The sequence below is a fragment of the Hakea prostrata genome, chromosome 8 (genome assembly GCF_041222555.1).
Source record: "Hakea prostrata isolate BN-2017 chromosome 8, UWA_Hpros_2, whole genome shotgun sequence".
In the NCBI taxonomy this organism is placed as follows: Eukaryota; Viridiplantae; Streptophyta; class Magnoliopsida; order Proteales; family Proteaceae; genus Hakea; species Hakea prostrata.
The window spans coordinates 5,946,913-6,091,091 of record NC_142607.1 but is presented as its reverse complement, the minus strand read 5'-3'; the positions used below and the strand labels follow the sequence as shown (position 1 = coordinate 6,091,091).

The 144,179-nt window shown below is 38.3% G+C and overlaps 4 protein-coding genes and 1 pseudogene across 4 annotated transcripts; 1 reads left to right on the top strand and 4 right to left on the bottom strand.

Moving 5' to 3' along the window:
* Positions 1-11,380: 11,380 nt before the first annotated feature.
* On the bottom strand, positions 11,381-17,991 carry LOC149006503 (protein trichome birefringence-like 43). The gene is made up of 5 exons (XM_089165311.1): positions 17,608-17,991; positions 12,535-12,706; positions 12,227-12,402; positions 11,934-12,092; positions 11,381-11,818 (listed from the first exon to the last, which is right to left on the bottom strand). Exons 1-5 carry the CDS (start codon positions 17,874-17,876, stop codon positions 11,518-11,520), a joined length of 1,077 nt encoding a protein of 358 aa, XP_089021437.1. The 5' UTR covers positions 17,877-17,991; the 3' UTR covers positions 11,381-11,517.
* A 34,505-nt stretch (positions 17,992-52,496) lies between these two features.
* Positions 52,497-95,225, top strand: HDA05 (histone deacetylase 5). Its single transcript, XM_089164752.1, has 14 exons — positions 52,497-52,772; positions 54,081-54,282; positions 63,850-63,996; positions 64,259-64,371; positions 77,892-78,103; positions 85,437-85,501; positions 87,795-87,965; positions 88,049-88,135; positions 90,843-90,978; positions 91,060-91,181; positions 92,342-92,535; positions 92,898-93,027; positions 93,853-93,917; positions 94,133-95,225. The coding sequence occupies exons 1-14, from the start codon at positions 52,609-52,611 to the stop codon at positions 94,299-94,301; spliced, it is 1,977 nt and encodes a 658-aa protein (XP_089020878.1). The 5' UTR covers positions 52,497-52,608; the 3' UTR covers positions 94,302-95,225.
* Positions 95,226-100,270: 5,045 nt separating this feature from the next.
* On the bottom strand, positions 100,271-103,075 carry LOC149006501 (protein JINGUBANG-like). The gene is made up of 2 exons (XM_089164648.1): positions 102,308-103,075; positions 100,271-101,017 (listed from the first exon to the last, which is right to left on the bottom strand). The coding sequence occupies exons 1-2, from the start codon at positions 103,073-103,075 to the stop codon at positions 100,271-100,273; spliced, it is 1,515 nt and encodes a 504-aa protein (XP_089020774.1).
* A 5,884-nt stretch (positions 103,076-108,959) lies between these two features.
* LOC149006500 (aldehyde oxidase GLOX1-like) lies at positions 108,960-111,142 on the bottom strand. Its single transcript, XM_089164979.1, has 2 exons — positions 110,702-111,142; positions 108,960-110,294 (listed from the first exon to the last, which is right to left on the bottom strand). The coding sequence occupies exons 1-2, from the start codon at positions 111,140-111,142 to the stop codon at positions 108,960-108,962; spliced, it is 1,776 nt and encodes a 591-aa protein (XP_089021105.1).
* Positions 111,143-132,280: 21,138 nt separating this feature from the next.
* Positions 132,281-137,654, bottom strand: LOC149006499 (GDSL esterase/lipase At5g45670-like; annotated as a pseudogene).
* Positions 137,655-144,179: the final 6,525 nt, after the last annotated feature.

Below are 144,179 nucleotides of genomic sequence, written 5' to 3'. Positions count from 1 at the left end.
CTAAGTAACGGTTTGAACTAATAGTTTAGAATTGGGTTTATTAACGGTTTGGGTTCGGGTTTCCTAGCGAAATGTTTTGAGTACTTTGTTGATATGTGGAATTTATCAAGAGCATGTGAACACATATAAGCATTAAGTTCTCTCCAAGTCTCTTGTGTTGGGTGTTCAAAAAAAAAAAAAAATATATATATATATATATATATATATATATATATATATATATATATATATATATATATATATATATATATATATATATATATATATATATATATATATATATATATATATATATATATATATATATCTACAAAGAAATAAAAATTATAGAACTAATATTCAAAAGAAAGTTGGCATCTTTATGAATTTTAATGGGTTGTCTCTACTTATTCTCCTCCCCCTTCTTGACACTTGTAAAAATGGATCAAAATAGAGCATTAATATTTTTTCAAATGATAATACACTTGCTAAATATTTACTACGTCTCCATCTTCCAAATGGCGAAGGCTTTGATAGGCTTGTAGTTTGCATATTCTAAAGCAAAACAATTAAGGAAAACAAATGGATACTTAGGGGTTTCCATGTCTTTTACGTTTAAATTAAATTTATTTTATTTTATTTATAATGGGTTTAGCGGGTTGGTTCAGAATTCGGGCTGGTTTCGGGCCAAATGGTTCGGGCTAGCGGGCCACACATGGGCTAGCCCGAACTAGTGCTGGCTGAGGTTGTTCAGCCCAAACACAGCCCATTAAACTTCAGTTCGGACTATAATGGTCCGGTTTAACGGTTCGGGTTAGGTTTTGACACCGTTATCTCTCCTTGAACTAGTTTTCAGTTTTTTTTTCTTCTTCTTCTTCTTCTTTAAGGAAGTACTGAACATTAAACCTTTGGAATTTTCCCTTTTCCCCATCGTTTTCACCTGAATCATTGTTAATTTTAATGCTAAGTTTCTATCTTGCTCAATATTCTTCCCCCCTGTTTTTTCTCTATGTTTTGTTTCCAACTGTGATTGTTTCCAACGTTGATGCAGGTAGTATATATTTTTTGTGAGATTTGTAAATTTTCATGTATATATTTGTGAGCATTCTGTTTTTTAATTAGTCATTTCGATCTGTTTCTTTGGTTTATTTTGTTCTTTATCTTCCTCTATTTCAACATGGCATGTTTTTTTCACTCTATTTGGATTTTGCTTGGCAGCAGTGCCTATGTGGCACTGCTCCAAGCAGCCAACGGTTATGATGAAGAATTAGCTCTTAGATTAAATCGTCATCATTATATTTTTTCCATATGTTAAAAACGAAATTTAAGTGGGAGCACGTTCGGTTCGTACGGTTCAAACAAACCATTACAAAGCCAAAACCCAATTTGAGAAAGAAAAGAAAGAAAAAAACATCGTCTTTCTTCCTTTTTTTTGCTTTAGATCTGTTCTTGAAACGCTATGAAATCTGAGATGGGTTCTCTTCTTATGTTCAATTGGAAAGCAATAAAGACTTATACATTTGGATTCCCGTATCAGATTCGGTTTCTCCGATGTGGGTTTTTCTGTGTTCCTCTGCTTCTTCAGCATATGGGTTTTTGTGGTGGAATGAGATCAAGAATCCAAGCATTCTTGCTGGTTTGCGCTTGCTCATCCGATTTTAGCACTCGTTTTGTTTTATGATCTGTATTTCTTGTTCTTTTTAGCTTTCATAGAGGAAGATCAAGAGCCGAAGCATGTATGCAAGTTCTGTGGAAAGAGCTTCCCCTGCGGCAGGTCCTTGGTGGTCATATGAGGTCAACAAATGAAATTCAATGGAACTTTATTATTTGTGAATACAACCTAAACCCTCCCCAACTCAAAATTACAACGAAACTTTCTGAAAATCCAAACCCATATATATTTGAAACTTTTTGTTATTCCTTTAGGAAGTCCATACTTGAATCGTCGGGTACCAGTGTAAGCAAACCAGAGCTTCTAGCCGGAGATTTCAATTGCTTTCACCTTTGGTTTCTTCACTTCTTCCTCGGGCACGGTGACAGTCAGAACTCCGTTCTCCATGGGCAGCCTTCACCTGATCAAGCTTCGCATTCTCAAGCAACCTGAACCTGCGCAAAAACTTACCACTGCTACGCTCGACACGGTGCCACTGATCGTTCTTCCCTCCCTTCTCCTTGGTTCAAAATGAATTGGTTTGAGTAGCTGAACTGTTTGAGTTAGGTTGGAAAAACCAAAACCGTTCACTTAAGTTGTTTTAAATTGCACATGCTGATATTGTATGGTCAAGATTTAAGATTTCATGACTCCTATCAATCTAGCCGTTCACTGCTTAGAGCAGTGCCACAAGCAAAATCCCTATTTTCTATTCAGTGCTATTTTTTTTTTGGGTACAAAGACGCTTTTTAAATATAGGGATAGGGATATTACATATGCCGCCGGTAAGAGTTGAACCCATGACCTCTCCACTTAAGTCAAGTTCCTAACCATCCTACTACTCCTCCATTGACTATTCGGTGCTATTTTTCACGTGGTTATTTCATCTACAGCCTGTTAGTAGCATATGTTTTTATCTTGAGTAAATTGCACAGGCACCCCAAAATGGAGGCTTTAAAACATTGACACCCCATTTTATGTTTGAAAAACACAAACACCCAATTCATTAAACATGGTAGTCCATTCTGTTATTGAAACCATTAGTCCACTAAATATTTTTCTTAAATTCCAAAAATACCCTTATCAAAAACTGAAAGAAAAAAATAGACCAAATTTATTCTCTCTCCTCACTCGACTCTGCGGGTTCACCTCTCCACCTCCGGCGGGGCTTTGTTTACCGGAACCAAGAGAGTCACAAATCCTAGAATCCGGAGAGGCGGACTAGGCAGGGAAGGGAGGAGCATACGAAAAAAGAAACCCCTCCAGTAAGAGCTAGAGCAAAAGGCCTAGACTAGAATAGTGGGTCGAAATAGAGGTCGCTTGCGATCTAGCAATAGGTTGCTTGTTGCTTGCAATCAATCCGAAGGTCGCTCGCCATTTGCAATCCGAAGGTGAGGTAGCGTCCCGAAGGCAAGGCTTGCAAGTTTGATTGATAGGGACTCCGACTCCGAACTCCGGCTCTGGCAACGCCAACGAACACCACCACCACCATTATTGCCTCATTAATCAAACGGCAAGAGAGGCGGTTCCACAGCCGCCCCTCCACCGAGATTAATAAAAGAGTGAAACTAATAAAAATCGGAACTTGCATGGAATCATCATCCAGTCGTCTCGACCCACTTTCTTTTCCCCGATTTGAGAAGTTCAGGTTTGAAAACCACATGAGATCAAGTTTTCTAGGTTGGTAATTTCTAAGATTAGTCTCACACAACCACCAGCTAATCATTTTCCTTCTTTCTATATATACGATGGCTCTTCCATAATAAAAAGTAGGAATTAAAATTATGGAATTGAATTGTTTAGAGTCGTACCGTTTCATTCAAACATAACCGAGTTTAAGGAATTGATCGCCAATTGGTAGGTGATTCCAGTCGAATTTGACTGGTATCGGCTGTATCTGATTCTTGATTCCAGTCGAATTTGACTGCCGGTCGTCTATTCCAGGATTGAAGTCGCCCGCTCAAGCACCGGAACCAACTCCTCTAGCTTTTAAGACACAGGTAGATTTAAACCCATCTTTGAAGGATCTCCTGCCATCATCGCCTGTAGCTGGTTCTCAGTCTCCAAGGGCTCTTCCAGGTGGCTATGAAATCATCAATTGATGCAATCACCGCTACCTTCGTCCACTTGTTCTGTCGATCCTAATCAAGTCAAGCAACCGATACGATGCGCTGGATTTCTTTTCGGAGAAGACATCAATACTTCAACTTTCGCCTCGTCGAACCCCTCTATTTAACCCCGCTTCATGCTTGTTACAGAAGTCCTCCTTAGCCGGCCGTTTTCTGTTTCTTCTCTCATTAAACCCTGATTTTTCTGTCTCTCTTATCTTTTCCTTTGACTTTCAAAATCCATAAGGGTGTGCGATCTTCAATCAGAGGAGCTTCAATATTCTTCTTATTCTCCAATTAATGAGGCAATAGTGGTAGTGGTGGCGTAGTTGGCGTTGCCGGAGCCGAAGGTGGAGAGGTGAACCCGCAAAGTCGAGTGAGGAGAGAGAATAAATTTGGTCAATTTTTTTCTTTTAGTTTTTGATAAGGGTATTTTTGGAATTTAAGAAGAATATACAGTGGACTAATGGTTTCAATAACAGAATGGACTACCATGTTTAATGAATTGGGTGTTTGTGTTTTTCAAACATAAAATAGGGTGTCAATGCTTTAAAGCCTCTATTTTGGGGTGCCTGTGCAATTTGCTCTTTTATCTTTTGATGAATTTCATCCTTTTGATAAAACTTCCCTGTTAGCTTTCTCTTTGAAATCCTGTGAACTAGTCTCTGGATTTTTGTTTCTTTTTAGTTTCCTTTATTGCAGTTTTGGTAATTCGTAGAAATCTATCATCAAATTTTCTCTTCTTCTTCTTTCCTGGCCCGGTTTATGGTTTTTTTTTTTAATTTATTTCTTCAAGTTTTTTTAACTCTCGTTTGATTTTTTGGTAGGTAGCATATTTTGTGTGTATTAGTATTTTGTGTGTATTAGTACTCGAATTGTTTTATCTCATTAACCACATTCTTAAAAAAAAAAATGATGCTGGATGATGAAAAATCAAACACTAACCACCCTGTTGCTCCCATAAGAGAGTTCAAATCAGTCATGCGAACTAGAGGTATGCCAACAGGTATGAGTTATCTTTTCATCATTGGGTTCTTTTTTTCTTCTCTAGGCCAGCTTGTGCGCACCTCGATTACATCATTAGGGGGGAGCTTTGTCGTCCACAAAGGTCGAACCCATGACCTCTCCACCGACACCTCAAAATGGAGATCTTAAAGCCCCAACATCCCACTTTATGTTTGTCAAATACAAACATCCAAAATTAGATTTTTATTGGACACATTAGTCTAATTTGTCACTGAAAACCGTAAAATTACTGTTTATTTTTTTTCCTTTATTTTTTGATAGGAATATTTTTTAAATTGAAAGAAAATAAATAGTGATTTAATAGTTTTTAGTAACAAGATTAGTCCAATAAAAAAATCAATTTTGGGTATGTCTTTGTTTTTCAAACATAAAGTGGGGTGCCAATGCTTTAAGGTATCCATTTTGGGTGCTGGTGCAATTTGCTATTTTCAATGTTAGATTTGGTTAACGCATTTTCCTTTTTTTTTTTGAGATTTTTTGGTCTCTCAAAATATTTTCCTTTTATTAAAAAAGAGCTTCTCTACCAACGGGGTTGGTCCAAGTGGTAAGCAGCTTGGTCCGCTTAAGCAAGGTTTCGGTATAGAATCCTTGTGGATGCAAAAAATCCCCGCTGGGAGACACACCCACCACAGCCAGGTGTGCGACACGGGTCGAACACCGGTTTATAAACTGGGGTTGGCAAAAAAAAAAAAAAAAAAAAAACTTCTCTTTACCTGTTGAATCACTTACTTGGCTAAAATTATATATGAGTCACAAGTTAAAGGTTGAAACTAGTTAATTCCCAATGTTAAATGCCCAAAATTTAAAAAGAGAAAATAGTAAAATACCTTTGTTTCTCTAGCTGAGACAATGGGGGGGGGTTCTTGTCGATTAGAGCACAGTCTCCATCTCTTCCTTCGACACTGACTTCTTCACTGTCGGTTTCCACAACAAGCCACTGCTCCATGCCAAAGGCACGTTGAGTCTAGGCTTCATTTGGAATGAGATTAAGGATGAATACAACTTCTTTCTATGTGATGTTGCTCTTCTTCACTCAGTAGAAAGAGGAGGTCTAAAACCAAAATGCCAATGCATGCATAGCCCGAAGCTTAATTAAAGATGATCCAACTGGCAGTTGTATGAATCTCTCGAAACCAGAATGATTGTAGATGCATGTAATGCATGTTTGGAGCATTGCTGCGAACCACCTTACTTATTGGGTATCAGTTATCGGATATTAGTCTTTCAGTGTAACATAAAGACTAATAGTCCCACTCATTGTAAAGTTCATTTACTTGTAGAACTCTACTCATTGTAAAATACCACATCATGTACACTACTATCTCTATTTAAAGATAATAAAAGCTCTCCCCAGAACACAGTTGATTGGGGATTTCACCGTGGACGTAGACTTCACATTGAAGATCGAACCACGTTAAATTCTTGTATTCATTCTGAACATGGTATCAGAGCTCACCTAGATTTGTTCGGTGTGCGCTCGTTATTGAAGCATTGGGCATCTGCGAGTCCAAGAACCACCAGAATCGTTCTTGCACGGATTTTTAATCTTTGATTTTGACTTCGTTTCTGGATCTAGGGATCGTCGCTGGCCATCTTTCTCCCCAAGATTCAGTTTTGGGGTGTCGTTTTTCTGTTCCCCTTCAGCTACCTGCAAGGAATTAAAAATCCGGAGACGTTCTTGCACGGAGTCGTTCTTGCACGTATTGTACCTAAAATCCAGCTAAGTACTAAGCTTTTTCCTTGTTTCTTTGTTTTGGTTACAAAAAAAAAAAAAAAAAAAAGCAAAAGCACTTTTTGGGTTTCACGTGGAAACTTTTGGGTTCATTAGCCAAATTGGTGGAGGATTTTGGGTACCCCTGTAAACCTTTTTTTATTTATTTTTTGCCTTTCTGCTTTGGGTTTAATGTGTAAACCCTTTGCCATTCTGATTTTGTTTCTCCAAATAAATAAAAAAAAGGGAGAAAGGAAAGGCAAAACATCTCTTTTAACCATTTGCTTGGTTGTTGATTGGTTGTTGCACGAGTAGAAGTATTCATCATGACTGATCCAAAGGTTTCATACGAATCTCCTGGTCGTCTTACCTCCACCTTACTCAATGAGAGAAATTTTTTGACTTGGTCTCGTGCAATAACCGTTGCCTTAGGTGGGCGTTCTAAAATTGGTCATGTTAATGGACAGACCAAAGCTCCTGATATTGCTGACCCCAAATATGGTGAATGACTTGCCAATGATAACCAAGTTATGACTTGGCTTTTTAATTCCATGGAACCTCAGATATATAAGATTTTTGCTTACTCTGAAACGGCTAAATCTCTGTGGGATGCCTTACATCTTATGTATGGACAAGCTAATAATTCCTCTAGAATCTATGACCTGCAACAAGAGATTGCTCATGTTGAGCAATGATCTTCTCAGTCTTTTTCTGACCATCTTGGAAACCTTAAAAAGAAATGGGACGAACTTCGTCAGTATCGTCCCCCAGCCCAAACTATTGATGAATATATGAAGAAAGATGAGCATGATCGTGTCTTTCAACTGTTAGCCACTATTCGACCTGAATATGAAGACTTAAAAAGACAGATACTTATGAATTCAGAAATTCCCACATTCACTACTGTTTGTGCCACTATTCAGAGAGAAGAGACTAGAAGACGTGTTATGCATTCTGAATCTAAAACAGGGACTGATCAAAGTGAGACTACTGCCCATGTTGCAAAAACAAACATTTTTCCTAATTCCGCTCGAAATCAAGTCTCTTATGGTCGTCGATGGGAAAGGTCGTGGAACTCGACCTACTTATCATTGTGATCATTGTAATCATGATGGTCATTCTAAAGAACAATGCTGGCAGTTGCACCCTCACTTGCGTCCTTCTAAAGATCAGACCACCACTAAAACATCATATCCAAAAATCGTTGCGCAAGCAGGCTCTTCAGATTTTCAAGGTTCTCTTGAACAGATTGCATCTCAACTACAACAATTCCTTCAGTCAAATAGTTCTGTTCGCTCGGTAGCTGAATCAAGCAATGTTGCTCACACCACTGGTACTCCTCTTGCCCTTTCCACTTTATCTCGAATTATTTTATAGTGGATTCTGGTGCAACTGACAATATGTGTCGTTCTTCATATTATTTATCTGATTTGAGTCCTGATAAAGTGGACTCCTTCCCTCCTATTACGGTTGCTAATGGCACCACTGTTCCTATTCAAGGACATGGGAAATTGAATTTATTTTCAACTGAAGCAGATGCATTGTTTGTGCCATCTTTGTCTATGAATTTACTATCAGTTAGCAAGATCACTAAAAGTTTGAATTGTCATGTGATATTTTCCAAGGACAAAGTAATATTTGAGGACAGCAGAACCGGAATGACGATTGGTGAAGGTCGCCTGCAAGATGGTCTCTATGTGTTGGACTCTCCAAACAATGCTTTGGTTTCTTTGAGAAAACCTGAGAAATCCCAACTTTGGTATTGGCGTATGGGCCATCTTTCTGATAGGATTCTAAATTTTTTGAATTCATCTTTCTCTTTTGATTCCAGTTGTTGTGATGCTTGTCATTTTGCTAAACAACATAGGTTGCCTTTTCCGAACAGTACTCATGTTTCCGGTACGTTTTTTGAGATTGTGCATTCGATGTTTGGCACTCTCCGTGGATTCTAGAGATGGTTTTAAATTATTCATTAGTTTTATTGATGATAAATCACGAGCCACGTGGTTATATTTATTGCGATCCAAGAATGAAGTTCTGCAGATATTTCAAGATTTTTGCAAAATGGTTCACACTCAATTTCAGACGATTGTATTAAAATCTAGCAGACAAATAATGGCACAGAGTATACAAATACTCATTTCCAGTCCTATCTTAGAAATATGGGAATCTTGCATCAAACATCCTGTGTTGGCACACCTCAACAAAATGGAGTTGCTGAACGTAAGAATAGGCATTTGCTGGAGGTGACCTGTTCTTTACTTTTTCATGGAAATCTTCCTAAAATTTATTGGTCTGATGCTGTTCTTACAAGTTATTATTTGATTAATCGTCTTCCAAGTAGTGTGTTACAATTCAAGATTCCACTGGAAGTTCTCTATAATCGTCCAATTACAATGACTCATCTTAGAGTCTTTGGTTGTGTTGCTTATGTTCACTCGCAGCATGGTACCAAACTTGATCCTCGCTCTCGGAAGTGTGTATTTTTTGGGTACTCGACATTACAAAAGGGTTATAAATGTTATAATCCTTCCACCAAGAAAGTTTTTATTTCTCGTGATGTTTCCTTTAATGAAACTCACATGTTTTATCCTGGCAGGAGTCAAATTCAGGGGGAGAATATGGATAATTATAATGAACTTGTTGTGCAGGAATTTGCTGCTACCCCATTACCAAGTATGCCAGCTAGGTCATCAATCAACATTGAGCAACAAAATCTTGATACACAAGAAGAACCACAAATATTGGTTCCACCTGAGAATGAGCAAACATCATCTATACAAGTTCGAAGGTCAACTCGAGTCTCTAAACCTTCCATCGATTGCATGACTTTTCAACATATCATGCGGTAAGAATATCCCATTCAATCTCATATTTGTCATGATCGTATTTCTCCTCAATTTCTTACATTTTTAACTGCCATTGATGATCATAAGGAACCAATTAATTACCTTGAAGCCAAGAATTCATCAGTATGGATGAAGGCTATGGAAGACGAACTAAAGGCCCTTGATAAGAATCATACTTGGGATATTGTTCCACTTCCAAATGGTGTACACCCAGTTGGTTGTCGATGGGTCTATAAAACCAAATACAACAGTGATGGTACAATTGAAAGATACAAGGCTAGGCTTGTTGCCAAAGGATATACCCAAACCTATGGGGTTGACTATAAAGAAACTTTTGCACCAGTAGTGATGATGAACACTGTAAGAGTGTTAATGTCAATAGCCGTCAATTGTGAATGGCCTCTCTTTCAAATGGATGTTAAGAATGCATTCTTACAAGGAGATTTGCTAGAAGAAGTATACATGGAAGTTCCTCCAGGTCATCCATTAAAAAATCAAGATGGTATTGCCTGTAGATTGAAAAACGCAATATACGGTCTTAAGCAATCACCACGAGCGTGGTATGAGAAGTTAAGTACAACCCTTATAGTTTTTGGATTCAAAAGAAGTGGATCAGACTCTTCAATGTTTGTCAAGAAAACTACTGGCGGTACAGTTGTCGTCTTAGTCTACGTCGATGACATAGTTATCACTGGAGATAATCATCAGGAAATTACTACTCTCAAGCAATATTTGGATAAAACTTTTGATATCAAGGATCTGGGAAAACTTTGATATTTTCTTGGTATTGAAGTTGCAAGCTCTAGTAAGGGATTGTTCATTTGTCAAAGGAAGTATACTCTTGATCTTCTAAAAGAAACTGGAAAAATGGGTGTGAAACCAGCTAACTCTCCCATGGACTATAATAGCAAAGTGGTCAATGATTCTACTCCTCTGCAAGATATTGGTTGTTTCCAACGATTAATAGGACGGCTAATTTATCTTACTATTACTAGACCTGATATTGCATATTCAGTGAGTTATGTGAGCCAATTCATACATGCTCCTACCAAAGGACATATGGAGTTGGTAGACCGGATTCTATGTTACTTAAAGTCATCTCCAGGACGAGGTATATGGATGAAGAAAAATGGGAACACTATTATTGAAGGATTCTCTGATGCTGATTGGGCGGGTAATCCTATTGATCATAAATCAACTACTGGCTTCTGCGTATTTGTTGGAGGAAATCTAATCACTTGGAAAAGTAAAAAACAAAGTGTGGTTGCACGTTCCAAAGGCTGAAGCCGAGTATAGAGCAATGGCATCCGCAACTAGTGAATTCGTATGGATCGATCTCTTCTTCAAGAATTAGGATTTGATAGTTTTAGTCAACCTATGAAGCTCTTCTCGTGATAATCAAGCAGCTACTTACATTGCTTCCAACCCAGTATTTCATGAAAGAACCAAACACATTGAGATTGATTGTCATTTTATTCGTGAGAAAGTCCAAGATGGAACTATTGAAACTCCATTCATAAGAAGTGAAGAGCAACTTGCAGATATTTTCACAAAAGCTTTATCCAAGGGAACATTCCAAAAACTATTGTCCAAGTTGACCTCAGATGTTATCTTCGATCCAACTTGAGGGGGAGTGTTATCGGATATTAGTCTTTCAGTGTAACATAAAGACTAATAGTCCCACTCATTGTAAAGTTCCTTTATTTGTAGAACTCTACTCATTGTAAAATACCACATCATGTACACTACTATCTTTATTTAAAGATAATAAAAGCTCTCCTCGAACACAGGTTGATTGGGAATTTCACCGTGGACGTAGACTTCACATTGAAGATCGAATCACGTTAAATTCTTGTATTCATTCTGAACAGTATCACATGTCTCCCTTTAACGGGACAGTTATTTTCATTATATCAACTATTTAAGTTCTCGTTAGGATTTGGATTTTACCCACATGAAGAGGAAATTTTGCAGCTTGCATGGTTGGATTCTCAACACGTGTCCAATTTCAAAGCAAGATCCACAATAATCCAAGTGAAGTGATCCCTTGTTTCTAGAAATGCCAATTTTATTCATAATTTCACAATTGGATAATGCCAATGGTTACCATATGCATGCTCTATCTTTCAATTTGGAACAAGAGAATTCATTGAAAGAGAAAAAAGATTCATCTTCTAAGCTCCAATTTGTAATTCAATGCTGGCTGAGAGCTGCATATAAGATTTGGTTCCAAGTATCAGGAACACCAGCAAGGCACCAGTGACTACAGTCCGAGGCCAGGTGCCCACCAGTGCCATATATTGAGGGGTGTCCATCTTTCCTCAGTTGTGAGAGCATTGTAACGTCCAGTAAATAAACTGGTTTCACCATCTTACTCAAAACATTTCTCACCACCATCTCTGCAGGATGTGGACCTCCTGGATACCTTGATCCAGGAACTGGTCGTTTCTGTCCCTGGCAATTCTTTGCTTGGGGCTCATTCCAATTGCTCCCACTGGTTGATAATTTACAAAGTGTTAGTCAAGTAGATTTAGAACAAGAGAGAAAGAAAAACAAAATCTTCATTAATAATTCTTCTTGATCATGTAAAGTTGCAATGAAGGGTATACTTCATGTGATCAGGAGAAACCCCTTGGAAGAAGACTTTGGTGGTTTTGGGGTCAACGTTGGAGTCTACCCATTTGGCCCAAGTTGACAGACCCTTTTGGTACGCAACCAATCGATCCATGTCTTTGTAATACTTTCTTCCTTCTCGAATATAGTCCCACCTGCAACACAGATCGACAGGAGAGAAAGGCAAAAACTTAGCGAATCTCTGATATTCTCGCATGGTTATCAGAAGGAGCTAAGCAGAAGATACCCATGCAAGAGAAAACAAAAATTCCAACTTGACTAGACATACGGTTGTTTTCTTCCGGTGTGGAGCCACCAATGCCAGGAATTGAAAATAATAGTGTCAGCATCCTGCCATATTTTGCTTCCCTTAATGGAGTCGAGGTTGAGAACCCGCCCAATCTTCTCAATTTCTATGTCAACTAGAAAAGCATATCGGAAGAGCATCAATGAGATGTTGAATCCCTGCAATAATGCAACACGTTTATGATTATGCTTATGATTACTCAAGTGGTATAAATCCTTACCTTAAAGCAATTCCTGAAGCATAGTTAGAAATGGGAATATGTTGATGGTGAAAATTGAGGAGAAGCTAACCGTGAAAGAGAAAATGGAGAGGCTTTCCTTTCTCACGTTGGTGTATTTGGCGTTTGGGACTGACGTATGAAGCATGCATGTCAGCGACTGCCACTGGTTCAGGCTTAAGGAGTCCCCAACAAACATGATTTTCTTCCCTCTGTTTCTTCTTAAGAAATCCACGCCGTCGAACCTGCATGTCATGTCATGTTGATCATTATTATATCCTTTTTAATGACTGAAGAAAGAGATAAATTAGTTTTCAACAGTTCTATTAGATCTAGAGAACCCTAATCTCATCTTTAATGTTAATAGTTGATTTTGGGCCGGGCCACAGGAGAAAATTGTGCTCGCCACAAGAGAAAATTGGTAGAATCAAACTTAATAGGAAGGGTGGAACCAAACTTGAGAGCAATCACAGCAGCAAATGGTGAAGACGAAGTCGCCATGACCATAATCGAAGTCGCTCAAGAACAGAAGTCTTGAAAATGAAATTAGGGCATTTGCCCGAGAGAGAAAACTGATACCATGTTATAGTTCTAATTGTATTAATTAATGAATAATTACAAGTACTATATAAAGGAAAATACAATAAAGAAACAACATAATATTTAAGTACATGTAATACCTAAAGTACCCTTATGATAGAAGGTAAAGAAGAGTCCCTAATGTCAATCTCTCCAATCATCCTTGATTAGACCAAGCTGGGGATAGGTTACTCATGTCGCTGTCCTTGATTGGTCCAGTCCTGATACCTAATTGGTTCACTTCCTAACTCTAGCTCGTGAAAAATCTGATGTGAAAAATCAATTGTTTGAATTATTGGGAAAATGCAAATGTAAATGCCATGAAGCTTAAATCAAAGTATTATTTTGGCAGTTATTCTTTTCTCAATTTCTTTTCAAATTGATTTTGTGCCTATTTGAGATCAGAGCCGAATCAGGAAGTTACAATCAGAGATGGGAACGGGAGGAATAGACAGGACAAATGTTAATCACAGGCCCATCATTGGCCTTGACCTACTCTCCAGTAGACCTGTAAATGGTAGCCGAAATCCGCCTCCAAATTCAAATTCGTATTTGTTTAAGGGTACTATCCGTATTTGGAATGTTTCTTACCGGAAAATACTCGTATCAGTCCGCTAAGCAATCGGATTCGGATTCGGATAATTGCTTATCGGATCGGATAATATCCGGATAAAAATGTGTCCAGATAGAATAAAGTATTCAACATTTTTTTTCTCTGAAAAAGAATGATAATCGAATTCGAAAACCGGTAATAAGTAATCGGATAATCCGAAATTATCCAATTAGAGTAAAGTATTACATATTTTTCTCTAGAAAAGGGGTTAATAATCGGATTCGAAAATCGGTAATCGGTAATCGAAAATTGAAAATCGAAAATAAAAAATATTAAAAAATGGCAATCAGCAATCAATGATCGGATAGTTTATCGGATCAGAATATTATCGGATATCCAATAAAGTTCTAGATTCGAATTCGGATGCCTCCTCTAAATTTTTGGTTGATTGATCGGATAGCGAATTTGCTAATCAGATTCGGATTCAAATACTGATGTATCTGAGCCAAATCCAATCCATTTACAGGTCTACTTTCATGGCCAAAATATATATGGAACTTGCTTCCCTAGTTCAACTCAACTTCTAAATTTATTAATATTTGTTTCAATCTTATAAAAATAAAATAAAACAGAAAACGATAGAGATTCATGCACTAATCACTTAAACATCTTCAAACCAATTTAAACCTAAGCCAGATAGGGTGTGAAAGACGACGGGAAAAGGAAGTTATAGGTATGGGTCGATGAGCTGTTAATTGAATCATTTGATAGCATAGCAGTATCGCAATTTAATGCAGACTTGCTACCAGACAAGATTACGATGGCTGTTAATTGAATCATTTGATAGCATAACGGTATCTCAATTTAATGCAGACTTGCTACCAGCCAAGATTACGACGGAAGCAAAAGTGCAAAACAACAACAGCAATCTTGTTTATGCAAGGACGGTTGGTAATAGGTCATTTTCTGAGTTTGATATTGGGGCCTTGACGAAGACGAAAGTAATCCATCTCTTACTGTTTGGTTAATTGTTGGCCTCTAAAGTAATCTCATTGTTGGTCGACTCCCAATTGTGTGCACCTCCACTATTCCTCAAGAAAACCTTTGTTCGGTCCCCAATCGGCAGCTCAAACTGGTCAAACCAATCGAGTTGATGAGGGCTCAAATCCATGTCTTTGGGAAAGGATTGTATGAAGACGGGAAAGAGTTGATGACTTTGGATATGAAGAGCCCAAGCCTAAGAATGCCAATGCATGAAAAGCAAAGGGAACAAGGGTTTAGACCACACCCCCAAGGATCAAGATTCCCAAGATCAGACTAGTAAAAATGGTGCACCCAGTAGAGACAAACAAGTCCAGTACTTGACAAGCTAATTGATATAAGCTATATTTTGAAGTCAGCAAAGGTAATCTCTAGGGGTTACTCAGTTGGCAAAAGACCAATGACTCATGATATAAAGTCAAGAATTTGAATCTTTTTTAGGCAAAGGCCCATGCTTTTCTCGCATATGGTTTTGATTATCCATAGCTAGTGGAAGTTATGTAATATCAATTCTACGAATTTTTTCCTTCTATTATCAGTTTTGTTTTTATTCAAAATAAAAAAGCCTCTAAAATCCACAATAGATTTTTTTGTCTATTATAGATTATGATGAGAATTTCATTATCTTCATTTATGCAAAGGTTTACTTAAAATATTATAAGTAAGATGAGAGTAAAATAGTCAATACACATTCTTTTATAAAAAAACATATATATTTTTTTTTTTTTCTTTTCTCACTTGCTCACTATAATTTTCTAACAATTTTTTATTTTGACATATCAAACTTATTTTTTATTTCATACTTTATTTTTAACAAATTCACCAAACCATTTTTCATTCTTGACCAATAATGAATTCTTGTACTTATTTCTTTTAAAGTAGGTATACTAAAGAATGAGACTTGATACCGAAAAGACCCTAACCTCAATTTCCTTTTCAAGTGAGAAGAGATTGTTCACTACATTCTACAGAATCTTTCATACCCTTTTCATATATATAATTAAATATAGATCTTCACATCAGCATTTCTCTCTCCTGTTTTAGTTATTGTGCGCAGTTTTTTTATTTTTTTGGGTAAATCAGAATATTATTGAGATGTAGAGTAGGGATTACACATGACATCTTGATTACAAAGATCAAGAAGCCAAGATTCAGAAAGTTGCTAAACTGTCTTGCTTGCTAAGGACAAGAGCAGTTCTTTCTCATGTAGCCTTGTAAAACTTGATTTCTATAATTTCACTTGCCAAAATGTAATGCCTAAACATTTTGCATGCTTAAGCTGCTACTGTTCTAAAAGGGAGCTTCACATAAGTGTGATTGAATCACCTAGATTCTAAATTTTGTGATATTTTGGATGATGAATGTTCACAGCCATCAAGACATCTTGTCATTTTGATTCTAAGTGTACGGTATGACCTAACTTGATAGGGGCGTCTAGTCTGCCTAGTTAAAGTCTACAAATATATATTTATGTTTATCTATTAGGTCATTGTGAGATTTAAGAGTTTTGCCTAGAAATTTTTGTTAAAAGTTTTTGCAATGTTATTCTGACTATTGTTGAGAGATCTTCATTGTAATCTTCTTCCTATACAGTGAACATAGCATATAGTGCATGAACTATATAAAAATTTTATATCTATTCATTTTACTTCTATCTATTTTTATAACTTTTTGGTGTTCAATTTAACACATGATTAAAAGAAGTTTGGTGATCATTTTGCCACCCTTATGTTCGCATAAGGTGTGACTAGAAAACAAAACTTTTTTTTTTCTTTTGATAATTACGTATCTTTGGCCCATAACTAATGTGACTTCTGACTTGTGACCAACCAAACTGGTTGCATACAAATGAGTGAAAAGCTCATAAGGAAGTCACATCTATGATTTAAATTAGTTGCAACAAGAAAATAATTAGTCATGTAGATAACTAACAGATATTCATTACCAAATATCGACTCTTGACTCAACCTACCAAAATGAAAGTGAAAGAAAGAATGGGAAATAGTGTAAGGCTCACGCCTTTAGCTGTCTCATTTTCTGGAAATACTATTTTAGATTTTTAATTTTTTTTAAAAAAAAATTTGGTGGAAGTTTAATCTTTGAAAATAAAGGTTTGAAATGTATTTCTAATTTAATCTTAATAAAAATTATAACAACATTCAACTTTAATCCTCACAGCCGTCCACTATTACCACGACCATTGTCTCAACCTACAATTGTTTTCTGTCTCGTTCGTTACATTTTTTCACCACATTTTAAAAATAAAATTTACTGGGAACATATCTAATTTCTCTTGTCAAAAAATGCGAGATGTCGGTCCTCCTTCTAATGTGTGGTAAAAAGGTCTAAAAATAGTGTAGACCTCTACTCATTAGGGTAGAAAATTTAGATGCCTCTTTTTCTCCTCTTCCTCCTCTAGAAGAAATGAAAATACATAATGCTGCTTACACTGCACTCCTATTTGTTTTCTAGACAACAACGTAACTTCAAGAATGACATAAGGTGTTATCAACTTACCAGGAATACCGGTTATCATGGGTTCTAGATTTAGAGCTAAAATTTATATCTTATAGGACAAACTTAAAGAGGACACAACAAATGTACATTTCAAAGATTGAATGAAGATGAAATTAATAAAAATAAATAAGAGGCAGGAAGGATCGATCTTACAATTTATAATATCAGAATAGATTTCAAAGAACACCCCAGATGCTACTTTCCAAGTTTGAGTATCCAAAAATGTCTATCTTTCTTTTTGAAATTTTGGCTGACCCAGAATTGTTTTTTCATACGAAATGGACACCTGAGGTGTGATTTACCCAATATATCTCAAACTGGAAATAATTTGCCAAATGTATCGCAGAAGCAATGTAAAGACCCAGGTCTGCAAATTTATGGCTGACAAATCTAATTTTTTTTTTTTTTTTTTTGATGAAGCTGACAAATCTAAACAGAGAAAAGATAAAGTGATACCTGGGTAATTCACAGCCATTGGGTTTCCATTTGTAATTTAGATAGAGTTCGTCAGGTCGGCCATTCTTTTGGCAATCGAATTCCTTCTCGATGAAAGCGCATTTGCTGGCATCGTACAAGGGATAAGAAGCATCATCATAAACCCAACTCCCTTGGAAGTAATCACATTCGCTCTTTTCGATTCTGCATTCCACCTTCACCAGCTGTTGGAGAAGACATACCACCACCGCCACAAACACCTGCAGCAGAAAAGCTTCTGCTCCGGCCATAGGTGGGAGGGAGAGAGAGAGCCAGAGAGGGGACGCGTTTGGTATGAAATTTTTCTTCTGAAGGAAACGATGAGAATGAGAGATTGAATGACGATAAAGCTTATAAATAACCCAAAGGGTCACTTACTGCAGTAGATACGTTTTCAGAAGATAGCCATCAGAAATCACACGTTGTTATGAATCTGATAGTCCAGATTACGTTTAATATTTTTTTGATCTTTAATTTTCAGTTCTTAAAAAGGTAGTTTGAACGGAAATCAAATAATAAATGGCTAATTTATTGATTGAGCAGTTCATAAATTTTCCGTTTCTGAGGTAAGATGATAAGATTTATATAGAAAGAGAGACAGAAAAATCTTTCTTGTCTTACACGATAGGGTTTGAATTATCTGTAGCGCAGACGCTACCCAAGGACTCAAGGAGCACCATATATGTGACTAATTTAGATAGCGGCCATTGAGGTTATGGGATGATTTTGTTTGTCTTCTTAGTGGTGGTTGGTCCGATGAATTGGCTTACTTGTATCAGTTTTGTTATGGGAAAAATACCCAACTATCGGTCCAAACCGGTTTAATCGATGGACCAAGCACTGACCAAATGTAATCGGACGATCAAATCACAGTATACCACAGGTAACTACTTCTAAAAACCTATAAATACCTACATCGAGAAGACTAAAAGGTGCACACTCTTGAGTTGTTCTAATAGCTTCAAGATCTACATCAAAGCCTGTTCTGTGAGATTGAGGACTGATTTGCTCATTGGAGGAGTTGTTCGACCTCCACGGAATTGTTGAAAACTTCTATAGGCATCAATACCACTCTTGGAACAAAAGTACCAGGCTCTGGTTGCCTATCCTGGGGCGACCAACCCAAATTTGGGCAAAAATGGTATTTTGGAAAATTGATGTTTTTTAAGTCCTATTTAATTATTTTTCGTTCTAAAACATGTCATTATGTGCTAAAGCCATTAGAGAACTTCAAAGACTCTCAAGAGAACCCTCTCCAAGGTGAAGGAAAGTGTGGAAGTATCCGTCAAGATTTCCATTTGTCATTTCTTTTTCTAAAATGTTAGTATACATCTTCTTCGTTCTAGTTCTTTTCTTTTTGTTGTTTCTACCTACTGTATATAACTAAAAGAATGTCTCTAGTTGCTATTTTGACTTATCTCTACTATCCTCTTTGTTCTAGAGTGAATCTCCATTCATTCTAGCTCTTTCGTGAACTTCACGGTAAGATTTCGGAAAAGATCCATTAGGTTTGAATACTTTTTTGTTGGTTTGATCTTCAAACTATGTTAGACCATGATCTATTATGATTTCAGACCTCTATCTTCTATCCTCTTTACTCTAGAGTGAATCCCCGTTCACTATAGTTGTTCTGTGAATCTTGCTTGATGATTTTAGTGAAAACTTATATAATATAGGATTTGTTAGGTTTTCATTCTGTTTGCTCTGATTGATCCTTAAACCATGATAGATAATGTCCTACCATGATTTTATATTTTTCTAGCTAATTTCGAAGTTGTTTGGAACCCAAACAAGAAGTTTCCTGTCGATCTAAATATATTGTCCGTGCACAAAGCATTGATCGCCTGCCTTGGTAGCCCCAAGTGACCAAGCGTGGTGTTGGTAGATTGGTGGCTGAGTTGATTGCCCTAGTTTCCTTAGGCAACCCACCCATTGCCGAATGGGTTAATTGTTCTCTTTTCAACTTTAAACCTCTAGAGTTTTTTCTAACTTTGAATCATCATGTTAGGATTCTTTGACAAGTTTGAACTCATTCTTTGACCTATCTTACAAAGGTTTCAAATCAATAAACAAGGGGAGAACGTTCACTTGCACATAACCATGGTTACATTCTTGTTTGTTATGGAACTTGAGTGTATGATCATACATTTTTGTTTTAAGGTTTAGGAATGATTACCATGACTATATAATTCAGAATATAGTTGATTAACAATGTTATGCACGCATAAATGCTAAATATAGTTGATTAATGATGTTATGCATGTATATATATATATATATATATATATTGTTAAATATGTGACTGTTTGGATTTGGAATGATTTGTGACATGATAATGTGATTGGAATCATATTGTGATTTGAATGTAGGTTGTGATTGTGAATTTGAGAATACCATTTGGATGATTCTGTCTTGGACATCAATGGAGGTGGTATGGAACACAATCATATGATGCCACTTGGCACTTTTCATGATCATTGAATATCATGACTAGGAAGTCTAGTTGAGTTTGGTTAGGAACCCCGTCATATCATCACCCTATCGGTGGGGTATTGATGCCAAGTGACCCGTGGTAGTGGTATGCCAGTATTTGGTTGGTGAGCGCCCAAGAATGCAAAAAGCATGAGGGGACATGCAACATTGTCGTGGGGGCCATTCATTGGTAGGTTTGCTAATAGGCTTGTGCTCGTGGGCACCCAAGAATGCGGGAAGCATGAGGGGTATAGTTTAAGTATCGGTATCGAGTATCGTATCGATCAGATGATTTTAAGAGACATATCGAGTATTGTATCGCTCTGGCTAATGTATTTTAATGTAATTCAATGGAGAGACGTATCGAGATGTATCGTATCAGTTGGGTCAAATATGGATATGTATCGGCTAGTATCGTATGGTATGATCATGAGATACTTATAAACCTTGATGAGGGGATATGAGAGCTTCCTGCATATTATATGTGAATGACCAATAGGGTTAAAGGGAGGCGTAGTTTGAGAAGGAGACGTTGACTCTAGATAGGAAACGATACTAAACCGAGAAGGCAAGAAGCATGAGGAGAAGCATTCACATATAATGGGCGGGAAGCATCCACATATAGTAGGAAAGGATTGACCATCTATCAACTTTTTTTGACATCCAAAAGATGACAGTTCTTCAAAAGAGACTGAGAGCGAAAGTGGTTAAGAAGAAGAAGAGGAAACTGAGGAAGAAGAAATTGAAGAAAAGGGAAACAAAGGCAAGAAAAAAAGTTGATAGTAAGGCTGGAAATGATAAGCTTGAAGATGAAAGTTCTGACGATGTGGATTCTAGCTCCGGAAGTGATGGATTTGAGGATGAGAATGTTGTTGAAGATGATAGAGATGATGCTCAATCTTAAAGGATTTTTATTTGTGGCAGCTGGTCTTGATTGTGCTACGCAATCAAAAAACGATCCAACGGTTGAGAATCAAAAGGTCAGAGTGTATTTGTAAATAAAATTTTATTTTTACATTCAAGATTTGATTTTTTATAAATTACCAAAATGTAATGGTTTACCCATAACACTCCCATCAAATCTACCTTCGTTTCCCTAAGATAGGCTTCATCTTCTTCTTCTTCATCTTGTGCTTCTCTTTCAGATATATAAGGAGGATGGGGTTGATGGGATGCCAAACCAAGTGTATTGAGTAATCGAAGTCAATAATAAACACCGAAACTGTAGTCATAGGGAGTAAAGGGGACACTCACAAGGATGAGGAAAATTCATTTTTAGTAATCTAAATTTTTTGACCTAATGCACACTTGTTCAAACGAAAGAGTTTACCCTAAAAAAAATCAAGATACATAATATTATAAATTTCATAAGGAGGATGTTTATAATATTATAAATTTCATAATGTGCAAACATAATTATTTGCAAAATTAAGGAGTGTATATGTAATTTGTTTCAATTTTTATATAAAAGAACTAAATACTTATTCCAATCAAGATACAACCTTGATTCACAACGAAATTCATTCCTATGCATAATCAAGTTAAATCATAAGTTAAATGTTAGCTAGGTTATTACCAAAAGAGAGAGACATTTGAGCTAGGTATCCAATCTTGATGGTGATTAGGGCTGCAATAGGGTCGGGCTGGGCCGAGCTTTTGCAATCCCAAGCCCAACCCTATATATTATAATCTAAGCCCATTCCCGTCTTGATTCAGGGCCATGGAATATTGTCCTTGACCTTAAGCCCTACAAGACCAAACCCTAAACCCTACAGGGGCAAGCCAAGTCCATTCCCACCCTGATTGATCATGTCCTTGGTCCTGATTGGCCCTGGCCCTGATTGACCATATACTTGGCCCTATCATTGTCCATGTTCCTAGGTTGATTAAGCATTAGTACTAAATTAGGGCAAGGATTAGGGTCAAAATTAGGGACAAGGTCAGGGCCAAAAATTAAGGACGGATCTAGACAGGCCCAGCGGGCCAAAGAGTCTGGCCCTAACCTGCCCTCATGGCCAAAAACTTGAGCCCAAGCCCTATTTGGGCTCAGGACAGGCTTAGGGCAAAACTTGCACTTAGTGATATCATACAGATCTTACTTGTGTGGTGTGTCTGACATAGTGGTGTTTGTGATTCTCATCGTTGAATGCACGCTACGGGATTCATTCTATTCAATCACAACTGCTCAAAACATGGTTCTGTTCATTTGAAGAAAAACTGGTTTTGTTTCACTTAAGTTGGCAAAATATATATGGTATTTTGAGCTGTTGGGAATTATGAAATTTATAAAAAAAAGTGCATACATCCAACAGTGGGCACCACGAACACTATCACCTCAGATATACCACAAAAGTAAGATTTGATATTATACCTACCGCATGATTGGCAATTTTTTAACTAGTTGAATTTATAATGGAACTTGGAGTCCTAATAGAAGAGAGTTTAAACAAGAGCAAAGTTATAATGAGGAAGGGGAAGCAATAGGTACCATTTAAACAACCTCTATTTATATAAAAGTGCCCAGGCGGATTGACATCCTCTCTTTCTAAACTCCTAGAATAAATTTCTATTTCGCATTGTGAATACCATCTTAATCATTTTCATGTCAATACCAATGTTTGGATATGCATTGTGGTGACAAAGAAAATATCGAAGAACCTCGTGAAAGGTGGTATGACGACAACAACAGAAGAAGATGGAGAAGAACTTAGTAGTGAGGAAGTTGAAGAAGAGGACGACAAGGTTGGCCCTCATGAAGAATCACTACTTGAGCATCAGTAGGATTCTCGGACTTCGAGTACTACCATGCAATGATGGTGAGATTCACATGATGTGCATCTAATGGTGAGCACCACAGACACTATGTTAAACGCACTGCACAAGCAGCAGGGTCCCCATGGATGATTGAGGTGGACCATAACCTGCAGCTTTTGAGAAAAGAAGAGGAACTTCAACTCAGTTCCTCAACGAAGGAGAACCAAGACGGTACTTTACAAAGAATATTTACTCTGTTGAGCCTTATGGGGTTTTCGTTTCAATCCAACAAAGTCTGAATTATTACTTATTTATCTGAAAATTAAAGTATTTGATCTTTTTCTACTCACTGACATTGTCAAAGCCATTAATGTTGTCAAAGTAGTCCCCATCTATGATTTATCCATGACTTTCCTGCTAAGTTGTGACAATAATAGAGGACAAAACCTGGGAACACAAGATAAACAAGAAAAGGGATAAGGGGTCTCCCTGCCAAACACCTCTCTGAGGGGATAAAGGATTCTTTTTCAACACCATTCACAAGCAAAGCATAGGAAACAATAGAAATCCATTTAGCTGGGTCTCCATCGTGTGTAAGCTTCGGTTGGACTCCCGTGAAGCAGTCCTGATGATTCTCAGAACCCATCGGTCGCCTTGCTTCGTTGGCGAACTTCTTGATGACATCAAGTCCTTGTAGCTTCGTTTTATTAATTGCACCTTCACTCATTTTGTTCATGAATTAAACTGTGGTGCTGATTATTTGGCAGGGTATCTTCTTGCTCCAGATAAGGTCCTTGATCCATCAAAGATGCCTTCGGAAATCATTCCAAATGATGCCAGAGGCAAAACCTATACAGACTTGTAATCTTGTAAGCTAGTCGCCCAAAAAAAAAAAAAAAAAAAAATAAATAAATCGAGGTCACTAGTTGATCTTCATCACACCACTAATTGGAAACTTTGACCAACGCACGAGATCACAATCAAAGACTTTACTTAAAAAAATCATAATAAAAATCAGTAGAGCAAAGTGCATTGGCACCCCAAAATGGAGGCTTTAAAACAATGACACCCTACTTTATATTTAAAAAGCACATAAACGCCAAAATTGAATTTTCATTGGATATATTTGTCCAATTTATCATTGAAAATCTTTCCGACACTGTTTATTATATGTATATTTTTAAAAAGGGATAATTACTGTTGCCCCCTTCCTTATAACGGTGTTAAGTTGCCGTTAAGTTTGAATATGTAATGTCTAATTTGTTCTTCATTAAAATTAAGAAATCAAAAGACGATGCTATCCCATTTATAAAACCAGATTAAATGTCAATTTTACCCTAAATTTCATTTATTTTGAATTAATGAAATGGATAAAATCCAAATCCAATTTAGTTTCTCACCTTCACTAAACTTCATTTATTTTGAAAAATTTTTAGGTGATATTCAGTTGAGTTAGAATTCGATTTTCCTTCCTCTTCCGTTTATATTTGAGTTTTATTCAATCATTCTTTCTTTTCTTTTTTTTTCTTTTTTTGAGAATAAAACGGATTATAGTTTTTTTTTGTCCACAGTTAATTAAGGGTACTACTGTAACTTGACAAAATGGTAAATAAGTAAAGAGATAAGTATAAGGGTATTTTGGGATTTTTGAGAAAATATAAAGATGCCACATCATCAGTTAACTAACGGAATTTAACGATAGGGGGCAATAGTAATTATAGACAAAGTTGAAGGTTGGATTAGCAATTTTAAAAAGTACAAGGGATATAGTAGTAATAAAATCAAAGTACAGGGGGCCAATAGTAATTATCCCTTTTAAAAATAAACAGTAATTTAACTTCAGTGATAAATTGACCAATATATCCAATGAAAAAAAAATTCAATTTTGGGGTCTCTTTGCTTTTTAAGCATAAAGTGGGGCATCAGTGTTTTAAGGCCTCTATTTTGAGGTGTCAGGGCAATTTGGTCAAAACAGTATAACTTAGCATGGATAGAGCCAAGATTTAACATCTGAAGAAGCTAAATGCTGCTATTTCACATATAAAAAGAAGACTAGAGGAGAAATTAAAGAACTGGGAAAGGGGGAGATTCTTCAAAAAAACTTCGCCCCACTGGCCTGCGCAGCTCCACGCTTCCACCCTTCCTTGCTTTCTCCTGGCTTGAGTCGGTGAACATATGCGCTACCAAGAACTACTGGCTTGAGTCGATGAACATAATGCGCTACTAAGAGCTAAAGACACTCACACAAATACATAATTTTCATCAATTCTTAAGGCCTTCGCTAATATTTTTCTTTGGTCTGAACAGCTGGAAATCTCATTATTCAAAAAAACAAGGTTGAATAGCAGAGCAGTAACATGGGTGGGGGAGTTAATTAAATGGGAAGATACACAATGGGACATCCCCCTTATCCAATCCCTCTTTAACCCCATTGAGGTAGAAGCCATTCTTACCATCCCTCTCTTGTCTATAATTACTAATGATTCTTGGATTTGGTACAAAAATAGAAATGGTAAGTTTTCGGTTAAATCTGCATATTACCAATGTTTGGTTATGGCAAATGCTCATGGTAATACTGCTTCATCATCTACCCATTCTATTTTTTGGAATCAAATTTGGCATATTCCCACCCTCCCTAAGATCAAGCATTTTCTTTGGAGAACTTCTCATGAGGCAATAGCAATTGGTAGTTCTTTATTTGCTAGAAAAGCTACTCTGGCTCCATTATGTTTGATATGTGGTCATAATGTTGAAAATGTGGGTCATGCTCTATTATTTTGTCCTCATGCAAAGCGTTGTTGGGAACTTTCTCCTCTTCGCATTAATGTGGATGAGTTTAGAGGTGACCATTTTCATGATTGGATGGTTTTTATTCAATCAAAATTTAAGGGTTGTGGAGATATGGACCGAGTAAACCAAATCTGGAGTGCTTTGATTTGGTGTATTTGGAATACTAGGAATGCAGCTATTTTTCGTGGTATAGATGCTTCCATTCATTACACGATGAATCACTTCTCTTTCTTATTTGCAGATATCCAAAATTTCTTAAATGCTTCTCGGGTTCCGGATCATCAACAAACACTTTCGGTTGCAAACCACTTAGGAGATGTTTGCTGTTTTCAAGTTTTTGTGGATGGTGCGTGGGAGAGCAACACAAGAAAGGGAGGGAGGAGCTGCATTCTATGGGACGCCAATGGATCTTTTGTCGCTGCACAATGTACCAATGGGTTTGGCCCCTCAGCTTCATTGATGGAACTTCTGGCTGTGAGAGATGGTTTAACTTTGGCACTTTCACTTGGGATATCTCACATCCAAGTGAACTCTGATTGTCTCCCGGTTGTTTTGGGACTTCAAGGATTTAGTGCTTCCTTAGATTGGTCTAGTATTAGTCTTATTTCTGAGATTCAGCGGATTGTCATGAGTTTTAATGTAGTTATCTTCAATTTTGTTCCTAGGTCTAGTAATGGTTTTGCAGATTTTCTTGCTAAGGGAGCTTGTCGTCTTTCCCTTTCTCGTTCATGGTGGAATGTCCCACCTTTATTTATGGTTGATGTCTCTTTATTGTCCAGGTCTCCTGGCTTACACTCTTTTACTTAATGACATGCTTTTAGTTCTTGACCAAAAAAAAAACAATGAAAAGTAGAGGAGAACCCACCAAACTGAAGAAAATTTCAGACGGTAACGAACTGCAGCAAGGAAATCCACAATGACATTTTGAGATCTGTTTAAACCATTCACTAATATAGCACATAGGTTACGAAATTCTTACCAAAAAAAGAACTAATAAGAAATCTGGTCCCAATGTACTTGTTTTAGGTAAATCCTATATTTGCCAGATCAAGAACAAAATCTACGTATTAAGTATTTCATAAAATCAATCCACAATCTAGCTAGAAATCATACTATATTTGGGATAATCTTTCATTTCTAAGAAACAGAGATTCCTTAAATTTCTATTTTATAAAATCAATCCATAATTCGTTAGATTCTTTCGCCGTCTTCCTTTATGACCGTCCGATCTTAGGGTTTTTACTTTTTTTAAGAGTAGTTACCTAACTTGGTACGATCCTCACTCCCATTGAAGGAAGTAATTACCTGTTATGACTCGATCACGAATCCCGAATTCCTCAGAATCACGTTCATATCCATAACGGTTAAGTCATTCATCCTCACGCAACTATTGAGACCTAGTCAAGACTGGTCTCCATCATGTTATGGCTGATGCCAACCAGGTTTAATGACCCGACCGTGGTTCAACCGGAGTTGATGACCCGACCGCGACTCAACCGGGTTTGATATTATTATACCTACATCAAGATACAACCTTGCACCCAAATTCATTCCTTTTGCATATTCCTAAGTTAAATCTAATCTATATTTTAACTGGTTATTTACCAAAACAAAGAGAAACTTGAGATAGGAAACCAATCTTCATGCGGATTTGATATTATAGGTATGGTACAATTGTCAATTTTAAAATTATTGAATTTTGAGTTTTTTGAGTGTGGGTCCTAAGTATATTTAAATTTAAAACATTAAGACCAAAAGGCCCCTCAATTATTTGATACATTGTGTTGTTATATTTTTTTTCTTCTTCTTTTGGATATGGGTAATTTTCATCTGGACCCCCTCAGGTTTGATCTATGTCATTTTTAGTCAAAAAAACCTGAGACTTTGCATCTGCCTCTCCTGTAGTATAAAAAAAGTCAATATAAGGACAAAATATCACTTTTATGACGAATTTGCCCTTATTCTTTCTTTTTTTAATTTAATTTTTTTTTATTTTTACATTTTAAGAAGTTAAACTTTATTAATTTACAAAATCAGACCCTCCTTTGTTACCCCATTCCCAAATCCCTGGTTCTATCAATTCTAAATTCTTATTTTTCAAATCCTAATTGAAGATTATAAAATAAAAATTAATGGGTGAAACCTAATATTAAGATCGTAATTGATCTATTGATCCAGCAGCATTTTCGGAGGCAGGTAGCGGCAGGTAATCCACCTCACTTATACTGGGTACTCACTCACCTGCCATTGGTTCCGTCTTCCTTCGCTATTTCATTTCCTCATCTCCAACATAGCTCGCTTTGTTTGGCACAATATATATAATATTATGTGTAGATGATGTATCACTTTGGCTTCTCCTGCTTCTTGTGCAGAAACATGGCTTCTTTTCACTGGGCTCTATGTCAGTGCTGCTGCTTCTTCTCGCTACTGGCAACTAGAGCAATGGCAGCTCCACCCAGAAAGCCCGTGAATGTGCCATTTTACCGGAACTATGTACCTACATGGGCTTTTGATCACATCAAGTACTACAACGGCGGTAATGAGGCTCAGCTCATTCTGGACAAGTACACAGGTTAAAAAAAGAAACGAAAAACCATTCAACTCATTCAAGCAACTTCATTTCCATGTTTCATTCATGTGATGAAATTAAGTTTATTTTCCAAATTCTAATTTTCATTTCCTAATCTTCAACTAGGATTTGAAAAATAAGGATCTAGAATTGGTAGGACCAGGATTTGGGAATTGGGTAATGAAGGAGGGTCTGATTTTGTAAATTAATAAACTTTAACCCCTTAAAATGTAAATAAAATAATAATAATAATAATAATAATAATAATAATAATAATAATTTAATAAGGGCAAATTCGTCATAAAAGTAATAATTTGTCCTTAAATTGACTTTTTCTATATTACAGGGGAGGTAGATGCAAAGTGTCAGTTTTTTTGGACTAAAAATGACATTGACCAAACCTCAGGGGGTCCAGATGAAAATTACCCATATTTTTTTAACCATAATGACCAATTATCTCTTTTTAAATCATTTATTAATACAGTGCATTAAATAATCCGGGGAGTACTTTGATCATTTCACGTTTAAAATTTGAATATACTAAAGGCAACTAATGGAATTAATCTGTGTGAGACCCACACATAATATATTATATTAAATAGACTTCAAATTAATTTATGATCCGCTACACCCTAAAGAAAACCTCTCGAGTTATACTGCAACATGGAGTCTATGCAAGAGTTCAAAGAAGAGAAGAATCCGAATGAGAATAAAAAACGGTAAGCGATATACAGCATCTATAAATAACTTCTATCTATATAAAAGTGCAGGCTGCAGCTCTTTTCTCTTTTCAGATTACCGGATCTGTAGGTTTTGGTTTATTTTCTAGTTCGTCACTGAGAATAACATCATCTGTGAATACCATCATCTTAGTTATTCTCATACGAATAAAAATGTCGGAAGAGATAGTGTATCGTGGTTGCAGAGAGGAAGTCGAAGAACCTCGTGAAAAGGACTGTGAAGAAGAAGATGAAGAATCTTACGAAAAAGTCGAAGAAGAAGAAGAAGAAGAAGAAGAAGAAGAAGAAGAAGAAGAAGAAGAAGAAGAAGAAGAAGAAGAAGAAGAAGAAGAAGAAGAAGAAGAAGAAGACACCTTTGAACTTGACGAAGAAGAATCACTACTTGAGCATGACGAGGATTCTCGGACCTCCTTTGGCCAGCATCTAAGTATGCGCACCACAGGCACTATTACTACAGTACGGCACAAGCAGCAGCACGATAAAACAGTGAAGCAGAGGAAAGAAGACGAACTTCAACTCAGTTCTTCAATGAAAGAAAATCAAGATAGAACCCTAAAGAGAATACATCCTCAATTGAGTTGTATGGGTTTTCGTTTCAATCCAACAGAGCCTGAATTAATACTTATTTATCTGAAAAGCAAAGTATTCGATCTTTCTCTACCAGCCGAGGCTATTCAAGCCATTGATGTTATCAAACAAGTCCCCATCTACGATTTAAATTTAGAGCAGTTTATACAAGGTACGTACTATGTTCCTTATATTGCTTTTATTCAGCTCTTTATTGTATATGTATGTATATTTTTTTTCAATTAGTAGTCAGAAATTTAATCTCTTTTGTCTTCTTCTATTTCAAGGGCCTGATTGGTTATGTGAGTCTGGAATGAAGTTTGTACTTTCTTTGTGAATTTAGAGATTTTAAATCTCTAAATTCGTGTAACCAAACAGGCCGTAACCAACCGGCCCTTGAAGATTCTGTTTTTTATTTTATCTCTTTCTATTATGAATGTCTTTTTTTTTTTTTTCTTACTTTATGAATTTTTTTGGTAGCAACTTATTTCTTTATGAATGATGTAAACGATTGTTTTAATAGTTCTTATTTTTAATAGTTGTACGTGAAAATGGTATGGGAGGTCAGGAAGGAAAAGACTCATATTTCTTTATACAAAATAAACCAAAACATGACGTAGGAAAGCGTCCAAATCGACTTACGCAAGATGGTTATTGGAAATCTACTAGCGGTGATATAGTTATCAAGCATGATGGGAAGAAGGTTGGCTTAAGGAAGAACTTGGTCTTATACATTGGAAAAGGAAAGACAGCGAAGAAGACCGATTGGATCATGCACGAATATAGGCTTAGTGCTCGGATATTACTCAATCCGCAGGAAAAAAGTCACTTGAAGAGTTTGAAAGTTGACGAAAGAAAAGAATTCCTTAAACGGGTTGGTCATGTTTTTTTTTCTTTCTTGGCTTACTGAAAGATGTGAAAATTTGGAGAAAAGTCTAATATGTTTATGTATTTGTTAATTTCAGATGAAATATTCGGTGTTATGCAGAATCCGAGATAAATCAAAGGCAAACAGAAGAGAAAGCGAAGAAGAACTACAGATGCATCTGGAAGATTTAGATGATAGTGAAAGTATTGAAATGAGTACTGACGATGAATCAAGAGATTTTAATACAGAGAAAAGAAAGGAACATGAATCTAGAGAAGGGATGAGGGACATAAAGGAGAAGGCATCCACAAGAATTGCTTCAGTTCAAGAAAATCAATCAGAAGCAGAAAGAAGAAAAAGCAAACCAACACCTATTAGTTGGCGGCAGCCTGAAGTAGAAGATCAAGAGAGGTTACTAGAAAATTCTACCCAAAGAAAAAAGAGGTTATTAGAGAATGTTGAAAGTAGTGAAATCAGTGCTAAGAAATTGAGGCGTGAGAGTAAGGGGGTTGGCTCAGTTGGTAAAGATCAATACCTCATTAGTAAAAGGTTAAGAGAAAAGACAAGTTACAATTTCAAAAAAGAATTGAATCAAGAATGCTCTAGCAAAAAGGGGAAGACAGATTTTTTGAGAAGCAAATTTGAGTAAACAACTCGTCAATTGTTAGGTAAGAATTTTAATTTATCCTTTTTTTTGTCATGCTAGTAACGACACACGTGCATATTGGTTTGTGCACGTGGATTTTTGGCTTGTGCACGTGGATTAAGCATTCGTTAGTAAAAGTAGTGCATATTGGTTTGTGCACGTGGTATTTTCTTATTCTAGTTTTGTTGTATTTTTGATAATTTTGTCTATACAGCAAAAAATTTTATTTAAAGTAATACCATTGATTTGACTTATTTGTTTGAGGTGGAATTTCTAGTCGAGTAATACCATTGATTTCTAGCAGGCATATTTGAGTAAATTTGATGATAACCTTTAAAACAGGTCCATCATATATTTATATATAAAATGTAGGTACAGACATAATAGTACCATGGCTTATTACATAAACATTTTCTAATCCTTAATAGACATCCATTCAGAGCAAAAAAAAAACCAATTATGGGCTCTAAGTATGAAAAAGACATTTACCACTAACATTGCTACAGAATCGCATGTAGTTCAACAAGAGAAAGTAGTTAACTTGATCCTGAAGCTTTCTCTAAGGGTGAGTCTCTGGCTTTACTTCCAAGTAGATGCATTGGAAGCTGAACGCGAGCTCTTTGTTGGATACCAACTGATAGGAGGAAAAGGCAAATGTCAGGGAATCATTACTCTTAAGACACTGAGGTCATAAGAACATACCATTGATTTTCAATGGCAAAAAAAAAACCCAAGAAACACAAGAAGACCATGCAAGATGAAAGGGACTCTTTTATAAAAAAAAAAAGATCGATGAAGAGAACTCTAGGATGAAAAATGACAATGCAATTGTAATAAAATGAGAAATTTATACATGGGTAAACTTAAAGCCTCCAATACTTGCAATTTTTGTGCGAGGATCCAAAGGAAAAAGAATTAACTCACACATGTATTTAAACCTGCAATCCAAGAAAGAAACATGAAACCAAACCATTTATTTTCGTGAAACCCATATCTTTGTGGGGGAAAAATCAAAATGGCCAAACTGCTGGAGTGCCTCAAAAATTTAGGCTCACTCTAAGAAGCTTCAACTGTGAAATATAAATAAACCGTCAAATGATTTAATCAGAGGGCTCAAAATGTCACTTGATCTTCTACCAATGACAATCATCAAGCCTGTAGTGTAAAACCAATACACATATTGGTTAAATTGGAACTAATGCCCTTTTTGCTGTGTAGACAGAATTACTGACCATGATAGTCAACCCTACTACTCTGGCCTGAACAAACTTATTGTCATCGAACTTCTGTTTCTGACAAGGCATCAGGAGGAAATCAATTTCTTGCTCGGTTTATAGTTAATTATCTTCTGTACATAAAATATCATGTAACCTTGAGCAGCCCTGACGGTATTCTCACTAACTCGAGTTATCCATTCATCATCACATTTGTACCAGTGATCACTTAACCGCAGATAATCACATAATGGCCAGCATCCAATCTACCAGTGTGTGTGATTACAGCAGATAACTCAAACTCTGAAGACAAGTCATTGGAAGTATCTGGCTCATCATCATTACAAGCAAAGATCTGGTTACCAAATCTACTCTTCAAGATGGAAGAAGAGAGGTAAGGTGCCATACCCAGGGAAAATGGGAACTGCAAGTAACGATCAACCTTCGTTGACATCCTTTTAATGGTAGAAGTGCTCAAATCTTTTAATATGGAAACAGGAAACCAGGGGGAGCTTTCTAATAATGGACAACTGCTTCAAAGACTCCTACCTCACTTGGCACCGTTGGCAGAAGAATTTCTAGTGTGAACCTAGTCTCTCAGGCCTTGTGAAATGATCTAGCATCCAATCAGCGTAGATATGCCACTGCTATCTGCCTCACCATTGGAAGCATGAATCGGTTTTGACGAACTCATCTTTGAAGAACCCCCTGGTTTGGTTCCACGTCCGGTGAGATATCAACACATGGATCATATGTCGTGGATGTGAAGCCACACGCTGTACAGGCGACATCAGATATCAGATATCAACACAGGGATTTGAACAGTGTTTCATCAAGTGATGATGAAGGAAAAGTAGATAACCAACCTCATGTAGCATGCTCTGTGCACTATCAGACATTTTATCAAATTCATCTATGCAGCATATGCCTTTGTCACTTAGGACCAAGGCCCCACTCAGGCTTTTACAATGATGTCAGAAGCCCATTTTGAATTTAATACCGCATCATAAATAATACAAAAATTCCTATTGAGATATCATACGGTTTCATCTGTTTTGGGGTCTTTGGCGACGTATGCAGTCAAACCAGTTGCAGAACTTCCTCTTCCGCTGGTGTAAATGGCACGGGTGCAAGTTATTGAGTATGTATTGAAGCATCTGAGACTTACTGGTTCCAGGGTTACCAAAAAGAAGTATATTGATGTCACCACGAAAGCTCTAAGTATATTGATGGCGGGTTAAGATTCCTCATGGAAATGGACATTTTGAGGTTGAAATTCGAGCTTGGATGTGCTTCTCGAACAGATGTTTGATGCAGCTAGTCAAATTCATGAGAACAATATCAAAGATTGTCAGCACCTCGAGTGGGTAACGAACCATCTTGGTGTAGAGGTCGGAATCGTAGTTACAAACATCCTAAGCATCGACATCGAGTGGTTTACCTTCCACATTAAGAATGTGATGAATTGCCCTCAAATAAAATCAATAAATCATCATCTCAAACCGATAGGGTTCACTTTCCTAGGCATAAAATCACAAACTGATGAATTTTCAGGAACAAAACAGTGAAATACTCGAACTGTATAGGGCTTCCTTCAGTCTAACATAAAAGATTTTGAAATACTTCGGTTATGCAGTAAGAATTGCTAATTGAGCTATGGGGCATAGAAATTCTCAGCCTATCATTGACAGTACTGACTATCCCCATTCAGCTTTAAAAGTTATAGCATCTTATACAATTTTATTTTATTTATTCATCATTTATTTATCTTATTCTTTTGAGAGACTCATAATAGTGAATTGGACTGCTATAGTACAAAGAAGATTCTGTAAGTTGTACTTTGGATTCCCAAGGAAGAAGCCCTATATATAGATAATTCTCAATTTGATTCCAGTGAATCCCCCAACCAAAACCCAAAAAAAATAGGAAAAAAAAAGAGAGCTTAGTTCACCATATTTGTTCTAATTTTGTAAAATTTAAATTAAGTATTCCCTTTTTTTTCAAGTGAGACCTCTAGGCTGATAAGAGTTGACTAATTGAGCTTAGTGGTGTCATTGCTGGTAAGAACTATGTCATCAACATAGAGGAGTAGAACAATCTTCCCATTAGCCTGATAAACAAACAAGGATGTATCAATCGAACTACATGTGAAGCCAAACTCAAGAATAAATGTACTAAAGTGACCTCTACAGCTTTAAACCATAAAGTGACCGCTGCAGCTTGCATACATATTTGGGATTAGATTGGTCAATAAAACCCAATGGTTGTGACATATAAACCGGGGAACTCATTAACCCATGTAGGAATGCATTTTTGACATCAAGTTGTTGAATATTCCACCCCAAAATTGTGGCAATGCTTATACTAAGCATATTGTACGAGGTTTCACAGCTAGACTAAATGTCTCTACAAAATCAACTCCTGCTTGTTGTGTAAAACCATGAGCAACAAGTCGTGCTTTCAATCTTTCTAAATACCCATCCGCCTTAAGCTTGCTTTTGATAATCCATTTGCATGACAATGTTCATATCTGACGTCTTAGGCACCAAAATCCAAGTCTTATTCGCTTCTAAGGCACTCATTTGATCCTACATCGCAGCGTACCAACCAGGATGTAGGAAATCTGCCTTGATGGATTTGGGTTCATCTGGGATATCATGAGAAGCAAGTAGTGCATATTTAAGATTAGGCTTTTGAACACCAATCTTAGCACGTGTTAGCATAGGATGAACTGAGCCCATAGTAGTAGATTCTCCATAAATAAGCCCATCATTTTAAAACAAAATTATCAACATCAATATGACCATAAAGTGGATCTGGAATAGTAGATGGGCTATTTAAAACATATCTAGACACAACAGTTGCACTATCCAGATTTTCTAAGTTTTGGGCTTCACCAACGATATTAGCAACATGGCCCATTTCAGCATTATTTGTACAAGTCACAGTAGAACTGTCACACCCCACCAAGCCAGATCTAGTCATACCCGAATACCCATGGAGGATACACTGCAGGACCTACTTCAATGACAATTCCATACAAATATATGATATAACATAATCAAAAGGACAAGAATATATCAAGTTCAAATATCAAGTTATCAAAATCGAAATATTAATAATTACAATCATTCGAGACTTCAAATCAAAAGTTATAACATTAGAGTTCCAAGAAAGAAAGAGTGTCTACAATGGAAAATGTTCAAGAATCTTGGTAAAAAATACTCTCGCCTCTCTCCAAAGAAATCAAAGTATAGATATAGAAAAGTGACATAAATGACACAAGAGATTTCCTAAGGATAGCGAGATCTCTACTACTAAAAGCCGGCTCCTTAGGAGTAATCAAGGCATGAGCACGAAGCTTCATGCGCTTCCACTTCTTCCTCAATTGTTCCTTCCAAATAGCCTCCCTATAACTAATCATCCATTTGAGAAAAGCCCTCATAACCTGTAGAGAAGTCTAAAGAACACATACATATAAAGGAATGAGTTCCATAGAACTCAGTGAGGTCAACTAAACATTCATATCATGCATCAAACCACAATTGCACATCATGTTCATAAATGATGATATAAGTAATAATGACATTAATATATAAATGCAAGATTATGATGTGTGCCCCTAACTCTATCATGAAGTCTCTATGGTAGACACGCATTAGGTTCAAACACCAATCTCCTTTGGGCAGTTTCAGTCACTCTTCCTCAACAAGAGACGTCTATTGGGTTCTCCGCGGTTGTTAGGTAAAGTCATGTCAAGCCATGGCTGGGGTATATGTCACCACTCTCTCGCATCACCGTTTGGCATGAGATTTGGCGCATGTTAGGGATAATTCTAGGCCCAATGCGAAGTCATACGGTCTCGTACTTCATATGGTCCATATATCTCCCCTCATGCCTAGTGCCCTTTCGGTTTGATACCTTCTCATCTATGAATGGAATCCTCAACGGGAGGCATCTGTTGGATCCCATTCCTTAACCCAATGGTCATCCACATATAATGGACATGATTCTCTTCATGTCCTCTCACAGGTTGGTTACCAGTCTTGAGTGCCAGGAGCCCTTATCTATTATATGCAACCCTACCATTCTATGATAGCAGTCGGCCGCTTGACACTCGAGACCCAATCACTGACAGCACAGGTTAACTAGCTTCAATACCCCTACCAGAAGGGTAATAGCACTCATAAGGAAACCTAGCCCAACATTTCTAAACACCTAGCATTCATGTACTTAGGTCTAGTAGATGCAATCATATAAGGTCATTAGGTAATGGGCGGACCCACAACCCTAGCCGGTAAAAATGGAATGGGGAGGAATAATCAAAGTCAATGTCATTCATTCTCATATTATTCTTATATTGATAATATAAGAATCAAAAGAAAGAATAATGCACATTCATATAATCTTACCTTCCGTTTGCACAAAGTCACACACAAGCATATCATGATATTCCTTTCTAAAAATTTGTTTTTCTCTTTATTTATCTTAATTTCATAGAGGAAGGATTTGAGATGGCATGCCTATATTCGTGCCTCTACCATGTCCTAGACCCCTCTATACCTTTTTGCATTGCATGTATCTAGATTAGCATCTGTATATTAATTCTAATCACATAAGAGAAATAATTGCATGTATACTCAAATTAATTTTAATCATATAAGAGAAATAATTGACATCAATTAGAACTTAATTGGGTTTCAAAATATATCCAAAATCATCCCACAAAAACTCAATCTATCAAAAGGTTTCAAACCCGCCATTCTCAACCTAGTTTGGGTGAAAAAATCATTATTTCACCACCGATTAGAAGTCAAATCGAAACGAAACTTTGGGAATGTCTAACTAGCAGTAATAGGGTCCTAAAGGTATTATCAATTTGATCCAATTCATTCTCAATCAAAAAGCCCCAAATTTTGGCTCTCGCGAGTGCCCGTGGGCATCTCTGAAAGTCAAAACGTGAAATTGTTTGCAACAATTCGCACAAACCACTTAGAAACTAATGAGAATCATAAATAAAACTATTTACAAGCATTCCTTACACCTAACATGCCCCAACTACCGAAATCCGACATTTAATGTGAAGAGACCCCATAAACTTATGTTTAAAGAATAGGGTTTGAATGATTCTCACCTTTTCCAATGATTCAGCTAAGATTCAGGTCTTGGTGCGCCTCCGTGTGGTTGGGAATCAAGCGTCACCTTGGTTTCTCCTCCTCTCCAAGTTTTCAGCCTTGCATTAGCATTATAAAATGCATGTAAGAGTGAATAGGAGCTTAAAATAGGGTTTTAAACACAAATTCTCGATTTTGCCCCATATAATGGGGGGGGGGAGCGGTAGGTCCAAGGCGGTTGATGAATCTTGGCTTGAAAGAAAGGACTTTCGAATATCTACATTTGGGAATATTTACCTTGTCAATCGGACTCTTCCGTCGGTCTACATACGTGCCAAAATAGTATTTTAACATCGTCGTGGTTGATCTTCTCTCTCTTCTTAAACTCTAGGAGAGATGTCGAAGTCATCACTAGGGTCATCCACAATCATTGGGTCCACTTTTGAACCTTCGGGGCTCAACTCGAATGGCCCACAATTGTTGCCGACTCGAGGCCCGGGTTCATGGTCCTGAAATCATGAGTTAAGGGTTCGAAATACAGGGGATTTCACAAGAACTCAGCCTAGAAAAAGAATTCCCAACCAAATTGTTATTAATAGCTAAAAGTGTTGATACCATGTCATTACTAACCTCTTAGCTGTTCAGTGAAATGTCTGAATGATTAGAAAACCATGGAAGAAGTCTAGAATTCTGAGTTTCATACATTGTAGAACACTTTGATTCTCCCAACAATCCCTTAGTGCAATACGAAACCCATCCTTTAAAACTACTCACATCAGAAACCACATAATCATTCATGGGAGGAACAACAGATCTAAAAGGAAACACTGACTCTTCAAATATCACATTTCTTGAAATGTATACCTAACTAGAAGCAACATGTAAACACCTGTATCCCTTATAAGCATCATTGTAACCCATAAACACACACACACACACACACACCCAATGACCGAAGTTGAAGCTTACGGACTGAATTGTCACGCAAACTAGGAAAACAAAGAGATGCAAACACACGCAAAACAGAATACTCAGGTGTTTGTCCAAACAACATTCGAAGAGGGCTATCCTTATGTAGTACACGAGAAGGCAGCCTATTGATTAAGAAAATTGCGACATTAAAACTCTCAACCCAATACTTCAAAGGTACCCCAACATCGAACAACATTGCTAAACGAAGCTCAACTATTTGAGTAGGAGTATTAGGACATGAAATATGATGTTGAATACCACAATCCAACAAATGAGTCTTAAAAACTGCCAAAGAAAATTCACCACCACCATCTGACTGAAAATTTTTAATCTTCCTACTAAATTGGCATTCCACCATAGATTGAAAATGCAGAAAACAGCCAAAATTTTCAGATTTCTTTCTCAAAGGAAAATTCCAAGAAAACTTGGAAAAATCATCAACAAACAGTGCATAATACTTGTATTTCTGAACACTGATTACAGGATCATTTCCCCAAATATCATAGTGTACTCTTTCAAGAGGAACAAGAGACCTAGTAAAGATAGAAACAAATGGTATTCTGCATCTTTTACTCAATTGACAACTAGAACATAGATGCTTACTCTTACAAGAAATAGAAATACAACCAATAGACATTAAGAATTGTGTAGTCCTTGAATATGGGTGCCCTAATTGTTGATGTCACACATCCTCAGATGCAGAAACACAACGAGTAGAAAACAAAGCCATGCTAACAGGTTCAACATCAATCACATGGAACCCCTTTCGCCCACTCCATGAGACCAACATCCTCTAAGACTGACCATCCTTGACAATAACACCATTTTTATTAAATTCAAAAGAGCAATTCAAATCATCAGTCAGCTAAGACACGGGGAGAAGATTGCATTTAATATCAAGGACTACTAACACGTTTCAAAGAGGCAAAACAAAGGACCCAAAATTAGTCGTAAGATTGCAAGTAGCTATATGAGTAATAGCTAACCGGTCTCCATTACCAACCATCAAAGTAGACAAATCAAGAATAGGTTTGATATTAGTAAGCTTACCAGCTGACCCATCAGTCACATGAGAAGTAGCTCCACTATCAGGAAACCAAGAAGACAAAGAAGAGGCCTTAGATTGAATTGCAACCAGAGCTTTGGCCACATCATCACTCTAGTAGCTGTGATTGAAATGACCCCAACATTTCAAAGCTTCAGGACCCAATTTCTACATATCTAACAACGAACAACTTTCTTTGAAAACATCGAACCCTCATGAATTTTTTTTCCACCAACTGTAGATTTAGCATTAGGAAAGAACCCATGACCTTGGGAGGAAAATGGTTTCCTCAACCAAAACCCCGAGTTCCATAGTCACGACCCCCACGGGCTCCCCTCTTAGCGTAGGATGCAACATTCAGATTTGAAAGAATAGGATCATTACGTTTACAACGGAGCTCATGACTTTGTAGAGGTGGAATCAATGCAGAATAAGACAGAACAGGGCGTTTTAACATTGTTGTGGAGAAAGTTTCATACTCACTTCCAAGATTTGTGAGAAGAATAAAGACCCTCCTCTGATTAGGAACTGGCTTGTTGATCGAGGCCAACTGATCACAAATACACTTAAACTGAATCAATATGAACTCTTGCAAAGAAGGACCTTCTTTCTTCTTGAGGAAATGAAGGCGAGATACAAGCTCGAACTCACTCACCTCTGAATATTGAGAGAAGGCATCAACGAGAGTACGCCATAATGCCGCAGCGGTCTTGGCACCCACAGCCAGTCCAAGAACACCTTCAGATAGTGTTCTTGATGTCCATGCATTAACCAGATGATTAGTTCGAACCCAAGCTTTGTAATTAGGATTCATAGATTCTTGACCATCAATAGGTTTAATAAAACGATTTGGAATAGGACAACTTGAATCAATGAAATCAATCAAATCTTGACTCTCAATGAGAGCAAGAATCTGAGTTTCCTAAAGAAGAAAATTCTCGGAACTCAAATGAATCTAAACGAAAATCACAACATTCAAAGAACAAGGATATGGAAAAATCATTGGTGCAGAAACTGAATCGGCACTAATATCAGACGCCATTTCTAAAAACGAAACAGAAATTTCAGCAGAATTTTAAGAAGAGCAGAAGCAACCCGGGAAATTTGCAGAATTTTGGTGAAACCAAGAATAGAGAAAATTTGTAGAGAAAATTTGTAGAGAAAACAGGAGAAATCAGAACTGGGTAAAGCCGATCCCATGTGAGATAATTGTTTCTCTTATATTTAATTTAGTACAAGAGGTCTATTTATAGAACAGATACCAACATACACCAAGCCACGTACACTGCACATGTGGCACTCTATGATCTAATAAGAGGCACCTACCAAAGAAACATTTTGGTCTACGAGTTACTTGGCCTTTGATGTGGGCTAACTGAAGCCAAAGCAAGAGGTATTCATCGCATCATAGCGTGGCTAGATTCTCTGAATGCAGTGCAGAGCCCTTGGTATACCCTTCAAGTTGTGGAGGAAGTTCCTATAGTAGTTTCAAGGGTTTCAGGGGTTTTTGGATTGAACATCCCTTGCAAGAGATGAACAAGTCTGCAGAGACTTCTTGGCAAGCATGTTGTCAGTGCCACAGAGATCCCTAGCTTGTCTTCCCCAAGGTCTCCAAAATTTCATTTATGAAGAAGCTAAGGGTCGTCATTTCTTACATGCTTGGTTTCATTCAACATTATTCATATGGTACATATGTGTGAGATAACCACTTGAGGGTTGTTATAGGGAATATGGGGAGGCCCAAATAATTTAATTGGGCATTTTTTTTTTCTTCTCATCTGATTGGGCATTTACTTATATATCCTCTCAATCTGATTCAAGAGTATAAGATCGAGCATTCATATGGTGCATGCATCACCAGTTGAGAATTTTTCATATTTTTCTTTCCAAAAGGATACCTATATTAAAAGTCTCTAGACTAGCTGATCTGAAGTTGAGATTTTTCTAAAGAATGCCATTGGTTGTTTATTATTTTAAAAGGTAATCATTATTTTGGATTATTTGAGTTCAAGTCATTTTTAATTCAAGGAAAATAATGTTTTGAATTTGCCTCCCTTGGTGGTATCCAAAAAGCTAATTAAAGACAAATTATCATTTTTTCATAATCATGCATGCATTATAATACCTTTATAATTTTCAATTTCCTTTCTTTATTACCTAGTATTATATTCACTTAAAAGCTTACTCTGATAAAAAATTATTCCTACATCATACCTCCATTTAAGACCTAAGAAATAAGGAGAAAAAAAATAAATCCACAGAATCATCATGTAAGGGCATTCTGGTTATAAGAATGACGGTGTATCATGATGTAAGGGCATTTGGTGATTCATTTTATTTAGAATAAGAATAACTTCGATCAAACCTCATGCGATCTAATTAATGAAAATTATTCTATTTTAAATGTTATTTAAAGTTAACTAACTCAAACTATTGGTAGTAAGTGTTTCTTAAACGTCTCATGGTCTAAATCAGTGCTTCAGACTACTTTGCTAAAGAGTGTGTTTTATTCATTGGAGATTACAGTTTCTAAAAACATGTATAGAGGTGCAATTCATTCTCAAAATATAAGAAATATATGAATAAGCTAACATTAGCTTAATTATTGTTTCTACACTTTAAAAAAAAAAATCTGATGAATAATGGTCAACGTGATAAAATCGGTCAACATGAGAAATCCAAACGATCGAACTGATTGTTCTGATCTAAATACTGCAGTGAGCCTAAAAATATATTGGATTTGAGAAGAAAAGCATTAGAAGACACAAAGTAGTTAGTATGGCACAAACGGCAACTAGAGATAATTGTTCAAACAAAAAAAGTGCCGAGAGGGTAGCTGAGCCTCCCATGGCCAACTCTATAATCAGAAAAAACCCTAGTTCCCTTCCTTTGCAAACCCCAGTTTACTCTCTTCCTCGTTCCATCACTTCTCCATCTTCTGGAACAAACGAAGCAGAGGGAACAGAAAGTGAGGGAGGCAAAAATCGACAGAGTCTTCTCAAGAGGATTTTAATCCAAACCCATAGAATTAGCTCATCCACCCTCTGACCCTCCCTCTTATACATGGTATACAAACAGACCATATCATTTCTGTTAAATTCATTCATGTTTGCTGTGCTATATCTTGTTGAGAAGGTCTTTTTTCCTCCATTGATATATAGAATTGTTTTTTATCTGAATTTGTGCAGGTCTTGAACAACTTATTTTTTCTCCTGTTGTATTCATGATAGTCCGGTCACTCCTGTAACAATCGCCAGAGCTATTCCTGAAAATCTGATTCAAGTTGATGAGTTATTACATTCAAAAATCAAGGTGCTGAGTGACTCGAATAAGCTCAGTAACTATTCTTATTTATTATCTTTTCTTGTTTAATTGCTGAGAATGCCGATGAGTTTATTGGATTATAATCATTTTTTTTTCTTCTTTTGTTTGTGGATAATCAGTAGCTGAAATTTTTGAAGTTTAATCCCAGTTTAATGCATGAAGAGCAATGCCTTCTACTATATGAGCGAACCAAAAAAAAAAAAAAAATGCAAAAACAATGCTTTCTATGTTTGTGGCAAAGGTTATTCGCATTCTTGTTGACATGAGTTCAGAGGTTATGTACATAAATTGTTTGGAATAACACGAAAAAACCACACTTGAGAGGCAACTCTTATTCGTAAGAACAAATAAGAGAGTTGACTAAAAAATAAATTTTTAGAATAGATACTTTATACGACTATATGAGTAACTGCGTATTATTTCGTATTTGATTTACTAAACTGAGATTACTACTTCTATCCAAAAATGAAAAAATTACTATTACTTAGTGCCATTAAAATTACAAAAATGTGAAAAATTAATGAGATGATATCGTGTTTGATATTCAAGTGACGAGAGAATAAAAAATCTAGCAAGTAAACTTCATTTTTAATGACAAAAAATATCTAAAACTTAAAGACCTAGGCTTCACTTAAAAGAACCTAATACAATAGATTTTATAAAATGTTTTACTATATTGAGTTTAGAACATCAACTTAAGAAAAACAAATTATTAGAGAACACAAGACTCTAAAAATAAATAGATAAGTAAACAATAGTTAAAACTTAATACATCTTGTCGTATGTACCTAATTAAAAGGAGTGTAATTATTATTGTTATTTTTTGTGTGAAGGGGACAATTCATTCTTTAAATATAAGAAATGGATGAATAAAGTATTAATCATTTTGCTTTAAAAGAAAAGGAAAAAAAAAAAGGCTGACAATTAACAGTCAACACAAGTGATAGAACCGTTCACATAACAAATCTAATTAAACCATCAATTTTTTCTAATACCGCAGTGAAGCTAAAAATATAGGTTGGATTGGAGAAGAAGAAAATTGGAAGACAAAAGTTTGTTACTTATGGCGCAAAGAGAAACTAGAGATAGCTATTTGAACAGAAAAATGCCGAAAAAGTTGCTGAGCCTTCCATGGCTATATACCTCTATCATCAGAAACCCTAGTTCTGTTCATTTGCAGACCCAGCAGTTTACTCTCTTTCTCGTTTCCATCACTTCTTCGTCTTCCCGGGAAATGAAGAGAAGGGAACAGAAGGAGAGGGAGGCAAATTCAACAAAATTCTCTCAATAACAGTCTAATCCAAAACCATCAAATTAACTCATCCACCCTCTTATGTATGATAAACAGAAAAACTCACACCATGTCTCATTCAATCGATTCATCTTTGCTACGTCATTTTCTTGGGAATCATCTTTTCCGCCATAGATAGAATTGTTTCAAGCTTAAATTTGTGCAGGTCTTGAACAATGTATTTCTTAATTTGTCGTTCAATTCACTAATGGTAGTCAAATCATCTCTACAACGAAGGACGAAGAAGAAATCAATCATCAATACGTTTGGATATAAAGATCGTCGAGTGATCCAAGTAAGCTCTATGACTATTATTATTTTTTGTCTTTTCTGGTAGTTATTGTTGAGAATATTGATGGATTTATCTGATAATGATTATTATTATTTTTTTGTTTGTGGCTGATTAGCTGAAAACTTGAAATTAATCCCAATTTAATGCGGGAATAACAATGTTTTCCTCTAGAGAACAAAACCCAAAAAAAAAGAAGGAAAAACAATAATGCTTTCTTAGTCATGGTAAAAGTTATACATATTCTTCCTGGCATCATTCAAATTCAAAAAGTTTAGAGGATAATATTTTATAGAACAAGATGGAGGAAACTCTTATTCGTGAGAATAAATAAGAAAGTTGATGACTGTCTTCCTACCAAGAACGAAACCCAAAAAAAAAAGGAGAAAAAACAACAATGCTTTCTTATATCATGGCAAAGGTTATACATATTCTTCTTGGCATCATTCAAATTCAATAAGTTTAGAGGCTATAATGCACCAAATACTTGCAAGATGGAGGCAACTCTCATTCGTGAGAATAAATAAGAAAGTTGATGACTATAAATATTCTAATATTTGTTATATTTTCATACTGAAATAATGATGGAAAGTAAAAAAATTTCATACCTAAAAAGAGGATGTGAAGTGAAATCTTCGTACTCAGAAATATGTGATAAGATGAATAAATTCAAATCATTCAATGTTAAATAACTAGATTTTCCTGCGATTCAAGAAGTAGAACTTATGCAATCACTTGTTTTCTTTTCTTTTTTCCGATAAAGAACTTATACAATCACTAGGATAACTAATAAAAATTGAACATATAAAAGCAGGCGTTTTGAACTTTTCAAATATAAATTTAAAAACTGAAATATTTTTCAATATATTCAGCTTTTGAATTTGTTAATCGACTAATGTAACTAAAATTACATTGTATTAATTTAATTAAAATCAAGTTACATTAACAGATTGGTCATGACTGTGACTATGGTTATATTATTATTACAACTATCAATTTTAATGCAGATGATTCATTTATGCCTTATATCTTCACTTATGCAGTTAGAATCTGGAAATCACTGGCTGCAGCATGCTATCTGCATAGTTTGAGATATAAAGGAGTTTAAAGGTTTGCATCTCATCAGAAAACTACAAAATGGGATCTGCACATGTTGACAAAGAAGGTGATATTTCTAAACCAGTTGACAAAGAAGATTCTTCTCCATCATCATCTTCCTCATCGGACTCGTCATTAGAAGAATTCTTTCATGTGGATCCAAAAGATCTTCCAAAGGATGATGAGAAGGCTGTTTCTGGTGATCGATCATCAAAAGCTGGGGAGTCTTCTGATCAGAGGTCACCAAGCAATGCGAATCCAAAGGAATCAACTTTGGATAGTTCATCACCAAAACAATCTCCTCAAATTCAAACAATGGGTCGATCTGCAGAACCTGATCCATATAGAATCCCATCTTCTGTGTTTGCGAGAAATAAATCCACAACTCCAGTGGAATGGAGTGTTGCTTCTAATGAGTCATTGTTCAGCATTCATGTTGGAAATACCAGTTTTTCCAAAGATCTTGTTGTTCTGATGGGTAAGTCTGGAGAGCTGGGTCCATCTGGAGAATTGATTAATTTCCCTGATTTTCCACTAACTCGACCACCAGATAAGTTGGTAAAAGACGAAGACAGAAAAACTTCCTGTTTGAGGGATGATGCAGAAGGGGGACAGTTAGGTGTAGCTGAAGCAGCAGCTGAAACTGTAAAGGAGGTCATGAGGGCAGCTGCAGAAGATCACAATAACCCAAAAAAATCTCCTGCTGATGCAAACCGTCTATCCTCTAGCCCTTCTCACCGTTCTGATGGGAGTGGTGCCAGCATCCGTTCTTTTGCATTTCCACTGTAAGTTAAAAAAATAAACTCAAATTGCCTATGTCACCATTTGTATTGTTATGCATGGGGGATATGGGAAAAAGGATCCTGCACTCATCTATTCTCAAATCTTTAGACTGAACCTGAAAGATCATGGTTCTGGAAGATCATGGTTCTCGAATTTGCCTATTTCTAGATTCATTGGAAGGATAGAAATAGACTTGCTCCATTCAAGTTCTGGGTTTCTTCAACAATCTCTATTCACTGGAGGGATAGAAATGGATGGTCGGGAAGCTGCTTTGAGGCTATTATCAGACTCAACTGCACCTCTAGAAGAAGATCCAGACATGTCTCAAAGTCTAAGCTATTTTAACATATATTAGCCATGGCCATGCATTTGCCCTATATGTTATTAATACCCAAAAATTTCCTTTTTCCATAATCTGATTTTATATTACAATTTGTTTAGATGTATTTTGTGTATTTCATTGGTTTTTATTATGATGCATTTTTGTTCTCTGCAGTTTGACAGCAGAAGGAGGAAGAATTAGTGACTCTATGAAGGTAGACAGTGAGCAGCAATCACAAAAACTGCCAGAGACCCCAGTGCCAGCACGAGCTGAAAAAGGGGGCAAGTGGTTTTCCTGCTTCTCTTGTTGCCCATTTTGTTGTTAAGAGAGTGAGTGTTTTACAAATTCTATCTTCTTCTTTTTTTTTCCCTGCAATGAATAAAATGAATATACCAAATGAATTTGAACCCTTTATATTGATGCTGGTTTTGATTCCGTGTAGGTTCTGGTGTTGTCAAATTGAACCTCTATGCAACTGTCTCGTGGTCTCAACTCTCTAGCATCCCTGGTCATGACTAAGATGTGAAGGCTTGTACTTGATGTTTCTCTCAATGAACGTGGAATCCTCTTCATCTGGTTTTGATTATATATACAACAGTTTCTTTTCCATTTCTTGCTCTACTCACTTGTACATGTAAGCAGTAGGCTTTTAGTGCTGAGGAAGGCAGGAGAAGGCAGAAGTACTGACGATAGATATGAGACCATGATGGAGCAAACTCTATGCACAAATTTGTGGTTGTCAACGATGGAAATGAGAATAATCTTATTTCCAATACATGCTAAATTCAAATTTGTTGGATTGAGTTCACAATTAAAATTGCGAAAATTCCCTCATTGTGCCTAATCCATGCTGGCTTGGATATATCTATATGGGCAGTGGTAGCCTTAGCAAGCCACAGCCTATACTTTTGATCTTATTGCGGATCGGTTGATATAACAAAATTTGATGTTTATTCCACCCTAAATTGTTTGTTCGACTGGTTTATGTGCTGATTCGAAGCATGCATAGAAATTTGAAAACAAGAGATGGGAAACACCATGAGATCTTAAGGGAGAACTCTTCAATGCTATCTCAAGGATAATTTTATTTTAGTCTACAGTATGACCATCATGTTGAAATCATCTAAAACACAAAGAAGAAAAAATCATATGAAAAGGGCGACCCTCTCTTCTTTTCTGCATCAAATGGTTAAGCTTAGTTGGGTATATCACTTGATAGAAAATTGACTCTTATGACATCCTGTTGGTGCAAGAAATGTTGTCTTGGCTCCAAAGTTCACTCCAGATCCAACCCTTATTCCTGAGATCAAAGCAAAATGGTTTTACTATAAAAATGATATTATGTATGTGTTATATATAATAATCAATGCCTTAGATGATGAAATGTAGCGAAATATAGCAACGGAGGATGAAGCGGCTTAGCAAATTCTTAAAAAATAAATAAATCAATCAAGCGTGACATGGATTAAGAGAAGACACGTAGTTTTGCACAAGGAAGAGAGAGAGAGAGAGAATTCATCTCTCAATGGAAGGATTGTGGGTTCAATCCTTACCGGCGGCATATGTAATATCCCAGCCCCAATTTTCCTATATATAAAGCGCCTTTGTTTCCCAAAAAAAAAAAAAAAGAGAGATGCCATGACACCTAGAAGAGGCTTGAAATCAAATGAAGGGTTCCTTTTTGCGTGGAAAAGTGACGGAAGAGAGAATCAGAGAGATTTTTTTAGTTAAATTAGGTCATTTGCGTGGAATAAGGAGAGAGAGAGAGAGAGAGAGAGAGAGAGAGAGAGAAAGGAGTAAAGAGAGAGAAGAGGAAACATGAGAAGAGAATTGAGAGAGAAACGCCAATGGAGGAGTAGTAGGATGGTTAGGAACCGCTCCGGGGAGGCAGGGTTCAACTTCTACGCGGCTATGTATACCCTATCCCCATAAGGCGCCTACCAAAAAAAAAAAAGGAATTGAGAGAGAAAGAGATCAATTCTTGGGGCTTGGAAAGAAAACTAAAGAGAGACAAGAGAAAGAGAGAGAGAGGATTAGAAAGAGAATTAAAAAAATACACGAATATACAAGAAATTCAAAGAGAAATTTAAAAGAGAGGAGGAGCAGTGAAAGTGAAAGTGAAAGTGAGAGTGAAGTAACAGGAGGGAGAGAGAGTAAAATTAAATAATAAGTACGAAGATATTGAATCGTCACTGTACTCAGATTTGGGGACCTGTTTATACCCAGGCCAAATTAGCACCCAATAGGTAAAGATCCTTTAAACTTAGATTACTCAAAATTTTAGTTTCTTATTCCCTAGTGGCTTGACCAGTGTGTGGGATTAAAAATTCCTAACCTAAAATTGGGTTGTCCTCCGGATCGGCCATTGTTTTTTTATAGATTTACCCTTGTGTACAAAATTGATCGTAACTTCTTCGCCACGCTTCAAAATCAAGTGATAAGATGCTTTGGAAAGAGGACGCAGAGATACATTTCTTATGTATAGGAAAAATTGGCCAATGAATTTACTGGTACAAACAAGATTGGCTGGCCAAAGTGGGTCTTATGTTGTACAATATAAATTGGCCATATACTAGGAGAATATATGTCTTTCTATAAATATATTAAGATTTGGAATGATTGGTGATGTAGGGGTAAAACAGTAATTTGGTGTAGGAGGGCCTCAGGCTTAAAAAGACAGGATCAAACCGATGTATTTGTGAGTATAACAACTCAATCCATGCTATGTGCTATGTTGCTATATTTTTAACTAGCATGATTCATTTGATGTTTTTATGTGTTTTGATGACATATCTGTGTAATATTTATTGAATAATCACTGATTCAGCATACGATTATTTTATGCATGATTGATGTGCAAACATGCAAGTGTTTACAAATTTTTTATGATTTAATAATGCAATGAATTTCTTTATTTTTGAATTATTCATTATTCATTATTCTTACATTTTAAATGATAAAATGAAAAGTTTAATAAATGCAAGACTTAAATGGAACAAATGATGTCGTGTTGACGGACACTACTCTTGTAAGTCTTGTTAGGCGTTGTGGCCAGAGTTAAAGTGGAAAGATTGGGTCCAAGCCAATATAGTAGATTATGAAGTCTACATGGTCCAGAGAATAAAACTACATCGGTGGTGTAGCCACTTGAGTGGTAAAAAGATAGCCATCTTGGTGGTGTAGAGTAGCCACTTTGGTAGTATTAACATTTCAGTGGTTTAGAGAGATGTACATCCTCTACAGACCTTCTTAAGCTTAAGATAGTAAATGAAAGAGAGTGAATATTTTAAAAGAATTTCAATATTTTATCAATTTATGAAATGTTTCACAATACATATTTTTATATTGAACGTTTTATAATGGCTTATGCATTGATATGTATTTCAAAAGTAATTGATTATTATATTTAGAAAATATGCATGTTTTATTTCCATATGCAGCATGGTTGTTTTATAATATTGTGGGTTAGTATAGCTCATACCCTATTACCATGTACAAACAAATAATCAAAGGACAATGGTAAAGGCATAGCGATTCAAGAGTAAGATTGAAAGCTGAGTTCTATTTTTTATTATGCTAGTTATTTAAATTCATAAAGCAGAGTTACATTTCAATATTTTAAGGGTTTGTATGAGACAATAAATGTTCAACGAGATAATTAATGTGGATTTGAAATATGGATGAGTGCACTTGTTAGTAAATATAACTAGAGTTTGTAGTTGCCATCAAATGATATGTTTAATTTCTACAAGGTTTAAAGTATCGGTATCGAGTATTGTATCTCTCAGATGATTTTAAGAGACATATTGTCCTATATGGAGTATTGTATCGCTCTGGCTAATGTATTTTAGTGTAATTCAATGGAGAGACGTATTAAGATGTATCGTATCAGTTGGGTCAAATATTGATATGTATCCGTTAGTATCTAATGGTATAATGGGATACTTAAAACCTTAGTTTTCTATAGTTATTTACCCTCAATTGATAAATTAACGTTTCTATTGTGGTTGTCATAATATTTAAACTATGTTATTAAGAAAGAATGGCTCAAAGAGAAGTAAGTGTCATGTATCTTAGTAGGGTTTTAGGTGTCATGGGTCGCACTTGGCCCTAGAAAAAGATTTCCTTGATCTATTATATGTATAAAAAAATAAAAAATAAAAATAAAATAAAATTATTTCTTAAGGTTTAAAAAAAGTTTTACTTAGTGAGTTTTAATTTTGAAAATATTTATTTATTATCTATTTTAATGTTTTTTGTTCTCTTCTAATAAAAATTTTTACGTCAACCATCTAAAATATCATTTTAAAGTTTTTTTTTTCCAAATAATTTACTTCTAAAATTTATTGAATACTATTTGATGTGTCCAAAAATTGATTAGCCCTCAGATTTTTGCAAAACAATGTCTAATGTGGGCTAACTCAGCAATCGAGAAACCACCTCCGAAGGTTAAATCAATAAGTGCAACACCACAAAGTTCTAGCAAGTTACACAGCTCAATTGAAAAATGAGAATGGAGGGAAAGGATTCGGTTGTCTTCTCGTCGCATTACGCATGGATTTATATAGGATATACCTCTTTCTATCGATCATTAGATTTATTCCATAAATCTCATCATTAGCCGTCCAATCATAGGGTTTTCCTTCCTCAATTTGAGTTAGTTGTGATTTCCATATAGAGTACAATTGTCTATCCCGAGTTTAACGGGATCGCGTCTCCTTCTATAACCTAAGGGTGAGGCTAGGTGGAGGTGGAGTAGGGGTCAAGGGCGATGGGACTGCGTGGGTGCATTGGGCGTGGGGGCCATGGGGCTAGCATGTGTGTTGGGTGTGGGGCCAATAGGCATTCGGTCAGGGGGCAATGAGCTAACATGGGCGTTGGTTGTGGGGCCGACGGACCAGCATGGGTGTGCAGTGTGGGGCGCTAGGCATGCTTGGTCACACCTGGTGCTCACAGAGGCAAATGGTTGAACACCTTGTGTGCTCCATGTGTGGCTCCCTAGATTGTCTGCTAATGGTCCAATGTGAGCAACCGTAGTGTCACTCAAGGCTTGCAAAAATTGTGTGTGATTTGGTGTGATTCAGAAACCCTAATCATACCTTATACTTGGATCTAGTGGTGATAACTATTGAAGAGTTGTAGAAATGTAATCTTGCGGGTTGAAGAGGGATGCAAGATGAGGAGTTGTAGTGGTGACTTGTGGAGGAATGCAAGCCGCCAGAGTTGCAATGGTGAGTTGTGGGGGGAGGCAAGCCATTGGAGTTGTAGAGGGATGCAAGTAACGATGGAGTTGCAGTGGCTATAGTCGGAGTAGATGAGGAACTAAACCCTAGCTTGTGGTGGTGAGTTGCAGTGGGTGGAGATAGTGAGAGAGAGTGAGCATGTACATGAACGAAGAAGAGGGTCAAGTGAAGAGGATTTATGAATAAAACGATGGGGGTATATACGTAATTTTCTATTCAGAGGGTATTTGTGTAATTGAACCTAGAAATTCAAAATGAGGTGTGAGGGGGTATTTCGGTAATTTAAACTCAATAGGGTATTTGAGTAATTGAACCTAAAAATTCAAAATGAGGTATATGGGGGTATTTACGTAAGTTATTATAAGGAGGGTATATAAGTAATTGGACATTTAGATTTGAATTGAGGATAACATGATCATTATACCATATTGAGGGCAAAATGGTAATTTCATCTGGACTTAATAGAATTTAGATCGAAAGTTGTGCAACTTGTAATTACTAAAATGTATAATCTATAATTTAGAGTGTATGGAAGTTATAGTTTACATAATTACATCCCACTAAAATTTGCAATCGTTAATTTTCTCAAAAAAAAAAAAAAAAAAAAAAAAAAAAAAGAAAACGAAAAAAATCGTTTTCGAAAACGAAATCGGTTCCAACATTTCCCTCCCAAAGCTGTAGAATCGATTCGAAATTGAAAAAATGTTTATTAAAGGCAAGTCGTCTTTGTCCGGGCGAACGGGGACCCTCAAGTGAACCTGGCTGGGTTTATGGCGAAAACGACATTTAACCCATTTATATATATAATAAACATTTAAGGACTAATTGGTTCCTTCGTCAATTCCTCTCGTTCGACTTCTTGATTCTCTGCAACTGTTGATTATGGAAGAAGAATCTGGCAAGAATCCTCACCAGCCTCAAGTGGGACTTGTCTACGATGAAAGAATGTGCAAACATTCGACACCAGATGGAGAAGATCATCCTGAGAATCCTCGTCGAATTAAGGCGATATGGGAAAAGCTTCAATCTGCTGGAATTCCACAGAGGTATTACTTCTGCTTTTTTCTCTCCTGAGCTAAGATTTTACTTCTTCGAACAAAACCCAGTTCGGTTACTTTCCTGCTTCATATAAAACCCTATATTTCTTCACGGGAGATGTTATTGCAATAACTTGGAATTCTCATCCCTGTTCCTGTTCTTGTCCTTCTTTTGTATTACTTCTGCTTTTTTCTTTCCTAAGCTAGGATTTTACTTCTTCAAGCAAAACCTAGTTCGGTTACTTCCTGCCTCAAACAAAATCCTGGTCCAGTTTATTTGAGATATGTCTTCACAGAGATGTTCTTGCAATAATCTTGGAATTCTCATTCGTGTTCCTCTTCTCGTCCTTTTTTTTTTCTTTCTAGTTTTCATTAATACTGATTACTATACTTTTGAAAATTGGTGATCGTGGATTGTGCCAGGCTTCTGAGTTAATCGTCCTCTGTTGTTATTAATTTGCTGCCAGTTCTTGGGGAAAGTTCTCTGAGAAGAATCAGTCCCTGGGGAAATTGTTCTTGGATTTTCTTCTCTCTCTTGTGGGAAACAATGAAAGTAGGATGAATATAAAGTTTGCATTTGATTGAAGTTAAGATGTTTTAATGTGTTCACTTGCGACTCCTAGTCCTTCTTCTATCCCTCACCTAGTCTAAATTATCAGCATTTTTCTTTTCCTTTTCCTTGTTTTAGGTTTATTGGGCATTGGAAAAAATATTCTATCTTTCATGTAAATATGTAATCCATCAGGTCTTGGTTATTTGCTGTTGTGGCAGACTTTGGACCCATATTTTCTGAATGGAAAATGTAGAAGCTGGGTTAACTATTGTGCAACAATCAACCATGAAATATCCATCTTTGTTGGGCCCAGCCTTCAAAATATGTAGATCCTTAAACTACATATTCCAGAAATATTATTGTGATTCTTTGTTGGGCCCACCTCCAAAATATGTAGATCCTTAAACTACATATTCCAGAAATATTATTTTGATTCAAGATGCAACTAAGTGGAACCAAAATTCATTGTTATTTAAGTATATTTCCAATTCTATGTTGCCAAGTGCCCTCCTAGAGTGTGGATTCATATAAATATAGCAGATCTTATATTAGTAGTTCAAATATATTCAGGTCTGTGGAAACGGACTAAAATATTCTTTAGATTGTTTAGGTTCATTTGTGGCTTAATTTCTCCAAGAAGCGCTTAATGATTTAAGTTTGAATCTAGATCACTAGATAAAGATTGGCTCTTTTCATTTTTTCGAGGGAAACTTCTATGTTCTTTGATGGTTCTCTAACTAGGGAATATATAATTTTTTTTCCAGATGTGTGGTATTGAGTGCGAAAAAAGCGAAAGACAAGTATATAGCATCAGTTCACACACAGAACCACGTCAATTTCATAAGGAATATCAGCTCAAAAGCTTTCGATTCACGAAGGAAGAGGATTGCTTTAGAACTAGATTCCATCTTTCTTAATGAAGGTTCCTCCGACTCTGCTTACCTTGCTGCTGGTTCAGTTATAGAGGTAATCTCTAAATGGTACTAAGTTACTAACATAGTCATTAATGGGTTTGTTGAAGTCCCCTAGAAAATTTATGTTGTTTCTGGATTTTTCTCTGCCATATATGTATGTGGATGTACATAAGCTGGATGCCAGATATTTTATTTAGTATTGCATTTGCAATCATTAAAGGTACCTGAGATATTTCTAGGAATAAGAGTGCTACTTTATCTAACTTGTTAAACTCAGTCCATCTGAAAATTGGTTAACATGATCTCTTTTTGAAATTCGCTGAAACAAATCTATTATGTTGCAAAAATATGTCTTCTATGTTATGTATATACTTAGTGGTACTTAGTAGTCTCCCTAGAGGTGACTAGGTGAGGGCCAAACTAATAACCAAAATATCTTTAACAGAAGCACCTCATTATTATTTTTTTTTTGGGGGGGGTGGTAAGTAGCGTTTCTTGGGATTTTGAGGGAGTATGGGGTGGAAAATTGTAACTTGGTTCTGATAAAAAATGGAATGTGGTTCAAGTGTGGAATCTGTAAACAATCCCAGAATCTGTAACCAGTAAAGTGAAGAAGAAAGAGAGACTGAGGGAGGAGAGAGAATGATGGGAGAATAGAGCTGGCCAATAGAATGTGTTCCAATGTAGCCAACACATCTTATTTATAATAAACCAAAAGAGAATCATTAAATATAACTAACATACTCTTACTTTATTAAGCCTAAAGCTTAATAGGAAACTCACTCAGACTGGACACCAATAAGTAATGACCTAAACCAATTTGCATGATAAGGGGGCTCCCTCTATTGTGTTACCTACATAATATATCATATCTCTAACAGTCCTTAAGCTGGAGTATACACAAATCAAAAGAAAGCTCCAGCCTGGAAAAAAACAAGAATAAATTTGAAAAGTAAAACCAATCTTGAACCAGTCTTGAACTCTGTAGTAATTAAACGTCAACGAGCTTAAAGTATCAGTCTATTCAATTGTCAAGAATCCATGTCTTCCCAGGGTAGACAACAAAATGCAACTCCAACAGCAGCATAAAAGTCCATCAAATGTAACACCCAATGGCTACATAAAAAATCCATCAGATGTAGCACTAGCACCCAATTACTACATAAAAAATTCACATAATTACAGATCCAATGTCTGCACAAAATCCCCCATAAAAGTGGAGCTCCGATGACTATACATTATCCTATAAAAGTGTAGCTTTAATGGTCTGCAGAAAAGCCTATCTTGAGGAAGGGCACTCCAACGACAGACTAGAGTCACTCAAGTTCATAAAATCCATATACAAAAGAAATGTCACAAAAATTGCTGGTGGAGGCATAAAAGGTTGTTGTGCATTAGTGTCACTGACATTAGAGATCTTTAATCTCCCCCTTGTGCATCAGTAGACATGATCAAATAGAGACTGAACATCTTGACAGATTTCATAACAAAGAACCAATAAATAGAAGTTCAATATAGATTTAATCATCCTCATAACAAAATCCCAAATTGATGTGATATGGGGTCCACTAAAGTAAGATAATGGGAACTTAGTAATTAATCCTGAATCCTAACTTAATCCTTGGTTGAATTCAAGCAAACATACAAAAAAACATAGCCTAGGTTCAAAACCAATTTTGATCACCGTGAGCTTGCTAAATCAGCAGATTGGCCAACTTAAGGAACTAACGGAAACATTGTAATGAATCAGAATTTTCAAGTGCCCATGATGCATTTCCAGCACCTAATCACCCTAGTTTCTGTGGAAATCAACCCAGGATTGATCGATATGGGTGTTGTGATTTTTATTTTTTATTTGTGTGTTCAGGGGCCATATTGGGTAAAAAAATTTAGTGTCTAGGCTAAATACGAAAATAGGTTAATCTTTATTTATTTATTTATTTTTTTGGATGAAGAAATTTTTTTGCATGAATGAAAATAGGTTTAATTATTTAGTTTACTTGATCCAATTATCTAAATTCTGTCCTACTAAGTCAGAAGGGCCGGATATTCTTTTCATTGTGTTTTTGTGTTAGTCGTCAATGTCCTAGTCTAAGTGAGTGAGTTTCGATTTTGAGTCAGTTTCTAATTTTTTAGTCAGACTCCAACTTGGATTCCAAATTAGATTAGGACCTAGCATTTTATTTGTAAATAGGTTCCTCACTTAACAGGGAGAGAATAGATTTGGATATCAAATAAGTAAGCTTTTTTTAGAGTAATTACTCGTCTTTGTTAGTAAGTGATAGGCCCTTGGGAGCAGCAAACATGGAGGGGGGAGGTTTATCATAACATACATCACTTGATGGGGGATAAAAAGGGGGAAAACATGAGGAGAGGCATCTGATATTTTATGAGTGTTTCTGATAGTTTATGAGTGTTTTGGGGCAGTCTTTTCACTGAGGCCAGCATATGCTGTTGGGGGGGGGGGGGGACTGGCACTGTCAAAATCGGAGTTGTCTTTTATATTTTGCTAGTCCAGATAATAGTTCTTATCAGATTGGTATCAGAGCAAGTTTGATCCAAGGAAGAAGGATGGAGACTGGATTGTCCACGTTTTCTAGTAAAGGGTGAGTGGATGGATGGCTTAGGAAGGTTACACTTAAATGTTTGGAGCATCAGGTTGAGTATGAATATCGGTTGGTTGTGGCTCTCAAGCATCTGAAAGGGCAGCTATGGAGTGGGTTTACCAGAAAAGCTGGTCGGAATTTAACTGGTCAAGCTTTAATGAAGCTCAGAAACTTGATTTAGATGTTGAAAAGAATGTTGTAGTACGGGAGACACAAGAACCACTTCATTGGACAAAGACACAGCAAAGGAAGTTCTTTGCCAGGTGGAATTTTACTTTAGCGACAACAATATGCTGATAGATATTTTTCTGAAGAAACCATCAATGAGAGTGAAGATGGAATGGTTACTTTGGTGTTTGATATGCTTGTTTTCTCGAATGAAGCCTCACCTAGGCCTGAGTGAAGTGAACCTGCAGCTTGGAAGATGTGTCCAATGATGTTGTGAAGTCTGAGGCTGAAGTCCTAAGGAAATCTAAAGTTTTTGAAGATGGCAAGAAAATTGGAAGGGGTAGCAGGGAAGATAATTGAAAAGGTTTTCCAGATGAGGCACCAATTACTAGTGGAGGTTTCGATGACTCTACTTAGTATACATCAAATCCAGAAAATAATAGTCAATGTAGTTCTGATACTTTGAGTAAAGATACAACTTTGGAGTTATCCCTGGCATATACTCCATGGTCAAAGTCTCGGGAGATCTAGGTTTTTGTGAGTCCTCGAGGCAAGACTGAAAGTGAAATCCAGAAACTTGCAATTCTTGGCCGAAATCTCAGTTTCGATTGACATTTTGGTCCAACCTGCTCCTTTAAACGCTATATCTCATCTTGACTCAACTTTCTTGCCTTCTCTTGATTTGACCTCTACCAACCTTGTTGTTTTTCATCTATTGGCCAGATTTTCTGCCAAAAGAGTGCTCGGATCTCCCCTTCACTACATCGCACTCCATTTATCATCTTCAACCATTAATCACCTAGTGATTTAAGCAAGGTGAGTGTTCTTCCCTCCTTTTTTTTTAATTTTTATTTCACAAACTATGTTTTACATTAGGTGTTTGGATGTGGATTAAATGTATGTTGAACATCTTTGCCCGATCTACATTTTCATGGAAGCAAAATTACTCTAATTTATTTTTTGAATTTTCTAAATTAAAAAATTATAGAGTTTTTGACACAACACCCACTATTGTTGGGGTGAAGCTAGTGACCACCACTATTGTATCCAAAACTACATGGCACCCACATGGATAATTACAAGTTACAATTAAATTTTGTTGTTAAATTGCTAGTAAAATTACCTAAATACCTTACCCTTATCTAAGTCATTCAAAATTTGAGTTTCAAATTACCTAAATGCCCTTTGGGCAAGGAAATCACAATAATGCCTCAAATTTGACTCAGCAAATGACATAAATACCCTTAAATGTAGTGGGTGAAGGGATTCTCCCTTCACCTAGCTTCTTCCTACCCCTTGCCTGCCGGAAGACACTTGCCACCTCTGGTGCCCTACTATAAATCACCATCTCTCTCAGAAACATAGATCAGAGGCAGAAAGGGAGGAGAAACGAGAAGGGATAAACTGAAGAAGGATGGCTAGAGAATAAAGGAAGAGGAGAGCTGTGAGCATGAGTTTGAGCTCCGTGGCATAGACCCCCGTATAACACTGACAAAGATGCTCTTTTCCTTAGTCTTTCTCCCTCTCTTTCACCATTGCCATCAATGTAGAAACCAACTAGAGTGAATGAACCTGGAATCCTAAAGATCAAAGGAAACAACAAAATCTAATTCTTAGTTCAGATCCAAGTGAATGAACCCAAAACCCCAAAGATCAAAGGAAACTCTTTGCCCTTGCATCTAATGGCCACTGCTAAACCAAAATTACACGGATTGATTCAGTTGCAGGAGATCCAGAATCTCTGTTGCAGACTTAGCAACTTTACTGATTCGGCATCAAATAAAGAAAAGAGCAACAAACAAAGGAAACAACAAGAGCAAACAGAGATGGAGGGATTGAGTGAGTGAAGTAGTTTAAAATTGAAATAAGAGATATTTTAAGTGAATGATTTAAAATGAACATGGCTAAAAAGAAAGAGAGGTAGCTTTTGAGGTAAGGATCTCTAGGTATTCTAGGCAAGAAACCCAACTAAAGCGACGGAAAAGGAGAGAGAAAACAAAAACGAAGAACAAAGTTGCACGAGCTTGGATGCTTCATAAGTCGCATCCCCCCATTCTTCGTTATCCATGTTTTAGGTTTCTTTTCCAAGATCTCTTCTTTTTTCTTCATCAGAGAAGAATTCACTGAAGTGGCGAACAAAACCATAACCTTGCACGGCATATCCAGTCGCCCCGTTCTCCCTCATCCATAATTTAGGTCTCTTTCCAAGATCTTCTTTTTTTTCTCTCTTTTTTCTTTTTTTTTTTATTATTTATTTAATATTTATTTATTTATTATTTATTTTTTGGTTTTCTTCTTGAGAGAAGAATTAGAATGGCGATGAATAAAACCATAACCTCGCTGTCGTGCACCGTATGAATCAAAGGAACCCGTCTCACGACAGATCTGGTCGGCATTGACTGTGCAGCGAGACCATGCAGCTCCTCACCTTCTCTCTGTTGAAATCTTTTCTCTCCTCTTTATTTTTGTTTGCTCCCATATAGATTTATCTCCGGCAGAAGGATAGGGGCTGGTGGGGGTTGCTGGCTGCAGAGGGACATTAATGGTTGCTGGAGGTGGTGGGTAGTTTTTCACTATGGGTGGGAAGATGGGGGCGATAATGTCATTTTACATCCTAAATGGCATTTGGGTAATTTACATTTTAAGTTTTAGATGAGTAAAATGGGGCTAAGGGTATTTAGGTAATTTTACTAGCCATCTAACAACAAAATTCAACTGTGGGTAACTTGTAATTATCCATGTGGGTGCCATGTAATTTTGGAGATAATAGTGAGTGGTCACTAGTTTCACTCTAATAGTAGTGGGTGCCTTGTAAAAAACTCAAAATTATAATCTCTAAGAAATTAAAATTAAAATATTATGAAAAAGACTTATGTTTTGAAAATGTTTGTAATATATGCAAGACTCCATTGGAATGGACACAACCCCATAGAGTCAATTTTTTTCTTTTATTCCTTTAGCATATTGGTTTCAATGATAGGGTCGAGTCGAACTCATACATATTCTTGCTTTCTCACATATCTAAGGTCATTACTATGTTTAGAAGGCCTAAAGTAGGCTGAATACTGACTCCAGCCCAAATTGAGCCCTAAAACCCATTGAGATGGGCTCTTGAGTTGACTTGAGTTCAGCCAAGAAAAAATACTAGGTCTCTCTCAAGATCTCGTGAGATCTCAGTTTTTTGGCTGGTCATGATATGGGTCGAGATCGAGATCTCAAACAATGGTATAATCCACCTGACTTAAATATGAAGATAACTGAGATATTTGGAGCACTTGTCAATATATACTGAGGCTTAAACGATGACAAAAGTTTTTGTTGTACGGCTTCGATTGAGGTTTCCACAGAGGAAGAAGAGGAGTTTGTTGGGAATGGAGAGGTGGAGAGGCACCATCAGTTCAGAGGGAGACTGGTTGGCCGAAGTGAGTGTTGGTGAAACTCCCTTAGGAGAGGGCATTGGGGACGACAAAGGAAAATCTTGGCGGTTTGCAATGCTGGGAGTGGAGAGACCTTTTTGCAATGTGGGGCAGTTATTGGGTGAACTCCGCCAATGTTTACTAATGAGCAAGAAGACTGGAGATATTAGGTTCGGCAGCGAGATCTAGGGATATATTTAGGGTTGTGGAGGAGATGATGACAGAAGACTACATCCCTAAGCTTGGGGCTGGGATACAGCATGAAACCAGGTGAGTTAAACCCCCGGACTGGGGCCGATTGATGCCACTGGCCCAAGAATTGGAACTGGAAAACTGGGCACTAGGAAACCCAGTCAACTCGACAATTTAACAACCTAATTACCTGGGTTATGGGCTGAAGAGTCAAAACGCAAGTCTAGCACCCATAAGGGGTTATAATTTCAGGCTCAGCCCGGAAGGTGGGCTAGGAAACAAGCACCAGGCCCAGAACCCACATGACCAACTTGTAAGGCACTATGACCAAGGGCATTCTCAGAAAACTACTATTCCTTAATCTTCCACCTTCAGGTTGATGATTAGGGCAACAAATTAGAACCACTAGAAGCTGTTCACGGTGGCAAGGACAGGTGCTTCAACTACAACGGCGATGGAGCTGCATCTAGTGGTTGAAATTGATCCCGGAGGGTCTGAATTTTCCCTTGATTCTGGGTGCAAGTATCGTGTTGATGGAGAAGATGCAAATAGCATCCCACAGTCATTGGTTTGTGCTATTTGGGAAGTTGAAAAGCAAGAAATACACAGATCAATAACTAGCCAAGGAGGCAGCGGAGGCGGAGGGTGGTGGAGCCATAGTGTCAGTTAATAACCCTCATAGATCTGCCAAACAAAGCTACAAGTCAAACTGCTTCTAGGAACTTAACACAGCAAAAGTTGAAGGTTCAGGGGAAGGGCTATAAGGATCAAAACTATGAACAAATACGAAAGACAGTTGCAGAATGTTTTTACAAACACAATGTTGATGGTCTTGATGCTGGTAATGCTTATGATCTGCCAGGTGTTGGTGCTACCACGTCAATGAGGCTGCTACAGCAGTGGGTGGTTTAACTAGGAGGCAGGGTGCTACCATTAAATCTATTCAAAAAGCATCTAATTGTATTGTCTGAGTTCCTTAGGGAGAATATCTTCCAGTTTTGCCCCTACAAGATGTTAGAGTTGTTGAGAAACAGGGTTAGCCTGTTGGTTTGCATAAAGCAGTTGTGCTTATTGCATCTCATCTCAGGAAGCTCTGTTGACTACAGTGTAATTGGATTATTTGAAATGCATTTGCAGAAACGCTTCTAGGACAGGAAGCTCGGATTCTATGCCAAAGAACATGAAATATTTCCTCCTCCCCCAGTTGGTTTCCATTGTCATGTTATTGGAAACTTTGAGGGTATGGTTTGGTTGGGTTAAAGGGGTGTGAAGTGAGGGAATTGGATGCTCCATCAGAGGTGAGAACAATTATTGAAGGGCAGTTCCTCTTATCATGAGCTCATGCAGAAAGTTTTGGGATGCCAATTCCTCTCAACAGTTGGGGCTTCTGCAAACCAGTATACTCTCGACTCAAGTGGCTTTGAACTTTGGTGAGACCACTGATTTTCCCGTTTATGCTGACGTGGAGAAGTTCAGGGAGGGGAAGATTTAAAGGAGGTTTGTTCTTGGAGACACTGAATTGGCATGGTTCTGTTGCAAGCATGTGAAGACCAAGCTTCTGATCTTACCTCACCTTGAGGACAAGGTGAATTTCAAAGGGGGTGGTAATGATAGGCCCCTAGAAGCAGGACACGTGGAGGGGGGAGGTGGTTACCATAACCAACATCTCTTGATGGGGGATAAAAGGTGGAAAATGTGAGGAGAGGCATCAGTTATTTTATGAGTGTTTAGGGGCAGCCTATTGGCTGAGGGCAGCGCATGCTGAAGGGGGTGATTGGCCATCAAACCCAGAGTTATCTTTCTTATTTCGCTAGTGCAGATTGGAGATTCCTATCAGTAAGTTATGGTCATAGTTGTCACGGCGACGAGGCGATACAAGGCGGTTTAGGCTAGTTGAGGAGATGAGTCGATGAGACGCCCTCTGAGGCACTTTTAAGGCGGTTGAGGCGTTTTAAGTGAAATTTTTAGTGTACATCTCATTCACTCTAATCCATTATAAATTTATCATATCTTATATAATAAAAAATCTAATATTAGCCTACCTCAAGTCATCCAACATACTACAAACCACACATAGTAGGTCCTAAATAAAAAGTCGCAGGAAGACCAAGAGAAGAAGTCGCCTGTCGCTGGCCAATGCTTGCCGGAGTGTCATTGCGGGAATCGAAGAGAAGAAGAGAGGAAAAGAGAAAGAGATTAGGATTAGAGTGAGAGTGTGAGACTTGAGTCAAGAACTTATTCTCTTTCAATTTTGTTTGTTCTTATTTTTTTATTTTGATCACATGTAGCATCATTATAAATATGCATATAGGTTCAAACAATAGATACTTTACAATCGGAATCTAATAAGTAATTCAATATATGCCTTCAATTTGGCATCTTTCATGTGATTTAAAAAAGGAAAAAAAGCGGACACCTTAAGGTATAAGGCGTCCGAGGCGCTTGAGGTGACGCCTCATACCCTAAGGCGGTCGCCTTATTGCCTAAAAATAAGGCGACGCCGATTTGAGGCGCTCCGAAGGCACCCGGATGCCGAGGCGACAATTAGGCGACAATTAGGCGATGCCTTGACAACTATGGTTATGGTATTGTCAATTGGGAATTGAAGATCTGAGGTTGAGAAGGATTCTGAAGGTGAAATCAAGCCTAGACATCTGAGACTGGTTGAGGATCAGAGTCCAACCTTCATTCTCCATCTCAGTATTCCATCCTCAAAGCTCCATCCAGGCATCTGGCAGTCTACCCTCCATTCCTCTTCTTATATCACCTTTTTCTTTTTACTTATTTATTTTTTACTTTTTAAAATTTTTCCTGAATTTCCCGAGTTCTCAAGACACCCGAAATTCAAGGTTTGACGTACACCAATCAACTACTACTATACTGCTGAGAAGCAACTTTGAGGGCTGTACTTGGGCTTATTGCAGATGTGGGTCTACAGGTCTGCATTAGGTACTTCTAGGGGTCTATTTGAATACTTTAATTAGTTGACCTTTTCTCTTCATAAAATTCACTGCTTCATGATATCTTCCTTTTTTTTTTTTTGGGCGCGGGAGGGGGGGGGAAGGATGAGACTTCTTCATGATTACTAAGTATCTTGCAACTATGTCATTGCAGGTTGTACATGTTCAATGGCCTGTAGTTGTGAACTAATGTATCATCACTTCCACTTTTTCTTGGTGGCTGGTATGGACTCTTGATATTGTTTTTCTAATTTCTAAATTCAACTGCTCTTCACAGGTAGCAGAGAGGGTCGCTGGAGGGGAACTGAGTTCTGCTGTTGCTATTGTAAGACCTCCTGGGCATCATGCAGAGCCTGATAAAGCTATGGGATTTTGTCTGTACAACAATGTTGCAATTGCAGCGAGTTATGTCCTGAATGAAAGAGTATGGAGTGTGTTTTTCTTTTCTTTTTTTTTTTTTTTTTTTTTTTTTTTTTTTTATAATTTTTTTGGAAATTTTAATCTGTTTCTCAAGATGATACTATTAGTACCAAACTACCAATAATGTATATACTTTTGCTGTTTCTTAATGTATAATACAAAATTTTAAGTTTCTTTGTTTCCCGTTCAATTAAATCTATATTCTCATTGCTGTATCTTTTCCTTTCTTGTCTTATCTTTTACCTTTCTCTTTCTTTCTATTGCAGCCTGAATTAGGCATTAACAAAATTCTTATTGTGGATTGGGATGTTCATCATGGAAATGGCACTCAGAAAATGTTTTGGAAAGACCCTCGTGTACTGTTCTTCTCTGTTCATAGGTGTGTAAGAATTTCAAGCTCCTGATATTTTCATCTCCAGTTTCCCCCACCCTTCTCTTCAGGTTTCTTCCCCCCCACCTCTTCTGGTGAGATCCCCTTGATTTCCTTCAATTCAGTAGATATAGGAGTAAAAGTAGTGCAGTGAATATTGATATCCGAGAGATACACTTGATTGAAATGCATGTTTGCTGTTGTTCAATAAGAAATTAAAAGAGATTAAAGAGGGTAAACCGTAAAAGAAATGGTGTACCAATGTACAAAGGCCTCACGCTGTATGGTCTGAGGAAGTTCGCAATGTGCACAACCTCTTTCAAAGATGTTTCCAGACCCAAAAACCAAATGTACACAACCTCACCTAAGTGTGTTTCCAGAGCCAAAAAATCAATGGCAACTGAATTACCCTACGGGGGCAAAAAGAAGCCTCTCACAAGTTGAATATTTGGGGTCAAAGTTGCACACTATGGGGTAATCACAAAATAAAATTTGATGAAGTAATGGTCAAATTCTATTGTCTTTGCACCATTTTTTGAGACATGGCCACAGTTATTAAGCACATTGGTATGCAAAGTTAGGGACCATTTGAAAGATTTGCAGGTTAAATCCATTACTTGGGCATATTGGCGACTTCCCTAGAAACCTTGTATGTTTTTCATGACCGAGTTTTCTAGAAGACTACAGTTATCATTGTCCATAAGTACCTGGGTGGAAAAATTCAGTTTTCATTGTTATGCAGCATAAACTTCAGAACATCTTAAACTATTAAATGAATCCCTTCATCTTATTATCTTGGCCTAGTTATCAAAACACCCTCTAAGGCGATGCCTTGGCTACAAGGCATTTCATGGCACCAAGGTGATGGTCTGCCTTTTGTAAATGCAAAAAAGTCCGAGTTTTCTCTAGGCAACACCTGGACAATGCCTTGTACACCATGTTGACGCTTATGGGCTAAGTGGTTGCTTTTTTGACATTTTCTACTTACATTCATCTTTTTTGGATTTTTTAAATGATCCAAATTTATTCAATAATGTCACAATAATGGTTGTATACTCTGTTACCATGTAACGAAAAGCTTGGGGATCATTTAAGGTTAAAGGGTGAAAAAATAAAAACAAAAACCTGATTGTAATAGAGACCGAATTGACTGGGACTTATTAGATTATAATTAAAACAAAAAGGAAAATCCATTGCATACTCCAATAAAATCATTACTAGTTTTGACATTACAGAGGCAAGTATAATTACTACATTCATTTTCATATTTATATAAATCATAATCATATATTATTATGCCATGCTGCTGATGAGATGACCTTTTTTTTTTTTTTTTTTAAATGATAATCTTACATTATTATAGGTCTTTAATATGTGTTTAGCTTGCAAGTAGAATAATATAAGGTTTAGTATGCTATTTCTACAATAAAATGCTCATATTATAGAAATGTGTACAAAAATGTTTGTTCGCCAAAGCGATGCCCCCAAATGCCTTGCTTTTTGCCTTGAGAACTATGCCTTGGAGACTGTCAATTGTATGAAAATAGAGAAGAAAAGAAGGTAGAAGAGAGGACTGAGGAGAGCTCAATTTCACTTGGAACTTCATGTCTGAATTTATAGACTCCCAGGTGTAATACTTTCTATTATAACCTTCTAGAGTACAAAAAATCAGAGAATAACTAGGTTACGGATTTCCTAATTGAACTCCACGTTAATAGTTGAAGTCCTAGTTTTATTCATCTTTTAAGGCTAGCACCATTTAGAATTAGCACCCAGCGCAGGGCAGCAAAGGAGTGCGAAGATCGGTCAAACCCTCAGAAAATTTTCGCACAAAGAAGGATGTTATCGGTGATGCTTCTACTTTAGATCAAATCTGATTGATTTTGTCTAACAGGGGAAGGAATGACTAAGTTAAGCCGGTGGTGAAGACTTTTGAGATGAATTTGTAGAGGAGGTTTTAGAGGGACATGGGCCTGAAGTATGAGAGTGATGTAGCCCTAGGTTTCTTGGGGATGCGGTAACAGAAGGTTCGGTTAATGGAGGAGAGTTGAGAAAGGTTGTAAAAGAAGCTGCAGATGGCACGAGTAAGGTCCTCTTGGATGTAGTCCCAAGTGGCCAAGAGAAACAAGGATTTTCATTAGGCCCTAGGGCATGATTGGACTTAGGGTAGTAGATGGCAACAAGGATTTTCAAGGATGAAGAGATGGCTTGGAGGGGATCAAGAAGCACGGTTTGGATCTCAATCTCGATGGGGATCTCGGTCCCCTAGAAAAGTGAGCTTGCAAGGGATATGATTTTTATGCCACCTCAACTTGAGCCAACTCGGTGGGTTTTAGGGCTCAGTTTGGGCTTGAATTCGGTATTTAGCCTATTTTATCCCTTTTAGATACAACTGTGGCCTGAGATTTGTGAGAAAGCAAGTGTAGATATGAGCTCCAATTCAACGCTAACTTTGAAACCAATGCATTAAAGGAGTGAACATGCAAACTTGTAAAAAATGAATTATACAGACTATTGCTTGATATAAATTGATATGTGAAGATTTAAAGTCAGAAAGTACAATAAACATGTTCAGTTGTTCACAATTTCACATAACAAGTTCAGTGTACTTATTAGTTATGCCACGGGAGTACAGGGGTAAAATCAATGGGGGCACTAAGCACTAAACAGCTCCTCCAGCTCTTGCTCCAATGACACCAGCACCACCTCCACAGCTCCTCCAATCTCACCTTGTTTCAAGATTTGCTTCAAATTCTCTTGGTCTTTGTTGTGGATGCTCTAAACATGTTGTTGATGCAAGTTAGGTGGGGTTTTAACTAAGATTCTGGTGAAATCTGGCAGAGTGAGCAAAACCAGCAAGAGGGAAATAGACTTTGTGAGATCTGTTGAGGTAAAGTTATCTTGACTCATCTTGAATGAGAGATAGGATATTGAAAGCATAGGCTCGACCAAAATCATTGAACCTTGATCTTGACTCAATTGAGGTCTCGGCTGAGATATTGTAGGCCTCAACTTTCACAAGAGATCTTGTCTCGAAATCTCAAAAACTGAGATATCTTGCAAGTTCTTGAACCATGCCAAGAAGAGAGGGTTGGAAATATTTTTTGATCAGATTTGGTGGTAGAGGCCCTAGAGGGTATGGGAGTGGATGGTGGAGGAAGCAAGGAGAGAGGAGAAGTAACAGCCCACTTCTTGCTTGAAGTTGGGAGCATTAGTTGTCCATGTCCATTTTTGGTAAGAAGTAATGGAATAGAGTTGAAGTTGATGAGCGCTTTGAGGGAGCAATGGGAGTAAGCAGTGTTCAGTTCTCAAGGTCAAGCCATTTGGGTCTTGGCTTTGGAAATGGTCTCCTCTCGGGAAGAGAGGGAGGAGAGTTCAGCAAAAAAGGATTTCTTTCCTAGTAAGGCAAGGGTAGGGAGGATTTGCTTGGAGGAGGGATTGCACTCTAGCTAGGTTAAGAGTGACAAAAGAACTCGAAAAGTGAGGTTTCTGAAGGTGGTTGAGTTCCTAGACTTGAGAACCAATTTGGAGTTGCAAAGTTTCCCTGCAAAAGCAGTAAAGATGAGAAGCATTGGACTGGGTTATCATGTGCTACCCTAACTGTGGGGAGGAAAGAGGGGTTTGTGGTATGGTGGGAGAGCTTGCTCTTGAGTGAGATCTCGCCACCTCAAAATACCGAGATCTCGACCTAGATGGCTAGATCTCGGTGAGTTTTAGGGCCCGTTGGGATGAAACTTGGTATTCAGCCTATTTAAGGCCTTTTGAACACATTGGTGGCTTTGGATTTGTGAGAAAATAACCCTAAGTTTGTCTTCTATCGACCCTGTGTGTAAAACTAAAATGCTTTGATTCTGTGAAATGCAAGGTTAGACAACATGTTATGTTGAGATATCAAGTGATTCAAGTTATCAACTTTCAAGTATCAAGTACATTCAAAGCACTTGTCTTCAAAGCTTTACAACCATAAAATGTTTTACTAAGTCATCAATCATAATCCATAAGTTCACAAGACTGCAAGATTATCACTTAGAATTCTGCATCAACTGATTCTGAATGGTGGCCACATATGACTCCCAACTTAACTCATCACTGTAGTAGGTCACATATCGGTTTATGTGGGACATATGTCTCCATGTTAGAATACTGGAGGAATAACACTCTGGGGTAACTATCAATCGTGGGTGGGTGAAAGAGCCATTGCTGCTTTTGCTATTGGTGCTGCTGTTGAATCTATGGGTAGGGGTCTAAGCTAGTCAGTCAATAGCCCACCTTCACTCCATATGTGTACTCTTCAGGTGCATGGTCTTGAGGAATAGCATGATCTCCATAAGAAGAATACCCAATGTAATCTGACCCGGTGCTATGATCCTTGTATAGGTATTCCGATGACTGTCAAATGGGCATACTTTGCTATTGTGAACCACTGTGACTATGATCTAGGCTTATGCTTCCCATGTTCAATTGAAGATCTTGTATGCTTGCATCATCATTCGTTTGTCCTTGGTTTGATTTGCTCTTTCTACTCCTAGTATAAGTTCGGGCGACAGGGGAATCGCGACTCGTATGTGTTGGATGACTCGGACCTGGTGGAGGTGACTCCCTTTGTTGACCTTGACTTCTACCAGCAACACCATTAGCTTGATTACCTCCATGACTCGGTGACTGACTTGGAGGGATGGTATCATTGGCATCATCTAAACTCCCACTACTAGACATCACCTCAGCTGTTTCAAGTCGACCAGGTGGCTCCACAAATGGTACACTTGGTCCTGCTGATGTAGCTATAACAACCTGAGCTTCATCAGAAGATATGTGGTCAGCCACAACATTTGGGCCTATGGGAGCAGCAATAGTAGGATCCGGCTGCCCTCTTGGCCCATCCAGCATTGGGCCACCTCGATCTTTAACTCACTTATATATAACATCATCTTCCTCATCCTCTGTGGTGGGCTCGTGGAATATATCAGTCAATTTAATTGGTTCCCAATTTTCATCATCCATATCATCTTGTATGTGCCTTACTCTCAACCTCATGTTTTAATGCACATACACTAAGTCCTCGAGCCTCTTACTCCCCAATTTGTTCCGTACCTTACTATGGATGAGCGAGAAGGTGCTCCAATTCTTCTCGCAATCAGAGGATGAGCAAGTCTGTGAGAGTACTTTAATTGCTATGTCCCTGAGGTTTGGCGAACTAGTTCTATATGACACCCACCAGTTAGCTACATGACCAAATATAAGAATGCATTAGCAAGTAAATCTTAGTACTTATATAACTTATAGGTTATAGTCTTATGGACTTATCAGTTATCACTTATAAAGTTATAGTAATGGACTATTTACTAGGATCATTTTTTTGCCTAGTTGCAACCGCATAGGGCTTTCCAAAACTCCTAGAGGCATCCCTGGACTCCCTGATATGTACACCAATTGTTTAATTATTGTACTTCTACTACTATATATGTACTAATGCAAGAAGTTGAAAAAACAATTGAATAAGTTCTCACCTCTCGATTGATTGTCCCCTGCATGATGGGATTTGGCACAAGCTTCTCCACCACGTGTTGCATCGCATTCATAAACCTTATGTTAAGCCCCAGATCATTTTTGTAATGGTACTTTGGGTTGAGGTAGTAAGCTTTGTATTGTGGAAATAAAAAATTTGGTTAGTGATTTTGATAGGACCCCGTGATCATGGTATTAAGCTACATTAAGGAGAGAGACAGGGGATTAGAGTTAATTAGGGGTTATCAATAGGGGAAAGATGTTAGGAATGGGGGGAGGATATATGAGTTATGTTTTGGCAGCCCTAGGCTGAGGGGCACCGTGAGGTGTTGGGGGTGACTGGCACCATTAAAATTAGTGAGTGAATCTTGTAAATTTCTTCCATTTTGCTGTTGAATTTCATGGTGAATAGAAGGTTCTTATGAACTGGCATTAGAGCAGTGTCGATCTTAGGGAGCTGAAACGGTATTGTCACTATTTTTCGGTGAAGAACAAGCGCAAAAATGGTTGATTGAAGTCAAGCTCTTTTATTGGCAACATCAGATTGAGCAAGAACATTGGCTCGCAGTAGCTCTTGAACATTTGGAAGTTGATGTGCTACATTGGGTCTACAGGAGATGCTGGCTGAAACTGCATTGGGCGAGCTTCACGGAGGCCTTAAGAATTGATTTTGGAGATGGGAGTGACAAGAAATCCATCTTAGCTTCGGACAACCATAGTGTTGCGGTTGAGACAAGCGTAGCCGAAGTCCCGATTCGAAAGTGCACATTGAAAAATGGCATGGATTAGCTGTAAACAAAGCCAGAAGAAAGCATCGGTCGGAGGGCGGAGTGTTGCCGGCAACGGAAGTTGAGCTTCACCGAATGTGGAGGAGAAAGAAGAAGAGAGGTTCGAGTAAGGGTACCTATTGGACTAGGGTGGAAGTGCACTATCCTGCTGTTAAATTGGGATGTGGTGACGAGAAGAGGCATAGTAGAAGGTCAGTAGCAATCAGCAGAAAGTTCTAGGCGGCAGCGAGGGTTGTAGCTCGTCGAACAAGGAGAAGAGAGTTTGAAGGAGGGTTTGTGGCCTCTCAACCGGTTCGCTGGTTCGGTTCGAGCTCTAAATACCAAGGACCACTTAAGCGTAGGCAAACCAAATAAAAAGACTAGATTGCCAAATTCCCTGAGAAACCCCTTTGGGCTCAACCCATTCCATTATCCCCAACCCCATCCGATTTCATTAGCCCAATCTCTGATCCATTTTTCTTAGCCCATAGTTTTAAGTGGTTAGGCTTCACTGATTTAAAAGCAACACTATGGACATGGTCCACTCTATTAACCATAAGCCCATCCCATTTCTTCTACCCCATACCCAGCCAATCTCTTTCAACCCATGGGTTTAAATATTTCGACCCCACCCATTTAAAATATCTATCATGGGCATGGCCCATTTCGTTACACCAAAACCCATTTCCTCTCATTATCATTTTGGGCCTAAATAATCTCAAACAATCAACAAAGTAGATCCAAACCAGTCTGAACCAAGCACTTACCGAACTAGGGTCTGACCGAGACACAAAAGTGGGAAGTCTCGTCTTCAACCTAGCAAAATAGAGACGGAAAGCAGGCGCCAAGAATGGAGTTGCAGCGTTGCAATGGGTGTTGGTTTCGTTGCTAGCGACATAAATTTCAAGACCAAGTGTATCGCTCCAAGCCTTGATGCTATTTCCCCAGTCTTTTCGCAGATTTGTTTTGGGGCTCTCGTATAGAGGACTGATCGCAAGTTTGGGGTGGTAGTGCTGAGGAGGTTGCTCGTGAGGTGGAAGTGCAAGGACTCAATGTTTCTTATAGGGTTGATTTGGTTCACAAAGGGACAGGATGCTAGGACTGCGATGCTCAACAGTGCAGTCCTCAACTGTTCTAGGGCAATTGCTATGAGATTTTTGGACCAAAAACTTTGGAATTTCTCTCCCACGATGGGTCTGATCTAAAAAACTTTGGAAGTGTTGTTGATGCTAGAGTGATCGTTGCTATTCTCTCATTGTCCTCTTCAGATTTGGTTCTTTAGATCATTGCAGAGAAAGGCCATCATGGGGCCAACTTGGTAATGCTTGCGAATGCGAAGAATGATGATTTTGAGAAGGGTTACTCTTCAATGGTTCCACGGTTATCAGCATTTTCCATTCAACATCAAATTCATTTTGACGATGTTTTTGGGGGTAGTTTTGATTTTGACAATTGTACAACTCGTTGGCATGGCAAGACACCAACCTTTCAGGTCACAGAGATGGAGATCCATATTGTAAGCGTGTCATTGGCCAGCAGTTGCATCTTTGGAGATGGGTTTGCTGTTGGGTCTTGGAGAATGTTGCTGAAATGGCTTGGTTGTGCGCCAAACATATGAAGAGTAAGCTTCAAAATTTCCATCACTTTGAGGACAAGGTGATTTTCAAGGGGCCAATAGTGATAGGACCCCGGGATTACAATATTAAGCTACATTGAGGAGAGAGACAGGGGATTAGAGTTAATTAGGGGTTATAAATAGGGGAAAGATGTTAGGAATGGGGGAGGATATATGAGTTATGTTTGGGCGGCCGTAAGTTGAGGGGCACCTTAAGGTGTTGGGGGTGATTGGCACCATTAAAACCAGTGAGTGAATCTTGTAAATTTCTTCCATTTTGTTGTTGAATTTCATAGTGAATAGAAGGTTTTTATTAGATTTGGTTGTTTACTTGTTTATAAAATTTAAGTTATAATAAATTAACAATGTAAATTAAAGTATACAACAAAAACTTAAAGACTTAAAAGTGACTAACCCAACCAAGTGCAAATGATGCATCAAGTGTGCCTCCCATCTATCATCGATGATCCTCTAGCAATGGGTTGTTGGACTACTACTGCATCAGGATGGCTAGATCCACGCCAAACCACTCCTCATTTGCAAACATGTGCTGTAGACCCACCACTTTTTTTTGGAAGCTTTTCAGAGCTACATAGTTGGTGGCGAATCTAGTCAATCCAGGCTTGATTAGATCACCCTTACAGTGGTTCCTCATCATCTTCAGCATATAACCATGGTTATAAGTAAAATTATTGACCCTACTAGCCCTCTCAACCACAACATTGATTGACTTTCTCTACCCTAAGTCCTTTAATATAAGATCAATCGAGTATGCTACACATGGTGTCCAAAGAGGTGGATCCTGCTGCCCTTCTTCTTCATCAGCATTTCACTAGCTTTCTTGAAGTTAGCACCGTTATTTGTGACAATTTGAACAACATTGCTTGGCCCTACCTCGACGACCACTTGCTTAAGAAGCTTGTAAAGATAGTCAATATCTTTGATTTTATCTGAGGCATCCATTGACTTAAGGAAGGATGTCTTTCCATTGAAGTTCAGCATGAAATTAATGATGGATTGTCTAGTAGGACCAGTCCATCCATTAACCATCATAGTTACACCATATGTTGTCCATCTTTCCTTCAATGAACCAATGTATTCCTCCACCTCCTGCTTTGCTTTTGGTAAATATTTATTCATTATTTCTCAAGCTGTTGGGACTTTAACCCCTACACCTGCCCTAACAACTGCATTGATCATCCCCTGATAGTATGGTGTTTTGGCTACATTGATTGTAATGTTGTTGTAGACATGATAGAAGATCTCGCTCTCGAGTGAGATCTCGCCACCTTGAAAAACCGAGATCTTGACCATCTTGGCGAGATCTCGGTCGAGATATACAATTTTTTGGCGTCAACTCGGTGGCCCATTTTGGTGAGTTTTAGGGTCTCAATTGGGTTGAAACTTGGTATTCTATTTAAGGCCTTATCCTATTTAAGGCCTTTTGAACACATTGGTGGCCTTGGATTTGTCAGAAAACAACCTTACTATGATTTCTAAGTCTACCCATAGTGTGAAACCAAAATGTTATAGGATTAGGGAATGCAAGGTTACACAACATGTAATATAGAACCTTTAAGACATATAATGAAAAGCAAGTGTGTTAAATGCATCAAGTAACCTAAATGTTGTCAAAATTCCATCCATATGAGTATCACAATCTCAATTTTCAAGAATAGAATAATAAAATTATACAACCATTAGAAGTTCAATATAAGTCATTAAATCATAAGTTCATAAGATAAGCAAAGAATGATTGATCTTCCTTCAATGTTGTGGATGTGCGCAGAGTAGTTCCAAGTGAAAATCCAGCCGAAACCCACAAAAAAAAGCAAAAATTGAGAGTTCCAGCAAGATCTAGGGCCAAATATGGCGAGATCTCGAGTGAGATATCCCAATTCTCAGCTCTTGACCTCCATCTCGTCTCGCCTACTTGAAAAAAAGAGATATCTCGCGAGATCTCCCACCATGGTTGTAGAGCATGAATTTGCTAATCGCCAACCTAGCTTCCTCCTCCCTATTGCCTTTTCTACCTTCAGCAAACATATATGAAATGCTTCTTTGATAGGTGTCTTGATGCTTGAAGAGGGAGGGGTCTTGGTCAAATGTGGCATCATAATGTGTAGTTTTCCTCCTTTCAGTCCTCTCACTTCCCCCACTTCCATGAAAACTATGTCTAGGTGGCATGGATGCCCCTGATCTCGAACCACTTGCTTCTCTTGTCTGTTCATATTGCTTCACATTCTCAAAATGTAAGGATGTCCAGCTAGCTTCCATTGCAGCCTTTATCTGTATCCACTTGGCCTGTGACTCAATACCCATATGCCTCCTCCTCTCCTCATCGTTGTTTGACTCCTCATCAACGTTAACAAAAGTTCTGTGTAGCATTGTATACAAAAAATTCCCTTTGCTTTTGTGCCATCTCATCCTTTCTGTCTCCCTCCTTTAAAAGTTGTTGCAATTGCTTGTTGCACTTCATAAGGAACCTTGGGACACGTGGCAACATCTTTGTAGCCACCATCCAAGTGTTGCTTTAATCTGGTTGAACCACCTGAATTCAAGGTCTTAAGGCAATACTTGCATTGAGTTTTTTTCTTGTCGGCAGTCAGTGGATCCCCATGTTGCCAAGCAATGTCTTGAGTCCCACTGCTAGTGCCGCCTCTCCCACTAGTTTTCATTTAAGCTACAAGTCTACAACACTCAAATACATACATGAATGCTCCCAAATAATCATTATAATAGTTTTTAGATAATTAAAAACATGTAAAACAATTTATAAAACAACAAAACACACACTTTGGTCTAAGATAACATATATACAATGCTCAAACCCTTATGAGTTCCAAGGTATTCCTTTCGGGGGATTCATTATTCGAAGGGAAGTAGACTACTCAATAATTTCACATTTCATTTATGTATTTAACATACATGTTTGTATTTTTAAAATAAACTACATAATATGAACATCATTAAAAAAAAAAGAGAGATAATTTTTAATAAAATATTAATTTTCATAATTATTTTATTTAGTTATTTAAATAAAAAAATACAGCAAACATGATAATTGAAATATGACTACATGGGGTTGTAGCCCACTTAATGTAGTTTAACATAAGTGATGATCACATTCATATCATAAGTATTTTTTTTTATATTTTTTTTTTTTTAATTTTTATTTTTTAGATATTATATTTTTTAAATACAAAAATTCAAAAAATAAATTAGTTACAGAAAATTAAATTTGTTTCCATGAAAGTGTAGATTGAAGCTAGTAGATCAATATATATTTATACTAGACTCATACACTCATTGTAGAACATTCTATTTGAAAAAATTCAAATTTGGGGAAAAACCTTACCTTTGTTGAAGATTTAGTTGAAATAGGCTTGAATGATGATAATTTGACGTTGTAGATGTGTTAAGGATGTTTGGAAGTTGAAATCTAGTTGAATCCCCCAAAAATTCCAGCCAAAAATTGATTTCCCGGCGAGATTGGAGAGTTGCAGCGAGAAAGAGGTGAGATCTGCCTCTCTAGCATGAGATGGGGGGGGTTTTAAAACCCCCTAAAGCATGTGATTGGGTCCATACTGGCGAGATCTCCCATCTCTCATCTCGTTGGGCCAAAATAACGAGATCTCGCCGAGATCTCGCACCATGGTTGGTGGACCGCATAACTAAATATTCAAAGTGGGATAGGGCCGAAGGAGGAGAGGATTGAATATGTAGTTCATAGGGGGAGTTGTAAGAAAGGTTGGGGGGGGGGGAGGGAAGGAGCATAGGAGGAATGAAATAGTGAGAGCCATGAGTTGTTCGCTAGGAATCAATCAAGTTTGGGAGCAATGCGGTCGTTACCAATCCTACAATTAAGCTAGGTCAGGAGATGATTCAACCACAGTAGATCAGTCATGGCCAAATCCTCAATGCTAGAATTGAGGGCATTGACTGCATTGGCATCAAGAGACAGGCCACAATTTCTTATGGCAATAATGGACGATTTGAAGTCACCCCCATGCCACGATAAACTCCTGTAACCGTGCCATATTTGCTTAGTTGAAGAGAATTCTTTCAAAAGATGGAATAGTTAATCCAGGGTTTTCACTAGGTAGACTACAATCCTATTTACTCTTAAGGCGCCTGATCTCCCTTTTTTTGGGGTTTGAATACACCCTTCCGGCTTCTGTTCCCTCCCGGCTGTCGGTGGGGCTTCCCTCGGTTGTGGGATGCGTTCTCTCGATCATTTTCGAGATTGAATCGTCTTCCCCCCGTGGGTTCTCGTTGGTTGTATCCTTTTGTCGTGGTTCGGCTATGCCTTAGGGATGGCCATCAATTGAAGCAATAATGGAGCTTATGTCCGACTACAAAGGAAGGCAATCAATGGGATGGTTAAAGCCATAGATAATGGAGAGAAAGTAGTGGGAGGGTGAGGATGAGAAGGATACGCGGAGGTTCAAATTTTGAGAGAAGGAATTAGAGACTTGGATTTTGGATGGGTCCTAGAGGAGCCAAATACGGCCACCGGGAGAGTGGTCATAGTTGGAGAAAAAGGACCAAGAGGGGACAATAAAGGAGACAATCCTATGGGCATTGTCTTGGAGGACATGGTCTTAAGGAGGGCATAAAAGGTAACCTTGGAGCAAGTAAAGACAGATTTGACATCCTCTTGCTTGGCTAGGGAGTTCAGACCTCTAACACTCCAGATTAAGGCCTCAGACATGACTGGAGCTGGGAGGAGTGCTACAATGTCAAGTATGATGGCTGTATTTCTGACGAGCATATGTATGACCATACCAAGGGAAGTATAAAGCGGAACTAGCTTTCACGGGGAGGGAGTCGCACAAATTTTTTTATTTGCAGCCAAAACCAATTTGATATGTTTCTTTTGAGTTAAATAGTCAGTTTTCGGTCACTGTTGACACCTTTACTCTGAAATTATAAGGGCAACTGGTGATTTTGAGCATAAAAGCACAACTTGTCTGGGAAACACCTTGGCAACCTTAGATGAATGGGTGTGATGATATTAAGAGGGTCGTCAGAAGATTGAATTTTCGTAGAACCTGCGAGTAGATCATTTGTATAGAGTGAAGATTTAAAATTTTAAAGGATGGGCTACAAAGATTTTTTAGGGGGGGGGTTTTTTTTTTGGCGGGGTGTCTTTGTTGGTGAGTTAAAAAGGATGGGCTACAAAGATGAAGTAAAGCTTTGATGATGAGTGAGGGGGTACAAATTAGAGGTGCAGAAGTATCAAGAGATAGAGAACGGGTTGAACTGGTGAGAAAAGAGGCAACTACTTAGGAGTTACTTATCGAAAGATAGTCTAATAAAGTGAAATAAATCAGGTATCCCATTGCCTATTCCAGATAGGGTTATTCTTGGTTGTGATGGGTTGATTTCTTTGATCTATTTTTCTGACCCCATATAATTCTGACATCAGATAATTATTGATAATTTTAGGCAACAGCATTCAAGCTTAGAGTATTTTGTATAAATATATTTGAAGATTGTTGGAAGCATTCTCATTTTTAGTGCTGCAACTTGGTGACTGTTGCGCTTCTGATACAAGTACAAAAATATCTGGTGGGACTGAGCTTATATGTTTAAATGACAAACCATTTATTTATTTATTTTTTGTCCTACTTATGCAGGTTTGACTTTGGAACTTTTTATCCAGTTGGAGATTACGGCAATTATACTATGGTTGGAGAAGGATCAGGTGCAGGATTCAATATAAATGTTCCTTGGGAGCATGGTCGGTGTGGTGATGCTGATTATTTTGCAGTCTGGGACCATGTCCTCATTCCTGTTGCCAGGGCTTTCAATCCAGACATGATTCTCATCTCAGGAGGATTTGATGCAGGTTAGATTTAGAGGTTCTAACTGCTATGTATTCATCCAAAAAAAAAACTGCTAATGTAGTAGGAAGAATTTGATGTTGTCCAGAAATGCTTCTATGAAGGGTTCCCACTAGATTTATATGTGTCATAGTTTTTCACTGCAAATTGGTGGCTTTTCTACAGAATCAAATATATTTGTTATGTCAGTTTGGACAAGGCTAGCCTGTTCATTTATTACAGTTACGGTGGAACTCATCTACCTTAAAAGATCAAACCCAACCTTGTCCTACCTTAATTTTGTCAGCTACATTAACTCAAAAACCAATGAGAAAAATAATTGTAGTCAATATGTATAAGGAAATCCCAAGAATGGTAAAAGGGGGAAGCCAAAGGAGCACAGCTCAACAGCTCAGGAAAACAAATCTAAGTGGAGTCAGCTACAGGAATCCTTGCCCTCCAGTTGGCTTTATCATAATCATACTTGGTACAAGCCGTAAGCTTATTATTCATTTCTCACAGCTTCCCCACTGGTCATTTTAGATTTGCCTCTAGTTCTTTTAGCTCCTCCAATCGAGATCAGATAACTCTTCTTTATTGGGGCTTCTGTAGGCCTTCGTTGGACATGGCCATACCACTTTAACCAACTTTCACAGAGACTGTCATTTATCGGTGCAACTCCCTGATCATCTCTAGTTCGTGCAATTTCCTGAATTTGGCTTTCCTAGTTCTGCCGCACATGTATCTTACAATCCTCATCTTTGTAACCCATAACTTATCTATCTAACACTTCTTTAACTACCCAACATTGAGTTTCATACATCATAGCTGGCTGCACTGGTCTCCTATACTCCTGTAGGATTTACCTTTAAGCTTTAAAGAACATGTCATGTCATACAATACCCTGAATGCTGCTCCTCACTTCAGCCATCCCACCTTAAGCCCTTGTGACACATCATCCTCACTCGTCAATATCACCTTCTTTATTTATGGTTGATCCTAGATGTCTGAGTTAGTCACTTTTTGGTATCTCTTTCTTTTCGATTTTTTACCACATTATTATCCATCAAACTGTGACAGGAAGTTACACATCATACACTGTTTTCGATATAATCTTAAAACCTTTTGATTCTAAGGTTGATCTCCTTGTCTCCAACTTAATGTTAACCCCCTCACTTTTGCCTCATCCACTAAAACAATATCATCAGCAAAGAGCGTATACCAAGGGACCTCATCTAGAATGCTCTTTGTTAACTCATCCATGATTAGAGCAAACAAATAGGGGCTTAAGGCCAATACTTGATACAGCCCAAAGCGTTCTTATTTGACTGCAATGATCTAGTAGAAGGCAAACCTCCCAGACAATGTCATTTAGTTACAACCTCTTACTTTTTCCCATCTCTTATATTGGTTTCTGTCTGGGTCCTGGTGTTCTGATGGACCCTCAATGTAAACTTCATTAATTGTTATCAAGAAATGAAGAAGAACAAACCACTAGCTACTGAGTATAATTTTAGGATAACAGTAACCGTAAGTATAGCTAGAACAACAATGGAACAGTAGCTGCATTCATTAAGTAATGTCAAAATTGATAATACTGAAGAACACAAGTTGATTCTACCAACTGATACTTAATCTGAGAAAACTATAAAGCCAACTAATCTCATCTGATAACCAGAACAGCTCCAACACACAGAGCCCCTCCGAGAGGTCTCCCCTCTCCCACAAGCCTCGCTTGTTACTTTTTCCTCCTCCCGTTTCTCTCCTCCCCTCTCCTCCTTACATATCCTAACAGTTCTAACAAACTCTTACATTCCTTCCCACTCATCCCCTGCCACCTGGACTGTCTCTTCTGCAGCACTGCTGTGAACAGAGTAATGATTGCTGTCCAATAGAATGTTGCCAGCTGTCCCTTCCTTACTTTTGTCCCCTTCAGCCACTGGAAGTGATATTGTGCTCTTCCCTTTATTCTTATGCTTGTACACCCTAGTTATGAGAGGCCTATCAACACTACCTCCCTTCAGTCTCACCTTGTCCTCAAGGTGAAAATCAGGAAATTGGTTATGCAGTTCAAAAAAATCCTCCCAAGTATTCTCACAGCTGGGTAGTTGCTTCCACTGAATCAGCACTTCAAGTTTTCCTTGGGGTGAATAACGGATGTCCAATAATTCCTCCGGAGTGAGTTGAAGCTCCCCATCGTCCGCTAAGCATGATGGCAGCGGCTGAGTAGTAATGTTACTGCCCACCACTTTCTTTAATTGAGATACATGAAAAACTGGATGCACTTTGGAAGTTGGTGGAAGGGTGAGTTTGTAAGCCACAGCACCGATTTGAGCTGCAATCAGATATGGACCATAATAAAGATGGTTGAGCTTCTCATTGGGGCGTTTGGCTAACTTCTTGAATCGGTACGGCTGAAGTTTGAGAAAGACTTCCTCCCCTACTTGGAAGGTGACATTCCTTCGGTGTTGATTGCATGATAATGCATGCGATCTTGAGCCACACGCAAATTATTCTTCAGCTCATCGAGAATGTGATCCCTTGCTCGTAAGAAAACATCAACTTCTTCCACCTTGGCCCTCCCATTTAAGCAAAGGTGGTGGTTCTCGGCCATAAACAATTTGAAAGAGTGTCATTTTAGTAGCTGAATGGTAAGTGGTATTGTACCAATATTCAGCCCATGACAGCCAAGTAGTCCACTCCTTCGGTTGCCTAGCACAGAAACAACGGAGATAGATCTCCAATCCTCGGTTGACAACCTCTGTTTGTCCATCTGTTTGAGGGTGATATGCACTGCTGAACTTGAGGTTGGTCCCGGCTAACTTGAAGAGTTCCTTCCAAAAGGTGCTCATGAAAACCCTGTCCCTATCGGACACAATTGACTTTGGAAACCCATGGAGCCTTACTATTTCTTTGCTGAAAATCACAGCTATCTCCTTGGCTATATAGGGATGTGTGATGGCAATGAAATGCCCATACTTCAAAAGTCTGTCCACCACCACAAGTATAGTATCTCCCCCTCAGGTTTTGGGCAACCCACCAATGAAGTCCAAACTTATGTCTTCCCAGATTCGATCTGGTATGGGTAGGAGCTGAAGCAGCCCTGCTGGTTTCATGGCCTGATGCTTGCTTCTTTGGCATACATCGCAACTTGCCACGAAATCTTTCACCATTCTCTTCATGCTGATCCAATATGCTACTGCTGCTAGCCTTTTATAGGTGCGGAAGTACCCGGAATGACCCCCAAAAGGTGTGGAATGGAATTCAGCAAGTAATTTAGGGATCATTCTAGAAGTTTCGGTAATGACCAATCGCCCTTTATAGAAGAGTGTACCATTCTGCGATGTATAATCTGAGAATTCAGGGGAGCTATTGATGAGTGATTGTATCACCTTGCGATAGCGCTCTGATTGCTGTATTTCACTATCTAAGCCTTCTTCCTCTTCCCATAGTGCTGCTGACAAGCTGGAAAGTAGTATTGTGCCTTCCATCTGTCTTGACAAAGCATCTGCCGCTTTGTTCTCACACCCGGGCCTATAAAGGACCTCAAAATCAAACCCCAAAAGCTTCATAATCCACCTTTTCTGGTCTTCAGCTATCAACTTTTGGTCCATTGAATATTTTAAGCTCCTTTGGTCCGTCCGTACTTTGAAACGCCTCCCCATTAAGTAATGGCGCCACTTTTGAATGGCTAAGACCATAGCCATCAGCTCTTTCTCATAAACAGATTTGGCACGGGCTCGCTCGGATAATGCCTTACTCCAAAAAGCTATGGGATGTCCTTCTTTCATAAGTACAGCCCCTAGTCCAACTCCTGATGCATCAGTTTCAACCACAAATTCCTTTGTAAAATCAAGCATAGCAAGTATAGGTACAGTGGTCATTGGTGCCTTCAAAGCTTCAAATGCTTGAGTGGCTGAATCATCCCATTGGAAAGCCTCTTTCTTCAATAAATTGGTGAGAGGTGTCGCAATTTTCCCATAACCCCGAACAAAGCGTTGGTAATCTCTGTTAGGCCAAGGAACCCTCTAAGAGCTCGGACATTCTTTGGGATTGGCCACTCCATCATGCAAAGTATCTTCTGTGGATTTACCGCCACCCCCTCGGCTGATATGGTGCCCCAAGTAGTCCAATTTGGTCACCGCAAATAAGCATTTCTTTTTGTTTACCACCAAACAATGCTGTGTTAAGAGGTCTAAGACAACTCGCAAGTGACTCAAATGGTCCTTCAAAGTCTTGCTATACACCAATATATCATCAAAAAACACTAACACAAATTTCCTCAGATGTTCTCGAAATACCTAATTCATGAGTGCTTGAAAAGTGCTGGTGCATTTGATAACCCAAAGGGCATCACGAGGAATTCGTAATGTCCATCATGTGTTCGGAATGCTGTCTTCTCCTCGTCCCCCTCGGCAATCCTGATTTGATGGTATCCTGACTTGAGGTCGAGCTTACTGAACACCTTGGCGCCTCCTAGCTCATCCAAGAACTCATCTATTGCTGGTGTGGGGAATTTATCGGGCACTGTTAGCTTGTTAAGTGCTTGGTAGTCCACACAAAATCTCCATCCGCCATCTTTCTTTTGCACCAGCAACACCGGACTCGAATAAGGACTAAGACTTGTACGTATTAACCCGACAACCAACATTTCCCTGACTAACCTCTCAACTTCATTCTTCTGTGAGTGAGGGTACATGTATGGCCTGAGATTTGGTGGGTTGTTGTCGTCAGTCAAGCGTATTGAGTGGTCATATGGTCGTGGTGGTGGTAACCCTCTCGGTTCTACAAATAGCAGCTTGAAGTCCTCCAGCAACTCTTGTTTTCGCTTATTGATATTAGCGTCTTCTTGGTTATCTGCTGACATCGATTTCAACCAGAAGCCATCGCCTTCCTCCTAAACTATCTTCCATAGCTGTTGCAAAGTTGTTTCAAGCCTGAGTAATGCAGGATCCCCTTTCAACTGTACTAGCTTATTTTCCCACATGAATTGCATGGTTTGGAGCTTCCAGTTACTCTAAACATCACCCAATGCTGAGAGCCATTCCACTCCCAATATCACATCACACCACCCAATTTGAATAGTAACTACTCCTGGACAAACGTTACTCAATCGATGACAATAGGCACATCGTGACAGATTCCTTGCCCTCCCACATTATTGCCATTGCCTAACATCACGTGAAATTGCTTCTCACCCTCAATCTTCAAGCCTATTTTCTTTGCTACGGTACGTGAAATGAAGTTATGGGTTGCCCTACAGTCGACGAGCAACACCACCGATGCATCGCGTATCTGTCCATGTAGCTTCATAGTGCGAGTTGAGTCAAATCCATCCAACGAACTGTGCGAGAGTTCAGCTTCAATTACTGGGTCATGATGAGTGTCGTAGCTTGCATCGATCGCCACCGCGACATCCTCTGTTTCGCCCCCTGCCTCGCCCTCATGGAACAACATCACTCGCAGCTGCTTCATCGGGCATTGTTGACCTCGAGAGTATGGACCATCGCATCTAAAGTAAAGCCCCTTGTCCATTTTAGCCTTCATTTCGTCTTGGGTTAACCACTGGGGTTTGCTGCTGCCGCCAAACGCTGTTGTTGCAAAAGCACTCGTTGAGGACGACGGGTTTGAATTGGGTTGCCCTACGGTTGGTCGAGTGTTTGTGCTTGAACCGGAGCCTGTGTGGTTCGTTGAACCCATTGGAGTGGACCGTGCTCCTGTTTGATTTGACCAATTCATTCCAATGGATCGTTGGGCCGTGGGTTGCATCAGATTATTAATGGGCTGCGTCAAACTAGTAATGGGCTGGGTCACTGATAACCCCTTAGGCCCACGAATAGCTTGATTTTTGGCTTCAATCAACTGGGCCAAGTCCATAATATGGGCCAGCCCATTAGGTTGGAATAACCTTAACTCAGCCCTAATCTCATCCTTTAATCCTGATAAAAAAGCTCCCTGTAGCCATTCATCTTCCCTAGCGCTGGCAGTGGCAACAAGAGCTTCGAAGTGGCCATGATACTCAACGATTGTGTGATCTTGCCGGAGCTCCATGATCGCCTCCAGTGGTGACTTAGCCTGAGTTGATCCTAATTGCTTCCTTAGTTCTTGCTTTAGTTCCGCCCATGAGTGAAGAGGGTTCTGAAGTTCTCTAAACTGTACCCAACCTAACGCCGGACCCTCAAAACAAATCAGGGCTGCCTGTAATTTCTCTGCTTCTAGCAGTCCTTTAGCATAAGATAACTCTCCGCTCTGGCTATCCAACCATGTGGGTCATCGCCATTGAAGATGGGAAGTTCCAGATATCTGGGAAAGAAGTTGCGTCGTCCCACAGAGGTTGGAATTTGTCGTTCCTGTAACAGGATACTCTGCACATCGTCCCCTCTGTTTACGGTGACTTCAGGTGATGTTCCTTCCATTTCCAAGGATTTTCCTTTTAACAGGTATGATCTTAACTCACTTACGAATGCTGTATGGCTTTGTTGAACCTTGTCTAATTTTGAATCAATCAGTGCGAGTTGGTTTTGCAAGTCCTTCACCCTCGCCTCCACAATCTCAACTCTGGACTCCATTCGACTTTTTACCATTCCCTGGGATTAACGCGCTCTAATACCAGATTGATAGACCCTCAATGTAAACTTCATTAATTGTTATCAAGAAATGAAGAAGAACAAACCACTAGCTACTGAGTATAATTCTAGGATAACAGTAACAGTAAGTATAGCTAGAACAACAATGGAACAGTAGCTGCATTCATTAAGTAATGTCAAAATTGATAATACTGAAGAACACAAGTTGATTTTACCAAGTACCAACTGATACTTAATCTGAGAAAACAACAAAGCAAACTAATCTCATCTGATAACCAGAACAGCTCCAACACACAGAGCCCCTCCAAGAGGTCTCCTCTCTCCCACAAGCCTTGCTTGTTACTTTTTCCTCCTCCCCTTTCTCTCCTTCACTCTCCTCCTTACATACCCTAGCAGTTCTAACAAACTCTTATATTCCTTCCCACTCATCCCCTGCCACCTGGACTGTCTCTTCTGCAGCACTGCTGTGAACAGAGTAATGAATGCTGTCCAATAGAATGTTGCCAGCTGTCCCTTCCTTACTTTTGTCCCCTTCAGCCACTGGAAGTGATATTGTGCTCTTCCCTTTATTCTTACGCTTGTACACCCTAGTTATGAGAGGCCTATCACGTTCTTACGTATAATGCACTATTATGCGCAAATGATGTTGGTGAAGAACATTTCTCTGTCAAGTTCCTTATATGCCAGTCTGCTAGATGGTCAGTTCATATAATAGTTTCTTTTTGGTGTTTATGTTATCTTCTGAACTTTTTTAGTCTTCTACTTGAAACAGCCATTGGTGATCCTTTAGGGGGCTGTCGTGTCACACCATATGGATATTCTGTCATGATGAAAAAGGTTAGCAGTCAACAAAATTCGTTGTAAACCTTTTTTTAGATTTTACCATTCTGCTCAGTACTCTCTGTGTTGACACTTTAAGATGAACTTTTTTAATTTTGATTTATTTTTTGGGCTTTGGAACGTTATCTTAAGAGCATGGTTTAACAAATGTATGCATGGAATGAACAGGAGTTTTTGAATATTCACCAACTGATGTAGGCAAGGAGTGTATACCAGCAAGAACCAGGCATAACTTCATGGGGATTAAGCCCAGCCCAGTGTTTTTTATTTTAAGTTGTCTAGTCATTTTTGAACTCACACTTATGCATGTATTGTATCTTTTAAAGATTTTTTTGGTAAACGTGTCTTTTTAAGATTATGTTTTGGATTTAAGCTGTCTGCTAATAGCTATTAGGATTATAGTTTCATCAGTCAAATTATGATTGCTCTTTAACTTCTCTAGAAATTGCTTGTAAGAGCCATTGGCTCCCAGGGCTTTAGGCAATAGAATTTGATGTCTCTTCAATAGAGATTCTGTGCATTTTAGCATAGGGTGGGAGATCCTTTGGGTGGTGAGAATCTGGTCCAAGTTTGATGGGAAGCCATTATTTATCTGTCTTCTAATACTTCGTTTTCCTGCCATAACATACTGCTTTGTATTTCCAGTTTGTTAATTTTCCTGTGTTTGGTTATTCTCTGATTCAAGTGATTCAACATAATCAGTTGATACTGGGTATCAAAAATATTTTGCACAAATGTAAGCACAAAAGCAGAGGACTTTTTGAACACTCATCCACACCCCAGAAGTGGTAAGGGGAAAATAATAAAAGTAAAAGAGTGTACACAATGATGTCAGTATTCAGGCAATTCCTTGACTGCTAAGGCTCAACATGCTCTCGGATTTCCACTGTTTGATTGCTTTTTTAGGAGTAATTGCATCCATATAATATGGTTTTCTGATGGTTCCAGTGCTTGGTTGCTTCTCCATGAGCAATTAAGCACTTCCATTGTAGTTTTTTAATGGTTCACTTCAACCCGATGGTGTATTCCTAGGGTCATGCTCTGCAACATCACCTCCACAACTCATCCTCTGGGACATCACTTGATGAGGACCAACTACAGCACTTTCTCAAGTGAGAAGAGAAGATAAACCTTCACTAAAATAACGAAGCCCAAGGAGGTTGGAGGAAAAGGATCACTTAAATGTTGTGTATCTTCATGTTGTTATTAGCTCTGATTGTTCGCATTTTTATAGGCTTCTTGGTGCTGCTGAGAGTATAAATCTAGTGTAAACCAAAATTTCAAGCTAATAACACTGCAAGGTAGTGGATGCCCAGGGAGTTAAAAGGATGTTTATTGGATGCAAAGGACCTCTTAATGAAGGTCTTAGCTTAGCCGATGTCTTCTTGACGGCTAAGGAACTAAATGACATGGCTAGGATTCAAGATCTCTGTTTTCTTGTCTGTTAGATTTTCCATGTCCTTGGATCCACTACAGTGAGTAGACTACCCTGATTCAAAGACCACATTCAAGTACGTCAAACACTGCTTCTGGCCTTCAGTGTCCTCTTAATTTTGCTGTCTGTCGGGTCTAGTAGATGAACTCTCCTATGACTAGATGATCATTGGCTAGGACTTCGACATTCTCTCTCTCTTCCCTTTTTTTTTTGGCCGTCTCTTGTTAGCAAATCTTTGTGTTGGGAAGCAGTCATCTGCTTGGGCAGATTTACCCCAGATTCTCTAAGCCTAGTTGAAGTTTAACTCGAGCATCCTTAATGAGACTTTTAGAGGGACTCAAAGTTACATCAAATATTGGTGACAAGAACTTGCAATAAATGCAGAAACCTACACTAGTGTTGCACTTAGGACTCTACAGTTCTTGCATGAGCCAACAGTTCTTATTTTGCTCCACGATACTTGAATGCTACTAAAATATATATTCTTTTATGATGATTTATTATCAGGGGGATTTTATAACCTTCACATTCAATGGTCGACATGTATGTTGGCAGTCCATCAATATTGTCTTCTAAGTTCTTTTAAGAGAAAACATAGAGGCACGGATCCTTTGGTCAATCACCTTTGTCCCCATAAATTTCCTTTAATATTTTTTGGTAAAAACCTTAACTACATTTTATTCATGCTTATGTTTATCGTTGTATATCATCTCCACTTGAATTGCTGTATATTCTGTCTTTTTACTCGATATCTGGAATCGAGTGCATAATAACATTTTTTTCTTCTGTTTATATTGACTTTATTTCTACCTTCTTTTTTTTTTTCCTTCTTTTTCTTTTGTAATATTCCTTCAGCTGATGGAGTTTGCCAGTGGAAAAATTGTGATGGCCTTAGAAGGAGGATACAATCTTGATTCTCTAGCAGATTCAGTCCTTGCATGTGTAAAAACTTTGCTAGGAGACATGCCCATTGCTGGTAGTTCAGAGGCCTACCCATTTGAGTCTACATGGCGTGTAATACAAGCGGTAATGTGGCACTCTTTAGTTTTCTTGTCAAATCTGTTACTTATACTTGCACTATTAGGTTTGCTAAAATATCCTGCTTGCAGGTTCGGAAGGAATTAAACACATTCTGGCCCACACTTGCTGATGAACTACCAAAGAAGTTATTACTCGCCAGTATTCAAACATTACCAGTTGAGTTTCTGCTTTCTCATTTTGGAACATGGAATTTTTATTCTTTAAGTACTTTTGGCCAATGTATCATTGTTGCTGAAAAAAGAAATGGACACGGTTGTGAATTTTTTTGTTTGCCTGAGGTTGAGATATGAGTTCAAATCTCAGTTGTAGAATGAGTGAATTTTTATTATGAGATTGGTTTCCATAGAGTTAAAATAATATGCTCAAGAAAAAGAGCCCAACATGGGATGCTTCTGTATGCTACAAGGAAATAATGCAAGCAAATATTTGAAATAAGGATAATGGCATCTTGTATCGTTCTACCATAAGGGGAAGATTGTCAGATAAGTCCAGTAAGGACTAGGTTCATTGTTCCACCCACAAATAACATAATTTCACATCATTCTACCAAAAGGGGAAGATAGTGGGATGGTCCAAGTCCAACAACAACAAGGGTCATTGTTCCACCACAACAAAAGTGCAGGGCTGACAGCCACCAGATTATATACCAAAACTAATAACATGTCTATGGATAAGATTACCCCATATTCCTATCTGATGTAGTCAACTAATTGGCCTTCAAGCCTTCAAGGACGAAGACATTGAAGATACATTTGATAGATCCAAAATTATTGACAAAAGAATCGATGGGATATTCAAGTCTTCTGAGTCCAAGACCAGCTGGATGGCCAAGAGAACCCCCTAGGGTTGCTGTCCAGCAGCTTATTATATAGTTTTATGCTAGTTTTGTAGTGTTCTCGATAGAACCAGTGGCAGAATTGTAATTCTGTCCACTTGAAGTGCATATTGGGCATGTGAGTCTTTTTCTTTTTAAACTTGTGGTTATTTATTATTTTAAGCCAGTCCTTGTACAGGTCTTACTATAAAGACTTGTAGTATTAGAAGTCAGTTAGAATAAGGCTCAGAATTCAAATCAGATTAGGATTTCCAGCTGGACCTGTCCACTTGATGGGGAGAGATCAGATTTTGGATATAGAGTACAGAGCTTCTCTTGGAGCACCTATCATGTGTTAAGTTGTGGTTCTGTCAATTGGCATTGAAGATCCTTAAGGATATCACGTGATGAGAGGGGCATATTGGAGGCTACTACATATACAACTTGCTGCATAATGGCATTATTCACACCATCAGAAAATATTTCTGATGATTATAGGCGAGCTTTTGAGTTTGGGGACCTGCATCTTGGTGATTTACATTTTATAACAACCAACAATGATCTAGATAAAGATAAAGCAGATGCAAAGATCCGTCCGCGGGGTTGCTATATCAGTCGGACTAGCGAGGCAGTTTGTCTTGGTAGGGACTGAACTAAAATGGTTCTGTGGCAGACATGTAAGGACCAAGCTTCTAATTTTCCTTCACCTTGAGGACAATGTTGAAATTTAAATGGGTGGGAATATTAGAACCCTAGGAAGAAGCCATGTGGAGAGAGGGAGTGGGGTCATCAACCAACTGCTGGTTGGTGGAAAAGTGGGGAAACATGTCGGGAAAAGTGTTGGTTATTGGATGTGAGATTTTGGGGCAGCTTTGGAGGGCACCGTGAGGTGTAGCACTTCTGATGAAGATGTGTCTACTCCTGATTTCACTGACTTGAAGTGAGGGGGAGCAACAACATTAGTAGCAGTAGCCATCTACACTAAGTGAGGGGGAGTAGCAGCCTCCTCCTAGTAAAGGTCCTCTAAAGACATATGTTTGCACATTCTGCAAAATTGCAAGAAGAGACCACTACTATATCACCTTCACCATTAGAAGAATCATCTCTGGAACCAGAGCCTGGTTCTCCACTTGCTCCTCCATCCAGCAAGGATCTTTCTTTGAGTTTCTCATTTGTCTCTCTTCATTCCCTTTCAGCTTTCTATCATAGTTCTGTGTCTTCCCTTTCCTCAATAACTATCCTGCAGAAACTGCAGGATGCTTATGTAGATCCTAAGTGGAAGGCAGTAATGTTGGAAGAGATGAAAGCACTGAACAGGAATGGAACTTGGGGCGTGTTTGTAGTGAAACAAAGTAGTGATGGATCTATAGATCAATACAAAGCCAGACTGGTTGCTAAAGTATACACTAAACTTTAGGAGTCGACTATTAGAAGATGTCTGCACCCTTTGCAGAATTAAACACAGCCTGAGTATTATTTGCATGTGCTGCAAATATATATTATGTTTAGGTTTTCCACTCATCCATAGTGAATTTTATTGTGGTATTTCTCCCAAGGCACCATTGGTTTTCAGGCAAAAGTACCTGAAAACTAAATTTTCTAGGGAAATCATGTTTTTGTACAGATTTCATCTGAGAAATTTTCTTTTATGCGCATTTACCTGGAAATACAGCCACATATAATCAAAAGACTTAGATTTACAGATGCAGAGGGGCATTAGTGAATTAGGTCATACCATTTCGCTTGTAAATGCGATATGCATAATGTGGGGTTGTTTGTTTGAGGAATATTTTCTGATCCGACAAACAGGGGATTTTATTTGCCAATAAAGGAGGTTGCAAGGCAAAACGATGTTGCAGTTTCTAGAAATATGGGGTTGTTTGGTTAAGGAATATTTCTGGATCCCACAAACCGGGAATTTCTGTTGCAAACAGAGAGATTCCATGATAGAATGGTCTTCTTCCTTTAGTCATTTATCTTTGAATTATCTACAGATTTGATTTCTCATGCGGTTATAACTTTCCTGCTAAATTACTTTATGATTACAGACGATGTTGATATCAAGTTCTGATTCTGATGCCGAGGATAATGAGATACCCAACATTCCGTTGATAAATCTTGGGGAACCTGTTCAAGAGGTTATGCAATCCTTGTCAATGCTCAAAGTTGCCCAAGACCATGAAGGTACAGTGATAACTTATAAGTAATTTCTTGATATTTTCCCCTTCATGTAGAGGTGCCAAATAGAAAGTCTGTTGTTTCCAGATGAAATAGTTGATGGTACTGTTCAATGGAGGCCTGCCTTTTCAAAAATTGATATCTGGTATGCATGCTATGGATCAAATATGTGGAGAAAAAGGTTTCTATGCTATATTGAAGGTGGTCAGGTAGGATACTCATTTTGCATTAATTGCCTGAACTAGTGAAGAAGTTCAAAAGTTGGTTTTGAACGAGTAGTTTTTTGGATAATTGTTCTAACAGTTTGTCTCAGTTTCTGCATACCATACTCCCCATAGAAAGCCAAGCGGAACATGTTATATGCCTTTGAATTGAATATCATGGAATTTCTTTAGGTTAATAAGTTTATCCAAAGTTGCATGTTTGGTAATTTCATGCTAGTCTATAAGCCAAATTTTCTCTGTTTTGCAAGAGTAAAAAATATGTTGATTTGTTTTTGGAAAATGGTATAACATTATGGTAAGATTATAAAGGTGGTCTTCTTCATTAATAAGAGTTTGAGCTGTTATAATACTTGTCCACTTCATAATCATTGTGAATGGTTGGTTTCGAATAATTTAGTATGAGTCAGCTGCTGTAAGTCATTTTGGTCTTCCCCATCTTATAGCTAACAAGGCATTAGAAATGCTTAGAAAGCACATGGTACAACTGTATGAGTTCGTTTGCTCGGTCAAATGTTAGGAATTTTTGGTTAGCATTTTTATTTATTTATTTCTTCAATATAGCCAATTTCTCTTAAGAGTCTAGATCAGCTACTGAAGTGGGTACGGCAGGTCTCCACTTTCCATAGGGGAATGGGACCCCATCTCTGAGGTGCATGTCCCATGCCCTGTGGATGGTTCAGATCTGTCCCCACCTGCACCCTCAAGAGTAGCAAGTCGGAACTCATTGTTGTATCCCATTACAAGAGGAATACAAAGATTTCATCCTAGAGGGCTGAAACTGTGAAATTCATGCCCTTTGAAACATCCAGTGTTCAAGTGTTAATAGTGGCTACTAAGTTGTGGGTTAGATTTCCTCATCATAAGGCAATTTTAGATTCCTTTTTGCAATGGAATCATTGTCCTTGACAATCTATATATTCCATCATCTAATAGGACAAACAATGCAATTAGCTCAGACGCTCTGACAGTATCCTTTTTTTTTCTCCTTTGCATGTTAATGAGGCTGTGACTTGAATTCCTTCTTCTACGGCCACTGGTCAAAATTTTTATTATTTTATTATCTTTTGTTTGCATGGCCTGTTATATGTGCTGTGGAATAACATTATAAAACATTGTTTACTAATATGGAGGTAAATGCAACCTAGGTGGAAGGGATGCATGGCCCATGCTCAGGTTCAATGGATAAAAGCCCACCGAAAGAAACTTTATGGAAGATTATACCTCATCGTTTATTCTTTGGACATGCTCATACACGTACTTGGGGTGTAGGAGGGGCTGCTTTCCTTCATCCTGAAAATAATACTCTTGAGAGAGCTTACATATGTCTGTATAAAATAACGTATGTGTTCTTCGTCATTCTGATGCTGTTTACAATTTGACATTGTATTGTGTTGGTAGGCTGTTGGGTTTAGACTGAATATCTTGGCCCCAGGGCTATAGAACCAATGATATTGTCTAGAGGCAAATAACATGGAACATGCTTTCATGTTTATAAGATCAGAACCAGTTCGATCTTATTACCTAAAATAAGTCGCACAGGCAATTAGGGCTGTGATGGTCCCTCAGACATTTAACTTTAAGCTTGCCTGCACAAAAAAAAAAAAATGAGACTTGGTGGTTTAGTATTTTGCTTCTGATTTTATTTTTGTATATGACTTCAGATTTTCTAATAGCATCTAGTATATCTTTGGGTTTTCTCAGACTGGAGCAGTTCAATGATTTATTGCTTCAGGAGAACAATCCTAGTCATCACATGATATCTCCCTTGTTTGACTTAGAGGCTTTACAATCTGTTGTGGCAGACAAGTCTGTTCTCCTGGAGGATGCTAAGGTATAATGTGCAACTTTTATGTTTATATTTTTATTGGATATTAATTGGACAGCCTTGATGCAATACTTTGAGTTGGCCTCCAGTTTTTTCTTCTTTCTCTCTTCTTTTTTTTTTTTTTTTTAAACAGCTACTGAACGCAGTTATAACATAATGATTGAACCTGAATCTGGGTCTTCCTGAAGCATTTTTTACAAGTTCTGTCCTGGTTAGTGCTGGCCATGTCTCAATCTGCAGTGACAACCTACTTTTAGCCGTTGAATTGTCAACAAAAATTGCCAGCAATGAGATATCTTCCATTTTATTCCCTTCAAGTATTGTGATACAATAATACATCCTTCCATCCATACCACGGCATTTCCCCTTCTGAGTTTGCATCCACACAGCCGCTGGATTGCATTCAACCCGGAGTTTTTGCACATCTTGCCAACGCAACCCCTCTTATCAATGCTTCAAAATCAGTTTCATAAATTTGTACAAACCCCCAAAAAATGCTTAATAGATATCCACAATCCTAGCTGATGGTTGAAACACCCCTCTGGCTCTTGTGCATCCTTTCAGATATTCCCTTCTGGTTTATTTGACAAAATTGAACCCTGTTGAGTGTTGACAAAGAATTTCACATATTTTTAGTGTCATCTTTTGTCCTTGAATTGACAATTGCATGCTTCAACTGATTCTTCCTGCTGGTTTGCTTGATAAAATTGAGCCTGTTGAATTTCAAAAAGAATTTCACATGTTTTCATTGTCACTCTTTGTTCTTGATTTGACAATTGCATGCCTCAGCTGCCTCTTGCTATTTTTGACTGCTTCCTGATTTTGATACAGGATCGCTGGTATTCAAATGTTGTGTGTCTAGGAAAGGAGGATGATCTTCCCATATTGACGATGACGTATTCCCCTAACTGAATCTTCACTTATTTTACCCAGTCAATTTGTTTTGATACTAATTAGCATTTCATAATTTGTTTATCATGATTCTGAGCTTTAGTACTTTTCATTAAGCTGTCTAGTTTTTGGCCTTCCACTGATCAGTAAGTAATACTATTATGACTTGCAAGCAAGATTTTGTTATTCCTTCAATTTATTTTTTATTCCTTAACTGCAGATGTCCAATGTCACATATTGAGAACTTCAAATCTGGAAAGTTTCCAATGGATGTTCCTCCAGCTAAAGGGTATGTTAACACCTTGGTTAGAGGTCTTATGGAGGGGAAGAACCTATCAAGAGAGGAAGCCATGGCTTATATTGATGCTGCTGCTACTAGACCATTGTGATTGATCAACTTCTCGTTGTATATGCTACACAAATAGCCTTCCCATTGATCCCTTCTAGTCTTCTAAACACCATTGTTTACCGCCACAGAATTATGCTGGACGGAGTCATTACCATGACTGTCCATCCAATATCATTTTGCTAGTCAAAGGTAAATATGTGCCGTGGACAGTTGAGATGCTGTTTCATATTGCTTCTGTGAGTGTATGGTGGTAAATGATCTATAGCCTACTATTTGGCTTTTCAAACATCTTTTTCTTTGTTTGCAAATTCCAAGGTTACCTGAATTCAGCTTTAGTTTATCAACTTTCGCATTATCAGTATTCAGAGATGGAGGGATGTGATAGTGGTATTATCTCCCACCATCAGAGGGTAGAGGATCCCAACTCTATTTGACGAGGGATGACATGATACTAATACACTGGTTGCCTAATCAGAGAAATTGTTGAAGCAAGTCCAAGGCCATCTAAGGCCAAAGATTGATCTATGACTTTCACCATCTATCCTTAACTTGAAGGTCCCTAACATTTTGTGCTATTTTGATACGAAAAAAGAGTTAATGAGGGAGGAATATACTGAAGCACTTCCACCACCAATCTCCATGTTGGGTCATATGGTTACTAACCTTCTCCATCCGCATCCCACCTGGGTCAGGTAGAATGGCCACCGAGCGAGGTTGTAATCTGGAGCAACCCAACCATCCAGCCAGAGAAGTCTTGAATCTCCATTACTGATAGACATCTTGCAGTTGGAAAATCGCACCTGGATCGAGCTTCATGACAAAGAAGAGTCCATACTACACACATGAAGGGCACTCATGCCACCTTGACTACCCATATTTGCTTCTTAATAATATTTCATCAGAAAGTTGGTCATGGTGCATGATCCCCAGGACCAATTTCATCGTGTATATGAACGCTTCATTCCCCAAGGCTCCAGAGTATTCCAATTAATCAAATGCTGACTTTTTATTTTGGAGAGTGCAACCCCATTTAAAGGATCTACAAACCTTCTCAACTCTAGACAAGATACCTCTAGAAATAGGAGCTTTTCTTGCATGGGGTAATGGGAGATGGACATGATAACAGACTTGGCCAACGTGACCCTGCTGCTAATGAGAGTGTAATTGATGTATATGGGGTGGCACATGGAGTGTCTTGGGGTCCTGGACTCGAATGAGCTGAAATTAGTCACGTTGATTCGAAAACGAGCTTGTGAGATGGACACACCGTTGGTTTTCGCATTTAGGGATTGTTTTGAGGATGTTTTGGGCATTTTACTGTTTTCAATGGCATTTTTGTAATTTTATGTTTTTTTTTAGTAATCATGTTTAGTGTGTCTTTTGGATAGCGGTTGAATATTGTTGTTTTTAAAAAAGCTTTTGAGGATAGCAGTTGAATATTGTTGTTTCTAAAAAAACTTTTGAGAGACAGAGTTTTTTATTTTTCTATCCAATCTTTTGTTTGGCCTTGTTTCGTTTTTGGCTTTGCATCCTTAAGTACTTTTTTTTTTTAAACTCTTCCACTCCAAAGAAGAACCCCAACCCCAAGATACCGCCCCATCTCCATAGTCTGCAAAGCCACTTACCTGGATGATCTCTGTCGTCCTTTTTCTTGGCCAAATTTAACTTTTTCTTTTTCTTTTTCTTTTTTACATTTTTTTATGAGGTTCATCCGGGCCGCTTAAGTGCTTTCGATTACATCCTCAAATTAATGCCACTCCAAAGGGTAAGAACCCCAAGACACCGCCCCATCGTCCAGTAGTCTTCAAAGCCACTTTACTAATCCATCATTGGCTATCTCTGTCGTCCTTAACCAGCCTGTCAACATTCTTGGAAAATAAAGCCCTGATATTTTCTAATACTAACTTTACTTCTAGAAGCATTGCAAAGTTGTGCCAACACTCCATCATTGTGTTCATTTGGTCCAAGAAAGCTGCTAAAAACACCATATGATTCATACCCAAAAAAAAGGAAAAAAAACATATGATATGCAGACACTAAATGTGAAATATCTAGTCCACACTTGCTGATCCTGATAGGGATCCAAATTCCACTAGCAGCCGTATTATAAAGGCCATGATATATAATCTCTCCATACAATTGGGGGTGTAAATGGATCGAATAGTGGTAATACCATATCCGCATCTTATTATATTCAAACGGATTCATATAATATCCTATCAATTTTCGGACGGATTCAGTCGGATTTGGATAATAATCGGATAACTATTTTCTTCAGTATATTCTTCTAAATGGGCATGAGTACAAATTGAATAAAAGTTTTCCCCTACCTGTTGACATTTTTATCATTTTATTCGTGAGTCTAGGTTTGAAAGTTAAGAATTTAACAACTTTTGTAATTATTTTAGTATAAAACTTTTAAAAAAAATAGTCACATATCTCAAGTTAAAAATTATAAAAATAAGAAAAATAAATCCAAATGAGTAACTTGATCGGATAAGTTAATCGGACGTATAATAATTGGTAAGAAAGAGGTATACCATATCCGCATCCTATTAGTAATCGAACGGATTCAGATATCGCTAGAAGGATGCAGATTCAAATTCGGGAGTAGATTTCAATTATCCATTTACATCCCTACATACAATGCACAAAAATATTGGGAGAGTGGGGTCCTCATGCCGGATCCCTCTCTAAGGGCAAAAAACTCTCAATGACCTCTTGATTCCATAAGAATATCAAAGCTTGAAGTCATGATATAGAGCATAATCACATCACCTAGAACATTAGGAATTCCTGTTAATCGAAAAAGTTTTTGCTGAACTCAAAATGGTGGCTCAGTTGGAAAAAGACCAACGCTTCCACCGAGGAGGTTGGAGTTCGAATTTCCTCAGAATTAGAGGCAAAGCCCTACTTGTATTAAGTTTTGCTGATAAAATCTCAAGTGAGTTTGTGATAAGCCATCTCCAAGTTGATCTTGGTAGTCATGTAATGAAAAACATCATGGGCATCCCTAACATCTTTCTCATCTAATGTTACTAATTAAAATGAGGATCCCTAACATTTTGTAATCATTATGTTGTTAATTAAAAGTTGGTTATTCTGTGTTCCCATTATGTTGGCAAGAAAAGATGAAAAGTTTTTTCTCAAAAAACACCCAACCCCGTCAAACCCTGTCAAAGTAGTAGCAAATATAAATCATTGGATTGAAGCTTTAAAGTTACGAAAGATGGAGATTCTTAACTCTACAACACAAACAAACCAAGCCGTACCCCCAAATTTTGAAGACAATTGTTGTAGCAAGATTCCACAAACTGACAACAATGTTTTAATATGTGTAGGGATTCTTAACCAATGGTTAGGGACTACAAGATGAAGCATGGGGATATACATAGATGGACATCTATAGTTCATCAATTTTTGAAGAAGAAGATCAAAGGGAATTTTGGAGGCAACACTTTTTGGGATACAAATAGGTGTCGACCATGTAGCTTCTATTGGGGTGGAGATAAGGGAAATTTGGACAAACTACCATGGGTTGCCAATTCTCTTACCAAAACCAGCAGTAGGGACATGACCTTTTGGTGAAATATCTATGTTACTTAATGTTGCTAAGATAATACAAACAATGAAGTATGCTAACTTCCCATCCCCAGTGCTTCAATTATGGTTTGAAAAACAGCTGAAATAACATCTAATCTAATGGATGACTGTAATAGAACAATAGATAATATTTGTAAGTGTTTTTAAGGATGTTAATGCATTTTAATTTTCGTTTAACAAAAAAAAAAAGGTTGTTATTCTTCACTTGAACTAAAAGACATTGTGGATGATAATTAAAATAGGCTAAGGATCAAAGTAATTCAAGTGAGAAGAAAATCCCGGATGGCAAAAAAAATAAATAGAACAAATAATATGCTATTATTAAGTACTCAACAAAATGATGCTTAACATATAACAAAGGCATGTAAAATTTTATTTATTAAGTTTAAATATTATCTTTCCATTTAATGTAATTAATGTTGTTACTCACATTCAGTGCACTCCCTTACTACAAAACCTTTTGAGTATTAGAAGATTAAACTCAAATTTACTAAACGAAAAATACAGAAATCTAGACAAAATAAGATGGTATTTTCAGTGAGGAACTATTACTTCAAATCTTTTAATATGGGCAGGACCACCCTCTCTTCTTAGAGGAAGGAAGTTTCCTGAAGCCTCATTTACATAAAGAGGTGAGTTGCAGAAAATATGGCTGCTACCTGATTAGACATTGACAGTAAATCTTCCAGCTGATGTTAATCAAAGCACATTCAATCCCAATCAAAGAGAATGAAGACTGAACTCTCTCCAGAAATTAGGAGTGTGGATCACCTTCAGGTAAGAGGAAAACAATGTGCTCCTTGTAGCTTTTCAATTATACAATAGAGGTAGAACCCACCTCTAAATACTAACAAATGGATTATAGATGGGACCTTCAATGGGTCTCACGTGAATCTCACTATTATTATGTTGGCTAAAAACATAATAAAGAAGTGATCCTGACTCAGAAACTAAAATATGCACACAACGTGTAACGCAGCTCAGTCGTGGCATGACTCAGGTGACAACCCCCCTAGAGATTATCTAAATCTAGAACTCACCCTCAAAAGCAAGCTGACCCAGTCACTATTGAGTAAATTGGATCCAGCAAACATAAACTTGTTCTGATAAAAAGTTTCTACATATGAGCCAGAATCGGGCATGGCTTATTCCAGCTTTTGAAATAGCAGGTCTGGTACAGACTTAAAAGATCAAAGTTATTAGATAGTAGATGGAAGTCATGAAACAAATTCTTGTCCGTCCCAGACCTTTTCCAGTAGATTTATCATTTATGGCCAATTCAGTTTCCAAAACGACTCCACCAACCCACCTTAAATATTTCATTGAAACAGAAACCTACCCTGAATTGAATCTTATAACATTCCCAGAACCTACTCATCAACATATCTAAATGCTATGTTTGGATGTCATTGGCAAAATTTTATTATTTTTTCTGCAGGTAAGAAGCAAAAACAGCAAAAACACATTATGATTCTTATACTATTATGTTTTTCTCTTCCAAACACTCTCACGTTCTGTAACAGAAGATCCTGACTAGGGCTTTTTTACCATACTTCTCCTTTCCCTACGTACCCTCCCTAATGAACCAAGAATAATAAAAATGATTTATTTTTTTAACTGTTATAGGTACTCTTACAGAACTCGATGTTGAAAGTTTCCATACAAATAGACTGGACTACTGAGGGTCTAATTTTCCTCGGCGGCCATACCTTAATAATTTTTGCTGAGAAGCTATATGGATACCTTGAACTTAAACTACAATCCTATCCACTAATCATTACTTCGAGATATAATCTATACTTTCTTTCCAAATTCAACAATAAGATGGTCCCAACTCTTTAATAAAGCGTGAAAGATGCCTGATTAAATCACAATTACTTTTATTTATTGGAGTGGTTGAGAATATAAACGATCGAAAACGCATGCAAATTTGAAATAAATTTTGAATAAAATCAACTAGAGACTTCCAACACAAACAAGGTACGAAAAAGATTAATCACATCGTGTTTCTATTTACAAAATTGTTTTTGATTTCCTCACCATTCCTTTTGTCCCAAGAACTGTTGATGTACTTGTATGAATGCAAGTGAGACATCCAGATAGAATACATCAGAGACGGATCCACATGGTATAACACACATGCACATACAATGGAGACTTTTACATGCAGCAAAGTTGGATCCAGTTCATGCATGGAGTAGGTTTAGATCCTCTAACCATCAGTACAGAGACTGTACTCTTCTTATACTTCTTCGCCACGTATTAGGAGCAGGTCTTATTTCTCTTTTATCTTACTCATAGGTAGATCCCACCACTGTTGTGTGATGGATAAATGTGAAGAAAGCATAGACCTTGATCTGATAGGATAAAAAATCCAAACCTACTTTTGTGTGGGTTGCTGTTAATCTAGAGATCAAAGTACTCTTGACAACCTTCACCTGGGCTTGTGGAATTCCTAGTCTTATTCCCAGAGATCTTGACTTGCCACACCTTGAGAACCCCATCAAGGCTACCGGTGCACACTGTGCAATGATCTTCACCATCTCCAGACAAACCTCCCCGGTGGTTCAGGAAGGCCGTGACACACCTGACAGGTCCCCTGTGACCCTTCAACACTGCCAAGCACACATGCTGCCCATCTCTCTCCCTTGCCCAAACCCTACTCGTCAGATCAGCAGAACCACTCACCAAGTAATTAGCCACGTTGGCAAGACACATGACAGCGTGGCTATGTCCACTGACGGCCCCACCGTACTGCAACTGGCCCGTGTACCAACCTCTGAACCAGTAATGTATATAGCCATCGGTGCAACCTCCGTAAAGGATCCCACCATCGGTGGCTAGGGTTAGGGCTTTTACCGGTGAATGCTTAGCCGAGAGGCTCACCGTTAGGGCATGTTGCTGATGATCACCACCGCTACAGAAATTCCTCCGCCACACCCTGATTGTGGCGTCGTCGGAGGCGGTGTAAAGGATTCCGTCATCGCCGCCCACTACGATGGCATTGATTGGCTCAGGATGGGCTTCGATGGTTTGAATGCATTTAAGGTCTGAGATACGCCATACCTTCACTGTCTTGTCCACCGAAGCTGAGTAGAGAAGGTCATCTGCCTCATGAATTGCTAACGATGTTATGGGCCCCAAATGCTTTATCTGTTCATTGTATTCACAAACGCAATTATTTTGAACTTATTCCTTTACCAAACTTCTACTATTTCTATCATTACCAAATCTAGAGAAAATCCCAATTCAAAAAATATTTTGAATATTTTACATTAATTAAAGACAACACCTTTCAGTTTACAACAATTACAATCATTTATCTCTCCCCCTCCCCCCCCCCCTCCCCCTCTCCTTTTCTGGGTAGGAAAACAATATATTAAGAAAAAGCTGAGAATACCCATATATGCTAGGGTCGAAAACTATTTTTCTAGCCATTTGGACTAGAAATAGGGTTTACAGCAGAGACTTCTGTGCAAGGGCGGCAGTGGAAGCTTCTTCCTCACTTGGAATAAATATAAACATGCATTGAGAGAATAAAGATGAATAATGTAATTATCTTCGAAATAAGAATATATTGCACCACCTGACGGGGGATTTCTCCTCTCAAGTCTTAGATAGAGCATCATTGGGTTTGATTAGCTTTGGTTTCATAAAGTGACAATGCAATTTGACAGTAAATTGAGAACCAACTAACATCTTGGGTTCAATGCCAATATAAGTTTACTTGTTTTGGTCCTGTTCAACTACATTTCGAATTTGATTATACATTATGGTGTCAATTCAGGTTTGGATATGGTTTTAACTCGACTATACAATTTGGATTAGTATTGTTTTTATTTTTCATTCTTAAAAAGGCAAAATAGTACATATATTTACATGACAATTGCTTCTTTCTATGCTTTTGCTTGTACATGTTAAATGAGGGTGTTTCCATAGTCTTCAAAAAGTTCATCTATATTAAGACGTGTACAGAAAAACCCAAAATGCACTCCCTGCAGTACTTGGAGAGAAACTCAATATCTGAAATTGAGCTATCTTTTTTGTTGAGAAGAAACTGAGATATCAATATTAGTTGATAGGGGATTTTATTTTATTTATTTTCAAAGGAAAATTGAAGCATACAGATATTATTGTGACCCAAAAAAGAAGCATAAAGATTATTATTATTATTATTAGTATTGTTATTGTTATTATTATTATTATTAGTATTATTATGATGGTTGTTACAAATACATTACTAGGTTTAATGTGAGAAATTTAAGCCAGTAAATGGTACATGATTAATTAATGAACTGCAATAAATATATGAACAACCTCTCTGGTTTGAGATTAACTGACGTGTGGACTTCCAAGGCAAATCTAGAAGAGTAGCATCCAGAGGAAGTAATGATAGATCATAAGCTCCAAATTAACCCTAAAAAAAATCAAATAATTTCTTACCGTTTTCTTGTCTTTGCCGGCGATATAGTTCCGAATATAGCTGCCGATCTTGGGAATAGTAGCAATACGAACATGGGTTGGTATTCCATCCCAGCATCGTTTCCAAACCCTAATCTTGCAATCAGCATAAGCTGCAAAAACACGATCTTTAGAAACGGCCATTGCACAAACCATGTGAGCTCTGGTCTTGAGTTGGCCACATTCGGTGTAATCCGGCAACTTCCATATCCGAATACAGTTGTTCTCCGATCCAGTGTAAACCACACCGTTAAATTCTCCGATGGAAAGTAAACGGCCATCTTTTTTCAGTGTTGAAGAGATGCATCTGTGAGAAACTTGGAAGTTGTCCAGTTTTGTTACTGTTGGGTTTAGAGGAAGAGAATGATTTAGAGTAGTTCTAGATGGAGTAGGAGAAGGAGAAGGTACGAATAGAGGTTGTGGACAAGTTCCAGAGAAGCTGAATCGAGCTGGGTTTAAGGAGAAATCTGGTAAAGAAGGTTCTTTGGAAGAGATGCTTCTAAAGAAGGAGGGTTTTGAGTTCGATTCGTCTCTTACTGTGGTTCCTGTCACTGCGCGTGGCTCAGTTATGGAATCTAGTGGACCAGTTTCGGAGAAACTGAATCGAGATGAAGATATTGGTAGTTCTGAGAAAGATGGTATTTTGGTCAAAATGATTGTTGCACCGGCGTTGGTCATTGTCTCCGGCTCCGGCTCCAGTTCTGGTTCGTCTGTGTGTGAATCTACGGTCATGGAGTATGTTGTTTCCATTTCTCCTTCTCTCTTGGGGGATGTATACGCTTGAATGGGGAAGACCACAAGATAATCTACGAGTAGTGTTTTGGTACATATAATAAGCGGAAAAGAGTAAAGGAACAGTTTTCCACCCGAACACAGATTAAGTTCTATTCATTTATGAGAGAAGATTCACTTCATCATCTTGTAATAGTAATGTATCTTGTGATAGTAATGTGACTCTAAGCTTCAAAGGTGGGCCTTCTGCATGTGTGTGGTTTAGGAAATATGAATGTAATATACGTCAATGTAATATTATAATTCTGATTAATATGACATTGACCCTGCACCAGCGCAAGTAAATCAATCCTTTATTCGGATGCAAATAAATATGTTACAAAGTTACATTAAGAACATGACTCAAATTAGAGCAACATTCAGACCGACTGAGCCTTTGTAACCCAATCGGTCACTTATGGCGGTTGGTTGGGCCAATCGACCGCCCTGAGCGATCGCCCCTATTATAGACAACATCTCAAGTCTGAAATTCCAACTTTTGATCACCCATATTCAATCCGATTTTGGAATGATCTAAATCCGAATTTCATCCTTATTAGTTTACAACTCAAACACAATCCAAAACCCACCAAAATTAATGGTTTAGTAATCACATCATCTCCTTCAATTAAATCAATCATTTATTCGGATGCAAGGATTCGTTTTCGGATATGATCCAATCAAGATCTCAGATGGAATGTTAATAACCATCACAATTAGCCATCTACATAATTTTGGAAGAATGATTCACACTACTTAAAGAGAAGAAAATAGGTAAAGAGAGTGTGAGATCATCTTACCTCCGATTGACTCGCATAACAAACAAATGATTGAAGCTTCCTTGTGAATCAAGCGTCCTTCAACTTCGAGCACTTGCTCTCTGCCTCCTAACCACTCACAACAGCCTCCACGAATATAATAATACGAAAATAAGACGTGGTTGGCTATTTATAGAGGTCTTGAGCAAAATAGGATTTAATTTCCGTAAGCAAACCTGGCCAGTCGCTTTGGGCGGTTGGTTGGTCAATCAACTGCCTTAAGCAACCGCCCCCTAGTAATTTTCAGTACTTGGGTGCTTTGCTCAACCAGTTGATCCCCAACACAAACCTAACCCTAACCAACATGCGGGGGTGTTCTCTCCTTGATCCTAGACATCTTCAATCTTAACTAGACTCCAACTAGTGATCCATTTTCCCAATCCATCAATGTTTCTACGGGTTTTCCTTCGGATTCCCAGTATGGAAGGTTCTTCGTTGGTAGAATCCAGGTCCATGGGTTCAGGGTATGGATCATGGACTTCAATCCCGATACTCCACAGTTTATTCCGGCTGGGTTTTCGGGTACTTAGACCTACAATACGGATCCCGGGTTAGAAATATGGGGGTTGTTACACATAGTATCTTCATCTCGATCATCACGGATCTTGATCGGCATGGTGACCACCTTCCTTGATCCAACTTTGTCCTTCAAGTAAGAAATATAGCATTGTTTTGAGGTTTTCTAATCGGAAGTCACTTTGCCAACTCCATTGTTGGTCAGTAACTTAATTTTCATGTGTCTGGTTGACACAACTGCTCCTAACTTAGTTAGGGATGGTCTTCCAAGGATGACATTGTACGTAGGTAATTTTCGAACGACAAAGAAATCCACCTGACAGTCGTCTCCTTCGGAAATGTCCCGACTGTTAAATCCAATTGCACTGCTCCCCCAAGCACAGTTGAGGATCCTGCAAAACCATATAAATGAGGCAAAGTTGGTCTCGTCAAATCTTTTTCCATCTTTAACTTCTGATATGCATCATAGGATAAGAGATTTGCCAAGGACCCCGTATCCACAAGCACTTAGTGCACCTCTCGACAACCGATTTCCACCTTTAAACGATCGCATCATCATGAGGGGTACATACTCCTCATTGTTCCCTGAGAACTTGATTTTTTTTCTTTTCTTGATTACTTCTCCCGATCCCACGAACTTTGACTTTGCCTTCAGCTTCCTAAGGGATTCAAGCTCTGATCATCTGAATATCGTGAGGATCCGGGATTGGTTTGCCCCAACTATCTCTTTTCCGTTCTTTGGATTCGAAGCTTGAGGTTTGTGGTCTTTACTTCCCGACATGCTCTTCTTTTTTCGCTAGTTGTTTTCCTTTCTTGACCATCTTCTCTACGCTTCACATAACTTGCCAAATGCCCTTGGGATATTAATCTCTCAATATCCACCTTCAAATGTCTACATTTGTTGGTGTAATGCCCATAATTCCTATGGAACCTACACTACTTGTTCATGTTTCTTTCTTCAGGTTTGGATACCATTTTGGGCAGCCATCTCAATATGTCCCGATCCTTGATGTGCATCAAAATCTCTTATCGGCGGGTGTTCAGGTGGTGTATTCAACATGATCAGGCGAATGTTGTCTCCAACCAAGTCGTCCCTTGTTTCCTCAATCATTGTTTTGTCCTCTCGAGCCCTGCCCTTTTTCTAAAGCCTTCTGCTCCTTGTTGGCCTTTGCCTCTCCTTGTTGGGCATTAATAATTTATGTGACTTTTGTTTGCTTTTGACACCTTTGAACTAGTTTGGTATACGTGGTCGACATGTCTTGTAGCAACAACTCCAGAAGATGTCTGTTAGAAAGTCCTATAAAAGGGCTATTTTTGCTACCCATTTGTCAAGATTCTTGATCTCCATTGTTGCCTAATTGAATCTTTGCAGGTAATCCTGTATGGACTCATTTTTTGCTTGTTTGACAGTGAAAAGAGTTTCTTTGGTCTTCTTAGTTTGTATTCCACTTTGGAATGGGCCAATGAATTTTCGAGTGAACTCATCGAAGTTAGCTATCTTTCCCGAGGGCAAGTTCGAGAACCACTTATGGGTTGCTTCTGTTAGTGAGGACCCGAATACCGTGCACAATATCTCGTTTGAATTTCCAACTAGTGCCATTGTTTGCTGGTAATAACTCATATAGGCTACCGGGTCACCACATCCATCAAATAGGGAGAAGGTTGGGAGCCTAAAATTATGGGGAAACTCGTAGCCGGCAACTGCATCAACGAATGGGGTCTTTCTGATGATTGAATATATATCATCTGTCTTCTTGCCCCTCGTAAGCTATCCTAGCTTATGATTTAAATCTACTAGTTTTCGATTGATCTAGATTGATCTAGCATTAGGTGTTCGCACACTATCTCTATCCGAATGTTGGGATGTGGTTGAATGTGTCCAAACGCCTCTCTTGAGCCGGGTTAGAGTCCCCATTCGACTACCTTGTGACCGATCTCGAACCTCAGCATCATCTCTCTGCGGGAGTCCTCCGGTTCTTCGTATTCCCAAACGTTTGCCTTCGGCCTCTTGCTGCCTTATTTCTTTCAAGAGGTTGTCGAAAATTTTGCCCGTTCATTGGATTCCTTTCTCTTCGTGGTGAACATCCTCTTACTGGGGAATTCTTCCTTTCCAATCTCCGAGCCTGCCTTCTTGTCTCTTCATGATCATAAGGATTCGGGTTCCTTGGAGCCCCCAAATGCCTTGCCATCGTTCAAAGCAGGGCCTGCATCTCGAGGAACTGAACATGCATTTGGTTCATCTGTTGTTGACTTTTATTCATTTTTTCTTGAATGACTAGGATCATTTGGATCTCTCCATTATGATCATTTAGACGTCCTCCCCCGATCACTTCTTCTTCCTTGTGCTGCTTCTTCTCTCAAGATGGATCCTCTCCTGGAAGGAATAAGATTCCCACCTAAAGGAGGTGGGTGAATCTGATTTTGATTCCCTAATGTTGATTTGGTATCTACCATCACTTTTTGAACCATTTTCCACAGACGGCGCCAAATGATGCGTCCAAAAATTGATTAGCCATCGTATTCGTGCAAAATAATGTGAGATGTGGGCTAACTCACCATTAGGAAGCCACCTTCGAAGGTGAAATCAATAAGTGCACCACCACAGAGCTCTAGCAAGTTGTAGAGCTTAATTGAAAGATGAGAATAGAGGGAAAGGATTCAGTTACCTTCTCTTCACATTATGCATTGATTTATAAAGGATTTACCTCTTTTTGTCGATCGTTAGATTTAATCCATAAATCTCATCATTGGTCGTCCAATCATAGGGTTTTCATTCCTCAATATGAGTTAGTTTTGGTTTCCATATGGAGCAGGATCGTCTATCTCGAGTTTAACGGGATCACTTCTCCTCCTATCACTGTTGGGTTCCTTTTGTGCTTACGATACCTCTGGATTTGATACACGAACCGCTCTCGACCGAGACGATTGAGCCGACCATGGTTCAATCTGGCCATATGATATTTTTTACTTATCACTACTCATGTTTTTAAAAGATTTTTAACAAATTTACTCCTACAATTTTTGACCTTTGTGCTTTATTTAAATGTTTTTTAATAATTTACTCCTATAATTTGTTACCCATTCTTATCTTCTTCTTTTTTTTTTTTGGATAATTTAATCGCTAAAAGAAAAATATAACGTGTAGCAAAAATCGTTGTCAAAATTCAAATTAATCTTGATAAAATATTATTGTAAATTTTATGATTTTCTTAATAATTTACTACTTAAAATAAAAACAGAAATTTGTTCTGAATTTTTAATTATTTATTTTCCATAAAGATTAAGATACAATGGATAAAAAAGATATTTAATTTTTAATTACTTATTTGGACAAATTCCTTCACTATATCACTCAAGAATGAAACAAACTTTGAATATTCAAAATTTTTTATTAGAACTTTAAAGTAATGAATAAAAAACTAAAAGAATCTTTGGAGTTTATCAACTTTACAGCAGGGTAGAAAAAAACTATAAATTGACTATGATAGTCACTCAAAGGAGATAAAAGGGTATATTGATATTTCTGACTTATAACATGTAGATAGACCAATGTAAGGTTACTCCATTGGTAAGACCAACATCTCTTAGTGATAGGATCATGGGTTTAACTCTTGTTAATGGCATATGTAATATCCCCATATATAAAAAGTGCCCTTGTACCGTACCAAAAAAAAAAAAAAAAATGTAGATAGGGTATAATTGTAGTTTGCAATTTTTTTACACAAATTTGGCTAAGGATATATTTATCTTTTTCTCTAATTAATTAACCCTTTCTAACCGAAAATGAGGCAATTGCCAATTTGACATACTTATGGGGTGACTATACTTTTCACTATTTATTTTGGGTGTCACTAAATTTTCTCCTTTAATAAAATGACTCTTAATTTGGCGGGGAAAAAAATAAAGAAAGAAAGATGCTCTTCGAATTATTCTTGAGATTCAATTATGACTGGGATTTTTTATTTGGCAGAATTATGATTAGGTTAAACTAAGTAAGATTTATGATTTAGAGAAGAGCCAACACAATAAATAATTGATGAGTATACATAAATTTATCATGTCCATTTCTTATGTGTGACATGTGTCCCAACATCACATCAAAAGGTTGAGGTCCATTTATAAGTCAAATTATTATTATTATTATTTTTAAAATTTAATCACAACTCTTTGATATGACTTATAAATGGATTTCAATCATATGATGTGATATTAGAACACATGTGATAAATCTACAAGGAAATTGATAGAAATAGACTATGCATGTAGTGTTTTTCTTTATTAATGTTTTGCAACTTTAGAGGGTGCATTTACAATTTCATAAAATTGATATGACTTTCTGCGATTTGCTAAGCCTTATTCCTCAGGAAATATAGGTGAAAATTGCGAAGTTAATTATAAGGCTACAAATGATTTAATACGATGATGTGTGACATAAAACTTAAAATTACGGTTGGTGCTTACCAAAAAATAAATAAATTAATTAAGGGTTGGTGATGGTGGTACAGGAAAAAATAAGTACAGTCAGTCTTCTACTGGATATGGACCCAAATTCCAGGACTAGGCACTCCGCTATTAACTACGAAGATCATATAATAACCCGGTGGAGCAAGCACACTATTCTCTGGACTTACAACTGTAATCCTATGCTGCCCAAACCCGAGTGGTGAAAACTCCATGGTGTTCAAGATCAACATTCTCTGGCTCATGGAGTAACCGTGTGTTGTGAATGGTGGGTAATACATGGTCACCTCCACTTCGTCTGTAAGTGGCAATGGAAATCCAACCTCGAAGGTTACATCAAATTGCTTGCCATATTGAAGCTTTTTTGGTGCAAGTTCTTCTACTATCTTTGGCCGGGTTGGCTCTAGTGAGGCAGCCAAGTAAGGTGGCGAGAACTTTTCAACCCTAAGCTCTGTTGGATACTTGACATTGGTGAAGAGATAACCATTGTTTGTGTTGCTGCCTGCTACTAGAATCTTGCCGTCTGGGAGCACTGCAGAAGAGGAATGATACATACGAGCAATTTTAGTTGGGGTGAGTTCTCTGAAGCGTGTTCCTGGTAGACCATCAGGAGTGTAGATCACTGGGGTAAAGGCTGGATCTTCAGCAAATCCCCAACCAGACGCACCCTTCTGTGCACCATTGAGCATGAGAAGTTGTCCATTTGGAAGGATAAGCATGTCTCCCATAACCCTAGGAAATGGCATGTCTTCCATCTCCCATTTAGCATTAGGGTTAGTGATTTCAAGTCTCCCACAGCTTATTAAGGCATCAAGGTATATTTCTTTCTCAGCATTCTTGAATGCTTCTGGTTTTGCACCTCCACAAACAATGACTTCAGCAGGGACACCTCCGTCTTCATTTTGTTCACTTAGTCTTAATGGAAGAAGTGTAGACATGCCGGATGCCGGGTAGTTCCGAGAGCCGCCGGGCAAGCCGGGTAATTCACGAACGATTGTGTTGGTTTTGGTGTTGATTAGAATGGAACGGTTGTTAGCGAAAAGGAAGATGTTATTGTCTGTGGAAAGAGAAACGAAGGGGTAGAGATTGTTTTCTGAATCATCAGTGGTTTCAATTAGGAATTTGAGGGGATAGATTTTAGCGACTTTATCTTTTTCCTTGGCCAAGTATTCATAGCTGAACGCCCGACGACCGCCGAAGATGATGAATCTGCCGTCTGCTAGGATTTGTTGGGTGCCATACCATCTTGGGTCCGCGAGGGCGTTGGCATGGTCCCTCCAGTCACAAGTTGGGCAATTAGACAGCCACCTTATGGATTGTATTCCATCCTTCCATCCCCCAGTGTTTACTATTGTACCATCCACAGCATGCCCTCCGGAGGAGCACCATGGGTTCGTTAAAATCTGTACAAAATCAAGTGTTCTCAAAAACAATCCAATGCTTATTAAGTATATCATGTTTATGCCTGAGTTTATGTATCAACTTTAGATTTGATGAATTGTCTTTTTGACATACGACACTGCAATCAGAACTAAAGCTATAATTGATTGTCAAGCAACAGATGATCAAAATGTCAAACAAGATTGCTACTACCTAACGTGTGGAGAAGGATCTTGCCAAGCTGGTGAGTCTGATGTGGTGGTGCAAATGGCGCAACTTAAATTGAAAAAAAAAATCAAGTTTGTTTGGCTGAGATTAAAGTTGCACCCCAGATGCCACTATGTCAGACATACCAACCTAGCAAGATTCTAATAGAAACCATCTTATTTAGTAAAAGAAAAATCAAGTTTTGGGATGGATCGAAGTGAACCTTGAGAGCACGGAGATCAGCTGTATCGGTATCGTATTCGACGGCATGAGAAAAGCAATCCTTCTCAGTAAGCTTGTCAGGAACGGGACGGCAGTTGTTAGGTGGCAACGGCATCTGTGAAGGACCAAACACGGTAGCGTCGAACATGATAGCCTTGTTGGTCGGAGGCATCAGGATAAGATGCATAGCCGACACCTTCGAGCTCTTCGAGACAAGCTCCCATTTCCCTTGAAATCCTCCGGAAGCATAACCTACCTGTTTTAGGGTTTCATTGTCTTTGTTTCCTGCGCTTGTTCCATCACCCCCGGGATTCAAACCTTGTTGGATACCACCACCAAATGCATCAAGGAATGGCAGCTCTTTGAAGAAAGCATTGGTCACTGAGAAGAAGAGTAGAGGGAGGAGATAAAGGGATTTGATGAACAGCAAACTAGCCATCATCAAAACCCTTATGCAACCTTACCTTTCTCTCTTTATAACCTTTTCTTTTTATCTATACTTGGTTTGTGTTTATTTTTTTTCCGGTTTATGTTTATTTGCTTGGTCGCGATTCGTGCTTTTATAATCACAGGTGGATTTAGAGCCTTGCTCTTTTTTTTCACCATTAAAACTTCCGAAACACCAAATTTAGAGTGTTTGTTACTTTGCAAGTCTCACGGAGGCTCGGATCAAACATTACCATTCAATGGGAGCAAGAATCCATAACGCGTACGAAGCTTGTCTGTATGAACATGAACTGTTCACAGTTGTTCCTCTCAATTCCCACCGTTCGAATTTAAACAGTCAAAAGACTATTAATTGCTTCAGATCAAACACCCAAAACTGATAGCAGGCTCGGTACAGGTTACCAGAGACCGTGACTTTAGTTTTCTGCGGCTTATGCTTGATGTTTGATGAAGCTGAGCTAGCAGAACACCCTAAGTAAGCTATACAGCTATACGAGGAATTTTGAGTTCCGTTGGATTCCTAAGTTGTTAACGGCGAGACATATAAACCATTTAAGCAAGCCCTATTGAGATGTATTAGCCTAGCCAGACATATATATATTACTAGTAAAATGTAAGCATTTGTAAGATTTTTAAATAATTATAGTTGATCACTTTGTTTGATTGTTATCCGCAAATCAGGTGATTAAGTTTACATGTTCTCAGTATTATACCTAACATTTTGAAAGTAGATGATGCATGAAAGGTGTAAATTCATATGTAATTTTTATTTTTATTTTTGCATGTTCTATTTTAATACAAGCACCATTTTACTAAAGAAATTATAAATATAATTACTATTGCCCACTTATTCTTTGGTTTTATTACTAATCAAACCCCCTTCTTTGGGAAATTACTATTGCCCCCTCACTTTTAAAGGTGTTAAGTGACTGTTAACATCAAATATGAAATGTCTATTTTGCCCTTAAAATTAAGAAGTAAAAAATATGACATTACCCTCATTTATAAAAATTATATTGCATGTCAATTATATCTTTAAAATCTTATATTTTATAATTAGTTTTGGATTTGGTGGGACCACATACTTATGATTGTTGAAACTTTCACATTCCACTTAAATTTTTCATAATCACCATGATGGAAGTTTTACAAACAAATTAGCATATAAGATCTAATTGATAAAAAATTTGGTAACATACATAATGTCAGCATATATTAGGTGATTTTCAATTTTCAGTTTTGAATTAAATTTGATATTTCTTAATATTTTAGTTTATATTTAATTATATCTTTCCTTTATTTGGTGATTTCTTTTTAAAAAAGAAAAGTGAAATTAAAATTAATTTTTTCCTATTAAGGGTAGTATTATAACTTGAAAAAAGAGCAAATAAGTAAAAATATAATTGCAAGGTTATTTTTGGGATTTTGAAAAAATATATAGATGCCACATCATCGGTAAACTGACGGAGCTTAACGGTAGGGGGCATTAGTAATTGTTGACAAAGTTAAAGGTTGGAATAGTAATTTTAAAAAGTACAGGGGATAAAGTAGTAATAAAATCAAAGTACAAGGGGGCAACAGTAATTATCCCATAAAATTAATATTATGAAATATTTTGATCAAAACAAATCAGGGTGACAAAGATAATATAAGAATACCTAGAGGTGAAAATAAACTTAGACTATAAAGTTTTGATGACTTTTTTAAATATAAGCAATTTTAATTGAAATTTTACCTAAATGATGCACATAAAATTTTCTTCTTTTTTTTTTCCTTCTTTTTACCAGGGATGGGTCTTTTAGTATTCACTTTGGGATTTGAGATTGTTGGGTTCTAAGCATGAATATCAAGAGGCATGCATTTAATTAAAGTTTAAGTGGAGATGATTAATTACGATTATTTATAAATTGTAAACGATATTCTTTTTCCCATTTTCTGTAAACAAATGATTGGATTTTTGGTAATGGTGTTTTTAACTTTTGTGATGGTTCTCTTCTTCTTCTTCTTCTTTTTTCTTTCTTTCTTTCTTTCTTTTTTTTTATTTTTTTTAAATTTTTTTTATTTTTAGTGAGTTATATTCAAGCACTTAACTTGGACTTTTTTTTTTTTTTTTTTTTTTTTCATGATAACTTAATTTTGGTTCTAGTGGCAAGGATTAATTACAATTGATATTAATGTGGAGTTAGGAAAAGAAAAAAAAGTTAATGAGGATATAGAATTAAAATTTTGTGCATAATTAACCATATCCTTTTAATGAATGATTTTTCGCTAAAAGGATCATTATATTATGATTAAGGGTATTCTAGGAATAGAAATGTTACCATCCTTAATGAGTTTCTATTTTTATAATAGTAGTATGATATCATTGTAACATTATACCTGAATGAAATACAATGTTTTTCCAGTTTCTATATGGTATTTGGCTTCTACCAAATTTAACTTCTTCCTAATAGAAACTTGAATACCAAGCTTGTTCTTGTTTTGCTATGGCCATCTCAACCCCTATCTCCACTCTTCTTTAATTTTCCTTATACAATCAGACTAAGTGTGTAATATCCAGCCCTATTCTAACCTTGACCCGACCCGGATCCACTATTGTATTCGGTCCGGGACCGAGCGGTGGAAGAAGAGATTTATGGACCATTCGATTGATGATCATGATTCGAGGCCGAGCCCATGGACATTGACATGATACCCCTTGCTTAATGCATTGTCGGTGTTTGGAAAGTCTGCGCATCGGAGAGATTATATGGTTGATGTATCAATGACCTCCTGTGCACAATCCGAAGGTATTCCCTGAAACTAGACTTCTTGATTGAATTGTGGAAGAAAACCTCACTCAATTTGACCTTGTATAGCCTTTCAAATCCCTACTTGAAGTTGCTGTTCTAAACCTGAGTTTTTTGCTGAAAACATTTTGGTCAATCATTTTGGTCGATACCATCGACAGACCATCGACCAATGTCCCGTCAAGTTAATGATTCCATGGAATATTCCTTTTCTATTTAATATGACGTCGAGCCTTGGCCTTTTGCAATCATTTTTCTCACCTGGGACGTGGGGAGAGCTTCCCGCGCTCTCCTTGGTTAGTGTGAAGGGTATCTCATCAAAGACACTTAGTTTATCATTGATTCTTGCCTTCATCTTCTACACTAAGGTATGACTCTTCATTCCACTCTCTATCCTACCATTTTCTATTCTTTCCTATTGTCATCTTGCTGATGGGACATTTGGAATGGTCTGCAACCTTGCAACCACCACTCCAGTGCCTACTCATGCTCAATCCATGATTCCCTTAGCCATTCATTGATGCTAATGCTTGTATCTCATGCCTAGCATATGTATTCCATGATTTACCTATTAATATCATACCATTTGATATCAAACTGAGCTATAGAGTGTATTATGTCCATATTTAACATTGCCATATGATTCCAATCAATTTCTATTAGTTCCCCTAGCTATTGCATGCTATTCCTCATCAATGCAATCAATTCCAACTCATGCCATGATGTTTATCACTTGAACTTAATAGCTCAAATTGGGGCTTTTTAATTAGACCATTGGATTGGGTTAATTCCTTGATTTATAGTGTCCTACTACTGTTGTTAAGTATGCCTCCAAGTTTCGATTGATCCGAACACCGGAAGACTCATTTCGGACCAAAATCCCCAAAATCCACTATTCTGCCCGGGATTATTTTGGTCGATCATTTTGGTCGATATCATCAGCCAAACCATCGACCAAAGTTGTTGCTGCAGACCTTGGTCGATTTTGACTCAAATGACATCCGACCTTCCCGACTCCTTTTCTAACTTATTATTGATGTTTGTTTAGGGCCTTAACACTTCTATTGGACTATTCTTGGTATTCTCAATTCATCATCAACTCATCCAAGGTAAGGATGGTTATATCCATAAACATATAAGTCATTAAATATTGAACTATGCTTTGTTCAAAGAATGAAATCTCTAAATTTCTTTCAATCATTATGATACTGATACATATGTGTTAGAACATTAACATTTAAATCTTTATACATTTGTTGTGTTACTCTATCATTTTGATTTGCTTATGTTTATAATGATTCGTTTCAATATCATGATTTGAGTACTATTATGAATATGCATTGGATGCATGAGAAATGATGAGATCTGATGTGTGATTGCTTACGTATGACTTGGGATTGGAGGGTGTCCTCGACACTTCGTCCTTGGGCTCGGAGGGAATAGTATGGGATGTTCTCCGATGGTGCCTATCGACACTCTCCCGAGTTATTGGATGACATCGAGGAGTGTCTAGTTGTGTGGCTAGGTTCATCCTTGTCGTGGACCCAATCGGAAGGGCATTGAGACCGAACAACCCGTGGTAGTGTATGGTTGGATGGGCGCTCTAGGCCGGTAGCCAATCCGGTGGGGACATAAACCATACTACGGATACCCGAAGGGGCCATTTATTGGTAGAGCTGCATATGGATAGATTTGGGCTCACGGGCGCTCAAGACCGGTAACCATCCGTGAGAGGCGTGAGAGCTTCCCGTTTACTATATGTGGATGACCAATAGGGTTGATGAGTCCAAATCCGGGTTTCCCGACTCTGTGTGCTCTAGTGTGAAGGATACCGGAAAGGATCGCCGGGGCAGATGCGTATCTGATCGACTTGACCGACCGGTAGATGCTTGCATTGGGCTAGGCTTTGTGACATGCGCCGATTTGACCAAATGGTGATGTGAGAGGCGGTGACCGATTCCCCTTACCATGGTTTTTGATGACTTTCCGATCTTCCCGAGCATTCCCAAGATATGGAAATGGGAGAGTGACTGACGCCGAGAGTACGGTGCTATGACTTAAAGCATGTCTACCTTAGAGACCAGCATTCATGAGTTAGGCTCATATCTCGCATCATATGTTCCATATCACATTGCATTATTATATGTTCATGTGTATGATTTCTAATTATGGAATAACTTCCTTGCGAGTTCTTCAACTCATTCCTTTTGTGCAATGTTTTAGATTACATTCCAGTCCGAAGATTCGATGGCACCTCCTATGAGGCGGACTATGATTCCACATACTATCCTCCGGGTAGTGGCGTCGGTGAGGATTCGTATATTGGGCCGAGGAGGATTATTATTCGCATCGGGTTAGCCGCACGCTTGTGCGGGCGGCCGCTGGGTTTACTTCATCCGTCTTGTTGAGGAGACTACCATTAGTATAGAAGAGACCCTAGCATAGTGCCCCATTCCCCGGTGTATTTGTGGAACCATTGGTCTTGTAACTAACTTATCTTTGAGATTATCTTTTGACACTTAGACATGTATTTGACGTTATCACACTTCTTTTCCGCTGTTCTGAGAGAGTGGTTATCATACCTTCTCTCACCCTTATGATTATGCTTTAATGTTATTGCCTTCCGCACTCTGATTTATTTAGTCTTATCTTATTCATGATATTTAGTATTAACTGTTTTTACCATTGATTATTCGTTCATGATTGTGTTCCGTGTATGTGGGAGGCATGGACCTCGCATTGATCCTTGGACTGTGGATCACATCCCGGGTATTCCAAATGGGGTACCGGTTGGGTGGATGTGACAAAGTGTCAAGAATTTCACAATTGTCCGTTTGATATCAGAGAATTACCTTCTTTTGGAAATGCGGATTATGTTTCTCATAGAGCAAGATCTGTTGGGGTTTGTCAATGGAGACTGTTCCCCTATTTAGCATAAAATAAAAATAAATAAATAAAAAAAACGGAGACTATTCCCCTCCAGATCGCTCACTCAAGAATGCAGATAGTGAGGAATATGCTAATGCTAGCTTTCAAGTCTGGTTACACATTGATAGATTAGTCAAGGTGTGGACTACAAGGGACCTATCTGAAGGGGTTATTGGTCTTGCAGTTGGGTCGAAATCTTCCTTCGATTTGTGGTGCATTATAAAGCTAGAGAATTAGAGCTACTTTAGCATCTCCATTTCTTAAAAAAGAAGGATACTACCTCATTGGGTGATTTCTTGGTACGCTTTGTGACTCTTTGTGATCGACTCACTTCCACTGGAAAACCTGTGGAGGATCAACATAAGTCTTTCTGGTAGATATTTATCTTTTGACCCATACTACCCCACTAAAATTCTCTCATGATTATAATATTTATCACGATATGTCAAAACGGCTGCATTTTTCAATACAGTCTAGAGTGAAGAAAAGGTAGATCTAGAAGAAGATCGCAGAAAAATAGAAGAGCTCAGAAAATCATAGAGAAGGGAGGGAAATTGGGAATTAAAATCTCTTCCTTCATTCATCAATTGTTCTTTATTTATAGTTACATCTCACATCTGAAATTGTAAAAGCTAAGTACAACTAAGGACAACTATCAGGGAAGTTATTTACAACCATGTTTCATTATTCCTGCATGTAGTCATGTAAATTCAGAGGTACATGCCCTTTTAGTAAACCTGCATAAGCTCTTTATAGCTTCATCACCACCAGCTGGGACCGGATCTATAGACATGGTTGTCTTGGTGAAAGGCGGAACCAAATCATTGCCACTTGCTACGACAAAGACCTTGTCCTCAAGGTCATAGTGAGGAAAGGTTTCACAAAACAGAGTTGGTTAATCCAAGAAGCATCTTCCAAAGCTCTATCAAGCCATTGAACTAACACCTGGGGAACTTGCTGACCAGCATGCAACAATGCTCTTTGGCGCAAATAGCAACAGGTGTGGGCAAGTCAACTGGAAACATCATGGAAGGTTGAGTTGAAAGCTGGGTAGTGTCATCGTTAAATGGTTTCAGCCGTGAGATGTGGAAAACAGGGTGGGCGGTAGAGCAAGCTAACAGGAGAATTTGCCAACACGAAAATCTCTTTGCTAACTTTAGGATTGAGACGATGTGCAAGGGAGAGCTGCCGGTAAGGATGTAGTTTCACATAGACCCAGGAACCAACCAAAAACTTTGTGTCTTGCCACTTCTTATCAGCCTGTGTTTTCAGTCGTGTCTCCACTCTCAACAAATTCTACTGAAGACGAAGAGAAGCACATCCAGAGATCCAAGCTCCTATTCAACGGCCTCATTTAAAGTACTGACAGGGATGTAATGCAACAAAATAGGCAATGGCCACCCATATAACGCTTGAATTAGAGTAGTCCTTGTTACAGAATGAAACTGGTATTATACCAGAATTCGGCCCACCTCAAAGGTCAAAACCAATGATCGGGTTTGTCAGCCACGAATGTGAGTAAATATGCCTCCAAACACCTATTAAGCACTTCAGTCTGTCCATTAGATTGAGGATGATAAGCTGAACTGTATGAAAGGGTGGTACCCTATGAACACAAATTTTCCTTCCAAAAGTTACTGAGAAACACAATGTCCCGATCACTCACGATTGACTTGGGCATTCCATGAAGGCGAATGATCTCACTGGTAATGATATCAGCTACTCGGCACTAGTGTAATGAGGAGGAAGGGCACAAAAATGGGAAAACTTGGTAAGGTGATCAACCACAACCATTATCGTGTTCTTGCCATTAGAAGAAGGGACCCCAGTAATCAAATCCATAGACAAATCTTCCCACGCTGCCTCTGGAATTGGCAAGGGTTGAAGAAGGCCAAGAGGTGGGGAGGTTGTCGTTTTAACCTGCTGACAAACCACACAACTGGAAACAAATTCCTTGATATCAACTTTCATCCCTTTCCAACATAAATTGGCAGCAACTCTCTTATACGTACGAAAGAACCCCAAAGTGACCTCCCTATGGTGTGGCATGGAACTCTTGTAAGAAATAACCCTTAAGGGCAGAGTCCTTTGGCAAAACCAACTGGTTGTGGAAGAAAATGAGACTATCGCGTACATGATTATGGGGCACCTCATCTGAGATGTTTATATCCTATGTTGTAAAGTTTGAAGCTTTGTAGATGCTAAAGTTTTAGAACGAATGTCAACCAAAAAAATAAAATGCAAAATAGAGATAGTGAAAACTTGGAGGGTTGTTGTAGGGGATCTTAAAAGCGCATCAGCCACCGAATTATCCTTACTAGGTTTGTATTCTATATCAAAGACATATCCTAGCAATTTGGTTAACCAATAACATTGCTCAGGTGTTTGAATGACTTGCTGTGATAACTCCCTCAAGCTCTTGTGATCTGTATAAATCACAAACTTCCTTCCCAACAAGTAATCACACCATTTAGCTACCAATTGAGTAATAGCGTACATTTCACAAGCATAGATTGAGGTTGCTTGTGACTGAGATGACATTTTCTTACTGAAGAAGGTCATTGCATGACTAGACTGAGCCAACACGACACCGATTCCACAACCTGGTGAATCTTTCTCAAGACTAAACAGTAAGTCAAAATTTGGCAGTGCTAAAATTGGCCATGGTTTAATACCTTCTACAAGTTTTCAAAGGCTTGTTGGGCTTCAAAATTCCAGTGAAATTTACCATGCTTGAGCAAATCAGTGAGTCGGGCTGCCAACTCAACATAACCTTGGACAAACCTCTTGTAATAACCATAAGCCCAAGAATCCCCACACCTCTTTAACACTGGTTGGAGTGGGCTAAGACAATATAGCCTCCACCTTGGAAGGGTCTATAGCCAACCCTTTGGTAGAAATAATATGACCCAAGTAATCAATTGTCTGCTGACCAAAAGCACCCTTTTGACTGTTTTGCAAATAGTTTGTAGGCCAAAAGAGTACCAAGCACAACTCTTAGATGGAGCAGATGGGCATGCTAGTCCAGGCTATATATTAGCAAATTAAAAAAAAAAAAAAAATGAAAACAAACCTGCGTAGGTAAGGCTTCAAAATTGAGTTCATCATCACTTGAAATGTGGCAGGGCAATTGGTTAACCCAAAGGGCATAACCAAGAATTCATAATGCCCTTCATGAGAAATGAAATGTCATTTTTTGAACATCTTCAAGCCAAACTCTAATACGGTGATACCCCGATCTTAAATCCAATTTTGAAAAATATGTAGCACCATGTAACTCATCAAATAATTCCTCTATTGTGGGTATAGAGAACCTGCCCTTAATTGTGATTGCATTCAACGCCCTATAGTCCACACAAAAATGCCAAGTTCCTTTTTTTTTATTTTAACAAATAAAACTAGAGAGGAAAATGGGCTAGTACTAGGACTGATTACCCCGGTTGCCAACATATTAGCTACTTGCTATTCCAATTCATTCTCTTGAATATATTGGTAGCGATAAAGTGGAACTCTCACCCGTTCACTGCCCTCCTTAAGATGTATTTGATGGTCTTGGATACAGTGGGGGGGGGGAGGTAAGCCCTTGGGTTCAGCAAACACCATAACACACTCTGCTAAGAGTTCCTGTAAGCTAGGGCCCATATCTGAATGGGTTTCAAGTCTTTCTTGGTCCAACTCAAGTAAAAACAAAGCTAAATGCAAGTGGGCCTCCACAATTTTCTCAAGCCCATGGATATGCAATTGAGTGGGGCGAGTGTTGGCTCTCTCTTTAAACAAATTCTATGGCCCCATCATTAATTTCTAATGAAAGTGTACAATGGTCTAATAAGACTAGGCCTACATGGGACAACCAGTGAACCCCAAGTATTAAATCGGCCCCAGTCAAAGGTAGTATGCAAGCATCAACCACAGTGGAGTATTCTTGAATTAAAATAGGTATATTTGAAATTTTACCTTCACAGTGAAGCTTATTAACGTCTCCCACCAGCACAGTGATGTTCGACACTTCTTCGACAACCAAACCCAATTGTTTCACAGCAGCGGATTGAATGAAATTATAAGTATTGCCATTATCAATCAACAGTTGCATTGGATGGCCTATGATAATTTTGGAAAATCGTAGTGTGGAAGGTGTGGAAATGCCAGTCATTGAATGATAGGACAATTCGGTATTGACTTATTGCTCAAGCATCTTTGTCACAGGCTTGTTGGTTTCCCCCAATCATAATCCTCTCCTTGTGGTGACTCTTGGTCATACTCAAGCAAGAGATGATGCAAGTGTTTACAACGATGGCCAGGGACAAAATGCTCATCACAGTTGAAACACAGTCCCTGATCTCATCTCTGCTGCATTTTAGCAGGAGAGAGTTTCATAATTGGTAGTGACTGTGGCGGTGGTCCAAGCAATCACATTTATTGCTCGATAATGCAGCTGGAGGTGTTGGCAAAAGAGGCGATGTGGATGATATAGGAATGGCACTAATGAATGGTCTCTTCTGATTTGTGAGTTTAGCTAGTGCAACCATGCCAAAGCAACGGTGTGTGCAAGGTCACCAGACCTAAAAGGCATTATATCACTCCTGATATTAGATCATAGCCCCGAAACAAAACAACTAACCAGAAAACTTGGTGGAAGTCCATAGTTCTATTTGCAAGAGATTCGAATTGACTTTGGTATGCAATGACGGTGGTGGTTTGAGTAAGTTATTAGATAAATGATTGAGGATCCTCAAACTCATTCGGACTTAACCGTCATTCCAAATCTTTATTGAAAACCTCCCATGAGGTAAGTTGCTTGGATTTAAACATCCATTGATACTAGGACAATGCCTGTCTGTCCATATGAAATGAGGTTATCATCATTCTTTGATCCTCTAGTGTTCTGGAAATTCAAAGAATCTTTCTGCCTTAAAGATCCAACCTAAAGGATCATATCCATCGAAACGTGGAAAATCCAATTTGACCGTACGAGTTTGAATGAAATTAGTAGCAAGAGTTTTAGTTGCAGAGGAAGTGGCTACATGATCTCGAGGCACCAACGACGTTGGATTAAGGCATAGCACCTTATCTAGATGTCCATCAAGTGTTGTTAATTTGGAAACCACTATTGTTAAAGTATCCTTCTGATCTGCAAGCGAGTTTTGCATCGCATCCAATCTTTTGGTGTATTCTACAGAAGCTACTCCAAGAACCTTAATTTCTCCATCCAACTGCTTGAATCTTGTTTCATTTGCCATGGATCTTGTAGGTCGAACCAAAATGGTAGAGTCTAAAGTGAAAAAAAGGTAGATATGGAAGAAGAAGGCAGAAGAACAGAAGAGCTCAGCAAATTGTAGAGAAGGGAGGGAAATTGGGAATTGAAATCTCTTCATTTATTCATCAATTGTTCTTTACTTATAGTTACATCTCACATCCAATTGTAAAAGCAAAGATTTTTGCAAGATTTTGATTCATAGTTGTCTTCTTCGTTCTCATTTGTATTTTTCCAGCACAAATTGCATTGATGTCATGTATGTACCTAGGCTCTGAGAAAGTCCTACAAATGCATGCGTTGTCAACATTTGTTGAGCTGCAAAGGTCTGATAGATTTCCTTCTCCACTAGGGGGGAAACTTTGTAGCTCAAAGACCATTTGTTGATGAAGTCCAATACGAGATTAGGGTTATTTTTGTTTTTATTGAAGACCACTTCATTGCGTACTAACCAAACAGCACAGCTTGTTATCGTCACAATATTAACGAACCATCTAAGAGTAGGTTTATCTAAATTTTGCATAAGATTTTCCACTCTCAAGCCTAACGGTGGTCCTATCACCCATATTTTTCTGCTTCATTTGCAATCCAAAAACACGTGCCATAACATCTCCTCGCCACCTCTGCATAAAGCACTGTTAGACTGAATTGGTGTCCATTGCGCCATGATCACCCTAACTGAGATTCTTGCACACAAAAATCGCCAGAAAAAACATCTTAAATTTGGGATGAATTTTAATTTCCAAATGAACTTCCACCAAAATTTTATTTATTTTTACTTTTTTTTTTAAGTAAAACACCATTTTTTGTTTGGTTCATATGAAAACTGAATTTTATCTAACATCAATCTTTTGTATGCCAAAATTTAGTTGTGGAATTGAATGATGGTTGTGGGTACTTGGGCTCTAGCCCATCTGTTGCTAGTGACCCTTTGCCTAGTCCAAGCACTGTTAGTCAAAATAGACCTCTAATATGTTCTAATGGGCCTGCTATAATGCTTCAAAATCCAACTACTAATCCATTTGCTTCACAAACAACTGCTCGTGACCCAAACATTGCTTCAGTTTCCACTTTCCATGTCCAGCAAAACAACTAGTGGTGGATCTGCTGGCTTGCCAGGTTTTGGTTCGGTTGTTGCCTGTTCTGTTGTTCACCCTATGATTACACAAGCACGCGCTGGTATTAGAAAACCCAATCCTTGTTATGCCCTCATGGTCTCGAATATCCCTTGTGAGCTTCATAGTGTCAAAGCGGTTTTGGGTCACCCTGGTTGGCATGCTGCCATGAAGGAAGAAATGCATGCTCTAGAACACAGTCACATATGGTATCTAGTTTCTTGGATATCTTATATGAATGTAGTAAGTTGCGAGATGGACTTTCCTATTGCTACCTCTTTCAACCCAAAGGTTCAACTGAAGAAGGGGTCATGAACATGGAATAGCATTTGCAACATCCTCCCCCTACTAGGAAAAATGGTGGCAAAGAAAGTAGGCAATGGAAGGGAAACATCATTTTGACTTGATCCATTGATACAATACAATAGTGACCAGCCAAAAAAATTTCAAATTGAGGAACCTCATAATTATGAAGTATGAGGTTCCTCAATTACCCAAAAAAAAAATTATGAAGTATGGATGAGAAATGCTACGGTGACACAAGTAGCAACATCGAACAATAACCTGCTAAGAGAGTATCTTCTTAGTCACAATCTCTTCCTAACCTTTTTTCATCTCTACACCTTTCCTCTAACTCTAACTCTTGACAATCTCTTATTTCTAGTAATGGAAGTTCCCTATATAGTCAAGCTGGCAAGACAAGAGTTGATAAAATCAAAAGTTAATGTGCGAGATACCACCCTAAGCCCATGGTGGAAGTACATACTTCTGAAAGTTACCTCTTCACCGTAAATTCAAAATATTCTTCTAACGGATTTTAAATGAAGGACTTCCATTTAAGACAATACTTGCACAATGGACATCATGATCATCAACTAAATGTGATTTCTATGGAAATGGTGTACAATCACTTTGGCACACTTAATTTCATTTCTTGTGAATGGACCAAAAGAATTTAGGCTGCAAGACCATTAGGCCTATGAACGGATGGACTTGCACAGCATTCCATTCTACATTTATATATCTCATTTCTATCACTTTTTACCCCTGATAAAATTTCAAAACAATGGTTGTTTTATGTGTTTATATTACATGTTATTATGTGTGGTAAGAGAAAAACCAAAAGGTTTTCAATAAACATAAACCCAATCCCTTAAAAGTATTACATTGCATTTCCCTCTGGAGTGGCACGCTACATCCCACTATAAGAAGGACCACCGAGTCCTTCACAACCCACAATGACAGAATGGATGTTATGGCTACACCCACTTGTTTCAACCAAAATATGCATTTTATTAATATGTTTCAATCCCCCATTTTGTTATGTGCAGGGGTACATAATCCACAACTAAACTCTGCAAGATGGAGTGTGGGTCTATTTTTGGGAGGCTAGGTTCAATATATCAATACAATAAGCTCAGGGAATAGAGATATCATGGAGGTTGTTATAGTTGGACTTTGCACGGGAATAGATCAAGCCAACAATTCCTTGGTCAAGCTAGCTAACATATGGTGCAACTTACAAGGAATAGTTGATCTACTTCGAAATCCAAAGCACACTCAATGGCCGATTGCTCATGCCCCTTTTTTGGCAAACTTAACTTCTTGTATAAACCATATAAACATCAGTGCCTTCCAAGACCCTTCTCTACAATTATGGTTCACTTCCTTAATTAGCATTTAGATCTTCAATAGTACTTAAGAATGCTTGGACTGTAATAGATCTAACCAAATTATGTAATTGCCTTTCTTAGTAATATAGTTTTTTCTTTATCCCACAAAAAAAAAAATAAATCAAGTTAAAGGCTGATGGGACCTTGGAGAGACTTAAGGCACATTTGGTGGCTCAAGGTTTTACACAAACAGAGGATGTGGATCTTTTTGAATATTTAGTGCTATTACAAAACCGGGTTCATTCCATTTAATTAGTGTTGAGTGTTGCCACCATGTTGCAATGGCCATTAGGCAATTGGATGTCAAGAATGCATTCATGCATGGATATTTATGCACTCATGTATATGTGAATCAACCCCCTGGATTCATTGATCCAGTTGCCCATGGATGTTTCTAAATTGTATCAGTCATTATATGGACTTCCTCAAGCACCAAGGGCTTGGTTCGATTAGTTTAGCTCATTTTTAATGGAATTCGATTTTGTTTGTAGCTCATTTGACAGCTCTTTATTCATATAAAGCAAATGGGAAAGTGTGCTTCTTCTCTTATATGTGGATGATATAGTTCTCACCGGAAATAACTCCACATTTCTCATGGATTTCATTTGCAAACTAGGTTCTCCTTTTGGAATTAAGGACCTTGGAGACTTACATTTTTTTTCCTTGGTATTGAGGTTGCTTGAACTTCCTCTGTGCTATCTCTATCCTAGGCTAAGTGTGATAAACCCCATGATCCTAATCCGAAACCCAAATTGCAAGTTCGAGAACCCTGAGCATCCAGTGGGAAGAAGTTGTGGGCCATCTGAATTGAAGCCCATGATTTGACCCTAGAACCCATGGACCTAGATGGTGAAGATTGTGATGCTCCAGCCTTGTTGGGAATTGGAAGAGGATGCAATAAGAATCCTGATGGTTTGGGCAGGTGGATTTCCAGCTTAAGAGAAACAAAGTTGGGGATTCTAGTAAGCCAAGTAGGAGCCCTTAAAATGATCCCTAAGCTTGTACTAGTGTTTGGGACCAATTGGGGTGACAAACCAACCTTGTATTGCACAATACTAAGGGGAAGTTGCTTAGGGAGGTCGATTGACCAAGCAACCGCCACCCCAACGGTTGATTGAATCTGTATGGAAAGATTTGTCCCTTTTGCCCTCGGCATGCCTATTGAAGCCCTTTAAAACCCTACTTTCACGTCATTTATTGCAAAGGTGGTTGTGGACTTCAGAGAAATCAGAGCTCACATGGAAGTCAGAAGAAGACCTATTCTTGTGAAGATTTTCACGCATCTTCATCGATTTTCAGATCTTAGAGGTAAATAGACCACATACTCTCTTTCTCTTCATTATTTTATTGTTTTCAGAGATGTTTTTCTTGAGAAACCTCTACTGCAAGAAGAGTTGATTGGGAAAATAATTAATTACCATTGATCCCAATCACATCATATTATAAGAATAGATCCTATATCTATTTTAATGGCAGATTCCTTCGAAGAAGGTTTTCAAGGTCTAGATCTGAGATTTAGATTAGATCTTCTTGTTTTTGAAGTTGGGATGTTTAATCAGTGATTCAAGGTCATGATCTAAACCTACGGTCATCCCAAAACCTACCTGGATGAGAGGTCAGAGGTTGGATTTTCGGATCCAAAAAACTGCCAAAGTGACCAAGCGATTACTATAGGCAGTTGGTTGGCCAACCACTTGGCTCAAGCAAACAACCTTGTTTTAGAATTTGTTTCGATGATTGATTTGGCATGTTTGACTCTTAAGCATGAATATAACTATATGAACATGACCATAGGACCTACAAGGATCTACTAAAGGTGTTGGTTCGTGTGGAATTAATTCATATAACAGATCTTATACATTAGTCAGGTAAGGAAACAATTACATTTATACTTGATTGTCTGATATGCTGTCTTCTTTAATAATCCAAGTGACTTTAGTATGTTGTAACTTACTGTTAAGAATGTTTACTTTGTATGTATGATTGATGATTACTTATTACTGTTGTACCTAATATCATACATCAAGGGTTGTGGTGTAGGCTTAGGATGTCTAGATGCATGGTTAGGGCACCCATGTATATATTATTATCCCTTCAGCATAGGAATTGAAGTCGAGTGAACCGTGATGGCAGTGGTTGGGTCTTGCTGGGTATCCAAAAGATGGCTTAGGTGTCTTGAAGAAACAAAGGCCCACTGTCGTATTATGCAATGGTAGGATTGCATATGTTGCAAGTAGGGCTTGTGGTGGTGCCCAAAAGATGGCTTGGGTGTTGTCAGGGAACACCAGAGGCATCCACCCTAACATATGTGGATGACCATAGACTTTCAAGGTGCCAAATTTGACAAGCGGTACTCATGTCTTGAGGAATTGGAAACTTCAAGTGGATATGGATACTGTGCCACAAGGGCACTAGGCATAAGGAAAGGTATTTAGACAACATGTAGTATGTTACCTTTATGACCTTGCATTGGGTTAGGATAGCCTCGACATGCACCAAACTCATACCAATGGTCGAGGTGAAAGAGTGTGGCCCTATAGCCCCAACTATGGTCGGATTGGACTTGTAGCCCATACTTCGGTTGTGATGCCCAAATGACAGCTTGGTGCCATGAGGGGTCTGTGTGATACTACCCAGAGGAAGTTGGTGTTCATCTTAATGTGCATCTACCTAGGTAGAGACTTGTATAGTTAGCTTATTAACTGCATACTTAGAACTTCATTGCACTCATATCAATTATGCATTTCATGCTATTCTGGTATGTGTGGATTGTTGCCTTAATGAGTTCTATGGAACTCATCCTCGTGGATTTTTCTTGTATTTCTTATATGACTATGTAGGTACAGAAGAAACCCCGTATTAGGGGTGTCACATCCTCCCGTACCTATCCGCATCCAGTGTGATCCACCCCAAAATCAGTTTAACGATCTATCCTTTCCCTACTATCAAAAAAAATCTTGTTCGTATTTTATAAGTCGAGGTTTCTATTCGTTGGTAAGTCCATGCTTTCGGTTCCCTCCTCTTCTCTTGCTCTGCTTCGTTTGTCTACGAATCTAATCTCATCTTCTCTCTTCTTGTTCTTCTTTATCTTCTTCACCTTCTTCCTCATCCCTCGAATCCAACCTGAGTCTCCTTGTACATTTTCGCCCTCTTATCCTCCTTCTGACCCTCTGCTCTATGCCTGTTTTCTCTCTCTTTTTTCTCTTTTTTTGTCTCCCTCTTCTTTGGTTCCCTCCTCCTCCCTTTGATATCTTGGATTCCCTCCACCTTTAAATATCTCCCTTGTTGTCCCTTCTTCTCACTTTCTGGTGGGGTTGTCCCCTCTCTCCCCTTTGGCTGTCCCCTGTCGGGGCCTCCCTGCTCTCTTCTTTTCCTCGTTCCTCTCCTTCCTCTCCTCCTTTCCTTCCTTCCACTAGAGTCCTTCCTTCCCCCCTCCTCGACTCTCCCCTTTGGTTATCCCTTGTCCTCTCTGTCCTCTCCGTTACTCCGTCTCGCCCCTCCGTCTGCCTTGCCCCTCCTTGGCCCCCCTGTGTTCCGTCCTCTCCTTGGTTCCTCTTGCCCCTGTCCCTTGCTCCCGGTCTTCGTCTCTCCCTTCCGATCGGGTCTTCTTATCCTGCCCCGCTGACTCCCTGGTTGCCCTTGTTCGGTTCTCCCCCTCCCTCTTTTCCTTGTCGTTCCCTTCCCAATCCCCCCTTCCCTTCTCTTGTCTCTCCCCTTTCTCTTTTCCTCTTCTTTTCTTCTCTGGTGTTTGTCTCTGTTCCCCTGTCTTTCTCTTTCTCTTTTCTTCCCGCTCTTTGTTGAATCCTTCCTTCTCTTATCCGATACCCGATCGCCCCTCTCCCTACGCTGTCCTTGGGTCCTGATCGCCTCTCCTTGCTCCTTCTTTCTTCCTTGTCTTCCCTCCCTCTCCTCTCTTCTTTTTCCTCTTCTTTGTTTGAGTCGGATTGATCCTTCGGGACTTCTTGTGTATTAGAATCTTGGGAAGATAAAATCTCGTCTGTTGGGTTCTTGGTTTAACCCAAGAATTTTTCCCTTTTGGCTCTCTGGTTTGTCAGGGATGGTTGCCCGACTTGAAAATCTTGTTTAGGTTAATAGAAACATTATGGGAAGATAATCTTCTATGGGTTCTTGATTTAACCCAGAATTGGTTTCACCCTTTGTTCCCTGGTTAGATCCAGGGAGATTGATGATTCCTTCACAGAGATTATATTGAATTTAGATCAACCTCCACTTACCCATGGTTTCCCTCACTGGGAGGTTCCGTTCTCGTTCACCCGTTGGGTTTCATTGGGTTGGGTTTTCAAGATTCCTTGTTGAGATCATGATGATGATCATAGATCTCAGGAACGATGAGATCTGGGTGGATGGTTGCGAGTGCATCTCTTCTTCCTGATCTCACCAGCGATTAAAAAAGAAAATCAGATGGAGAAGGTGACTCCTTTGATGCGAGGGATTCTTCAGTCTTGTGAGAGATCACCATGCAAGGGAATTGATTAGTTGGTTCTAACTCTTCCGCTTGGAGGCATGAGCGTAATCCCGAGATTAGGCTTAAATGAGAGCGCCTTGTATTCCCCTTGTCTTGGATTGTCTTGGTCCATCCCTGGTCCCTCGCCGTTCAACGGATTCGAGGGCTTCGGTCAATTGTGGTTTTCTTCTCGAGTCAATCAAGAGTCTAGTTTCCGAATACCTTCGGATCAAGATTGGGTTCATTAGGTTCACCAAATGGCTCATCTTCTTCGATGCGCAGCGGTTTGCCATGTTCAGCACTTCGGACAAGGATTTGGAGGTTATTGGGGTCAAATTGGTGGGGTTTTCTCCTGGAAGTCCATTAGAGTCTAGTCTCGGGAAATATATCGGATTGGCCGGGTTCATTAGGTATTTCAACTATTCCCCTCTTCGGTGCGCAGATTCAACTACCCGACAATGCTCTCAAGTGAGGGCATCATCGACAATGTCCATGGGCTTGGGTTCCGACACCAAATCGTCACCAAAAGGGTCTAGCAACGCTGATCAAATCGGTCCAACTTTAAAGTCAACATTCAAACTAACCCTTCTTTACCCAAACCAGATAGGGTGCCCTGGCTAGGTTTGGGCTGGATTTCCCAAGGGGAGATCACCATTGAAGGTGTAATAAGCCCCATAATCCTAACCCGAAATCCGAATTGCAAGCCGAGTACCCGAGCCACTAGTCGAAAGAAGTTGTGGGCCATCAGAATCAAACCCCATGTTTCGGCCCTAGAGCCTATGGATCTGGATGAAGAAGATGAAGAACTTGCCATACTTGGAACTGAAAGAAGAACCAATCGAAACCCGGATGGATTGGATAGGTGGATATCCAATATGAGAAAGTAAAGTTTTGATGTTGTCAATGAGCAAGGTAAGAACCCTCTAGATGTTGATTAAGGTTGTACCAATGCTAAGGATCAACCGGGAGTGCTAAGCACCCATATCACATCCATCTAGCCGATATCCATTTACTCGAATACTTGACGGAGTGATCCACGTCACAAGATCCAGTTTCAAGTCACATCCATACTAATCCACATAATATCACAATCACGAGCAAGGATAAATCAAAAGTCCAATATTAAAAGAATAGATATCATAAGAAATCAATGATCTCAGAAGGATCTCAAAACAATAATTAGAAGCGAAACCAAAACTGGTATAAAGCTGATCCCCAAATGAAAAGTTAAATTGGAAGGAAAGAATAGAAATCTTCTAAGGAATTACATCAAAGAGTGTTTTTGTACAAATTAGTCGTTGGCATCTCATAATCTTGAAATGTCGAAGCATCTGGATCTGGAATAAAATATGAAACAACAAATCACGAGGGATGAGTTCCAAAGAACTCAACAAGTAATTCAAATAAATAGGCATATCCATCATTCAAACATGAGATAATAATAATTATATGTTGATATGATATGAAGTGATAAGACTATGCAATGATGAGATAATGCTCCCTACTCTAACCAATGCAGGTCTCTATCTTGGTAGATATGCATTAAGATATAACACCAGCCTCCTCTGGGTAGGTCTTGTCACTCTGATCCTTCTCGGATCCTAATTATAGGGATATAGTCCACATCATCAACATTGGTTATGATTTAGGTCACCATTCTCTCACCACACCATTGGCATGAGTATTGATGCATGCATGTTAGGGAAAAGCCTAACCCAATGCAAGTCATATATTTTAGCATATTACTCAAGGTCCACATACCTCCCCTCATGCTTATCGCCTTCGTAGTTCAGTATCCTCCCAAGTCTAGGGTTGTTGTATCCTGTGGCACCAACCAACCTGAACTATGCACCCATAACCCTATTGGTCATCCACATATAATGGGCAGGAAGCTCTTGTGTCCCCTCATGCTTCTCACCTTCTTGGGCACCCACGAGCCCAAGCCTATTATATGCAACCTTACCAATGAATGGCCCACACGGCAATGTTGTGTCCTCACATGCTTCTCGCATTCTTGGGCACACACCAACCAAGTACCATTGCCATAGGGCACTCGGCCTCAATTCCCATGCCGCTAGGATCATAACATGTTAGTGGTATTCCTAACCATGCAAATAGACATCCTAAGAATGCATTTTAAGTGACATGTCCATACTAAGGTTCCTAGGGCAATGGTTGTACCACAACCCCAATTCAAATCCATTTTTATTTTGCCTCAACAATGACACCTGTAATTCAGTAGACACATATGATTTCACAATTTTCAGATCTTTGCAAAAATATAGAAGTCTTTAAGCAATAGCATACAACTTAATACATAAGTCCAATATCGTATTAGGAATCAAAGATAAGCATAAATAAATGAATTCTCTCACCTTGCAAGTGAGTTGTACTCCTTCAAAAGAAACGAAAAAGTGTTTTATCATGTCCCAATTAATCTTATTTAAATGCTAGTAAAATTTTGGAAACAACTCTAGAAGTCCTACGTTGAAAAAGAAAACGAAAGCCATTTGGTATAGGTCTCATGAATAGTAACAGGTATGGGTAAGGGTGTCAATACGGTATAGTATCGGTAATTCGGTACGGTACTGTACCGCATTTCAAACCGTCATACCGAAACCATACTGTACTAAATTTATATGGTACAATATGAAAACGGTATTTTGAAAATGGTTTGGTACGGTTTTGGTATGAAATCGGTACAACAAAAATGGAACAGTTAAGTATATGGTATGTCATGATTTTGGTATAAAATTGGTATGACAAAAACTTACTTAAACAAAAAAATGCTTGGAAATTTGCAAATCTTCTTATTATAATTCAGCTAGAATATCAACAATTTAAACACCCACCCCCCTTAAAATGGTGCAATCTTCTTATAATAATTCACCTAGAATATCAAGAATTTAGGCCTAAGCTAATCTGCTGATATCCATGGGGTAAGCATCAGATGGAGATGCAGCACTGTATGATCTCCTTCCAATGATCGCATTCGCAGCATCAATTGGATGAAAATGCATCCCAGAAGATATACTCATTCCTATTTGGACATGGAGTTTGAAGAGGAAGACATGTAATCTGACCATTATTTCTCCCAGTGTCGCAGCACCCTCTATTTGTAACAGTAAAACCTGAAAATCAAACAGACCAACAAACAAGAAATTCAAATTTTGTAATTACAAAATCCAAAGAGAATATATTAATGGATCTACAAAGATGGACTATATTAAGTTACCATAAGATGAAGCTCTATGCAATATATCATCGAAAATCCCATAAGCATTTATGTAGATAAATTTTGTGCCTGGTAAATTGTTGTTAAAGTCATCAACAAGAGATATTAGCTTGTCATTGAACATTTGATTTGCACTATTGATTCTCTCCACACATGTTTGGCCATCAGGACTGTACTGTGCAAGTTCACTTGGGCTACACCCTATCTGGCCTATTCCTACCAGAACTACCTTCCTTGCTCCATAGTTGTATAAAGTCTGTAGTTAGAAAACAAGGAAAATTAAAGGACCGTTAAGAATCCATTAATTAATGACTCTGACAAAAAAATTAGTAAGTGTTAATTATGGTAAACGGATTAGTTCTACTGACCCTTAATTGTTGAGAGTATTGCTCGATAAGAACATCAGCAAATTATTCTGGAGTGTATTCATGGCTTGAAGAGTAAAACAATGGCATGAAGTAAATGTTAAGGTAGTCATTGCTACCCATCCCAACTAAGTAGATGCATTTGCTTAGGTGGTTTGCTGCTGCATTCTCATCTCCAAGTAAGTTTACCACTCTATTCACTGCAGCTTGGTAATTACTGAGCTGCCCATTCATTGTGATTTGACCTCCCTAGTTTCCATCAAAAAAGAAGAAGAAAAAGAAGAAGCATTAGAGAATTATAAATTTTGACATGCAGAAAAATGGAATCACTAGTTTTATAGCTAATTCTACATTTACCAACTGTTACCCGGTTTCATCTCTTATTCCAGCAGCTGTAGAGAGGAACAAAAATGTAAGACAAAGGGATTTTGGGAGTTATGGTTATTAACCTATTAGGGTTTATAGTTTAAACTAAAATTACAAAACTAACCTTAAATACGGTATGAAAATGGTACATAAACGGTATTTTGTACTGTATTGGTATTCATTAATTTGGTATGGTATACGGTATGTACTGATGGTATACCGTCTGAAACCAAAACCGTACTGTACCAAATTCTAGAAAACAGTTTCGGTATACCGAATATGAATCAATACGGTACGGTGAGGTTTTAAACGGTACGGTTAAACGGTTTCGGTACCGTATTAACACCCTTAGGTATGGGTGGCCTGGGGAGACCCTGACCAATCAACCCAGGGGGTATGGGTTGCATGAACAATAATCGTATAGGTTGCTCGGAGAGTCCCTGGTCAATCAACCTAGGGGGTATGGGTTGCTCATATAGTGTCTAGTAGGGGTTGATTGGGGAGACCCCGGTCGGGAGACCCATGGGGGGTATAGGTCGCCTGAATAGTCCCCCATATGGTTCGCCTAGGGAGACCCATGTCCGAGTATAGACATAATCTTCTCCAGTACACTATAAGCTACGGGATTTGGTAACGTTCTAAACTTCTTCCAAAACAATAAAAGTTGATTAAAAAACTCCTAACAACAAGGTCTAACAGTAGAAATCATTCCCAAACTCAAATCAAATCGAAAACCTAATGAAACACAAATAGGTCTTCTCTTAAATCTATCCGAAAAGAAAATGTAGAATAAAGTGATTGAGGGATTACTCTAAAGCAAAAAAAAAAGGTAGGGTTTAGGTCTCTTCTAACTAAGGATCTCTCCACAAGGATCCACTAAAGACAAAGAATCAAAGGAAGATAACTAGAAGAAGAAAGAATATACTAGCCTTAGGAAAAATCAGTTTGTGAAAGGAAGGCTCTTTGGATGATCTCCACAATATTCTCTCTCTTTGCCACGAGTTCTTAGACGTTCTCTGACAGCTTATGAGTGAAATAACACGTTTTAGATCAAAGAAATCATTAAATAGGAGTTTAAAACGTTGAAATCCCCAAACTACTTTTTTACTCGTGGGCAGTAGTATGGTTCGGCCGGGTCGCCCTGGGAGATCCATACCCCTGAAATTGATCCAAGAACATTTTCAAGGGTGTTTCTTACCTTCCAAACGTGTCATCACAAACTCTTAATCCATTTTCCCAACCTAGTAAATGTTCGAGTCAGTTCTTCTTTCAAAACTTAGCAAAGTTTCAAATTCATCATCTACACCATCCACTTCCATTGGTTCAAATTCTAATCCAATGGTCTCAAATTGGATTGCTTATAGTTGCCTTCTACTCATGTCCCGGGTTCTCAGACCTACAATATGGGTTTCTGGGTTAGGATCATAGGAGATTTCATTGCCCAAGTACTGAAAAGTACTAGGGGTGGTTACTTAAAGCAGTTGATTGAAAATTTTGCCCAAAAATTCCTATTTTGCCCCCTGACACCCTATTTAAGGTCCTTGAAACCTAATTTTGCATTATTTTAATGCTCTAGATTACTTGAGGAAGAAGAAGACCTCGATTTGCGGAGAGTTTCGCAAAGACTTGGTTGATCATTGAACTCTAGAGAAGGTTAGTTAGAGTACTCTCTTTACTATATCATTCTTTTTATCTTAGAGAGTAGTTTTTCTCTCGAATCTCTGTTGAAAATTGATTGGGAAATGAATAATTATTATTTCTATCATTTTCGATCCGATCGTTGGGAGAATAGATCTCATATCTATTTTAATGGCGGATACTCTCAAGAATTATTTCTATTTCCAAACCTATGTTAGGCTTTTGTTTTTCATTTTCTCATTATTGAAGAGGCTTTTGTAGTGCTTTAAGAACATGATTTACACTTGAGATCATCCCAAAATCTATCGAAGATGGATGATCAAAAGTATGAATTTCGAACTTGGAAAAACCACCCAAAAAAATGGCAATTGCTTAAGGAGGTCACCTAAGGCATTCGATTTAACCAACCACCTCAAGCAACCTGCTTAAGCATCCTGTTAGGTTCCAAAACCTGTTTTGAGGTTGTTTCTACTCAATTTGATTCCTAAGCTCTAAGGTAACCTTATGAACATAATTTAGGGGTTTTCTGGAATCTACTGAAGTTGTTAGTTGTGAGGACTTAACATGTTTATCCGTACTTTTTCGCTAAGTCAGGTTAGGACACAATTACATATATAGTTAGATCGTTTGATATGTTGATCCATTTATTATTCTAAGCATGTCAATGACTCTATAACTTGTTGTAATTGTTGTTATGCATGTCTACTTGTTAATTATGAACCATGAATGATGTTCATTATTTTTTATTTCTTTTCATGTTGTGGAATGATGTTGATTGGTGCAATTATAATTGGGGAATACCTGGCTTGATATTCCTAGCTTGGTACATCAGGGGCTATGGTATGGGACATTTTCTCTGGTGTTCCTAGCACATTTCATAGTTGTTGTCCTTCATGACTAGGATGTCTAGATGCATGGTTAGGTTACCCACACATGCTACTACCCTTTCGGCAATAGTATTGAAGCCAAGTAACTTATGATGGTAGCGGTTGGGTCATGTGGGCATCCAAAAGACGGCTTGGTGTCGTGAGAAGACATAGGCCCACTATTATCATGCAATGATAAAATTGCATATGCTAGGGTTGGGCTCATGGGCATCCAAAAGACGGCTTGGATTGTTAGGAGACATGAGAGGCATCTGCACCAACATATGTGGTTGATCATATGGTTAAGGAATGTTGTCCAAAAAAGGGCTTGGGTTTTGTGAGATTAGCATTCCTAGGTGGAGAAGGATACTAGACCAAAAGGGCATTAAGCATGAAGAAAAGTATCTGGACCACATGTAGTGTGTTACCATATGATCTTGCACTGGGTTTAAAATCTCTGACTTGCACTAGTATTCAGACCAATGGTTGTGGTAAGAGAGTGTGGACTTAAACCCCAGCCATGGTTGATGATGTGGACCTTACCCCTAACCTGGGATTCCAAAGATGGCTTGGGTGTCATAAAGAATCAAAGTGATGAGACCTACCTAGAGGAGGGTTGGTGTATATCTTAATGCATGTCTACCTAGATAGAGGCTTGCATAGTTAGAATTCTTAAATGCATTTATAACATAGCATTCCATTTATTCATCTCTTTATTCCTATGTGATTATGGTATATGTATATGATTGTTGCCTTACTGAGTTCGTTGAAACTCATTCCTTGTGATTTCCTTTTCTTTTTTTTTTTTTTTTTTTTTTTTTTTTTGCTCAGATGGTTATGCAGGAATAGAAGAAGCTTGTATCTATGGGAGAACCCCACTGAAGAGATATTGACACAAATGGGATTTGGTTACGATGAACACGAAGCTTTCTGTGGATTCATGGAGTGCTCTTATGGCACTCATTGATGGGAATAGATCTCTAGTTGTTTGCCATTGGGATAAAGGGATGAAAGAGGGTCTTATAACCCCGTTTTAGAGCGACTAGAGGAGAAAATTGATAAAATGCTTAAATACAACTATAAACCGTAATGATACATTACTTTTTTATTTTGCTTCCACCAAAACATTTTTCTTATTTGATTCGCTTGGTATCCATTATTTTTGAGATTTTGGAAACCTTTATACCTTTATTAATTATTGAACTATTCGTTTTACTGTTGATTATGGAATTGTGTGTCTTATTTATTAATGATAGTGTAACTAAAATATTATGGTTGTGGATCAAACCCATGGGTTGTTAGGGTGGATCCAATACCATTGGGTGGGGTGTCACAGAAGATGTACCGGAGGCACCAGTGGGAGTTGGCTATAATGTGCACAACCTTTCGTGTGGATGTCTGGAGTGCTCTTATGGCTCCTAGTCATGATAGCTCGCTGCTAGGAATATGAGATTAAAAATGGTCTAATGACAGCTTTTATAGAATGTTTTGAGCAAAAGACCTATGAGGAACTTAAGAATAAATGTAAACCTTAGTTAGATAGTTTCCTTCACTTCCGCTTATAGACTACCTTTGATATTCATTTTGGGATTTTTGACATTTACTATTCTCATTTATTGATGGACTTACTATCTTTTTGCTCTTGATTATGGTTTTGTGTGCATTATTACTGTGGTTGTAACTTGATCTTGTGACTGTGGATCACATCCACGGTAGTCAGTGCGGATCCGATACCATCGGGTGGAGACATTAAGTATGCAAAAGACTTACTTTGGCGAGCCCACTTGGATGAAGCCCAAGCTGTGAGTTCTCCCATAGTGCAATGCTCTTCTATAAGTTTTAGTTTTGATATTACATTGTTTTGCAGTTTAGTTGGTGGTCTATATAGTATTATACCATCACTAGGCCCAAATTATCTTATTTGGTACAATATTTCCAACTGTGACAAATTTTATGCTTCTCAAGTGCATCCTTCATCATGTTAAATGGACACTTGACTTTGGTTTACGAGTACGTTAGCATAGTTCCTTTTAGTTATATGGCTTCTCTGATGCCAAGTGGGCTAGGGGTCCTACTACATGTTGTTCCACAACGGGCTGCTGTACATTCTTAGGAAATAATTGCATTTCCTGGAGTGCTAAAAAGCAGCCCGTAGTATCCATATCTAGTATTGAAGTGGAGTATTGTGCCATGGTGTCCCACTATAGCTGAACTTACTTGGATTAGCTTTTACCTTTCAAGATATTAGAGTTCCTCAACCTTGCCCAGTTATTCTTTTTTGTGATAATGTTGGTGCCTTGCATATGATTATTAATCCTATTTTTCATGCTCAAACCAAACATATCGAATTTGATTACCATTTTGTAAGGAGAAGGTGGCACTTGGTCATTTGGTTACTAGTTTTGTTTCTTCTCACCATCAATTGGCCCATATGTCTACTAAGCCTCTTCCTCGTAAGGAATTTGAGGTTCTATGTAGCAAACTTGGCCTTGCACTCGGCTGCGTTTGAGGGGGATATTGAGGTGCATTAGCCTAGCCACATGTATGATCTAGAATGTTGTAATAGAGACCTATACTATATCATTGTAACATTATACCTAGCGGTGTAAATGGATAACCGAAATTTGCTTCAAAATTCGCATCTACATCCATTTAGGGAGTCAATATTATTTGATGTAGAGAGAAGGTCAAGAACCTCCACTACATGAGATCTCTTGAACCTGGTTAGGGGCAAGTTGTGCATGATAGCCCATGTTGTATAAATGACTATTAATCTTCCAAATTCTTTTGGGTAGAAGAATTTGGCTGAAAGTTGAGAAAATTGGGATATAACAATAGAATTGGGGTCAATATTAATTAAAGGAGAATATGGCTCAATTTTAGGAATTTAAAATTTTAAACTTGATGAAGATTGGAGTTAGGACAAACCCAAAAATTTTTGTAGAGAAATTTGGGGGAAAAATGGGAATGTTCACAATAATTTCTATAACATAATAGTTATGAAAAGAGAAATAAGCTAAACTTTTGGGAGTTGTATATTTGAAAAAGTACAAGAAAAAGCATTTACCATGTTTCATTGTTTCAAAAAATATCACTAAAATAGGATAAATGTTAAAATTTTGGATTACAACTAGAGAGTTTTAAGGTATAGATATTAGGATTTTTTTTATTTTTTTTTTTGGGTTCATGAACAGGGCCAACTGCCCAATGAACAAGCTACCTAATTGAAATGGGAGGAATTAAACCTTGCTTTGACACTACCTAAAGGGTCTCCTATGAAATCCCCCAGATTTCTAACCCTTTAACCCATAGTTTTGAGACCGTGAACCCGGAACTCGAGTCGGCAACAACTGTGGGCCATTTGAGTAAAGCCCAAAGGTTAGGATATGGACCCAATGCTAGTGGATGACCCTAGTGATGACTCGACACCTCTCCTAGAATTTAAGAGGAAAGAGAAGATCAATCATGAAGGGATTAAAAGGCGATATTGGTACATCCGGAAACCAAAGATGGAGAATCCGAATGACAAGGTAAATATACCCAAACTTAGATATTTGAAAGGCCTTTCATTCAAGCCAAGAATCACCGAAATTGGAACTTGGTTGAGGGATCAACCAAGGGCTGGTCGATCAATCTAGGTCAACCACGCATCCCCAATTTCTTGGCAATTTTGAGAATCCGAGTTTAAAACCCTATTTGAAGCCTCTATTTACTTTTACACGCATTTTCTAATGCTAGAGTGTGGCTAAAGCTTAGAGAGGAGGAGAAACCAAGAAGAATCTCGGATTCCATCCACATGAAGATGCGTGAGACCCGGATCATCATGGAATCATTGAGAAATGACTATTTTGAGTATAATCACCGACTCTTGAGTGAAATTTGGGACTTTGGAGAATGAAACCCAAATCAAAAGGTGAGGAATAAACTAACCATGTCTTGTATGTTTTAACATCATTATTTCAATTTCATTGATGATATCTTGCTTTATTTTTTATATCTATTATTATTTGATTGTGTGTGACTTTGGGTTAACGAAAGGTAAGAACATGTGAATGATTATTGTTCTTTCTTTTTGAATATTATATTGGTGATATGAGAATGAATGAGAATGTATGAGGATGAATGATATTGGTTGAGATTGATTCTCTTGTTCTAATTTACCAACTAGGGTTGTGGGTCCGCCCATTACCCTAGTGACCTTATATGGATGCATCTAGATCTAGGTACACAAATGCTAAGTGTCTAGAAGTGTTGGGCTAGATATCCCTATGAGTGTTACTATCCTTCTAGTAGGGGTATTGAAGCCGATTAACCCGTAATGTCAATGGTTAGGTCCTGTGTGTCAAGCAGACCCACTGTCATCATAGAATGATAGGGTTGCATATAACAGATAAGGGCTCCTAGGTATTCAAGATCGATAACCAACACATGAGAGGACATGGAGAGCATCTTGTCCATTATATGTGGATGACCATTGGGTTAAGGAACATCCAACAGATGCCTCCCATTGACGATATCATTCATATGTTGGAAGGTTATCGAACCAAAAGGGCACTAGGCATGAGGGGAGATATCCGGACCATATGTAGTATGAGACCATATGATTTTGCATTGGGCCTAGAGTTATCCCTAACACACTCCAAATCTCATGTCAAACGGTGATGTGAGAGAGTAGTGACTTATACCCCAACCATGGCTTGACATGACTTTACCCAATAACTACGGAGAATCCAATAAACGTATCTTGTTGAGGGAGAATGACTGAGACCGCCCAAAAGAGATTGGTGTTTAACTTAATGCATGTCTACTATAGAGACTTCATGATAGAGCTAGGGGCACATCATCAAAACCATGCATTTATCATATTTTATCATTAATTATATCATTAGCTTACATATGCAATGTGGAAATTAAGAATGAATGCATGACATGATTGTTGAGTTGACCTCACTGAGTTCTTTGGAACTCATTCCTTTATATGTGTATGTTTCTTTAGACTACCCTACAGGTTATGAGGACTCCATTCAAATGGAGGATCCGTCGCAGGGAGATTTCCTTGAGGGAGCGATTGGAGAAGAAGTGGAAGCTCATGAAGCTTCGTGCTTGTGCCAAGATTGCTCCTATGGAGCCAACTTCTAGTAGAGACATTGTGCTTAGGGACTCTTTGGTGTCATTTGTGACACTATTTTATATTTATACTTTGATACCATTTGAGAAAGGTGAAGGTATCTTTTATCAGGATTCTTAAACTTTTTCCGTTGCAAACAAATATTCTTTTCTTTTGAACTCTGATGTCTATTTATTTGATCTTAGACATGGATAATTGTAATCATAATATTTCAGATTTCATGATTTGATATTTAAACTTGATTTACTCTGGTCCTTGAATTTATGCTATATCATGTATTTGTATGGAATTGTCACGGAACCTTGGTCTTGTAGTGTATCACTCCCACGGGTATTCGGGTATGACCGGATCCAATTGGGTAGGGTGTGACATCTCCAACGTGGCATCTGGGGGATCCTAATAGAATATCTCCACCACCGTACCTGTAATCTATAGTCTGGACATTCTATGGGCAACATTATTCCCTTCCCTGTGGATATGGTTAACACATCAATGATCAATCAATCTCAACCTCACCTTAATTTCTTCAATAATCATGGTATATCAGCCTCCTCCCCCATTGGAAGTGGTTAGAAGATGCACTGCTCTCATAGAATCCAATTCAAGCACTAAGGGCGGATATAATCCTTATCCATGGCGATCCTCAAGCCAATACAAAAATTGCCATCATCTCTGCTTCTAACACCGATGATGCATCAATCTTCCTCGTGAAGCCCCCCTTGAACTCTCCTTGCAAGTTGTGGAAGACAAGCGACTCCCCCAATCTAGGCTTGTCTTCTTCCTCACTGATGCATCAACACTAAGGTCTAGGTAGCTTGTCGGTGGGGGACGCCAAACCACCATACTGATTTTAGGTGCCAGAGAAGTAATCCAAGTAGTATTAGTTGACAAAGCTTCCACTTCGTTGGCGACAAATAGATCAACAACCTTCAACCCATCACCTAGATGATTATATTTTGGTTCATGAGAGTTTCTATTCAGCCACAACCAAAGGAGGTAAACAGTACAAGCAAACCAAATCAGCCACTATTGCATTTTAACTCTTTAGGCAGATATTTGAACAACCACTCCCGTAGGTAGCTTCCAAAGAACCACAATGGGATATTAAGAGGGAGCATGCAACACTAGATGCTCCTTGCATACATGCAATATTTCCTCTTGACCGGTAGTATAAAATTCGATTAGATCATGATCTAAGAGACAAATTCTCCTCTTTCTCACATTCATAAGGAGTCTCTCATGACCCACCAACCACAAAAAGAAATCGATCCTAGGAGGTACTTTCTGTTGGCAATGGGTGTCCTGCATTCTGTGGGTCCATAATTAGAGTTTTGGTTGTATTTGTAACTGAAATAGGGTTTTGGGTCAATTATTGATATTTGGTTAAAATTGTAATTATATTGTTATTAGGATTTTGGGTTCCCTGTAAATAGTCTCTCTGGGATAACCTAGAAACAGGTCAAGCAAAGATAACACTTTGTAAGGTGTGAGAGTGGTGTAAGGTTTCCGAGAAATAATGGAACTTCTTTTCTCTTTGGTGGACGTAGGTAGGGTTTTGTCGAACCATGTTAAATTCCTCTGTGTTTTTTTTTCTTATGTTTCCTCTTCGTTTATGGTTGTGCATCAGTATTCCCAACAAGTGGTATCATAACAAAGTTTAATGGATCCAGGAAGGAGAGGAACGGAGCAAGGAAAATGGAGAAGCTTCAACGAATAGATCAAAAGTACGATTCTCTAGTTTTGGAAATCGTGAAGTTCTTTTTCCTTTTTTTTTTTTTTTTTTTGATTGTTCACATTGGACTTGATCAATGAACAAAGGGGAAAAAAGGGAGTGTTCTTAGGGGAAAAAATCAGAAATGCCAGAGAGATGAAGGAAGATGAGTGGCAAGAGTTAAGGGATCTAGCAAATAGTACGATCTAGCTGTATCTTGCAAATAATGTTCTTCATGAAGTCATTGCGCTGGCCAATCTAGAGAAAATCTGAGCAAAGCTGGAGAGCAGGCATAAGTCCAAGTCATTAACAAATCAGTTGTTTTTAAAGAAAAAGTTATATGGCCTTCGGTTGTCAAAGGGAACGAAGTTTGACAAACACCTGAATGAGTTCAACAAGATTCTAATGGAATTGTCGGCTTTTGATGAGGATATCAAAGAGGACAAGGCATTATTCCAGTTGGCATCATTACCTCAATCATTTGATCACATTGTGACCACATTATTTTTTGATAAGGATACTTTAAAAATTGATGATGTTGTTACTGCATTGCTAGACGGTGGAAAAATAGTAGTGATAGGGAGTCAGATGAAAGAAGTTAGTTGTAAGGGGTGGTCATAGTAGAGGAAGATTAAGTGGGAGAATGGTGGGGTCTACAAGTTAAGGGGTCACTCAAAGTCTACTAGTCGCAAAGTAGTTTCTTATTATTGCAAAGAGGAAAGTCATATAAAGAGGGATTCTCCAAGGCATGAGGATGACAGGAAATAGGAGGAAGAGAGCGATGAATCATCTATTGCAATTTTAGATGGGTCTTGGAATGATGATGGAGGGGATCTCCCTTCTAACTGCATCATCAAATTTGGAAATTTTAGATAATGGGTGTTCGTTTCATATGTGTTTAGTCAAGGATCAATTTGCTACATATCATGCATGTGAGGGTGGTACTGTCAAAATGGCAATGTTGTGGAAAGCAAAGTTTTCGAAGTTGGGACTGTACGGATTCACATGTTTGATGGGATTGTACTAACTTTGACTTGGGGATAGGCCCATGCCAAATCTAAGGAAGAATCTGATTTCATTGAGTACTATGGATTCTAGAGGTTTAAGATGGTCATCTGAAGGTTGAGTTCTCAAGGTTTCAAGAGGATCCATGGTGGCGATGCAAGGAAAGATGATTGGTAAATTATACAGGCTTGCATTGAGTGTTGAGACAGGTGGAGCTCTAGTTGACACTTGGGCAAGGGGTATAAGTAGGCAGAATTTTGCAGGTTATTCAAGCACCGAACAAGGGCAAATCTAGAAAGAAGTGCGGTGACTTTCACTTCAGTTTTGGTGAGTAGGGGTGATCTCTTGGAGCCTACTATGACAATAGGAGAGATGGAGCCATATCACATTGTACAACGGCAATGAGTTGTATGGGACATCCCAGGTAGGGGGTGTGCGCAATGTTGGTTTAAGTGATGGCGGTCAGGAAGGCATTCCTAGAGGAGATGTGGGCCATG

Coding starts and splice junctions, on each gene's coding strand:
- LOC149006500 (XM_089164979.1), bottom strand. CDS start 111,142: ATGATGGCTAGTTTGCTGTTCATCAAATCCCTTTATCTCCTCCCTCTA. Junction 110,295..110,701: donor CTGATCTCCGTGCTCTCAAG/GTTCACTTCGAT, acceptor GATTTTGTACAG/ATTTTAACGAACCCATGGTG.
- LOC149006503 (XM_089165311.1), bottom strand. CDS start 17,876: ATGGCCGGAGCAGAAGCTTTTCTGCTGCAGGTGTTTGTGGCGGTGGTG. Junction 12,403..12,534: donor TCTCCATTTTCTCTTTCACG/GTTAGCTTCTCC, acceptor GCATTATTGCAG/GGATTCAACATCTCATTGAT. Junction 12,093..12,226: donor CACACCGGAAGAAAACAACC/GTATGTCTAGTC, acceptor TCTGTGTTGCAG/GTGGGACTATATTCGAGAAG.
- LOC149006501 (XM_089164648.1), bottom strand. CDS start 103,075: ATGGAAACAACATACTCCATGACCGTAGATTCACACACAGACGAACCA. Junction 101,018..102,307: donor CCGGCAAAGACAAGAAAACG/GTAAGAAATTAT, acceptor TACAATGAACAG/ATAAAGCATTTGGGGCCCAT.
- HDA05 (XM_089164752.1), top strand. CDS start 52,609: ATGGAAGAAGAATCTGGCAAGAATCCTCACCAGCCTCAAGTGGGACTT. Junction 64,372..77,891: donor CTGTTCTTCTCTGTTCATAG/GTGTGTAAGAAT, acceptor CTACTTATGCAG/GTTTGACTTTGGAACTTTTT. Junction 87,966..88,048: donor CATGGCGTGTAATACAAGCG/GTAATGTGGCAC, acceptor TCCTGCTTGCAG/GTTCGGAAGGAATTAAACAC.